Source organism: Canis lupus, chromosome 1 (assembly GCF_011100685.1).
Source record: "Canis lupus familiaris isolate Mischka breed German Shepherd chromosome 1, alternate assembly UU_Cfam_GSD_1.0, whole genome shotgun sequence".
Classification (NCBI taxonomy): domain Eukaryota; kingdom Metazoa; phylum Chordata; class Mammalia; order Carnivora; family Canidae; genus Canis; species Canis lupus.
The window spans coordinates 14,371,555-14,504,817 of NC_049222.1; the positions used below are offsets into that span (position 1 = coordinate 14,371,555).

General features: G+C 44.6%; 1 protein-coding gene and 3 long non-coding RNA genes across 4 annotated transcripts; 1 reads left to right on the forward strand and 3 right to left on the reverse strand.

Annotated features, from left to right (window-relative positions):
- Positions 1-24,203: 24,203 nt before the first annotated feature.
- LOC119870632 lies at positions 24,204-29,243 on the reverse strand. Its single transcript, XR_005353410.1, has 3 exons — positions 26,057-29,243; positions 25,757-25,885; positions 24,204-24,445 (listed from the first exon to the last, which is right to left on the reverse strand). It is a non-coding gene; the product is annotated as an uncharacterized LOC119870632 (long non-coding RNA).
- A 2,850-nt stretch (positions 29,244-32,093) lies between these two features.
- LOC111094566 lies at positions 32,094-36,279 on the forward strand. The gene is made up of 3 exons (XR_005353409.1): positions 32,094-32,397; positions 35,763-35,816; positions 36,144-36,279. It is a non-coding gene; the product is annotated as an uncharacterized LOC111094566 (long non-coding RNA).
- On the reverse strand, positions 33,994-37,054 carry LOC119875953. Its single transcript, XR_005353408.1, has 2 exons — positions 36,915-37,054; positions 33,994-36,273 (listed from the first exon to the last, which is right to left on the reverse strand). It is a non-coding gene; the product is annotated as an uncharacterized LOC119875953 (long non-coding RNA).
- A 2,305-nt stretch (positions 37,055-39,359) lies between these two features.
- ZCCHC2 (zinc finger CCHC-type containing 2) lies at positions 39,360-97,631 on the reverse strand. The gene is given in 16 exon segments (XM_038525862.1): positions 39,360-41,458; positions 42,411-43,101; positions 43,103-43,890; positions 48,091-48,219; positions 52,555-52,649; positions 53,032-53,096; positions 54,180-54,315; positions 56,543-56,600; positions 58,379-58,462; positions 60,924-61,018; positions 72,953-73,065; positions 77,266-77,337; positions 79,577-79,653; positions 82,268-82,379; positions 96,665-97,453; positions 97,455-97,631. Coding segments are annotated over 16 exon segments (3,549 nt in total). The 3' UTR covers positions 39,360-41,390.
- Positions 97,632-133,263: the final 35,632 nt, after the last annotated feature.

The window sequence follows — 133,263 nt, forward strand, 5'->3', positions numbered from 1 at the left end:
GACAACATTTTGCTGGTACCACAAAGCATCATTGTTAACCTGTAACTCTGAATAGATGCCCAGTGGAAAAGAAGACAAAAGGCATCTTTCCTCTTCTTAAAAGAAGAATCCATGTGTGGGAACACCCCAGGCTTGTCCATGAAATCATTTATTAAAAGGCTGGTGATCCCCTGCCCTTACACCCATGAATTGTGCTTTATGGATTTGTTGCTTTGTAACAACCACCTCCTCAAATATGAAATCAGCACCTATGCAGGGCCTCCTACTTTATACCACTCTTGAGAATAATTTGTTTCATCTAGTTTACACCCAAAGGTGAAACCAAAATATTCTTACCTGAAAACAGTCACTCACTCATGCAAGAGTCTAGGTGTTGTTCCTTGAGTTAAGGGTTTATCCTGGCCCTGGTCTTATTACTTCAGTTAGAGCTGGTTGAGCTTCTCATAGGCATTTGATTTGTGGAATATAAATCCTCCCCTGCCTTCTTCCCCATGGAGTAACCCACACCAAGATTATAGGTGCGCGTGTGGTAGGCTGGGTGGGGATAGAGTCAGGGTTAGGACAGGGGAGTGTACAGAGCACACAGGCAGGGTGAATCCAAGCATGATGGTTAATTTTATGTGTCAACTTGGCTGGGCCATGGTGCCCAGATATTTGATCAAACATTATTCTGGATGTTTTGTAAAAGTATTTTTAGGTGAGATTAACATTGAAATTGGAGGGCAGGGGATCCCTGGGTGGTGCAGCGGTTTAGCGCCTGCCTTTGGCCCAGGGCACGATCCTGGAGACCCGGGATCGAATCCCATGTTGGGCTCCTGGTGCATGGAGCCTGCTTCTCCCTCTGCCTGTGTCTCTGCCTCTCTCTCTCTCTCTCTCTCTCTCTCTCTGTGACTATCATAAATAAATTAAAAAAAAAAAGAAAGAAAGAAATTGGAGGGCATCCTGGGTGGCTCAGCAGTTTAGCACTGCCCTCAGCCCAGGGCCTGATCCTAGAGACCCAGGTTTGAGTCCCGCATCAGGCTCCCTGCATGGAGCCTGCTTCTTCCTCTGCCTGTGTCTCTGCCTCTGTGTGTGTGTGTGTGTGTCTCATGAATAAATAAATAAAATCTTTAAAAAAAACATTGAAATTGGAGGATTTCAGCAGCAGATTGTCCTCCTTATTGTGGGTGGGGCCTCGTCCAATCAGTTGAAGGTCTGAATAGCACAAAGACTGGCCTCCAAGAGCAAAAAGGAATGCTCCAGCCTGAGAGCCTTCAGACTGGCACCACAACATCGGCTCTTCAATCTGACAGCCCACTGTGCAGATTTTGGACTTGCCAGCCAACTCCTTAAAATAAATCTCCTCTCCTTATATACACATCCTATTGGTTCTATTTGTCTGGAGGATACTGACGAATACACCAAAGAACTCGTGTAAGGGGTTGATCAGAAGGAGATCAGCCAAAGAGTTTATCATCTTTTGGCTGCAGGGGTGGTGGGTTGGATAAGCGATAAGTAACAACTTCCGAATAGCATAGTGGAAAGAGATGCTCAGATTTCACGTAGGCAGTGCTCAATTCCCAACAAACAGAACTGTTTGTATGAAGGGGAAACATCCCTGAAACAACAACAAGGATCAACCACCACCAACCCGAAAGCTCAGTTTTAACCACAACAATTCACCAGATGGCCCAGCTTGACTTCCCAGGATGTGAGACAATTCCATGGAGGAAAACCATGCTGACTTAAAAACTGGAAATAACTCGATTACGTAGGATTTTTGTTTTTTACAGCTTTGTTTGTTTGTTTGTTTTGCTTTTTGCCCAAATCACTCAGTAAGGCCCAGTTGCCATAATGTAAGAATCCTGTGTGGGGAAGGTCAGACGCCAGGTTAAACGTTAATGAAATCCCAGGGAGATCTCAGGACAGCAAGTGGGAACAGAAAGTGGGTCGCTCAGGCTGTCGGAATAATAGGACCACAGGGGATGTTTCTCCCTGTCTTAAACTTCTAATATTGCTGTCATGGAATTGACCAATGCATAACCTTTTCTAAATTTAAACATCCTCAGGGACCAACAAACAAACATGCTAATCTTTCCTTTCCATCGTGCTCTGGAGAAGCTGGACTCAGGCCCCAGGAGACTGGAATCAAAGCACTTTTTTCCTGGTCACTATGCACGATTTAACTGAGGGCAAAAGGGAACATGAAAAATCATCAGAGCCAGAAGAGATGGGTAGAAGGAAACAGGATTCTGGGGTTGGAAGGAATCTTGGAAATGTGCTTTGTCCCTCCCTTCAGCTCTTGGGCCACACCTAAGCTCTTAAAGCCCTTAGGAATCACCTCTCAAGACAATACCTAATCTGTTTTAGAAACTCATTCTGGAGTCTAAGAATACTTACTGTCAGGAAATTCAGCGCTGTGAATAAGTTGGGACACCACTCACACCCATTTCCTCTGGCTCCGAGCTCAGGGAGGGATGGACAGCAGCTGGGTGCCTTCTAGCACACTCGGTGAGCACACGTGGAACTTGTCACCGAAATAGCCCCCGGCCCACCCTCACCCCCAGCTTTCTCTTCTCCAAGTTGAGTCTTTACTCTCTTCTCATTGTTTGCATTCTCTGAACCAAACCCACCTGTGCCTGAGCTTTGACAACGAGCCCAGTGGAGGACTGGTTACCGCTGGCGCTAGGGTGACCAAGGGTCCCAGTGTGCCACGAGCTTCCCACGACAGGGGACTTTCAGTGCTGAAACCAGGAGAGTCCCAGGCAAACGGGGACAAGTGGCCGAGCTGGGTCTCCAAGGAGGAGGAACGTCTGCAACCACCCCACCCTCCAGATTTCACGGAAACTGCTGAAATGATAGATTCGCACCTGTGCCTTGGCTCTAGCCCTCAGGGTTCCTACGGAGCCCGACGAGCCTCCCTCAATGCATTGCCCAAAATGTGTCCCTGTTATTGGAAGGGATGTGGGCAATGATCCATCCTCTGGCGCTGAAAGGAAGCATCTCAGTTAGTGACATGTCACTGCGCGGAGACAGGAAGCCCAATCTCGAGAGCCCCATTTGTCGTTCTATTCTTGTCGCGGACCTCCGACCGGAGGGAAGGCTGCAGGGCACCGGCGCCGCGGGGTGTGGCCGCTGCGTGACCACCGTGGCCACCGCTGCAGCCACCTGGGTGAGCCAGCACACCTGGAGATGCAGACGCAGCCCCGAGGCTACAAGAGAATCAGGAGCAAAACCAGGAACAGATGATGAAGGCCGTGAAGGGCAGGGGAGAAAGCCAAGAAAAGTGGGGGGGGGGGTGCGGGGATGGTGGTAGGAATGGCCTGCAGGGGGGTGGGACAGGAAAAACTCACTTTAAATTTTTTTCCCTTCACCCTCCTAGGGTCACTGGGGCAGGTTAACAAGAAGGACTCGACATGAGTGTACTAGCAGGTGCATCGCACACGAGCCGGGGGCGGGGGGGGGGGTGGGGGGTGGCCCAGTGAGGAGTAATTCAGGGGTGGTGAGAACTTGAACTCAACAAAAGAAAAGTGGTTGTTTAGAGAAAGGATGAGACCAAGAAAATGATTTTTTGAGTTTCTAGGGCGGCAGATTGTGTGGTTCCCATCTGAGGGGACGAAGGGAAGACAGGGCTAGGCAGTAATGGTGTCGTGTGGGCTCCTCTGCTGGGGTCTATCAGGGTCGAGAGCTGACTTCACTTCTGTCCTTCCTGGCGGAGAGGGAAGCGGGACACCTTGACAAATTTATATCCTGCTTTGAGGTGAACAGAGGAGGGCAGAGAAGCTGTTCTTGTATCCGCTTCTTCTCAACCGCTTTCAGCTCAAAATAAGCCTTATGCCAAAGCAGCAGGTTTGGGGGGGGGCATAGTCTGCTCCCCACCGAGGGCTGGAGAAAGGCAAGAGCGGAAATAGGGTTGGAACATCCTCACACAGAGGGAGAAGGGGCAAAACAAGGAAGAGCATGGGAAGCACGAAGAGAAGCTTGTGTGGGTGGGAGAAGTAGAGACACCCGCCTGCTGGGGGCTTCGCACCCCTTGGGGCATTGGGCAGAATCAGCGAGACAGCCCTGCCCACCCTCTTTGGATTCCCCTCACACCTTTCAGAGGAATAGTTCCCAGACTCTTGGATTTCATGGACTAGAAAAAAAAAAAATCAAGGACTAACTGAAAGCTACAAAGAACATAAAACTAAAAGTACCTTCTCCTGGGCTCATTATTTCCAAGAGCAAAGGACATTGTGCAACCTCAGAGGAAGAAAGCTGTCACTGGCAGCCACATGCCAACAAGCACACATAGGACACGGTTCTTATTTCTCCCATTTGGCCAAGGAGTGCCCAAAACTTTGCCACAGACCGATGCCAGGTGTCAGCCTGGCATGTGGGAGGCACCGTTTCACTGAATCTAAGACTTTAGCCATGAGTTTCTTTAGAAAAATAGTAAAAGCCAACACTTACCGAGCACTCATCATGGGCCAGACCTTGTGCTCAGGTGTTGCCTCCTGAAACACACCCATCACCTGGTGCCGTCTGCTGTCCTCATATTCCACATAAGGTAACTGAGGCCTGGAAGTAGTTAAAAACACAAAAACAAAAACAAAACAAAGCTTGTCATGTGATAGAGGAAGGTTTTTACTCCAAGCTCACCTGACATTTTATTTTATATATATATATATATATTTAAGATTTTCTTTATTTCTTTATGAGACACAGAGAGAGAGGCAGAGACACAAGCAGAGGGAGAAGCAGGCTCCCTGTAGGGAGCCCAATGCAGGACTCCATCCCAGGACCCCAGGAATAGGCCCTGAGTTGAAGGTAGACGCTCAACCCCTAAGCCACTCAGGTGCCCCCCAGGGCCAGTATTTTTAATTTAATTTAATTTAATTTAATTTAATTTAATTTAATTTTATATTTTATTTTAGGGCCAGAATTTTATTTTATTTTAAAAATTTTTTTTATTTATTTATGATAGTCACAGAGAGATAGAGAGAGAGAGAGAGAGAGAGAGAGAGAGAGGCAGAGACATAGGCAGAGGGAGAAGCAGGCTCCATGCACCGGGAGCCCGATGTGGGATTCCATCCCGGGTCTCCAGGATCGCGTCCTGGGCCAAAGGCAGGCGCCAAACCGCTGCGCCACCCAGGGATCCCCTAGGGCCAGCATTTTAAACCACAATGCTGCATTTTGCTCCCTCAACAGAGGAAGACTCTCTGGACGATGACCTGGAAGGGTTTGCACAAGCTCTGCATTGATTTTGGTCATGTTTCCAACTGAAGACCTACAAGGGTCTCCCTGGGACTCTGAGGAGTACTTAGGAGGTTCAAGCGCGGCGATGGCTGTGTCTCCTTCTTGGCCTCGCCCCAGCAGGCTTCACCCCTGGGTCCCATCTCCCTGGCCCGGCTCCCGGTCAGCCCCTCGCTTTACACCCAGGGTGGAGCCCGTCCTCTCCAGTTGCTATTCATATCTATATTTGTTCAGAGGCTTCCTTCCTGCCTCCCCTTTCTCTTGAAGGTCTTCCCTTTTCAGTGCGAGGCCTTGACATCTCACTCCCACTGAACCTCCACATCACAACTTGAGAAAGGTGCTGTCAGGGGGAGCCCCTTTCTTATTTTTTTATATGGGAGACCCGGTGCCCGTGGGCGAAGGCTCAGACAAGAGCTGATGCCCGTGAGATCATCCACAGGGAAGGAGGCGACCGGCCGACAGGAGGCTGGATGGTCCCATTCAAACCCAGGCCTTAGTGTGCAAATACTACATCTGTTCACCATTTGTCGACTTGGTTTCCTTAGCGATCGAATAATGCGGGAAGCTCTCATCAAGGCTCTCCTCTACCCTTGAAACAGCTAATGAAACAGGCTTCATTAGTTTATGATGCTGTTGTGTATACCAGCATATCAGCATCCAGGCCGGAAGGGAGTCTAAAATCCCCCTTGACACTGTTCCAGACAGATGAGAGGGTCTCCGAGTTCTAGAAATTTCTAGAGAAGACTCTTCCACAATCAACTCTTTCAGCCCATCGTGATGTTTAATAATCCTCATGGCTAGGACTTTTTTCTTCCTTTAATCCAAATCCTTTTTGCTGTAGATGAAACTTATTTCTTATGGGTGCCCTTAGTAAAGCTAAAAATACTACCATCCATTTTACTTTTTAATGTAGACTTCTTATCTGAAGGAGAAAATTATTTGATCTCTCTGCATTTTCCAACCTTTAGAAACTAACCTTTCTATCCTCTTTGGTACGGTCACAGAACTGGGAAGGGATGGCAAACATATCCCATTTAGAAATTCTCAGACCCAGCACTTCAAAGTGCCCTGTGGGTCAGTGCCATGCCAGGGTGCCCCCGCCTCCCGCCCAGCCGTGCCAAGTCAGAATCTTCGTGAGTGGGACTCCAGAATTTATTTTTAACAACTCAGGTGACTCTGATGCTGACCTTGTTCAGAGAGTCATCTGGAAACCTTGACTCAGTCCAGTTCCTTCTTACATTTCCCCATGGTGTCCCCCTGAAACCCATCCAATGAGGGTGCAGCCACTACATCCGCTACATCCCAGGAAAACTCTCCCCATGACCAGAGCCCTCCCCTCACCACCAGTCATTAAAGTCGTTTCCTTTTACTAAGCTAAAATTTGCCTCTTTGAAGTTTCCATGAATTATACTAGGTGTGGTCCCTGGTGTCAGAGTATTTGTAATTCTCTCCATTAACTTTCCCAATCCCAGTAACTGTACAAATCACATTTCTAGGCCAACATTTTAAAAGCGGGGGTCGCCTGGGTGGCCCAGTCGGTTAAGTATCTGCCTTCAGCTCAAGTCATAATCCTGGGGTCCTGGGACTGAGCCTCTCATAGCCTCTCCCTACCCAGCGGGGAGCCTGTTTCTCCCTCTCCCTTTGCCACCCACCCCCACCCCGTCATATTCCCTTTCTTACACATGCTCCCTCCCAAATAAATAAAATCTTAAAAAAAAATAATAAACTATTCCTTTCTTCAGTAATTGGTCACATGCATGGGGAAACCACATATCCAGTTGGCCAAAAGCCTTGGTTTAGTCATCAGCACATCGATGAAAAAGGAATTGTCAAAAGATCTAGCTCACAGTTCTCAGACTTTAGTGTGAATCAGCACCACCCAAAGGGCTTGTCAAAGCAAGTTCCTGGGTCCCACCCCCAGAGTATCTGCCTCAGTAGGCTTGGGATGGGGTTTGAGAATTTGGTTCTCAAGCTAGTACCCGGGGAGAGCCACTGCTGCTGGTCCGCAGACCACCCCTTGAGAACCAGAGGGCTCAGGGCAGCATTTCTTTCCCTGTGGAATGAGAATCTACTACATCAGATTCAGCTGGGGAAGCTTTCAAAAGTACCAATGTCTAAAGGACACAGCATTCTAGCATTGCAACGAACTTTCCACGTAAACCTTCTTGCCAAAATTTGAGGACTCCTCCACTGAGGTTTTGACACTTCAAAGAGCTTTGGAGAGACCCGCGGTCCTCAAAGTGCGGTCCCCGCTCAGCAGGGTCAGCAACACCTGAGAACCTGCTGGAGATGCACAGCTGAGCTACCGGCACAGGCTAAGCTCAGAGAAAGCCCCCCCCCCCCAACCCGCTGCCCCTCTATTTCCCCTGTTTCTGCTTCTTCCCACTTTTGTTCTGTTTTATTTCTTTTCCACCAGACAACATGTTATTCTCTTGGAGTTTCCTAAATTTTATGGAGTTGACATACCAGGTGGGGAAGATGGCCTGGAAAAGAATTCTGAGTTCGAAGGAAGCTTTTCCACTCTATTATGGGCTATAAAAAAAATCTATTGTGGTAAAGTAGAATACAAAACTTACCATCTTAATCATTTTTAAGTGTAGATTTCAGCAGCACTAAGCACGTTCACGTGGTTGTGCACCCATCACCGCCATCCGTGACCAGAACCACTTCAACACCCCCCAGACTGCAACTGGGTCCCCATTAAACACAAATTTCCCATTATTCCTCCTGCCTCGGACCCTGGCATCACGCCTCCCATCTCTGAGTGTAACTCTTCCAGCTACACCATAGGAGTGGAGCCCAGCAGGACCCGTCCTACCGGGTCTGGCTCATTTCACCCAGCATAAGCTGCCCAAAGGTCACCCAGGTTGCAGCATGCGTCCGTTTCCTTCCCTCTTCTTTCTTTTTTATGGTGGTTAGAAAACACATTCCCCACCTGAACCATTTTTGAGCTCACAGCTCAGTAGCCTTACGTAGATTCGCATCATTGGGAAACGGATCTCCGCAACTTCCTCACCATGCAAACCTGCAAGTCTATGCCCATCAAGCTTCTCCCCCTCTCCCCCCTCCAGACCCCAGCCCCCACCATTCTAGTTTTCTTTATTTTCTTTTTTTTTTTTTAAGATTACTTATTCATGAGAGACACACACAGAGAGAGAGAGAGACACAGGCAGAGGGAGAAGTAGGCTCCCTGCGGGGAGCCCGACGCGGGACTTGATCCCGTGACCCTCAGGGTCAAGACCTGAGCTAAAGGCAGGCGCTCAACCGCTGAGCCCCCAGGCGTCCCTCTACCTTCTGTGTCTATGGACTTGCTGCCCCGGGAGCCACTCGGGAGCTGGGGCACCCAGCACTGGTCTTTCTGCTGCAGGCTCCTTTCAATCAGCGTGACGTCCTCAAGGTCCATCCAGGCTGGAGCCCGTCAGAATTTTCTTGCTCTCTGAGGTGGGATCCCGTTCCGCCATGTGTAGGGGCTGCGTGTGTATCCACTGGCCACCCACGGCCTCTGGCTTGCTTCCACCTTTCAGCTGTTGTGAACCGCGCTGCTGTGAACACGAGTGTGCAGGTAGGGCAGGAGGCCTCCTGGAGGTGCTCCCTGATGATCCAGGGGACCCCCCTGTCCTCGGGCTCTGGGGCCAACACGGAGAAGGCCGGCGGCTGCTCAGCATCTGGGCGTTTACAGTGAGGTCCCAGCTCAGGTGTGAGTCCAGGGCCCACTTATGGATGCCAAGTCCTGCCATCCATCTGGCTCTTCCTACTGAGCACCCCGCACCCCCCCCCCCAATGTTTTCTTCCATACAAGCAGGAGCCACGCCGATCTCACTACTGCTGGGCTCACCCAGGTCACTGTGGCCGTGAGAGGAGCTCAGTGTGTGTGGAATGGGTGGACACACCTGGTGCCAGGGCCCTGGTAGAGGTTTCAGGGTCACAGAACGTCTCACCTTCACCCAGGGTCCAGAACCAAGGTTTTTTTTTTTTGTTTTTTTTTTTAAGATTTTATTTACTCACGAGAGACAGAGAGAGAGAGGCAGAGACACAGGCAGAGGCAGAAGCAGGCTCCATGCAGGGAGCCCGATGCCGGACTCAATCCTGGGCCTCCAGGATCACACCCTAGGCTGAAGGCAGGCGCTAAACTGCTGAGCCTCCCGGGCAGCCCCAGAACCAAGGTTTTAACTCATCCCTTGCTACTGGCTCAGACAGGTAATCTAGCCCTCCCTGCAGGTCACTCCACCAGGCCCAGCCCTTCCTGTTCCTGCCACACCTCCTCCCTGGTCCTTAGGGCCACTGGGGTTCCACGTGGACAGGCCCCTAGTGTGCGCTCTGCACCTCCGCGTCCACATTCCCACCTCCAGCCTCTGACACTAGCAGAGTTCCATCTTGCTTTGTCTTTGGCCCCTGGGAGCAATGTCTCAGAATTAACATGGGCTGAGTCCCTGGCCTGCTCCCTTGTGCTGGGCGTCAGGTCTAGCTAATGCCAGGCAGAAAGTTGGGAAGAGGACAACTGGGTGACCTGAAGCTCTCTGGCCCTAGTGTGGGCAAGCCACAGCAGTCTCAGCATGACTTCTGGGCAGCAGACGGCTGTGAAGTGTAAAGTCTCCTGGACTTAGAAGGCTCGCCATGGGGGCCCCGTGATAGAATCAGTAGATATGGAAGGTATCTTGTACCACCCTAGGTTGACACCAGGCACTTAACGCCGCCATCCTGGGAGCCAACAAATGGGGGGGGGGGGGCGGGGGATGATGTTTACCTTCCAAAGGACACTTCTTCACTTACCTTGAATTTGTGGGGTTCAAGTTTTGTTCAAATGTACCATTTTATAAATGCTAAGCTACCCCTTCACTCCACACTCACCCAACCCATCTGTAGCACAAGCTTGATTTTGAGCTGTTACAGGTTGAGGATGGCCGTGGTCTCCTTGCATATTGAAGGCTCTGTGCCAATCCAACCAGTCCAGCTCCTGGAGAGTTATATCAGCAGGAATCTAGAAGAAAATGTGAAGCACTGGGGTCTGTAATAAAATCAGTGGCATGTGAAGAATTTAGAATCAAAGCATTTGCCAGAACTCTCCTCCCGATACCCTAGAAGATATGCGGTATGGGTGTGTTGGACCAGTATGTAATTTCTAAAAGTGTTTATCATGTTCATCTCTCGGGTATTTATTGAAAGCTATGGATTCATAGCACCGTACTGAAAGCTCAGGATATGAATGGTGCCTATAGCTAGTATCTTTCATGGGTCACGCCAACTTTAATTTGGTGAAAGCAGTGACATTTGTGACTTCAAATACCACTCAGTCGTCATCGGCACAGTGAAGTATTCAGAAGAATTAATTTGATAAGTGATATTATTGTTTTTAGCTTCTATATTGCTGCATATAAGACATTAAGCAACGTCCTATCTGCAGAACTTATTTTCACACACACACAGCTTAGAAGAAAAAAGAGATGAGCGCTATTTTAAAATCTGTATTTTCAAAGAATAGCAGCTCCCAAGCGACAAGAGAGCAAATAGAACCACTTTCAGAATGAAAGGGTACGGTAAGTAGGTGGGAAGGGACCACACAGGTTTGCAACGATGAATAAAATGCAGTCTTTACTCTCAGGCTTGCATCTAGTAGAGCGGGTGAGACCAATATGCCAAAAGAGTAGTGGCCTTTTTTTTTTTTTTTTTTTCCAAATTCAAATTTAGGATGCATGCCTTGAAAAGAATGGGTGCACTTTAAGGGGACAACTAGATCATCTGTTTGAAATGATAGCAGCCTGAGGACCCGTGGTTGCCATACTTAGAACGGAAGATGGTAAGGAAAGCCCTTGGGAAGTGATGTGTAGTGTTACGTGGCTTCAGGACGCCACACTCTCCTCAGTGCCCTGGAGATGCCCAGAGCTCAGCACTCACTTCCCACCATCCGCTGTTTGCCAGGTGCCCAGCCAGGGGCAGGTTGGGGTGGGGGCAGGTGTCCTGGTCCAGCTGCGTACTTCCCTCTGACACACAAGAACCAGCAGGCTACGTGGGGCCGGCCCTCTGGCACCGAGGTGGCCCCAGCAGCACAGGAGCCACCCTCACTTCAGCTTCTGGAATAAAAATTTAAAAGAATTTCTTACATAATATTTCATAATATTGAAGAAGGAGGAGGAAAAAGAGGAGAAGGAATGGAAGAAGAAGGAAGAAGAAAAAAATGAGAAAAAAAATCTGTTAGGCCTGAGGGGAACTGGATATATTTATATATTGCCAGTGGAACTAAAAATAAGTCTCTTCTTGCAGAAAAGGAATGTGGGAATCCATAATGAGGTATCAAATCCTTTATACCTTTTGACCTCATAGTTTCACTTTGGGAGGCTGTACTTCCAAATGGAAACAATTTTTTTAAAAAGATTTTATTTATTTGCTCATGAGAGACACACACACAGAGAGGCAGAGACACCGGCAGAGGGAGAAGCAGGTTCCCTGCAGGGAGCCCGACACAGGCCTCGATCCCAGGACCCCAGGATCACGCCCCGAGCCAAAGGCAGACGCTCAACCACTGAGCCACCCAGGTGCCCCCAAATGGAAACAATTTTATGTAAAATACAGAGCAGCACTATTCATAAAATAAACAATGAAAACCACTAATACTCAATAATAAGGAAACATTAATCAATAATATGTCTTTAGCTACCAGATATTGGGAGAATGTGCTGGTAAATGGAAATGCGAAAAAGAAATAGTGAAGAAAAGCACATGAATTTCTATGTACATATTGAATACAAGTTTTGTAAACTGATGTATATTATCAGTATACATCCAGAGAGAATTTTTTGTGAAACAAATAGTTGTTTTGTGTTTATTAGGTTTTTCTGTAAGTTGCTTGCCCTGGCATTTTTTTAGGAGAAGAAGTGTGGGTACACAAGAGTGTTGTCTGAACCATCGTGGTTTTCAACCTCGCTGAGTTTCTTATTGGTTTATGTTCTTGAGAGGCACGACGCAAGTGATTTTTTTCTATCAAAGTAACAGTCTTGGGTTTATTACGAAATTTTGGCAAATTACAGGCAAGTCAGCATTGTCTCTGTAATAAAGTTACCACCACAGGCGTATGTTTTAGGGGCTTTCTTCAGCAGAGGCAGAAGGACAGCCCACATTACTCCCCAGGTATATGCTGGCTCATGGTCCTAGAAGTGTGGCTCACACGCGTGAATGTCAGCTGCCCTGTGACGGTCAGAATGATGAACGTTGTGATTCTTATGACCGTGCTGTTCCCTGATCTCTTCAGTTTTAAAAAATAATCACAGCTTCCCCCCACCCTTTTATAAAAAGATTTTATTTATTTGCTTGTTTATTTATTGCGAGTACACATGCATGAGTTGGGAAGGGGCAGAGGGAGAGGGAGGGAGAGAATCTTAAGCAGACTTGAAGCTGAATGCAGAGCCTGATGTGGGGCTTGATTGTAGGACCCTGACATCATAACCTGAGCCAAAATCAAGAGTTGGCTGCTCAACTGGAGGAGCCACCCAGGTGCCCCTACCTGCCTTTCCTCCTTTTTGTCTAAATGCCCTCATTGAGGTTTCTCCCATGCCCCCTCCTGCCCACATCGTACTTTCTCAGCCAAGATGCCCAGGGAGCCAGCCGTTCTCTGCAGGACTTCCTAGTGAGAAGACTCAGTAAATGCTCTCCCTGAGCTCTCTGGAACACTGAGGGCTGGAGCACCCGTCTCCTTGGAACCTTCCGGGGCTTGGACCATGACCGACTCGCCGGCCTGCGGGAGGAGCTGGTGTGGAGAAACTGCAATAAGGGCTCCACGGAGGGGCCTCCCCAGCAAGCCAGGTGGCCCTTCTGTGTTCCCTCAGCCCCACAGCCACCCTCATCACCAGCAGAGGACAGAGCGGGGAGTGGATACAGACTGGGCTGCTTCCCTGCCAGCCTGCCCCGGGACCCCAGCCCACAGCTGCTGGGCCACAGGCAGGGGCAGCAGTTCTGGAGACTTCTGACACGGGGAAGACACGATGGCAAGAAGCCTGTGGAAGCAGTCAGGCTCAGCCACCCCACCTCCTGCTCCCTCTTCCCTCCAAGATATGGAATTGAGAGCTGGGCCTCGGTGTGGCCAGGCCCTTCTTTAGAAAGTGATGGAATGCCTCCCTGGGGCACTCAGCTTCTATCAGTTGAGTGCGCCATCGATAGAAAGGCTTCCACCTGGCCTCCTAGCAAACCTCCCCATGAGAGTCGAAACTGGCTCCAGGGAGGGCTGCAGCCAGAGCAGTGGTGGGCATGATGGGCGGCCTCCTCGGCATCAAGCACCCCTGTGGAGCAGGACATTCTCTGCTCACGGTCTGCAGACTGCAAGGGAGAAAGCAGCTAACCCCCAGCAGGGGCTGGGCCTTCCCAGAAACACCTTTGGGCCTGTGGCTCTGTCTCATGGCTCCTGGATGCCCTGTTATGTTTTGAAGATTCTATTTATTCATTTGAGGGAGAGAGAGAGACAGAACACAAACTGGGGGAGAGGCAGAGGGAGAGGGAGAAGCCGACCCCCTGTTGAGCTGGGAGCCTGATGCGGGGCTCGATCTCGGGACCTGGAAATCAGGACCTGAGCCGAAGGCAGACGCTCAACCATCTGAGCCACTCAGACACCCCAGGGGCCGCCCTGGTTTAGTGGGGTAATCTCAGTTGGGAGGGCAGCGGGCCCGGGAGGGGCCTGGCTGTCATCCCTGAGGCCCGACGGCTGATGCGCTTGTCACAGACGCTGGAGGGGTGTCCACTGCCGTGCCTGCATCTAGCTCTACTCAAAGGCTCATCTCAGCAAGTAATAAAGCAGAGACTTGTGTCCGTCCTGTCTTGACCCTTGAGCCTAGGGAATGGTGCTGGGCCAGAATTCCCCACAAAGGCCCCGTTTTTGCGGGCCTTTGGGTAGGGTTTGGTGCTGGTGGTGCTGGTGACAAGGAACACCCGGGACAGAGCACTGAGAACAGAAGGAGGGAGAAGGGGAGAAGTGCTTGTGTGTGTGCACGCGCATATGTGTGCACCTGTGTGTGCGTGCATGTGAGCGTATATGTGCGTGCATGTGTGCACCTATGTGTATGCATGCATGTGTGCACTTGTGTGTGTGCGTGTATGCGTATGTGTGCATGCATGTGTGTACCTATGTGTGCATGTGTGCACCTGTGTGCGCGTATATGTGTGTGCATGTGCACCTGTGTGCATGTGTGCATATATGTGTGCATGCATATGTGCATCTGTGTGTGCATGTGTGCGTATGTGTGTGCATGTGCACCTGTGTGTGCATGTGTGCATATGTGTGTGCGTGCATGTGTACACCTGTGTGCATGCATGTGTGTATATGTGTGTGCATGTGCCTATGCATAAGTGTATGTGCGTATATGTGTGCATATATGTATGTGTGTGCATGTGTGCACCCGTGTGTGCATGTGTGCATATATGCGTGTGTGTGCATGTGTACACCTGTGTGTGCATGCATGTGTGCACCTGTGTGTGTTCGTGCATGTGTGCATATATGTGTGTGTCTGTGCCTGTGCATGAGTGTATGTGCGTATACGTGTACGTGCATGTGTGCGTACATGTGTGTGCATGCGTGTGTACACCTGTGTGTGCATGCATGTGCACCTGTGTGTGCGTGTGTGCGTATATGTGTGTGCATGTGCCTTGCATGAGTGTATGTGCGTATACGTGTGCGTATGTGTGTGCATGTGTACACCTCTGTGCGTGCATGTGTGCATATATGTGTCTATGCATGTGTACACCTGTGTGTGTGCATGCATGCGTATATGTGTGTGCCTTGCATGAGTGTGTGTGCGTATACGCGCGCGCATGTGTGTGTGTGTGTGTGTGAAGGGGTTGGTGTGAGCTGGGCCTGCAGCTGGACCGACCTGGGAGCCAGGCAGCTAGTGGGCCCCGTGATCCTGAGGGAACAGCAATGCCGAAGCCTCGATGGACATTCATTGTCTGCCCTGGGACCCTGAGAAAGAGCTAGAAAGTCTCTTGTCCCACACATTTAGCGTCCTGGACAGGCAGCCCGCAGAGCAGGCCAGCTGGCACCTGGCTTTCCACCTGTCACCCCCCTGGCTGATGAGGGCCCAGGAGCGGGCAGTGGGCCCCGGTTGTGGGGGGGACACCCCAGAGGCTGCCTCCGTGACACCAACCTGCCAAAACGGCTGGAGGATTTCCAGAGCTCAGCAAAGAGCCTGCTGTGGCCTGAGCGCGTCCCCTTTCCAGCCCCTTTCCTACCCCCCCTCCCAAGTGACGGTATGAGGAGGTGGGGCCTCCGGGGAGCGCTCAGGTCACGAAGGGGAGCTCCTGGAAGGGGTTAGTGCCGCAGCAGCTCCCTCACCCCTCGCGCCCCCTGCCCCCTCCGTGGGGACGGAGCCAGAAGCCGGCAGCCTGCAACCTGCGCGAGGGCCCACCAGAACCAGACCGTGTGGGCGCCCCGATCCCGGACACCAGGCCTCCAGAGAAGAGACGATAAGTTTCTGTTGTTTCCAAGCCACCCAGTCTGTGCTATTTTGTCATAACCGCCTGAACAGATGAGGACAAAGCCCAAGTCCAGGCAATCAGCCCATCCACGCACCAGGCACCCTGCTACCCCTCCTCCTACTCCCCTTTCTTTCCTGGGATTTCTCTCCCCCCAGCAAGGCCTCCCCATCACTCGGATTCCACCCCTGGGAGCAGGAGGTGGGGGCGCTCTCAGCTGCTCTGCTCACTTTTCCTCTCCGGCCTCTTAGCTCCTTCTCCTTCCCTCTTCTCTGTTGCCGGGAACCCCTGGTTCTAACAAATCAGAGCGTGCTGCTTGCAGCCTAATGCTCTCCAGCCCTGGGAACTTGGCAAAACACAAAACAGACACAAGCGCACCCCGTCTCCCAAATCCCACCATAGCCACCCACAGCTGTGCTCGGGGGCGACCGCAGGGCCGACCAGCTGCTGCCCATCTGCTGTCATCCCCCCCTTTTTTCTGAATGACATCTTCCAATATCAAAGACACTGCCCAGCTGTCAAAATAAGGGTTCGGATTTTCGATATATAGGACGATGACGGCTGAAAAGAGATGATGCAAACACATCAACAAACGAAGTGGAGGGAGGGGAGGCTGCGGGGCTGCCTTCTCCAAAGCCATCCTTTTTCCAGAGGCAGGGACCGAAATGACCTTCGCGAGTCCTTAGAACAGCAAGTGACAAGCACATCCTCCCAGCCATAAAGGCTTGCATCAAAGGGAACTAGGAAAAGGGATAAAGAGTTTGATCTGCAGAGGAGAAAGACGGAGACGATGCAAAGTGCTCAGGACAAAGGGCCGGCCAAGCCCGGGAGTTAATTATTCGTTCTGCCCCAGCGGAACACTGTGTGCCGAGCACAGCAGCCAGCAAAGGGAATTTCTAACAAAGATAACGAGGGAGCCCAGACAGGAGAGGCGACCGGGCAGCCTGGAGGCATAAAGTAGGGTGAGCGTCTCAGGCATCCGCGGGTTTGTCCTCCCTTCCTTGAGAAACAGCCCTCATGGACACACCTTGCTCAAATTACAGACCTTCTCACATCCCACTGAAGCCCAGAATAGGGTGAAAATTAAGAAATTAAGGTCTTTCTTCTTGCCCTGCTACCCTCGACAAATCACTCCAATGTTCTCTGCCTCTGTTTCCCCAGTTAGAAGGTGGGGATTTCTTTCTTTCTTTTTTTTTTTTTTTAAGATTTTTATTTATTTATTCATGAGAGAGACAGGCAGAGACACAGGCAGAGGGAAAAGGAAGCTCCTTGCAGGGAGCCCGACATGGGACTCGATCCCGAGGCTCCAGGATCAGGCCCTGGGCCAAAGGCAGGCGCTAAACCCCTGAGCCACCCAGGGATCCCCAAGGTGGGGATTTCTAAAACCAGACCCCGGGGATTATTTGGAAGCTCCGATGGGATAGCAGTGGGGGAAGCAGAGTGTGGACCTCCCTGGGCCCTCAGTGGGGTGAGTGACGCTGCGTATGGAAATGCCCACCCACCGGCGGCCTGCCGAGGTGACTCAGTTTCTTTTTAAATGTGGTTGAATTTCATACAGCGTCATGATGGTCTGCGGCGTGTGTTCGCAGTGACGGCCCCACCCACAACGTCTTCTGTGTCAAAGCGATCCAGCCTACAACCCGGCAACAAGGTCAGAGTGGGTCCAGGAGGAAAAGCTCTCAAATAAATGCTGGGCTCTCCTGCTCCGCCACCCTCTGCACCCCCTGGCACCGGGAAGGCAGCCCGGGTTAGTGGTAGGTGACAAAGGCTTTGGCACTGGGTCTCTGGGAGCCAACTGGAGCTGCTGAGACTTGGCCATCCCGAGGGACGCGGTGATCGGAACTCACGGAGATGTAGAATCGTTCATCTATAAGCCCGAAGACCCCAGAGTGGGGGACTGATGGGCAGCCCCCAGAGGCTCTGCGGGAGCTGCAGCATCATAAAAATCCCCAGCCTAATAAAAAGGGGCATGTCTCACTCAAACCAATGTTGCAAGGATTCTTGGTCCCCGAGAGCGGAGAAGAGGGCGGGAAGCCAGGTAGCTCTTCCCGTGATGTAGGCAGCAGCTGAGCGGTGGCACAGGCCTGCCAGGAGGCAGAAGCTCTGGCAATTGCACTGAGCAACCAGAAGGCACCGCAGTGCCAAGAAGGGAGGTCACCTGGGGACCCTTGAGTTCTCCCCCCAACTCACAGGTGGTTAATCCAATAGCAGAGGCCCAACACTGTGAGGCTAGGGTGGCATCTGCAAACTCAGGCAGACTGGGGACAAGTCACAGTAATGCTGCTGTCTCTGTCATCGCTGGAATGTGTGGGTCCAGGAGGCCAGCGGGGAAGGTGGCTCTTTGGGCCCATGCAGTTATTCCTCTCTATTCCAGCGTCGTATGGAATCTCTAGGGGCTGTGTTTATATAGGCCACTTAGTAAATGGACTGCAGAATGGAGAGAAGTATCTAGAAGGGGTAGCAATATAACCAGGGGTGAACGTGACTCTGTGATGAGCACGAAGTTTCTGAAATGGCCCCTGCCCTATTGTTTCTGGGGCAATAACCAGCTGTGGCTTGGGATGAGGTGAAAGAGCAATTGAAATTACGTACCGGGAGACGTGTTACGGGGTCTCTCAGGCGCGTGCCTTTTCCAGCAGAAGCAAGTGGGGACACTTTTACCCAACGTTGTACCACATAAGACACACTCTCCACAGCTGATCAGAACAGGAGGGGCCTGATCCAAGCACAGCCTTAGCCAACTAACGCAATGGCCAATCCTCTTCTCTCTTGGAAATCAGAACTAAGAGGCAGCTGGATGGAAGGGGGAACAGAGGTGGGATGAGCAGAGGTCTGGAGGGAGCAGGTCTGCGAGTAGGTAGGCGAAGCAGGTGGAGGACCTGAGGAACACCCAACAGAGGGTGTCCAGGGAGAAGCAGAGATGCCCGGGGTCGGGCTCCTGCCGGCCAGCGTGCAGAGCCCCCAAGCCCTGACAGTGTCCCACGTCATGGGCATCCTAAAAATAAACTTTTTAAAAAAGTAACTGAAGACTCTAACTATGAGAAGGGCCTCACCAGCGTAGATACATGGGCCCTACTGGTCTAGGAAATTATAATATTCTATGTAGGTGATGGGAATCTGGTGATCTAGCAACTGCCTAGAAATTAGGCTTTGGGATTGTCATCAAAACACAAAGGAGTCCTGGTTTCTCAGCATATCCAGCCTGAGTATATTTTAATACCCTGATGACTAAGATAGCTGCGTACTTTGATGGTCTTATTCCTGTTATCATTAGTAAGATTAAGGGCTGCTTTGATTGTGATTACTGTTTGGAGAGTCTTCATATTCTCCAGTAAAAAGGGGGCAGGAGAGGAGGAGGAGAAGCCACATGGACTGTTTCTTTTTCAGCAGGAAACAATGGCTGGGTTTCTTGAGCATCAAGTGAAAAGACAGAAAAAACCAGGTGCTCCTGGGCACCTGGAAAATGAAGCGTGTTGGGCCAGCGAGCTAATGCCGGGTCCTAATTCCCCAGGGGCATCTGTGCAAATGCCTTCAGGCCTCCAGAGCGCCCTACAACACGGCAGGGGCCTTTCCCCTACAGCCTGCGGCCTCGCTGGGGTTACTCACTTCTAGGCCCTGGTCCATCGGGACACCTGCCCTTTCTGCTCCCAGGCGTAAGTCTGCTTCCCAGTGGGAGATGGTTGATGATCTGGAGACTGGAGAAGAGCACAAGGTGGCCACTGGAGGAACTCCCTGTGGGGTGTGTGGGGGGGGGCGTGTATATTCTAGCCACACCCCAACCAGGCTGGCTTTTGGGAGTTGTGTTGGGTGTGCTCAAGAGAGGAGCCCCCAGAAAGCTTCCCAGACAGGGCTGACCTGCTGCTGGAGGACACGCTTCCAAAGGGCTCCTGAGCAGACCAGGTGACCTACTTAGCGCTGCGTGGGGGCAGCAGGATGTGCCTTTACGAGCTCCGGGTGGCAGAGAGCTGCACAGTGCCCACCCCCACCCTCCACATGGACGCCCAGCTGAGGAGGCCACCCTCGCACTTCCATCCCGGGGCCTTCTCCTCTGCCCTGGTGGCCAGGCAGCAGCCAGGGAGATTTCTGACAAGGCGGCGAGGTATGGAGATGGTGGTTTGGTCACCTGGCCCTTAAAAACCAGGCACTCGGGAACATATGAAAATTTAGAGAATATACTAAGGTTTATGGCAGAGATAAAGACCAAGATAAAGATTTTGAATCAGGGATTCAAAAATCATGGCCAAATCTGGCTTGCTACTTATTTTTGTAAATAAAGTTTTATTGGAACACAGCCATGCTCATTTATTTATAGATTGTCTGGGGCTGTTTTCTTATAATAACAGTAGAGTTGAATAGTTATGATAGAAACCATATATCTTAAAATATTTACTATGTGGCCCTTTATTAAAAAAGTTTTCCAGTGATCCCTGGGTGGCTCAGCAGTTTAGAGCCCCCTTTGGCCCAGGGCCTGATCCTGGGGTCCCGGGATCGAGTCCCACGTCGGGCTCCCTGTGTGGAGCCTGCTTCTCCCTCTGCCTGTGTCTCTGCCTCTCTCTCTCTCTCTCTCTCTTTCTCTCTATCATGAATAAATAAATAAAATCTTTTTTAAAAACCCCCCAAAAGAGGCACTCCTCATGGAGGCCACGCAGGGGCCAGGCCACTGTGCTGTTTGGTTTGAGGACCAACTTTCGCTCGCCTCAGCTCCACCTCCGTGAGACGTGGAGGCCGGAGGGGGGGGTGTATCACCCTGAGGCCTTCGGATGGGTTTCAAAAAGTCCACAACCCCTGCAAACAGCCAGTGACACCTTGTGGACATGTGCATTTTTCTGGGAAAAATCCATAGATTTTTGTCCAGCATCGTGGAGAGATCTGGGAGCCCAGAAGGGTTTAAACCACTGACACAGGGGTCTCCGTGGTGGGAAAGGAAAGATGACTGGAGCCCGAGGGTTTTCTGGAACAGGAGGAAGACAAGCGACTCCAGAGTCGCCCACCGAGAAGCCTAGAACCCCGAGCCTCCAGGCTCTGGCATCAGGATCATGACCCTGTCACTGAGTAGTCTTGTGGCCCTGGGTGTTTCTCATCCTTTTTGAGGAAGGGCCATTGTGTCCAGTAGATACCCGAGCCCCAGAGCCCTCCCCCTGGAGCATGAGGCCTCCGTGGCTCTGTGCATCCCTCCCGTGAGCCCACCTGCCACCGTCTCCCGTCCTTCCTGTGCAAACCAGACCGGCCGGGTCCCCAGGGCCCTCAGGCTCTCAGGTGACCCCAGGGCGGCCCAGGTGCTCCCCTTGCTCTTCTAGGAGTTGCCCCCCCTCGCCAAAGCCTCCTCATCCTCCCCCTCAGCTGCTCTCTGGGTTCTGATTTCAGGCAACAAATGTCACTTCCACGGGTCTCATTTCCCACTGCCCCGGCCCCCAGCCTCTGTGCCCACCCCGCGCCCTCTCTTGGCGGCCCAGGGCCAACTGCCCCGCTGCCTTCCCAGCAAGATTAATCGGGTCACGGTCACTCGCCTCCCCTTGCTGACTGAGCCACTCCACTCAGTCTCTCCCTCTGCTCCTGCGCGAGAGACCAGAGACGTCCTCAGGTCACTGGTGTCAGGCCGCAGTGGTCACCTGAGTGACCCCAGATAGCTGCACCCCCTCCTGAGACGCGTTCTTCACTTGTCTTCCCAGACACCACACTCTTCTGCATTTTCACTCCCAGGTCCTACTTTCATTTCTGGGTTGCGGCCTCCCCATCTATGGCCACTGGAGTGGTCCAGGGCTGAGTCTTCGGATTTCTTCTCTCCTCTGTCTACACGGGCCCGCCTGCTCATACATGGCAGCGGCAGGGGGATGGCTCCTCAAAGTCCCCCTGTGGCCCGGACCTCTCCCCTCAGGCTGGGCTCCTGTATCCAACTGGTCAGTCCACATCTCTGCGTGGGCTTCTAGTAGGCCTGCCCTCACAGAGTTCCCCCGACTTCACTAAGCCCGCTGACTTTCTGAGAGAACTATTGCCAGAGAATTCATGTGGTCACCCTAAAAAACTGGCAGACATGCAACAACCCTTTGGGTTCCATAAGCAAGCAGAAGGAAAGCTCCAAGACGTGGATGTTGTCAAGGTGAGGGGCTTCCTCCCCACAGGATGCTTCAGGCGTCCTCAGGGGAGATACCAAAACAGGAGAAATTCCTTTGAAGTAAAGATAAGGTCATGGAGAAAAACAAGCAGGGAGCACCCTTCAGAGGTCACACAAGAACCGAATCAGGGAGCTCCCCTCCCTCCCCACTGCCAGGGCAGAGAACCCCCACAACACGTCTCTCATAGGAAGGAGTCTATCACTTCTCTGGACCTTCCCCTTTTTCAGCAGGAATGGTGTTACTTCTGCTTTGCCACTGGGTGTTGAGTGTGGGGAGTGGGGCAGACAACTCATCCCCCCATAGTTCATGGGTGACCAGAACATTGGAGGGATATAGGGTCTCGAGGGAGAAGAATGTACCTGACCTGGAGATCCTGGGTGCGACTTTGGGTTGTCTCCCCAGAGAAGGGGATGATGATTTCCATGTGTGGGGAGAAGAATGAGATGGTTTGGTGACCAAAGGGACGAACTGTGGCAGAGAGAGTGCAATTTCCTTTCCTTCTGGACACACAGGAAAAGGATGTTTCCCAGTCTCCTTTGTAGTGGGTGGGGCTGTATTACAAGCTTAGGTTGATGTAATACAGGCACAGACTGGTCCATAAAAGGTTACCCTTGTGTAATTCTCCCTTTTATCCCCTCCCGGAGTGACCTTGGAGGCCACATCTTGTGGACGTCAGTGTCACAGGATGGAAGCAACCTAGATCCCTAGCCGACCGCATGACGCAGAGTCCCTGAACGACCTACTGACCCTCCAAACATCCTTTTTCCCCCTCCACCTGAGATGACTTTCGACTTAAGTAAGCGAGCAAGACTTTTATTGTATTAGGTCACTGAGCTGTTAGGGTTGTGTGTTAGTTGGCTTACCCTGACTTACATAGAAGGTACTCAGTAATTATGGTGACTGACTGTTCTAATTTCAGAGCCCAAGCTTTTAACCACTGCACTCTCTTAACTGGCCTTCTGAATTCTCTCTCTTTTTAAGATTTTTATTTTTTGTTTTATTTTTGTTTTTTTGAGAGAGAGAAAGAGCATGGGCAGGCTGGAGGAGGCAGAGGGAAAAGCAGACTCCCCATGGAGCAGGGAGCCTGACACAGGGCTGGATCCCAGGACCTGAGATCATGACCTGAGCCTGAGGTAGATGCTTAACCGACTGAGCCACCCAGGGGCCCTTCTCTCCCTCTTTTTTTATAAAATTATTTTCTGGTTTTAAAAAAAGTACCTGCTCAGAATTCAACAACAACAGCAGTAACAATAAATACACTGACTAAAAATGGGCAGAGGACCTGAACAGACATTTCTCCAAAGGAGAAGTACAAATGGCCGACAAGCACATGAATAGATGTTCTCGACATCATTTGTCAGCAGGAAATTCAAATCAACACCACCACAAGGTATCACCTTGCACCCATTAGGATGGCCATTCTCCAGAAACCAGAAAATAGCAAGTGCTGGCAAGGGGGTGGAGAAATTGGAATGCTTATGCCCTGCTGGTAGGAATATGAAATGACGCAGATGCTGTGGAAAATGGTACAGCAGTTCCTCAAAAAATTAAAAACAGAACTATCATATGATCCAGCAATTCCACTTCCGGATATAGACCCCAAATAACTGAGAGCAGGGCCTTAGAGAGACGCTCTGCTTTATTTACAACAGCCAACAGTGGGAGCCACCCAAGTGTCCATTGAGGAATGAATGGATAACCAAATTCTGGCACACACATACAGTGGAATATTATTCAGCCTCAAAAAGGAAGTAAATGTGGGCAGCCCGGGTGACCCAGTGGTTTAGCGCCGCCTTCAGCCCAGGGCGTGATCCTGGAGACCCGGGATCGAGTCCCATGTCAGGCTCCCTGCATGGAGCCTGCTTCTCCCTCTGCCTCTCTCCCTCTCTCTCTGTGTCTCTCATCAATAAATAAATACATTTAAAAAATTTTTAAAAAAGGAAGTAAATTCTGACAAGCCGCGTGGATGCCCCTGGAAGACATTATGCCCAGTGAAATAAGCCAGTCACTAAGACAAATACTGAATGCTCTAATTCACCTTCCACTCACCGGAGGCTCCTAGGGTAGCCAAATTCCCAGAGACAGAAAGTAGAAGGGGTTGAGGGGAAAGAGAAATGGGGAGCTGTGGCTTAGAGGCTACAGAGTTTCAGTTTTGCAAGCTGCGACAGCTCAGAGACTGGTTGCTCACCTCGGGTTGAACACTCCCCAACTCTGTGTACCCTTGGTAATTGGCTAAGATGGCAAATTTCATGTGAAGTGCATTTTACCACAAAAATTGCGGTAAATAAATTATTTTTTTTAAAAAAATAAATAAAGTTATTATGTGCTTATTTTTAAAACATGGCCAAATATCAAGGAAGTTTTTATTTTTATTATATTTTTATTTTATTTATTTATTTATTTATTTATTTATTTATTTAAGGAAGTTTTTGAAAACATGATCCTTGCTCACTCCAACAGAGATTACCGCTGTTGAGAGTCTTCACGTAGCCCAAATGGAGTGCTTCTATACAACACTGATTCAACTGCATAAAGCGAAAGCCCAGTCTTGGTGGAGAAAGCAATCCTGTTACTCCTAGGGTGAGAATTAGCCCACTTGTTGCTTCCCGGCACACTCAACCGCTCCAGTATTCCTAAGTCTTCACGTTTGAATTTGGTGAATATTGTCTCTATAACAAGAAGCACAGAAGCCTCGAGACAGAAGCCAGCATGTGAACAAATGATGAGTTCTAGAGTGAGGGCCATATAAATTGATACCTGGGGCATTTCTGTCTTTCATTTACACACATATTCATTGACTAAATATTGGTTGATCACCTACATATGCTAGACCTTGTGCTACAGGTTCAGGAGATGGCAGGTAATAGGAGAGGACACTTACCATCTAGTTGGGGGAGAAAACCTGTAAACAAACAGAAACTGAGAAGTGCTCTGGGGAAAAAAAGGGGGACAAGGTTGTGCTAAGGAAAGGAAGGAGGTGACATCTAAGCTGAGACCTGGAAGATGGGCATGAGCTCCACAGCAATGCTGGAGACCCAAAAGGACATTAGGTCACTCGTGAACAGACAAAAGGGATCTAGGGGTGAGGAGGTCAGAGCAGCCGTTACCACTGGGAGGGTGTTGGCTCAAAGCACGAGAGCCTTCTGGTGAGCTGGTGTCTCTATCTGGGGGAATATATATGTACAGAGTTGTGTAAAAATTCACTAGGCTTCAGACTTTAAAGTTTGTGTACTTTACTATATGAAGATTATAGTGTAATAAAAATAAAATAAAATAAAATAAAATAAAATAAAATAAAATAAAATAAAATAAAATATCCCTTCCCAAAAAAGAAAAGAAAGGGCAGAGGAGGGTGTGGTGGGCTTTCCAGGTGGAGGGAACAAAGCCCTACAAGGGGTGGGGGTGATGGGGGGGGGGAGATGGGATGGCATGGGGTGCTGTCCTGGGTGTGAGAACAGCAGCAAAGCCCAAGTGCGACGCAAGGACCCGGTGGTGGGATGAAGCTGGCCACACGTCACATTGACAGTGCTTATCCCTGGGGCGGGAATTAGGATTGAGGCTCTGAGACCAGGGATTTTAACTGTTTTACTCTTTAAAAAAAATGTTTTGAACATCTCTCTTTGTTTTACATGTATCATTTTAAAAATAGATAAATGAGACCATTTGCTTTTGCTTTGTTTTTTCCTGCCTTTCCAATTGTTGTTCTAAGGAAGTTGATGGCTTTGAAGGGCCTTTTCTTGTCTCCAGGGGGAAAGATCCAGGGGTGTGAAGCCCCTCGGGATTTCTTCTCATCAGGGCTGCGGTCCTAAAATGTCCACTCGGAGAATCATCATTACTTGATTCCAGGAAGAACAAGAGGGAAGCATGGGGGTGTGGGGTGTGGGAGGGTGTGGGGGGATGTTTCCTTCATTCCTTCATTCATTCCTTCCTTCATTCATTCATTCATTCATTCATTCATTCATTCATTCATTCACACTCACCCAGTGCATAGGTGTACAGGACAGGCCTTGTCTTGCAGACATTCATTCCCGGCTCCAGTCTCTCCCTTCTCAATTCACAGTGGACCCAAATGCTGAGAATCCAAACCTGAGGCAGGTGGGGTTAGGATCCTGGGGGATGGAGGAGGGAAGAAGACATCCGAAAGGCAAGATTTCCCTGCATGGGGGCATGGGTGGGGGGGCCTGTCCCGCTGAGCCCCTGGAGGCGGCTGAGGGGAGCCGGGCTGCACTTCCTAACCACCAGCCCTGGGACGCAGCCTCGGGGAAAGGGCCCTTTCTCACCTTCTTCCAGGAGCCCGGCCTCCAGGTGCTTGCGGGCTCCAAGGGTGCTGGCAGCGGTGGGGGCCCCCTTGTCAGCAGCATTTTCTGGAGTTAGCATTCTCTGTCCCTGTATCCCAACACCCCCGGGAGGCAGCCTCCTCTGGGAGTCTCTCTCGCTCCTAAAAGGGAACTGGAGAGGCTGGGGAGGGGTGTCCCCAGTAGACCAACACCCGGGGAGTCGCACCCCCACTGCTCCACAGCCAGCCAGGACCTCCTTGGATAGGGGAGACACGACCCCAGACCCTGGGCCGCCCGCACCCTCCTGCAGCCCCTGCGCCCTCAGGCCCCGCGCGACCCTCTGTCTCCCGTGGGCCTCCACGTGTGGTCTCATCCCAGCGCAGCACCAAGCCCTTGGCCCCAACGGATTCTGTTCAAATGGGTATTTCCAAACACATATATTGGAGGAGAAGGAGTTGCAGGCAGAATGTGGTCACAGTACAGGCTGAGATGACTCTGCGGCCAGACTTGGGGACAGCAGGCATCCTCTGTCCTCTCAACTCCTTCCCTTTATCCAAAAAAGGCCTGATTTCTAGAAAAGCCCAACTCTTCCTCCATTGCATTCTGGAATCGGGGTGAGAATCGCCCAGTTGCAGAAGCCAACTCGAGTGGCCCCGTGGCCCTGCAGTTACATTCCTTGTCCAGCACAAGGAGCCTCGGGCACCCAGCTGCCTCTCCACACCAGCGGGGTTCTTCGTAAGCCTGGGTACATGATTTCAGCACTTTAGAGCATCATTCTCAGGGCGCCCAGGTGCTCAGTGGTTGAGTACCTTAGGCTCAGGTCGTGATCCCGGGGTCCTGGGATCGAGTCCCACATCGGGCCTGCTTCTCCCTCTGCCTGTGTCTCTGCCTCTCTCTGTGTGTCTCTCACAAATAAATAAAATCTTAAAAAAAGAAGCAGCAGCATCATTCTCAGAAGGGGCTGTGGCTTCCCCTGGCCACACAGAATACGTAAATTAGTTGGGGGGTGCACCTAGTTTGAGGAACAAAACAAGAAAGCAAAATAGCAATGCTCTCCATTGGTACAACTGAAGAAATAGGCATGGTTAACACGAGTCCCACAATTATAATTTCTACTTATTTTCCTAATCATCAAAACCTAGATTCCCAGCACCAGGACACCTGGGTTTTCCTGGTTCTGGCATTTTTTTCCCAATTCTATGGAGACTTGGGCCCACCCATTCCCACTTGCTTTCATTTCCTCCATCCAGTTTGAACCAAAAGATTTCTAAAGGAGATTGAACTTTCTACAATTCCACCGTTTGCTCCCTCTGCATCCCTCATTCCTCAGCTCAATTCATCTAGCAGGTGGTTTCCTCCACCGTGGAGCTCAGAGCCTCAGGACCTCCCCCTTTCCCTACCCTCAGCAGCACCTGCCACCTGGCCCCTTTCTAATGATCTGTCCTGAATGCAGATGACTGCTTGACAAAGTCCCTCCCCTCCATCATCCATTTTACTCTGTAGACAAGAGGGGCAGCAGGCTCTTTGGCCAGGAGAAACATCCTCCTTTATTGGAACTTCCTGCCAGCCTGGAACAGGAGATGCCCTGTCTGTTCCAGCACTATTCAGTAGAACTTTCTGTCGTGTTGGAAGTGTTCTCATCCAATATGGTAGCCACTAGCCAGTGTGGCTATTGAGGACTAGAAGTTTGGCTAGCCCAACTGAATTTTAAATTTTATTTAAACCTTTGAAGTTTTAACAGCTATTTTGAGGTATAAAAGGCATCAATGAACTGCACATAGAATGTTAAGATTGATGTTTTGACACAGACACCCATGAAACCATTACTACAATCAAGGTAGTGAATATACACCTATCATGTCCAGAAGTTTCCTCATGTCCATTTGTATCCTTCCATCCTTGCCCCCTCTCCCTGCACACCCCCCCCCACACACACTCAGGCAACCACTGATCCGCCTCCTGTCATTAGACAGTAGTTTACATATATGATGTGGGACATCATGTAGATGGAATCATGCTCTGTACTCTTCTTAGGGGTGGGGAGGGTCTGGCTTCTTTCAGCAAAACTATTTTGAGATTCATCCATATTGTCTCGGTTTGTTTCATTTTATTGCTGAGTAATATTTCATTGTTTGGAGATAAAATTTCACCTGTTGATGGATACTTGGGTGGTTTCCATTTTTTGGCTATGAATCAATAAAGCTGCTATGAGTATTCTTGCACAGATCTTTGTGTAGACATATGCTCGCATTTCTCTTGGGTAAATTCCTAAAAGTAGAATGGCTGGATCATGGTAGGTGTTTTGTTTACCTTGTTAAGAAACAGACAAACTTTCCCAAAGTGGTTGTACCATTGTACATGCCTGCCTGTTCCTCTACAAACCAGCCAACAACTGTTATGGTCAGTCTTTTAATTCTAGCCATTTCTAATGGGTCTGTAGGGGTGTCTCACTGCTGCTTTAATTTTCATTTCCCAGCTGCCTGATGATGTGGAGCATCTTTTCATAGGTTTGACATTGGTGTATCTTCTTTCATAAAGTGTTCATATCTTTTGCACTCTTTGTATTATGTTGTTTTCTTATTATTGAGTTTTGAGGGTTCATTACACATTCTAGAGGCAAGTCCCTTATCAAATACATAATAGGCAAATATTTTCTCCCAATTGATGACTTGTCTTTTTATTTTCTGAATGCTTTTCAAAGAGCAGTTTTAATTCCGATAAAGCCCAATTTATTAATTTAGTCTCTTATGGATCGTGTTTTCAGTGTAGCACCTGAGAAATCCTTGCCTGGACCAAAGCCAGAAAGGTTTCTTACCCCTATGTTTCCATCTATAAATTTTATAGTTTTTCTTTTTACATTTAGATGTATGGTCCATATTGAGTTAAACGGACCATTAAATGTACTATTTTGTATATGGTGCAAGGTGGGGACTGTTCACTTTTTTGAATATGTATATCCAATTGTTTCAACCCCATTTATTGAAAAGACTATCCCTTTGTCCACTAAATCACCTTGTACCTTTTATTGAACATCAGTTATTGGTATCTGGACTCTCATATTGCACTGATCTACTAAAATATATATTTTTAAATTTATTTATTTATTTATTCATGACAGACACACACACACAGAGGCAGAGACACAGGCAGAGGGAGAAGCAGGCTCCACGCAGGGAGCCCGATGCGGGACTTGATCCCAGGTCTCCAGGATCACACCCCGGGCCGAAGGCGGCGCTAAACCGCTGCGCCACCGGGGCTGCCCAATCAACTAAAATTTAAACTTAAATAACTACCTGTGGCTAGTGGCAACCAAATTGGACATCTTAAGTTTAGACTGTGAGCATCTCAGAAAAGGTCCTGTTTCTAAATCTCACCAGAGAGGGGCGCCTGAATGGCTTAGTGGTTGAGCGTCAGCCTTGGGCTCAGGGAGTGATCCCAGGGTCTTGGGATGGAGTTCCGCATCGGGCTCCCACAGGGAGCCTGCTTCTCCCTCTGTGTCTCTCATGAATAAATAAATAAAAATCTTAAAAAAAAAAAAAAAGCTAGTCGTTACCATTACATCATGTGAAATGAAAGCAGAAGCGGGAGACATTCTATACTTTCTGAAACCCTGTTTCTCTTCTTCAGAGAGACTTTCCTGTGTTTTCCTGCAGGTCTCAAACACTTGAACTTTAGGACATTTGGTAGCTGTGCAGGTTATGGCGCTGTTACACACATTTTGCAGAGGAGAATTAAGGTATTTAAATATTTGTTCAGAGTCACACAGCTACTGCAACCCCTATTTGAAGCCGGAGCTTAATAACTGGCTTACTTATCCTACTGCACACGTCTCTGTAAACACACTGAGGAGCAACTCAGTCTCTCGTGTCCCAAATACGGTTAAAGAAGTTATGAAGGGATGTCACTGTAGGCCTACGGTTAACCCTCAATTAATTTATTATATTATTATATTAATTATAATTAATTTCTAAACTTTATGCTTTTGACTTACTGATTTTCAAGATCAATGTACATCTGAGCAGCCTGAAAGCTTCTGAGATGTCCTCGCTCAAGTCTTCCCTGGGCCCTGGAGTCTGCATGTCCCAGGCTACCCAGATGGCCCTGGGATGGCACTGGGAGAGGCATCACCACCCACTGAGCTCCTCCTCCTTCTCTCGACTTTCCCAACTGTGTTCAATCAAAAATTACGGCCGTGTTTGCCAGACAAACACATCTCCCCTTTCCATCAGGTGGGAAGGCTGATTTAGAGGGAACTGGGATTCAGAGCCAGCTTGGCAGACACAATGATTTCTTTCCCCTGGGGCCATACACTTTCTCTTTGCTGTGCTTCTCAGTAAAGCCATATTGAAAACGTGTATGTCTTAATATCGAGCTTCAGAGCAGATACTCTGGGAATCTGAAGCCATAGGACAGCACATCAGTTTGTCATGAGGTGAGTGGGGTGGGAGGAGGGTTCTGGAGACTCATAGGAAGAGCCCCTCTACGGAGCACAGCTTCCCTCCCACTGCCAAGCACGGATTTCCCATCCTGTGAGACTCGGGCAGGATTTATGGCCCAAACCATTGTCTTTTGTTCCTCCGGGGCCCTGTGAAGGTCTGTGTGTGTGTTCCAGAAAGGAGTCACAACAGCTGCAGGCCTTGCCTGATCCTGGCGTTTTAAAACTGGCTTACTCCTTCTTTTACTGCGCATGTCTCTAGAAATAAATTGGGGGAGGAACTCAGCCTTTGTGTCCCAAATAAGGTTGAAGAAATTATAAGGGGATGTCACTGTTGGCCCACAATTTCTGACTTCCGGGCAAGTAATTAAACTAACTGGTTATCCCTACAAGGAAGTGACTTGGAAGACCCCAGGGTCTACTGCCACCGCCAAATGATCTGTGCCAGCTATGGGTCAAGGGCTTGGCAACCACTGAGGAATCCAGTCCTGGCACGTTGCTGGATGCATAAGGAAGTGCCCCTGGAGACCGCTTGGTGTGCATCTGACAAGAATAGTGACCAAGTGAAACCCCCTGACTGGCTTCTCTCAGGATTCCCACATTTCTGTTTCATTGCAATAGAAAGAATGAAGCATCAACGGAATGAAGAGACAAGGAGAAAAATCTTTTCAAAACTCATATCTGACAAAGGATTAATACCCAAAACACACAAAGAATGCCTTAAACTTAACATAAGAAAACAAACAACCCAGGGGATCCCTGGATGGCTTGGTGGTTTAGCACCTGCCTTTGGCCCAGGGTGTGATCCTGGAGTCCCGGGATCGAGTCCCAGGATTGAGTCCTGCGTTGGGCTCCCTGCATGAAGCCTGCTTCTCCCTCTGCCTCTCTCTCTCTATCATGAATAAAATCTTTAAAAAAAAGAAAACAAACAACCCATTTTTTAAAAAAATTAGCAAAAGTTCTGAACAGACACCTCCCCCCAAAAGATGACAAACAAGCATCTGAAAAGATGCTCCACATGGTACATCATTAGGTAATGGCAAATTCATGCAATAATACACTACTATGTGCTTACTAGGACGGCTAAAATCTAAAACACTGATATCACCAAATGCTGGTGAGGACATGGAGAAACAGGAACTTCCATTCACTGCTGGTGAGGATGCAAAGTGGAAGCCATGCGAGATGGAGGACAGTTTGGAGGTTTCTTATAAGGCTAACCCTATCTTACCACATGGTCCCGCAATTGCACTCCTCGGTATTTTCCCATAAGTTGAGAATATATGTCCACACAACACCTGCACATGGATGTTAAGGGCAGTTTTTTATTCATAATTGCCAAATCCTGGGAGCACCCAAGATATCCTTCGGTGGGTAGATGGATAAACTTTGGTCCATCCACACAATGAATTATTCAGCAAAAAAAGGGCAAGAGCTATCATTTCATGTAAAGACACAGAGGAACCATAGATGCAAATTACCCTGCGAATGAAGCCAATCAGACAAGGCTACGTCCTGTATGATTCCAACTATGTGACATTCTATTCTAGAAAAAGCAAAACCATGGAGACAATAGAATGATCCGTGGTTGCTGGGGGTGGGAGGGACGGGTGAGGAAGCAGAGAGCACAGGGGGCTTGAAGGGCGGTGGAACTGTTCTGTGGGAGACGGTGGTGGTGGGTACATGTCACACGTTTGCCATAACACGACCCTGAACCCTAATACGATGAACTTTAGAAATCGAAGTATCAGTATTGGCTCATCCATTATAAAAAGGAAAGATATAAAATACACGTATGGGAGGATTACGATCATATGAAACAGAAGAAGCTAACACAAACCGAAGGACAGAGGGGGCCGTCTAACCCACAGGAAAGAGGCATTCCTAATTCTGAAAGGCCCTAAAACAGGTAGGTGGGTTTGGAACAAGAAAACATTCCTGAAGGAAACGTAACAACGTGTGGAGCTCCCGATGTGCTCGCTGGGCTCGGGCCGGTGTCTGTCTGAGCTCCGACGCTCGGGCCCGCGGGCGCACCTGTCACCTGCGCCTGCGGGGAGGGAGGGAGCTGGGGCTCCGCTCAGGCGGCAGCTTGGGATCCAAACCGGAGCACGCCGGTCGCTAGGGGCACCGCCTTTGACGAACCGCAACTGGCCTGAGCGTGGACGGGTGTCCAGGGACCTGCTTAAATACAGTTGTTCTGTCACTCACTGGTTGGCAGGTGGATCCCTCGGAAACGCTGGGAAAGCGCTCGCCTGGCGGTGTCGGGTCGCCCCGGAACCCCACCAGGCGCCCCGGGCGCCGGCCTCGCCTTCTCCGTCCCCACGAGTCCCGGGAGGCGGCGCTGCGGCGTCGGCCCGGCCTGCACCTGGGCACCCTCGGGCCGGCTGCTGTGGGTCGGCGGCGGGACGGCGGGAGCCCCGGAGGCGGGGCGGGGGGACCCGGGACCCAGCCCGCGGGAGGCCGCGGACGCCCAGGACCCGGCGGGCAGCCTCGGCGGCGCCCCCTGCCGGCCACGGACGCGCGCTCCTGGCAGGGAGGCCCCGCCGCCGCCGCCGCCGCCCCCCGCCCCGGGCTTAGGAAGGGGCCCGCGACCGCGCTGCAGCTCCGGCCCGGCCCGGCGCCGCCCCCCACCCCCGCCCCGGGGACCCCCACTGCCAAGCTCTCTGGTGGCGACTCCTGATCCTGCCGCAAGGACCAGTGGTGAGAAGAAAAAAAAAAAAAAACCACGTTTGCTTTTCGGGCACACCCCGCTCCCCACCTTCAGAACCCGCGCGGCGTCATTCCCGCCCTTGCCGGCTCTGCTTTGCTCCCCCGCCCCCCCCGACTTGGGCACCCCATTCCGTAGGCCTGAGTTTGGAGAAGGGAGTCAGGAACCTGGGGTTTTGCTTGGGCTCCTCGGGGGATCCAAGGCCGCACACACCGCGCCAGCCCGCAGAAGGCAGGATTTTCTTTCCGACCCGCTCCCCCGCCCGCCCCTCCCCCTCTGCCCCCCCGGGGCGCCGCCGCAGCGCTTCTGCAGCCCCTCGTCAAGGACCAAGGACGCTGTGTCCCCCGCCCCGCGCCCTTGCTTCTTGGCCCATTGGCCCAGGGAGAATGCTGTGGCCTTTGAGGCCCCTTCCCCAGTTCTGGGCTGCCAGAGTCCAGCTCTCCACTCCCTGTGGTCCCCCGCTTGTCACCAGGTCACAGCCAGGTGTGCCCCTTACCACACTCCGAGGTCGCAGCCAAGGGACGTCTGCTAAGCGGCTGCCTGAACGTGGGCAGGCCCGCTCCCGCACCCCTCGCTATTTCTATTGTGCCAAGAAAACAGCACCAAAAGGACGCAGTGCAAATTCCTGCAAATTCCTACGCTCACACTTCAGAACTTTAAAGACATTGGAAAGTGTCCTCTTCATTTAGATGAGGCTGATAGAGGTCAGGGGTCAGCAAGCTTCTTCCATAAAGAGACTGTCACTACTTCAGGCTCTGTCCTAGGACGAAAGCAGCCGTAATAACACATGGATGAGTGGCTGTGTTCCAATAAACTTTATTTGTAGACTTTGAAATTTGAATTTCATATAATTTTCAGGTGTCATGAAGAGTTACTCTTTTTCGACCATTGAAGATGTAAAAGCCTTTCTCATCCGTGGACCTTAGGTGTCGCCAGTGTGCAGGCTATGCCTAACTCTGTTTCCTTCCGCACAAGACTCGGGAATATGAGCTTTATTTTTTGACTGAAAGGCCCCACAAATAGAAACTTTTATCAATACAAGGAGGGATGAACTGAGCAAGTCAGGAGGGGGGGGGGGGCTTAAGCAGGAACATAAAGCACTCTTCAGTTGGATCCCACAGCCAGCACGCTGGTTACACTGCCACCTAGTGGGGTCTCCTCAGGGCTGTCCCCCAAGGACCTGGAAAATTCTCCCTCCCATCAGCTTACTGCCCACAGTTGGGGTTTGTGTTCCTGACCACACCCAACAAGGACTTCAAATCCGTTAAACCAAAAGTAAGTGTGAAGGCAAAGAATTCTAAAACTTCAATAAACCCCTTAAAATGAAAAAGCAAGATTCAAGTCACAGAATTTCAAGATCATTTAGTTCAATCTCTACCATCTTTTCCAAGTCAGCTTTCGAGTAAGAAAACGAAAGGTCTAGGAAGACCAGGTGTTCAAGACGACAGAGTTTAAGGTAGCACCTACCTGCGAGTCCCACTGGCCTGATCCCATCACAGGAAGCGCTGTACCATCACGCTGACATGCCTACAAAAATCCCACGACATAGGTACATAGCTATAGAGGAGCCCAGTGGGTACGAGCCCTTAATAATTGCTCTGTGCCCTTGGATACTCAGCCTTTGTGCCATTTCCCCTACTGTAAAAATGGACGCGGAAATGGGCTAGTGGCATCTTGGGCAATAAGGTATTGGCTACCGTTATGAATTTCTTGAGCACCTACTATGTGTCAGACACGGAGTGCTTTACGTATTTTGTCAATTTGATCCTCCTCTTTTATAGAGTAAATGTTTCCTCCATTCCGTCAATGAGCCGGAGAAAGGTCATGTGTACTGTGGGTGGGTGCCGGGAACAAAATCACGACGAATGCCATCTCTTCTACAAGTTCACTTGATGACGGCACCCGGGACACAACTGAGTGACCATGTTACAAACATGACCCGGCCCTGATGTGCTAGCAAGAATGAGCACTGAGGAACAACTAGGTAACTTGGTGGCATCCTTAGCATTTAGGAAGGCTTTCGGGGCAGGGGTCACTGTCACTTCCTGCTTGGAGGTAATCTTGCTGCCGTCATTCTTGGCCTTTGGGTTGTTTGGGAATGATGGTAACTGGTAGAGGGAGTGCTTGGGACGGTCTACGTGTCGGAGCTTTAAACATATCAGCAGTTACGTGTCTTTGCTGCTCGCCCTACTTCTTTTCTGCTGTTTCTCAAGTTCTGCAGCCTCCCCGCTAACGGAATATTCACATAGTGCTCAATTTATCGAGATACCTGAAGATAATTAAAAACTCAGTGTTCCAACGGAGGATATTTGCGCATGTTTAAAACCCTGGACGTAGGTGAGAGTTGCTTCCCCTGAATTTATCAGAAACAGGCAAGCGCTTAACAGCTACTTCTGAAAGTCCCGGGTTTCCCATCTCTGCCAACTTTCCCTCATCCCACATCTTCAAGTCCCTCAACGAGACACAGAAAGGAGATGCTCGGACCAGCTAGGACCCAGCCCCCATCCGCTCTTGTAAGTCCAGAGGCCCCAGGGGTGTTAAGATCATGGGTCTCTTATGTTTTACAGGGCTTACCAGGTCACTGCCCGGGTTCAGCAGAGAAGCACCTGTCGGGGCAGGAGGTAAGCTGGGGCCTGGTCTTCCCCATTGGTGTGTCTCTGGCACTCCCCCCTGCTGGACTCTGAGTTCCAAATCTGTAAGATGGGAAGGAGGAAGGTCCCATGCCCTCCACACTGTGCTGACCGATCGGCACGGGGGAGAGTGCAGAGGAAACTGTCAAGGACCATCAGTGCGTTTCAGATGTTTATAATAAACTTTGAATGCGATGACCGATAGAGGAGATTGCTCAAATTACTTTTATGGCCAGCTGCCTGCATTCTTTAAGGTTTTGGGCACAGGCTTACAGTCTCAAATGTTTTCTGCCTTACGTTCAATTTTCTCTAAATTAGGTCAGTGGGAAAGAACATCTGCTTGCTGGCATTGTCCGCGTCCCTCACCAGGTGGCGCTGCTTCCTGATTAGCAATTTCTTTTGGTGAGAGGCTGGCTGAGACCTCCATTTACCACGGACCCAGCTGGAGCTGCAAGAGGAAAAAGAAAAAAAAAGAAAAATGAAGAACCACCGAGCCCCCCCACCACACCCCACACCCCCCCACCACACCCCAATTTCAAGTAGCAAAATGGGGTCTCGGGAGAAGAGCTCTGGGGACGACGAAATGCGGTCACTGGCCAACAGCGAGCCTGTGGGCCGAAGGGTCTGTGACTCGCCCCACTTTCCAGAGCAGGCAAGAGGGAGCCTACATCCCCCTGTGCTCCCGAGATGGACAGACTTTGCAAACAGAGTCCAGGCAACGTGTACCCCCACTCCAATCCAGAGGGCTCGCATTTTTCAAGAGGAATTTAAGAATTAGGTCAATTTCTTGAGATTCGGCAAAGAAAGTTACTTCCGCATGTTATAGGCACAATCGCTGCGATTTGTAAGCAGTGATAAAATGCTGTTAGATTGCCCTTCGGAATCCAAACCGTGGAAGCCAATGTGCTGGGAAAGGACAGCGCTGCCCTCTGTGCATGGTCAATGTAAAGGGCCCCCCGCCCCAGTGACACCTGCCTCTCAGCCCTTGGACCCTAGAGCCCTTCATTCTCATAGCTCCACCCCCACCTCCAACGCCCCAAAAGGAAGGTCCAGACATACAGTGACCATGTTTTCCTCACTCCCCCACACCTCATTTCCCTGAAAATAAATGGGCCCTTCTGCGGGGTGGCCAGGGTGGGAGAAGTCAGCATTTCTCTTTATTCTTTTGAGATGAAGTAATGGAAGGGTTATGGGGTTGAACTACTGTCCCAGCTTGCCTCCATTTGGTTTCACTGCCTTAACCTTAGAGTGCTTTTGTAATCAGTATGTAGAATTGAAAAAAGGTGTCTTCCAAGCTCAAGTGGATGACGCTCTTAAGTACTAGATGCTACCTGTCAAAAAAAAAAAAAAGATTATTTTACATTGTGCTTTAATCTTTATGGAATCTTCTCAGAAAAATTTGATTTTTTAGCACTTACATAAAGTTAAATGTGGATTTGCCTTGTAAATGTACTTCTTCTACTCCAGGGTCGAATAATCAGGACTGCACGACTCAGCCCAGAGCTGCCAAAATTTGGTAAGCTCCCCAACGAGCGTTGATTTTTGAGGACAAGGAATATTTTTTTTTTTTTTTTTTTTTGGACAGAGCTGAAATAACTAACTTTAACAATAAGGCAGAAGTGTGTTTGCCAGGTTCCTCGCCACCCAAAGGACCGGATCACTGCCCTCCTAGACTCAGGTCTCTGTGTCTTAACCAGTAACCTCAATCTTCCTTTTCATCAAAATCGAATTCAACGGATATCTGAGTGCCTTCCTGGTGCTGTTTCATAATGCTGGACCTTTTGCATATATTCATCCATTTAACCCTCACAACCACAATTTAAAATAGTCTCATTTTCTGTCCGGGGACAATGAAGTTCAGAGGCCCAAGGCCTCTTCCAGCCCCGCTCTTCCTGCTGCCTCACCCACACCCTAACCAGTGTCCAAAGGGCCAGACTGTCCTTCCTCAACCATCCAAGTTTCTTTAAATACCATCGTTGACATGCTCCTCCTCTCTTTAAAACTTGGTAGTTTCTAATTTTTCAATCAATATCACAATCTCCAGCCTGAATCTTTCTGCCTATTGAACCACAAACCTCACAACTCTTTCAAAATGTTCCCTCCCCTGCCAAACTGCCCTGGTTTCTTCCTCCCACCTCCCCAGCCACAAAACACTGACGCGGTCCTGGGCCACCTGCCCCAGGGACAGTCCAAGCGCTGCCCCTCTTCACAAGCCCTTCCTCCACAGAGCCAGGGTACCCTTGCTTGTCCTGTGCCACGCCTTCCATGGACCGTCACATCAGTTTGGGAGGATGTCAGGATAGGGACAGAGGGACTGGATCAGATGTGGTCAGCCTGTTAATCACTTGGAAAATGATTTGGCAAATCCTGGAAAACCGAGTATGTCAGTATGTCCTACAGCCTGGCACTTGCACTCCTGGATTTAAGGCCTCGAGAATTCTTGCACACGTGAACCAGGAGACTGGTAGCAAACAGCTCCCGTGAGAGCAAAGAAAATGAAAACCACCCAAATGTCTGTGGACAGAATGGATGCATTGTGACTGTGTGCGTGTCCCCCTATGCAATGGAACACTGTCAAGTTAGGGAAAATGAATAAACTGTAGGAATGTAACATCAGGACCGCAAAACCAGATGAGTAGAGACAATCACAGAAGACTACGAAAAAGACACCTTTTCTATAAAGCTCGAGAAAAGGAACACACTGTTCGTGGGAGGGAGGAGGATCTGAGACGGGAGAGAACCAAAGCACAGGAATGACCAAGCATTGGGCAATGGGCTCCTTGGAGCAGCAGAGGACGGAGGGAGGAGGGAGGGGGCTGGGGAGGGGACAGGACCAGTGCCTTCGGCAGCCTGCGTGCTAAGGAGGGCAGTTCGGGACGTGTGCCCCGGGCAGGTGCCATCGGCTAAGGGTAAAGCTGTGCTCTGGACACCATCAGGGATCCTGGGACGGTTCCAAGCCCGCTGCCCAAATGGACCCAGAGGGAACCTTCCCTAGGTGGCTCTGGACAATTGTCTGCTGCCTTGGGTGCTGAGCCCCCAAGTGTCCACTACTGAGAATGCTGGGTGACAACTGGAGGGACCCCAGCCATCGGGACCAGCCGATGACTGGACTACATGCTAAGACCATCTCCCCGTGAATCACCGAGTACGGGAAATGGACTCAGGACTGGGTCAGAGAAGACAGAGCCAATGGAGTCAAGGCTACTCCCTACTGCATGTACTGAGAGCTGCCTGGAAACACAGTCCTTAGTAAGATGCCTGACAAAGTAAAGCAGGTTCTCCCCACTTCCAGCCAGGACAGCCTCCCCCCGCCACGCCACTCTGGGCCCACACAGGAGACCCACGGTGGGCCTGCTGGGGACGAAACACTGAAGAACCAACACCCAGATGGTAAGAAAACCTTTGCGATTCACTGCCCCGCACTCCAGGGGAAAAAGGGCTGCTTTCCTTAAAGAGAGAAAACGAATCACCATGTTCGTGATGTCCTCCTACTTTCACTTTTAACAAAATTTGCAATAAACCACAATTCTTAAGCTGTTTTTCATTTTTTTTTATTGCTGTTAATTCAAGGAAAAAGGGTTGCATAAAATCCAATCTGTTCTAGAAATATAAGTGGCCTTTCCAGTACATAACATTTCAAATATCAAAGTATATGGTAAACATACAAATAAGGAGAAGGTAACATACCTCCTATGTACAGTACAGTATCTTAAATCATAAAATAAGCTCCATAAAGTACAACTGGCAAGTGATTCACAATGCGGTCCATACGTGGCTTATCAAAACTCTCACTGGAACAGCTCAACTGCAGCTTAACAATTAATTTAATAATGTGGTCCAAAAATACCCAGATCAAATAAAATATATTTAATCAAAATAATTTCCTTTACTCGAACTTTTTTCTTTTTAAATTAAAGCTTTCATCTACCCCTTCATCCCCACCCCCTTTCCCCTTTAACTCCCACCCTGAAAGTTAGTTTCAAATGTACATTGCTGCTATAAATATAAACGCTACCTATGAAGCATTAAATGAAGCTTCTTTTTTCTTCAAGTTTTTCCTTTCGTCTAGCAATCTGTTAGGCTTCTGAACCAAGACCAAGTATTTAAGTTCCTCTGCTGTATACCAACGTTACTTCACACAACAAAAATCTGTCATTTCTGCTCTGTACTGAGGAATGGGAAAACAAAACCAGCCCCGACCCCAAACCTAGGACTATACAGTGGTAGTTGCTCATTGCTGTTGAATGCAGCAGTTCCAAAAATACACCCAGTCTTCCAGATAATCTCAGTGCACTTTAGGAAATCAAAAATTACCTGGAAGCAATTTAGTACATAGATTGGCTTTAAAAAAAATTTTTTTTTCTTTAAACAGCAGCATTAAACTTAGTGACATGACACTGACATGATTAATACCATCTTAACACACTCAGAATTCAGTCTTTCACATTATAATCAAGCAAAGTGGTAAACTGTTATCAAAGTGACTTTGCTACGAGAGACGGTGAGGGAACAAACCTGACTTTTGCAGAAAGCAGAGCTTCTGCTCAGATTGCAATAAACATTTTAAACACAACATAACACTGCTACAGTTGGTGTGAGAAAAGAAGAGATCTTTACTCAGGTAGTGTCTCTTTAGCACGACACAATGGTAGACTACAAGTGAAATCGGCTGTCGACTTTCGTTACAGACACAGACACACAGAACAACACTCACACTAGTTTGTTCACTTTATGTCTCTCTGAAGCAACAGGCTAAAAAAGTATGATGAAGTAAAAAGTTTCGTGGTTTTTTGTTTTTTGTTTTGTTTTTTTTTTTTTAAGAAAAAGCTCTTTGTCCACTTCAGACATCCTATTTTTTCAGTTTCATATGGTTTTACTTCTTCCTCTCTCTTTCCACTTTATTTTTTATTTGGACCACAAGCACTGCATATATGTGTTTACGTGATGCTGTTTTAGTACGTATATACACACAATTTGGGGACTTGATTTCTCCTTTCAGATTAAGGTGAAACATTTCACCTTCGATTTACAGGCAAGGCAGGTTACGGAAGCGTGGACCGCTGCATGGCCAGCTGCCCCTGCCACAGGCTGCTGGAAGGAAGGTGACAGGGAGACGTGTGTCCTTGAGGGTGAAAGTGAGAAGAGCGTGGAAGAAGTGAAGTTTCTCTTTTTCAAAACCATATGACTGTCACCAGTGTTGTAAAAAAAGGTCAAATACACAGTTTTAAAGATTCAGTAAACATTGCACACAGCAAGTATTCAGTGTAAAAAAAAAAAAAAAAGCACAGCAAACATTTTCCTTTTGATAGTTTGTCTGGATGTTTAAATTACATGTATCATACAGATAAGCCTGTTGTTGAACCAGGAGACCAGAGGCTCAAAAGCAATGCATTCTTTTTTGTTTTGGACATCAGTACAAGAGAAATGAAAACTCCCAACTGCATAGAAATCTAGGAAATGTAGAGACAAAGAAACACAAATAAAATACCTTTCCTCTCCTCCCCTCCACACCCCACCATGACTCCCCCACGCGTCAGGGTATTAAGCAGTCAAGCTTTACTTGTTTCACTCTGCAGAATCCAACGTATCATTAGGAGGGGGGAGGGGAGGTGCGTATCTCAGTCTGTAAGTGCCTAAAACGGGAAAGACAGAAGTGCTAAGTCACTGCTTACAACGCAACGCATCACAAACCACTACAAGATAGCAAACGGGCATGCCGGCAGAAGGCAGCTTCCTCCGCGCCACTACGGTTCCAGAATGGTAAATACGAGTTACCTTCAAGGAGTAATGTGACGTGTGTGCTTTAAGTGCAACCTAAAGCTATCAAACTCAATCTTCCTTTCAAAATGCCAAGTATACACCCGCAACTCAAGACTTTGTTTTCCCCCTGGATGAGATTTGGCAAAATGACAAAAGCAAAATCCAAGGGCAAGGTAACAGTCTGACATCTCCTCTGCTGAACTTGCCATCTTACTCATACTCATTTAAGAACATTTTCTTGTTTCTGGCGGTAATGACATTAAGCAGAGTTCAAATAATTCCCTTGCTCCCAAGCCAGTGCTTAAATATTTTGTTCCTGAAAATGCAGTAGCATTTTTTAAGCATCTGCTGGGAGGGAAAAGGGCACCATGAGGGAATGTGCATGAGGCCAGCTGGCTACGCATGGATGGACTAAAGAGTAACTAAAAATCCTACGTGTCAGATGCCTGCATCACTTCCTACTTCTTCTGTATTTAAAAATTTTGCATATTCTATGAAACGGGATTGTAGCTTAAAAAAAAAAAAGTGCTGCAAGCAAGAGATTTGACATTATATAACGCAAACTCCCGTCATATTCCTTCCAAAGTGCCTTAGTGGTTTATTGTGCCTTCCTTGGAAACTGAATTCCTCTCAACTTCCTCGTGCTGTGTGACCTGGGTCTACGCTAGGTTTTCCCATCTGCATTTTCAGATTTGTCACTGAAAGCACATCATCGGTCAATGAACACACGCCAGCTCTTTCTGCCACAACAGGATGACCGTGCTCGGTAAGGTGGGGGGGACGGGCACATTCAAAAACAAGTCCTCTGGGAGCTCTCATGATTACCTTGTTGACTGGCCTCCATGGACGACTGCTTGCACTCCTGTGCGTAGTGTCCGCTCACACCACAGTTGTAACATGACACGTTCCCGTTCTTCTTGGGCCCCGAGCCGCTCGCGTTGGCAACTACGTTCGGTGCTGGGTACACAGGATAGAACCGCCCAAATCCCGCCATCTGCTGCATGCCGTAGTTGGCTTGGCTCCCCATGACTGGGTCATGCACCAGTCCGTTTGCATAAGGAGTCTGAGGCAGAAAAAAAGGAAGTTGGTTTCCGTTGCTCTGATGTGCTTGGTTGAGGTAGCTGCCATTGCAGATGGATGGCAGAGTAAAGAACGACGGGACTCGGTACATTGGTCCGGGCATCGGATTGGGGTAATAGTAACTATTTAGCTGAAGGTTTCCGTTGGTCCCACAGCTGCACCTTCGCCCACAGGAGCCGCAAGGCCCCGAGCCCAGCTGCTGCTGTGGCGGCAGGACCGTCCCGTTAGCGTTCGTGCTGCCCACCGCGCTGATGTACGACGTGCTGTCGCTCTGCGCGGTGCTGTGGGTCAGGGCGGGGCTGGGGCTGGGGGCGGGGCCCGGGGTGTGGGTGGGCACGGCGGGCTGCCCGGTGGCCGGGGCCTGGCTCGGGGCCGACGTGGCCGCGGGGCTGAGCACGCTGGAACTCTGGCCGGGCAGCACGCCGGCGGCGAGGGGGAGAGCCTGGCAGGGTGTAGGAAGCTGGTGGCTGGGCGGCTGACAGGCCGGCTGCTGGGAGAACTACCTTCACATTGGCAGGCTGAGGGACGGTCCCAGTGCTTCCCTCGATTTGAGGCACCATTTGATTTAGTCCTACCACTTGGGATGCGGATTTTGTGATGGGGTCCGTGGTAGCAACAGGAGAGCCCGGGAAGGTCCCTGGGCTGTGGACGGGAAGAAAGGCAGTGCTTGGTGACCCGAGGCTCAGACTTGCGGGGGCCTGCTGCGGGATGTTCACTGGGCAGCTCTCGGAAGACCCCTGCGGTGGCGCCAGCTTGAGCCTCTGAATCGTGAGGTGTAAAGCGGGGGCGCTGCTGTGGGGGAGGAACGCTGACGGGAGGGGTAACGGGGAAGCCAGTAATTCAAGGTGTTTCTCTGACTCTCCAGTAGAAGCTGTCGGTCCCAGGATTCCAACGGGGGTAGAATTTGTGGATTCCCTTATTGCAGAAATAGCAACGGGACTGGGAACGAGCATCCCTATCGTCTTGCCATCAGCCGATTTGGGTGGAGGAACGACCACGTCAGACTTCTGGGCACCATTGTGCATGACACAGTGTAAAGTTGGCATAAAAGAAATATGCTGATACTTGGGTGCATTTAGGGGATCTTCTAAAAGGCCTCCGTTGTCGCTTCCTAATGAAGCAATCTGAACAGGTGGCTTGACAGTGACGGTCTGGTTGACAGAACCATAGCCTGTAAACCGGGTTGTTGACGGATTCCCAGAATCCTCAGAATTGCTGTCTGTGTCTAAGGGAAACAAATACAAACAGATGTTAGAGCATGCATAACTCCCAACTCTTGCTAGAAATCAATTCTAAGTGTATCTATTTTTTTTTTTAAATTAAAGTAGATTCCACGCCCAGTGTGGAGCCAAACACAGGGCTTGAACTCATGACCCCGAGGATCAAGTTCTGAGCTGAGATCAAGAGTTGACACTTAACTGACTGAGCCACCCAGATGGCCCAAATTTTAAGTATATCTAAAATGAACTCTGCAGTTTGAAACAAGGAAATATGTCCCTCGGTTTCCTGATCACCAAGCTGACTTTCGTTTAATTTCCAGCTTTCTATGGACTTTGTTTAAAAAATGTACAGATTTTGGAAAAGGCAACACCGTGGTGATGATAAAAAGACCAGTGGTTGCCAAGGATGGGGAGTTGGGGGCAGAGACAAAAAGGTACAGGGGACTTCAGGGCAGTGAAATGATCTGTATGACACTGTAATGGAAAATACAAAAATACAAAGTATTATACATTTGTATAATGGGCGCCGGGTGATAATAACGTATCAATGGAGGTTCATAATTGGTAAAAACTGTAGTGCTCTAGTGAGTGCTGCTAACGGGGTGGGCTACACACGTGGCAGCAGAAGTACATGGGAAATCTCTGTACCTTCCTCTTCATTTTATTGTAAAGCTAAAACTTCTCTAAGGAAATTAAGTCTTTAATAATAAAAAAAAAATCCATGGAGAAATGAGCAACAAAAGTTTAACTGGAGCCTGAATGAAGTACAATATAAACACTGAGATTTATTTAAGACCACCTTATTATTGAGAAAAGGATTGAATCTTATCAATTTTAGGCAATTCACTTGATATGTATTCTGCACTGCCCAACCCAAGGTCTTCATGTGTGTCTCACACACATGATACAACGTAAAGGAGCCCAGTCACAAGATTATCCCTCAACCCAAATATCTAGAGATAGGGAACGGAAGAGAATGGAATAAATATTCTTACTTTTATTTCAGGGGGAAAAGAAAATGTAAAGTTACTGTTATTAAAGTCCTAAAACAAATGGTGTTAGAAAACAGGCAGCAACACAAACGTAAGAGCACTGCCACTTCTCCCATGACAGAAAAGCAAAGAGGCAAATACAAAATTACACTTCATATGGTGTTATTGCTGCAGTCACTCTTATGCTTGTATACAGAAATAGCTTCAATCTAGATTTCCCCTGGCTTCCTGACTTCTGGTATAAAAAGGGCAAAAGAAGTCTAGTTCATAATTTGTAGATATCATAAACCCAAATACTGCAATAATATGTAGGAAGACCATGCAATTAAATGTAGTGCCTATTTTAATATCTTTTTTGCTCATAAATACAAGCAGAACTATATCACTGCTTAAAATGTTTACATATATTAAGGTAACAACTAGCTATAGTCAATGAGGATGTTAAAAAGTTTGGAAACAATACTCAAAATAAATAGTAGTAGCCTACCTCAAGAAAGGTTAAACAGAACCTGCTTAGTTACACGGAATGTCAACAGTGTTACTAACTCTATTATAATCTAGAAAGAAGAGGTTCAATTTATGAGTAAGTGGTTCTAGCATAAACTTCCCTTAATAACTGAGGTGGTTCCTTGCTAAATGTTTCAAAACAAAAAGTATCCCAAAACTAGTAACTTATTCAAGGCATTTTATCTGTATCTGTAACCATCATAGGAATACACAGTTAAACATGTAAGTCCAAAGACAATGTACATAATCATTTTTCAGGTATTTAACTAAATTTCCGTATAAATTGGGCTGTCTTTAAATCTTAAGTCACAGCAAACGGCCTCATGAATTTAAATGATCCCAAATGGTTTTCTGAGCATTGTTAAGGACTAATCTAGCTAATTAGAGATGGTCTCTCCCTTTTTTGCTTTGGCTTTCAAAAGTATGAAGTCTCACAAAACAAAAACCCCATTATGAACAACAGAACAACAACAAAGTCACATGCTTTTTAAAGCAACCTATTCATACCCTCAAATTTCTAAAAATGATTAAAGCTTTTTACCACAGTGGATATTTTCCTCCTGCTGGTTTTAGATATCACAAATGATTCTTCATTTAAGGAAGGCTCAATTTAGTCACTTGATAACTGAGCCTATCTGAAAAAGGGCAAATTCCTCCATCCAGGCCACCAACTCACCCTATCTGACAGGAAGGGGAGGCTGCAAAATAGCCCAAGTGTACAGATGTACTCCTAACAATTCTGACAAAGAGGCCAAGTATGCACTATTAGCCTAATAGCCCCAGGATTATTATTTAGTACATCCTACAGAATCAAGCATAGCATGTGAAATCAAACACACTGAAAGCTATTCTATTCTGGACAAGGCATCAACATTCTCTCATTTAACCTTCATTAAGAACTCTGGGCAATTATTTCCATTTTTTTTTTCTTTTTCATGAGGAAAATGCAGATTAGAATAGTACTACTGCCTCAGATTAGAACTGGTGGTAGAGTCACTATACACTACATTTTATAGGACTTCAAAACAAGTGCACAGTAAAGACTGACTTTAATTGTACAAGATGCAGCAGCATTACTGCCAAAGCTCCCTAAGACATGGCCTGATACTCTAACACAGAAGCTAAGGTCTGGGAAAGAGCTATACACGGCCCAGGAAGAGGCCACACATGGCTGAAATGCTGTGGTCTAAGGCTCTCTATAGATCTTTGTGGCCCAAGAAAAATCATTATTAATACTTCCCACTAGCATGGTGTTTAAAACCAAGATGTTACCAATCAGATGTCTTTATCATGTGTAAAGAATGATATCCTCATTCAACATACACTTTTTGAGATCTCATTTCCAGAACGGTAGGGTAAGGATCTCTGACACTCTACTCCTGCATAAAAGGAACAAGAATCCTGAAAAAACTGTCAAAATTGCCTCTTCAGAAGTCTGGAAATTAACTAAAGGCTTACAGGAATCGGAGTGTTTATTCTAGAAAAGCCTTTGAATCTCTTAAGAATAGTGAGTGCTGTGGCATTTTACTTTGCCCTAATTCCAGTGTACTTTTCTCCAGCTCAGAAGTAGCTTTACAAATGAAAACTTTTACACCTACAGTAGCCATATAAATGAGCAACCTAGCAGCCACTAGAAGAAGCATGGGTTTGGGGCTATCTAAAAGCCCTATCCCCAAAGAAATCTCCCTGTTGGTCTAGTAGTTTTGAGCTCATTCTATGTTAATAGCTGCTTACCACAGGGCATTTGTCACAATCAATCAGCAGCAAATGCTTAACAACCTGGCCACCTGAGGCAGCATTACCAGTTGGGGCTAATAAGCTGACTAAAAAAACCGTAAAAGAAAAAAAACCTAAAGAATGAGATGTCCACAGGGAGCTCCCCCCCCCCCCCCCCCCCCACAGGGAGCTTTGAAAAGCTTTCACACATTCCTGAAAATCTAGAGGCCATGCTTATGTCTAGGGCTGTATGTAAGCCTGGGAAAGACCTGAGAAAGCCTGCACTCTCAATTTTGGCTGACTCTGAGCTTCTCTTTAAGGAGGAACTGAAGACACAATACATGCAGAAAACAAAGGGCAAAATGGCAGATGTGAATCCTACATTATCCGTAATTACAGTAAAATCAAATGGATTAAACACTCTGCTCAAATGGCAGAAATGGGCAGAATGGCTAAAAAGCCATAATACAACCACATGCTGTCTGTAAGAGATACGTTTTAGATTCAAAGACACGTATAGGCTTAAAGTAAAAGAACAAAAAAAAGAAGTATCCTGCAAATAATACCCAAGAGAGAGCTAGAGTGGTTACATTATTCTCAGATAAAATAGACTTTAAGGCAAAAACTGTTATTAGAGACAAAGAAAAAGGATATTTTAATAATGATAAAAGGATTGATACATCAGGAAGATATATAAATTATAAATATGTACCTCTAGCAACACACACACTTTCAATCTTTCTATACTGAACTCCATTTTACCATGATTGTTTTCTTTCCACTTAATTTCATATGCAGGGAAATAAGCTTTAAAAAAATCAACATTGCTAGGAAATGCCAAGTCAGTGGTCCATAAGACACCCTTTATACCAGTTAAATTTAAAATCAATAATGACATTTATGGGAACAAAAATTACTTATGTTTGACTGCTTTTAAGAGACAACACACATTTTCCTCTGCCACCCCCATATCCCTTCCAGAGAGCAAACCTCTGTCTTTTTCTTCTTCACTTTCAAAGCTTTCTCTTCCATCATGTCGTGGGCTAGAGGGAGAACTGTAACTCTCTGAAGAGGTTTCCCCACATGTGTCATGTCCAGATCCAATGTCCAAATTCACATCTAAAAATAAAAATTCTATCTTTTAAAAATCACGTTAAGTAGTTAAATTAATTTCTTAATTGAACCATTAGAAGTAGTTATAGCTGTAAAATTTGTTTTCTTTTTCAGTTTTTCTAAAAGCACCTAAAAGGCTTGTCCTTGACCTAGGAAAAATTCAGTATTAAAACAGTTTTAATTGAAAATAATTGAATAATAAATACACTCTTAAAATAAAGGCAGAGGAACAAGTCAATCTTACTTTAAAAAATCAGAGTTAAGGTTCTTTGTAGGGCCTGCTCAATAACAGCACATTGAGCCATTTTCTAACCCTAGATATCTTAAATTCTCAGAGCTTGTTGGAAAATTCACTCTTTAATAGAGCTTAAGAATGGAACCATCAAAAATGCTTATTCAATTAAATCACTATGCCTGAGTATTTAAAAAAAGTTAAATACTTCCCGTCTAGTAGACTGAGTAGCCCCTTGAGTTCTGCCCAGAAGCCAAGCCTGCAACAAGGTGGGGTAGGGGGTGTCATACAGAACCTGCCATGACCAATTGGCTTTATGTGTTTTGAGCACAGAGAAAAGATTATCGGTATACCTAGTACTGGACATTCCTACACTGGCCCACACTTAGATAACTGTTTTATTCATTTCTGTAAACCCAGGAGCTAACATAGCTTCTGTCTTGCAGCAAGCACTGAACACATGTTTAGTATATAAGTCCTCATATAAGGAATTCTAGAGGGATTCTAGTACTATATAGATGAGTGAACCATTTCTACGCCAATCTGGTAGAAGCAACAAAAGGTAATCACTTGGACAAAATACATGTTAGAAAAAAAGATGTGCTTTGTGTAATGAATATGCTAGCTGACTAATCTGTGTCTTTTGAATATATTAAATTTATAACAGTGTTAGTACTGTTACGCATGACCTTGCCTAGCCCAAGGACTCAAATGGTGAGGAGATACTAAAGAAAAAAGTCCTCAAGAATGCAGATGTTACTAATTGCCTTTGGGTAATAAAATGCCAAACTGCCAAAGGAAAACTGCATAAAATCTCATGGGACCGTAAAAACAAAAACAAAAACAAAAACATGGCAGAGGAGTTACTTGGGCAAGTAATAATTTTACAGAAAAGTAATCTGGAGTATATTTATACGCGGTAATGGGTTTTGCATTACCAGTCACAACACGACTAGGGAAAGGGATGCAAGTCACCAGTAATGGTGATCTGAAGACCATTTAATGTGTCACAGTGGCCAAACAGTCTGGCATTAAACTGGACTAATGAAAACTAAACCTATAAGAACCGTGGCAGCAATTTCTCCAAATGACAATTTATAGAATGATTTACTCTAGATAATGAAGCTAGTAAGTATTCTAATCTCCAAATTATCAAATAAATAATTTGCAGTTTTCAAATATCTAAATCCATAAATCTAAATCTATACTAAACATAATTCCCTTTTTAATGATCCAGCAGGTGCAGTTTCTTTGGAATTTTTCTCATCAGAAATTATGTGATTGGGCAGCCAGGGTGGCTCAGCAGTTTAGCGCTGCCTTCAGCCCAGGCAGGACGTGATCCTAGAGACCCAGGATTGAGTCCCACGTCGGGTTCCCTGCATGGAGCCTGCTTCTCCTTCTGCCTATGTCTCTGCCTGTGTGTTTGTGTGTGTGTGTGTGTGTGTGTGTGTGTATGTATCTCATGAATAAATAAATAAATATTTTAAAAAAAGAATAGGTGATGGTCTGGAATCAGGAAGTTTGGACAGGGAGGATGAAACAATTATGTCAAAGGATGGTCCACTCACTGTCCTTTCAAACAGAAGCATACACTTTGTTAGGTCTCAAAGGGTAAAAGGTTTTGCACATTATGAAGAGGACAAAACGCAGAAACTTACAATATTAGCCACTATTCTAACAATGAAATCCTGGTTATGAGAATGTATGAACAAACAGAAGAAAGGTGGACTAAAGAACCATGTAGGTACATCACATGATAGGACCACAGTGGGTTATTAAAGGAAGCTGGAGATTTTTAAGCCTCTGAAATCTCTTAAAAGAATTACTAAAAAAAAAAAAAAAAAAAAAAAAAGAATTACTGAGAGGTCAACTATCTCATGGGCCCCCTAAGTTTTTGCTGCCATCATCTGCAGCACAAGAATGGGGTGGAGGAAACACAGGTGATACACTGGGACAAAGTTCTTAATGACGCAAATAAAGGAAAGCACGAGTCCTTTTAGTAGAGAGATTTAAAGCTGGAGGTGTTAAAAGCAAATATGCCACGAAGAATACAGATGATAAACAGGACTGCCTGGTTTCTGGGGAGGACACAACATGAAGGGGGAGATAGTAAGGGACTTCTCTTGTTCCCTTTTGTATCTTTAGAATATGGAATTCTAGAAATGTATTGTTATGCAAAATAGAAGTTAAACCTTAAGATTAAAAAAAAGTGATACTTCTCTTATTTACTGAAAGATACCGACAACATACACATTAGAAGGACCTGGTATTTTCAACTTCAAGACAGCGTCTACACTTTATGACACTCAGGACTTGTTCCATAAAGAAAAAAAAAATCTTTCATACATCTTGAGTTTACTGAACGCTTAGAAGTAATTCCTTCTTCATACCCTACTATCTCAAAGGGACATAAATAAACAGAGGTTTTTTTTTTAAATTGGAGTTGGCAACATCTGAGCTACATTTGACATCAATGGGATGTTTGATTAGTAGTCACAATTCATGACTGAGAATAAAGTTTATTTTAATAAAAAATCCTGAGATTGTATTTTCAGAATATTGGAAAATGAAGAGCCAAAGTTCTTCATAACCCACACAGTATATGTTTTCTTCTGTCTTTGACTAGGGAGAAGGAACTAAATTATTAAACACCTGTGTGCTCAGCAATGGGGAGATGCTGGTTCAGATGTAACCATACTTAATTTTTTCACTCTAGGGAGGGAGGTTTTGTCAATGAGAAAAATCAGGTTTCAGAGAGGCCACACATTTCCACAACTAGGTAAGTACAAGATTCAACCCCATAGGTGTGTGAGAGCAAAGTCCATAGAACAACTCTGTAAATGCAAAGCTGAAGAGGAAAGAACTGCATGCTTCTTCGGGGGGCAGCAGCTCCCAAATTAAATGACAGATGAGAGACGGAGCAACCTTTTGAGGGTGGGACTATTTGACAGAAATTTTGACTGGGAAATGACCCAATTTAGTAAGGGATCGAGGAGATCAACATGCGGGCAGTGTAGAAAATGCTCTGGAGGAAGAACAGACCAGGGAGATGTGCCGGAAGGAATTTCCAACCCTCTATTGACAGAGACCTTTCGTCATTCTTATTTTAGCTTTCCTCCTCCTTTTAGCTGCCACCACCACAGGAAACCTCAAAGATAGTTAAGTGTTACAATTAACTCATCAATGACGTGGTTTTTTTTTCCATGTCATTTTATTCCCCCAAAGACAGTTAATTCAGTGAGTTGGCCAGATGATTTTAAAGTCAAAATGCAACCATATTTCCTGTATCAATGTTCAATCTCTCTGAATAAATACCTGGTTTAAAAGCACACTTCATAAAAACTATATATATATTCTGGTTATTTATGTTGTATCACTCTGAATGTGCTAATACTTGGATAAAATTTAAATTTAAAAAGTCCTTCATTTGTGAGATCAGTGCAATCGACAAATGCATTAGGTACACTCATGAACAAAAAACCTTCTCCTAGAAATCTATGGGCTTTTCTTCTCTTTTATCTTTATTATTAATAGTAAACATGACAGAAAAGTTATCAATGAACCAGCAGAAAGGACATTTCTCAAATGAATACAAAACCAAGAAGAGCTCTTAAAAGTGGATAAATGAAAACTAATCAAATCTAATATAATAAAAATCTGGTGTCTGAATTCCCTTAAAGCTCCATAACCACCCCCACCCCCTCCAAAGAATCAGCACTAAAACATGAAACAAGATTCTAAAAAATGACTTTACACAAGAACAAGGACAGGCTTCCATGAGGGCAGAAAAGATCTGCCAGGTCCTGGACCTTTGCTCTGGAGCAGGGATCAGCTTGAGAAGCAACAAATGAGCAGCCGGCTGCTACCAGAGGAAGGAGAAGGTGGGTAGGTAGAACTGTGGCAAAGGAAAAGCTTGACCTCCCAGCTGAATCCCACTTCCTGAATTAACTCCATCAATACTCTGGAATGGTTTAATTCAGAAATTGCTATCTGCATCAGTGCAGGATCAAAGTATATCAGGATTTGACACAATAGTTCAATACCTACTGTGATAGGTATCATGCTAAGTATATGTATTTGATGGGGATTTCAAAGAAAAACTTTCTTACCTTTCACAGAACCACCAGGTGCATGCTGAGAAGTGGAGAGTCTAATACCATTTATTCTACTATTCAATCTGTTGTCAGTTTTCTTCATTTTCTCCCTAAACCAAAAGTATATACATTACCCAACACGTTTTATAAGGTTCTCTGGAGAACACAGTAAGTAGTGTAACTAAAATTCTCAATTTTTTATAATAAAAAAAAATTTAGCAAGGTATAATCTAAATGCAAGATTCATCCCTTTAGTGTACAGTTCTGAGAGTTCTGTGCCCCTCCAAACTGAATATATTTGGCAATAGCTTCATTTCAATCATCTGCATTTGTTGATTTTGAATTTTGAAGAATTAAGCCTAGAAGTAAAAATAGGAGGAAAACTAAAAGAAAAATACTCTATATAATATAAATTAGACATACCCATAGTCAAATCCTGCATTGTTGCATTCTTACCAATTTCTATTACTGGAAACATTAAATTGAACCTACTTTTCTATTTGTGGCTTTCCTTTCTTCTTATTTATTGATGATAAGCCTCGTTTTTCAGTTGAATGCTAATGGAAAGAATAAAGAGAAGACACACAGATGAAAACTAAACCATACTTGTGTAGTTAGTTACCCTTCTATTCTGAGATCAAACATTAAAGTGACACCTTGCCGGTTGTATATTCTAATAAATTCTGATTTCTAACCTATTTCCTGAAGCTACCTACCTGGATCACTAAAATTTGCACATTCTCTGCAAAATAATACTGATCTAAAAAAAAAATCTATTTTGTATTTTGCTTTTAAAATGGACCTGGATTCTTTCTTCTGACCACAAAATTAAACACAAGTGTTTTTGCTACAACTGGTATTTGCTACACCTTCAACAGTATTCTAACATTCAGGTTTTTAAAACTGCAAAAACAGTTTTGTCGACTTTAAGAAGGGAAGGTGTAGGCACTGAAGTAGAGAGAAGGTATAATCACATGGACTCTGAAAACAGGCCATTAAGTATGACCAAAGTGACATACAATTTCTCCAAGTATGCTTCAATGCTTTGGTTTTTAAGAAGGCATTGCAGTAAAGGTTAACATTTGGATCTGAGTGTTGGCCAGAAATAAAAATCAGGTTAATTTTCCAGAAAAAAGTTCTCTCCACAGCTGCAGTGGTAAGCATTCCCCTATATCTGTGGTGCTAAGGTACCTAACAATCACACTTGAGAGCATTCTGCACTTTGATTACGCCAACTCCTAAGAAAGCAAATATTTCCTAATTACATTCAGGAGTGTGGGGAAACTGCCCTAACGATCCATGAAGGAAGGTCGGTTTCAAAATTCACATCACGACAGCAAGATAGTGATGGAAATATGAATAATTATTTCAAATGCAAAAGAATTAGCAAAACAATTTAACTTATCCCTGGTTGGAATAAACACCATAGGATTCATATCAAAATGTACCAAATTTTTGAGCAAAATGTACCAAATTTTTGAGCAAATAAAAGGTATCTTTTTTAGGTCCCAAAAGAGCTCAGACCGTATTTCAGTTAAGTTTAAAGTCCAACACTTACACTATCTGACATACTAATGCACAGAGAACTTGACTCTTACAGAGCAGCAATGCACAAAGACAAAAACCAAAGCCTCAAATACCTGGTCAGCTAAGGCCACACAGTGCTCCGGGTGCTGAATGGTGGGACAGCTTTGCTTTCTCCAATCCACTATTCCATTCTGTTCAGAATATTGCATGGTGAGCCCATCCAATGGAGAACAACTTGTACCAATAGTGCTACAGAGAAAGTTTATAGGAGTATGAAAATCTATCCTCAATAAACAAACCCACTATATCATATAACGAAGAAGCTATAGCAACCCTTTTCTCAGTTTTTTTTTGTTTGTTTTTTTTTTTACAAAATGCCTAGTGAGATCTCTAAGGGAAAAAAAAGTATACTATGAGAATAAACTATTGCACAGCTATCTTATCTATTAATAATACCTATCTCTCAGGAAATTAGTAACAAATGCACGTTGTCTTCAGACTCTCTGCCACAGTCATCCCGTATCACTTACACCCAGTGTGTAGCCCCAGTTTTGCAAGGATCACTGACTAGTACTGTGTATATCTCAGGCATGTAAAAGGATAGGAGGACGTGACCAAAAACCGAAAAAAACAGACAACAGAAATAGACCCAAAAAGAATCCAGAGAAGGAAGGTACTGGGCAAAGCCTTTAAAATAACAGTGCTTAAACACATCACTGATGGGAAATTTTGGAAGAGTCCTGGAAAATATAAAAAAGAACCAAATTTAAGCTCTGGAACTGTAAAAGAAACAAATTAGGAACTCAATGGATGGAAACAGATGAACAAAATCAGTGAGGAGGAACTGTGGTCAGAAGAAACTAGACCAGAGCAGCGAGAGGAAGAAACCATGAGAGAACAGAGAAGTTTATGAGACACACGGGGCAAAGTGTAACATCCAGAGTAGTCCAGGTCTCAGAGGAGAAAACAAGAGAATCAAGCAGAAGCAACATCTGAAGAGAGAATGGCTTGGACTTCTCTAAACCCAAAAAGTATCAGGCTTTAGACTTGAGAAGAATTCATTCTAAGGCAGCTACAAACACATCCTAGGCAAAGTGCTGAAAACCAATGAGGAAATCTTAAAAAGCAATCAGTTTGAAAAGCACACCAACTTCCAAAGATCAACAGTAAGACTGAACAATGAATGCCAGCTGTCTTTTTTTTTATATATATAAATTTTATTTATTTATTCATGAGAGACACACAGAGAGAGAGGCAGAGACACAGGCAGAGGGAGAAACAGGCTCCATGCAGGGAGCCTGACATGGGACTTGATCCCAGGTCTCCAGGATCACGCCCTAGGCTGAAGACGGCGCTAAACCACTGAGCCACCGGGGCTGCCCGCCAGCTGTCTTTTTTTAGTCCCCGTATAAAAAAAGTAGAATCTGGGATAACACAGCTGATACGGGAGGTGACTCCAGGAAGCAGGCACGACGAGTGCACAGAATACATAGGAAAAGAGGAAACACCAATGTAAGGGTCCCTTACTGAGGGAGACCTCAGTACTGGATGGGACCTCCTACAATAATCATCTATCCAAAGGACAGGGAGCCAGAGCTCCCCCATTGGTTGGTTGAGTGCGGATTACTGGAGCAAACTGACTTGCATTTCTGGGGAGGGCCAATTAGGTCCCCAGAATCATCAGCCAGGGCTCTGAGGCAGAAGGCAGCACATCCTGCAGCTTAGGTAGGACAGGAGGAATGTGAGGGGAGGCAGAGGTGGGCCGAGAGGACATGAGGCAAGGGAGCAAATGCATTAAACAGGAAGACAGGAAAACCTGAGTTTCAGAGCTCACAAGAAGTAACTGCCAACGTAAGATCCTACATCCAGCAAAACTGAAGGCAAAATAAGCATTTTTTTCCAGGCAAAAATAAAAGTGATGGCGTTACGGGCAGGTATGACTTTGGAAATACTCAGTGTTCTTCAGCTAGAAGGAAAACAATCACAGAAGGATGCTAAGGCATGTGGGGAAGGAAGGGCACTGGAATGGTAAAATCTGACAAGTGAAGAGAGATTTCATGAGGTCGAAATACAGAGAGAACGACGACACGTAAATATGACATTTATAGTTGATACAGGGAGAACGTAAGGGGGGTGACAGTGATTAAAGGTCCTCATGGGGGAAGTGGTACGAGCACAACTGGTACGAGACTTTTAGTAAGTTAAAGATGTAAAATACAATCTCTAGGGTAACCACGAGAAGAAGGGAACACGATCTATAACAATCAAGGTTAAGAGAAGAGGAAAGCAGAATAAAAACCACCCCTAAAGCAAGAAAGGAGAGAAAAGGAAGGTAATACAGAAAAGGCCAAATAACAAGCCAATAGTAAAATGGCAGACTTGTAGCCAAAAGTATCAGTACTTAAAGCAAATGTGACACAGTCAATTAATTAAAAAATGCACAAAGACATTTACGTTTTAGAAATTAGATACGTACTTCACAAGGGGACTTTTCCCGGTATGTTTCTTGTGGATTATGGTGTGCTGTAACACATCTACAGTAGAGGAAAAAACAGTTCATTATACCAAATGCTTCTGCAAAAATCCAAAAGGATGATGCAACTAATTTATGTGACCATGACAGCATCAACAGACCGTGCAGAACACTTATAAGCATTTTTCACAGAAAATTCCTTAAAGAGGCAATTTTTCAAAGACACACAGGACCACTGAATTTTCTTAAATATCCTCTCAAATATGGTCCACCCAAGAGCAAATCGGTTTGGTCTAAAAATTATGGAATTTCGCTATGATGTGCCACTGCAAAACAAGAAGCTGCCATTTCAGGCTCTTTTTTTAACCATTAAAAAAATGAAGTGTCTCAAACATTCAAAAGATGTGCATCTATTAATGTAAGAAACGCCAATATACCATTTCAGATCTCTCTATTCAGCTTGACCCTTGAACAACATGGGTTTGAATTGTGAGGGTCCTCTCACAGATTTTTTTTCTGATGAGTAAGTACACTACTATAAACCTATTATTTTCTTTTCTTTAGCCTACTTTATTATAAGAATACAGTATAAAACACACCTAAAATACAAACTATGTGTTAATAGTGTACGTTTTTGGTAAGGCTTCTAGTCAAAGAGCAGGCTAGTTATAGTTTAGTTGTGGCAGAGTCGAAGTTCAACACGGATTTTCACCTGCATGGGGAGGGGGTCAGTGCCTCTAACCTGCATGTTGTTCAAGGGTTAACTATACTTGCCTCTTTTAATTAAGAAACAAAAATTAAAAAAAAAAAAAAAAAAAAAAGAAACAAAAATATATCACAGAAACAACTGAAGGCCTTCCTCCATTCCACTAACTCCCTCCCTCTACAGAGAGCTAAATTAGTTGTAATATTTCTAGTGTGTGTTTTTATGAAGACTTACAACAAACACCCAGGTATTTGCTATTACACACAAGGCTGCTGTGAGGATTTCAGTCTCCATCCCCTGGGCACACAGACAACAATTTTCATAGCAGCAGAACTGCCGGGCAGTAGCATAAAATTAATTACTTCCAACCTCACTACATAGTGTCAAATTTCTGTCCAAATGAGTTGTACCAATTTATATTCCCATCTGCAGTGGATCACAGTTCCCATTACTTCATATCCTTGGTAATGTCAGACTTGAAAACGCTTGGCCAATCTGAAATGACATCTTACTGTTTTTAGAGTGTGCATTTTTTGGACTACTTGTGAGGCTAAACACTATTTAATAGCCATTCAAACTTCTTCTTTGAACTATCTTTATCTTTTGTCCATATTTCCAATCAGACTGATGTCCTCATTGAACTTTCGGAAGAATATTTCTACTGTCTGGATGTAGTCTTTCTTCAACTGTGGATATCCTGTAAATGTCTTCTAACTGTCTGGTTTTTGGGCCTCGTGTTCAGTTAATGTAGATTAGAAAGATCTCCACAGTCATGCATGCTCTGTTTCGTCAAAAAAAGCCTTCTTGTCCCAGATTATTAACATTTCAAAATTCGCTTTTACAATTTACTATTACATGAAGTTTATATGCTACATATATTTTGTTATTCACTTGAAATTTCTGTGCATGATTTAAGTAGAGATTTAATTATAAAGTCTTTTTTTCAACTGGAAAGCCAGCCAACATCATTTACTGACTAATCTATTTTTCCTCATTTACTTATAATGCCAGCCCTCACACTCCGAGTTCCCAGATGTCTGTTCCTCAGCTCCTTCACCTGTCTTGACAGTCTGTTGGCCTCTCCCTGTGACCCAATCAGGCAGAATGGCCTGTTCCCATGAATATACATTTACCTTCTTCTTGACTTGAAGCTTCTGAACTGTCTTCTTTTAAGTGTTCTAATATTTTAGAAGTCTTCAGAGAGGATTGTAAGTTATCTGCAGGAAGCATTCATTATTATTAACTTTTTAGGAAAAATGTAACAAACAGAGCACACAGAATGATTAGGATTCCTTTTCTCCCAAAAAGAGGAGAGTGGAAAACTACGTGGGAAAGAGAACTTTTCTACTAGTTAGGCCCTTTAAGAAACCAAAGTGACATAGCACAAAACACAGGACTGGGAGTGGGGACGCTGAGTCACGGAGCCTGCTCTTTCTGTAAGAACTACAGGCTGGAGCAAGGTGTCTCGCCTCTGCCAGCCCCCCACGTGCTCATGTGCAAAATGAGAAGCAGCACTGGATTAGTGCTTCCCAAACATCGGTGTGTGGGGAGGTTTTCAAATTTCTAGTGTGTTGTGAACTATTACTTTTATAAAATATGATCATGTGTGGCAATGTCAAACTGCTACACACTCTCAGTGTCTACTATCAGTTTCTATTCTCCTATTACAGAGCAGTGACAAGCAATTTGTGGACCAGCACTGACCCACCAAACACATCCTGAAAGCTCTGAATAACTTCTCTGTTACTATCCAGACTGGTGGGATTCCAGAGTTTAATGCTGAAGTCATTCAGAAGTTTAACATTTGTTTTCTCAATTGTCAGAATATAGACTAACACTCTCTATCTTAGGGAGAAAAAGGGTAGAGCTGTCGATTTTTTTAGAAAGTGCAAATGAACTTCGACAACAATGTGTTCTTTGGTGAAACAGTGCGGACATCCTGGCCAGATTTTCCCCAATCTCAAAACATGCACTTTTAATACATTCAATTTCACAACAATCTGATTATCTTCAAATCTATTAGCTTCTTTAGCACTACTCATAATTTAAATACTGTAAAAGCTCTCGTGATGAGTTTTCTATTATTTATATATGCACTACTCACTTGGGCTAGTTTCCCTGGGCAGCCTGTTAAAATCTGAATTTGAAGTTTAACTTTGGTGTTTCGATGCTTTTTTAGAATTAAACATATGCTATTTAATGATATTCCTTCAAAAGTGCCCATACTCCGTTCCAGCAAAAGCACTGACTGTTAAATCTATACAGTTGTAGGATTAGAATTCTCCTTAAAAAAAAAGAAAAAAAAACCCAAACAAACAACAAAAAAGCTACTACTACCACTAAGACATAAATTTAACCATGGAGTTGCTCATTTTGTCTTATCAACTTGTCATCAAAAGTCTTAATTCTAATTGCTACTTGTTTAAAATATTTAAGGAGCGTGCATGTACATGCACACACACCCTATTAGAGAAACATGACCAAGTTAATCCATGTTATAATATCCAATCATCTTACTTTTTTAAATCTCTTTTTCTTCCACTTAAAAATGAGGAAATACCCATTTTCTTTCCCCTTTAGGTACAAGAAAAATATGAGTTTGCTGAAAACCGAAGATTAAAAAAAATAAATAGCCACTTGCCAGAGTGGCTGTGCTGGAAGTCAGCACATTCTCCTAAAAAGCCCCCATTTGTGTTTCTGGCCAAGTATTTGTTTAAAAAGGCAGTTGAAAAAGTTGTGCCTAAAACGAAACACAAGGCCAACTATAATAAAGGATGAGACATAGGGGCGAATCCAACCTACAGGAATAGAAGAAAATAATTGGGGAAATCTTCGGGAAGCAGTATTTCAGTTGGGTCTTAAAATAGGTGTGATTTCAACGGCTGTGCCAAAAGGAAGGACATTTAAAAGTTCAGGTGCACAACGAGCCAAGGCACTGGGACAGGAAATGGCAGGTGAACTGAGCAGATGCCAAGCTAGAGAGTAGTCAGTGCCTGAGACTCGCAGGAAGGTACAAGGAGGCTCCTGGCAGGGCTTGAATTTCAAACTGAACTTTTATTAAAGTTTTGAAGAGGGGATTACCCAACTGATCCCTGAGGTAATCCTGGGCTAGGTTACAGTAAAGGGAGAAACCAGAATCAGAGGCGAGCGAGGCTTTGTGCAGGGTGTGCATGAAAGAAAGGCTTAACCGCCACCATGGGGATGGGTAAGGAGAGACAGTGTGGCCTGGCCTGTAAGCGGCTGAGCGCAAGAGGAAGCGTGGAAAGGGGAAGGCCAGGGTTTTCAGCCCGGGAGGGTGAGGAGGTCACTACTGGAGCAGGGGCCCAAGAAGGGGAAGGTCGATTCCAAGAGGTTCCACACCATGCATTCAGCAGCGTGGTCCCCCTATGACCCTGCCACCAGGGCTGACAAGGACCCAGAGGAACCAGCGTGTCCATGAGTTGGAGACAGCTGGCCTCTGCCTTGCAATCAGAGTGTTTGGTGACATCAGCTTTCACATGGTATTTTCCTTAGAACTGTAATGTGACCGTCACTGAGAACTATAGATGTCTCTTAACTGTATGCCACCGGGGGCTTTTCCACTCACACTAAACGATCACCCCATCCACACAGGGCAGCACAGTGAAATGAAAACTCTAAGCATGAAAAGAGCTGCTTTCTAAGAGGAGAGGCGCTTACTGAGGCTGTGCAGGGGGTCTGGTGGCATGGCCTGAAAGAAGCTGTGCACTCGCTGACTCTGTAGGAAAGCTTGGGATGAAGTTGAAAATAGCTGCCTGCACAGAAAGAAAAGAGAGGCATTAATTTCACACGGTACAAATCCACTGGAGTCTCAGCTCAGGCTGTAAGGCAAACATATGTGGCAGTTTCATCCAGGTATAAAAATTACATGGTTTTCCTAAGGAAAAGAATATTATCTTCTAATGTATTTCTCATAGGAGAAAGTGAATAAAGTTAAGCCTCTTCACAAAAATCTAATCAACAGGCTTTTTTTTTTTTTCTAATCTATAATCTAGTGGTATGGTTGCAATGCTGGCAAAAAATATGCATGTTATTATTTCAGCCTGTTGTCCCCGTGGTCCAATAGCCATCTTTCTGCTCAGAGTAAGTATTGCAATTCCTTTACCCTTCTTCACAGGTGTACTTGTCCTCACTTGCCTGTCCCATGAAGGCACCTTCCCACACTCTAAATTTAAGAGCCCAGGACGTGGGGGTGCTCAGGGTCCTGGAAACTGCGGAATGCGGTGGTGGTCTGGTTAGTCACAAGTATTACTACATCTGAAGGCATGACTAAGGGTTCATTCCACTGTGTGTCGTACCATCTTTCTGAGCCCTTATCTTTGAAAATCAGCTCTCCCCACATTTGATTAATGTAATTAAAATATTCCAGCTGGAAGTCTTCTCTACAAAGGGACCTGCAATAAGGGGCACAGTGACAGTACAGTCTAATGGAAAGTTTCCTCAAGGATCTGCAAACCAGCTCAACCACTTAAAAGCTGACTCATTGTAAACAAGTTACTTAGCCTCTCAGCTTTATTCTCCTCATAGGGAATAATACTACCAATTCATCAAGGTTATGGCACTCACAGCACACAAAACTGTAACCCTGCTTAATAGACAAATCCCTTTCCATTACTTCTGAACAATTTAAATGCTCATTTAAAATTCTTAAACTTCTCTGGGATGCCCGGGTAGCTCAGTCAGTTAAGTGTCTGCCTTCAGCTCAGGTCATGATCTCAGAATTCTGGGATCGAGCCCTGGGTCGGGCTCCCTTTCCCTCTGCCCCTCCACCTGCTTCTGCTCTTGCTCTCTCAAATAAATCAAATCTTTTTAAAAAATAAAATCAAATTCCTAAATTTCTCCCCAAGTTTTTTAGCAGTCATTCATACTAATTATAAAATCTAATACCATATGAAGGGATGACCCTATGGACCAAAATTACCTTGTGCATTAGGTAAAATTGCTTCTTGGTACACAAATGTGGAAAGAAATAGTCAATAGGAAGACAAGGGGAAATAAAGAGATGGAAGGACAACTGAGCAAGGAGCTGCTCTAAATTTCCAGGTCTGAACACATCACCTATGGCTGGGGATTAAAATCCAAAGGCAGTGGTAGAACCTATTATCCAGTTACATTTACAAACCAACTGGTCCAAGGACAGACAGACCCACCTTGAATTCAAGGTCAGGGTCCCAAGAGACAGCCTAGATGCCACCTACCACTCCACATAGCAAGTGCGTCTCTGCTGTGGGAACAAGGAGCTAGATGTGTAAGCCACACCCAAGACTGAGGCCCAAGGCCTGAAGTCCACACACGCTCAGAAACCAAGGCTCAGTAATGCAGAAGCACAAGATGATGGCAATTCCACCTATCTATTTAAAAGTCAAACTGGCCATAAACTAACACATTAAATAAGAAAAACAAGATCATGTTTTGACATGACAGAAACCACCCAAGTGTACATTCCAGTGCCCTATTTCCATCTTCCTTATTTGCAGTCATCTGGAACTGTATTCAGGCAGTGTGTCCTGTACCAACCCCATCTCCACTGCTCCTGTAAACTCAATTTCCTATTTCTCACTTACAATTCCCCCTTCCTCTACAACTGCTCCATTTTTTACGTGACATGAATGATAACCATACTAATCTAAAATCCAGAAACTGAGAGTGAGGTGTTCTAACATCCTGAGAGTGGTGCTGAGACCACAAACTAGCCACACAAATCAAAGATTTTTAAGGGAAATACTAGGGGAAGAAAAACTGTTTTAAAAATGTAATTTTTGAAGAAGAAAATCTTTCCAAGCAGGATACAAAACCCTGAAACCATCAGAGGAAAGGTCAATATATCTGACTACATAAAAATCTCCACTGTCCATGTGGTCAAGAAATAATGACCAACAGGGCTCCTTTCTCCAACAAATAACTCTCTTATAAATCAGTAAGACCCATACAAAGTGGGAAGGACGGAAAAAGCCATTTACAGGAAAGTGCAAATACAGACTGACTCCAGACTCAAATAAGAGACAGTCTCCCTCTCTGAGACTGACAAAGCAGAGATGAGAGTATCTTCCGTCTGCTGAGGGGTGGAGAACCGAATTAAAGACTTCTGCTGCTACCTCCTCAGAATCCTTAGAAGTAATCTGGAGTCATCACGTATTTAAAAACGCGTAACTTATGACCAAACGATTTCTACAGATTTCTCTTACAGATAAATGTCTCCAAATATGTTAAGAGACATACATGGACATTCACTGTAATACTGTTTGTAGTTTTAAATATTTAGAATAAAAATGGCCATAAAATCCACTAATTATGATACAAGTAAAAATAGATTATGTAGCAAATAAGGAGGCAGCAATCTTTTTACATGTACCAATATGTTACCATGTCCAATATATTTAATGAAAAGAGTAAGTGGCAGAACAAGAGTGTACAGGATAACTCAATTTGCACAGTAAATACATAAATTCAAAGGTATGTACATGCACAGAAAATTTCTGGAGAGTTCTGTAAGATTTTTAATGAAGGCTATTTCTAGTGACTAAATTTGGAGAAAGGGCAATTCGGGACTTTTGGCATCACACCTTCCATTACATTCTTCACAAGTAGCTTGAATAACCCCTTTATAGTAAAAAAGATCTCAAAACACACGCACACACACACCTCTGTGATCATCACTGAGGAGAAGACTAACAGCTGTAATAAGGAGGAGTCAGCCACATACTTATCATCTTAGCCAGGAAACAAATTTCTAAAAGTGGCTCCTTATGGAAATATTTTTTTCCTTCTCAAAGTCTCAAACTTACAGAAAAGTTGCAAATACAGTAAAAAATACTTTTTCTGAACCATAGTCAGTTGATCTCTGACACCCCAACAACTGGAAGACATTTAGTATTTCCTACAAAGACATTCTCCTACAATCAGTAACAGGATATTAACACTGACGTATTAAGACGTAATCCTCAGGGGCACCTGGGTGGCTCAGCAGTTGAGTGTCTGCTTTTGGTTCAGGGTGTACACAAATGTGGAAAGAAATAGTCGATAGGAAGACAAGGGGAAATAAAGAGATGGAAGGACAACTGAGCAAGGAGCTGCTCTAAATTTCCAGGTCTGAACACATCACCTATGGCTGGGGATTAAAATCCAAAGGTAGGGTCCTGGGATGAGTCGCACATCAGGCTCCCTGCAGGGAGCCTGCTTCTCCCTCTGCCTGTGTCTCTGCCTCTCTGTCTCTTTCATTCTCAGGAGTAAATAAAATCTTAAAGAAAAAGAAAAAAGAAAAGAAAAAAAAAAAACCTTAATCCTCAGACCTCATTTAGGTTTTTCCAACTGACCCCAAAGTGTCCTTTTTACTACAAAGACCCAGTTCAGATCCTATGTTGCATCCGGCCACCATGAGAAATCCTCAGCCTTCCCTTGGCTCTCATGTTTTAAGAAGACGATCCCTATGTATTGTGGAATGGTCACAACTTGGGTTTGTCTGATATTTCTTCAAGATTAGATTCATAGCAGGAATATGATAGGACTGAGACTTTGTTTCTTTGCTATAGCCTATTGTGTAGTAATTCTGACTGATCCCCTCATCTCTCATCAAGTTCACGTTACTGGATTAAAGTGATATCTGCAAGGCTTCACCACTCTATAGCTACTCTTCCTTCTTTTATGAATAATAAGCATGGTTTTGTGGAAAAGGACTTCGATACTGTAAAATATCCTCACATTCAGTCTATTCATTCATTATTTATTTCCACATGGACTCGTGGTTTCTTATTTTATTCAATGTTACTGTTTTATTTATTTTGATGTTGGATATGCTCCAGATTTGACCACTAGGAGCCCCTTCAAAGTCAGTTCCTGTAGCTTTTTGACCAAGCCACCTCATTCTTTGAGCACTTCCTTACTTTCTGGCACAAGAGGCTCATCTTGTCCTTTTCCTGCTCCAGGCCTACAATTGACTTTTCCTGCAAGGAGCCCTAGTTCTGTTTAGTGGAGAATGGTGTTACAATTCAAGCTCTGAACACCAGACATTCCCACGGCTCCTGGCTACGGCTGCTTCCAGACTCCCTCAATGAACAGAGGAGGGAACAAGTGTGTACACACACAACCATATTTATTTCTGTAACTTTCTATATATACCAAAAACCATGGGTTCACATCACTATCTTCAATTCCAATCAGACATCTTCTCCATGGTTCATTTTGGTCTTCTTCCTTTCTATACTGTAACTCTCTTCTCCAATAGAGAGAAACTTGGTCCTCACTATTCTTAATATATTTACTAATTAGGTCAACCCCCTACTTATTCTATACAATAGAATAGCAATCTATTCCCACTCTTGCCCCCTTCCACCTCCTAGGCAGGTAGCCTCCCAGTACCAGCTGAGTTCAAATGCCCTGCCCGCCCCCTCTCATGTATACATCCTCTCAAACACTGTGCCAGGCCTCCCAGCACCATCTCCATGACTGGATGACTGACTCCTCCCTCCACTTAGGGTCCCTTTTATAGTCCATTATAGCATGTCCTCAAAAACCATAGCTGCTACCTGCCTTGCCCTGTTCCACTGAGCAGCCTTAGGACGTGTTCACGAAGGGCAGGGGAAAAGAGGACGGGAACTGATAGTGACTCTTTAAAAATGACAGTGCTACAAAGAACCCTAGCACTGATATTACTAAGACTTGAACCATGGTGTAGCACATCTCCTAGAACACATATGCATCATTTTAAAATACCTAAGCTGAATAATAAATATCTGAGAACACAGAGGAGTATTTAGAAAGAGTACCAGGAGGAGAAAAACCACATCTGTCAGCTACTAGTAAAGTTCTAATAAATAAAAAGTGATCCTGCAACAAGAATGAGATTGTTGAGAGGAGAAATCCAGGAATACGATATATACCTAGGAATGTAGGAAAACAATAATAATACAGGAAAGAATCAATTCATTGGAAAGAAAAACAGATTTAGGTCCTGGCCTCAGTTGGTAAAACAAAATAAATTCAAAATGATTGAAGAACAATAGAAATAACAGAAACGATCTGCACACAAAAAGTAAATTGATCGTGTTTCAGAAGAGGGATAGCTTCAAGCAGCTTTAAGTAAGTGAAGAACATATATGGCCCAAACTCAGAAGTTATGAAGTGAACAGCCAGTCTTATTCCTTCCCCAAGCCCCTTTTCTTCCTTAGACATAAGTCTCCTTACTGTTGTGTTTTTCAGAGATATTCTTTGCAGGCAAACATGTACATATCCTTTAAAATGGTGACATTCTATTAACTGTTCTCACCTTGCGCTCCCCCAGCACTACTTCATGTACCTTTTTGCTATCATTCTTTTCAGTAAGACCACATAGTATTCCAGTGAACGAACGTCCAATGACATTAAAATACTTGTCCCATTGAGTTAAACCAAGTTTCTGTAGACATCTCAAGCTGTTCCTAGTCTTCTCGGGTCAGAAATCACAACAGTAAACATTCTTAAACACTCATCTTTGCATACAGTGGGAATGTACCTGGATGGTAAATTACCAGAAGTGGAACTATTCAAAGGTTATCTGCACTTAAGTTCTGATGTTGCCAAATAGCTTTCCATAGAAACTTTACCAATTTACCATTTACTGTACCTGCCAAACTTTTTGATCTCTGCATATCCAACAGGTTAAATAGACAGTCAAGGGAGATTAAAACAAACAAAAAACCTGTACTCTGAAAACTAGGAGACATTGAGATGACACAAATGGGAAGACATCTCATTCTCATGGATTAGAAGAATGTTGTTAAAATGTCCATACTACCCAAAGCAACCTACAGATTCCATGCAATCCTATATCCAATAGTTTTTTCCAAAGAGCTAAAACAAATAATACTAAAATGCATATGGAACCACAAAAACCCCAAACACCCAAAGGAAACTTGAGAAAGAGGAACAAAGCTAGAGGTATCACAATCCCAGATTTCAAACTATATTACAAAGCTACAGCTATCAAACACATATGGTACTGGCACAAACACAGATGCATGGATCAATGGAAAAAACAGAGGGCCCAGAAATGAACTCACACTTATGTGGTCAATTAATCTATGCCAGGGGCAGGGGCATGCAACAGAAAAAGATAATCTCTTCAATAAATGATGCTGGGAAAACTTCACAGCTTTATGCAAAAGAATGAAACTGCACCACTTTCTTACCATGCACAAAAATAAACTCAAAATGGATTAAAGACCTAAATTGTGAGACAGGAAACCATAAAACTCCTAAAAGAAAACATAGGCGATAAATTTTTGGGACACTGGCCATGGGCAATATTTTTCTGGATTAAGTCTCCTCAGGCAAGGGAAACAAAAGCAAAAATAATAGACTGTATCAAAATAAAAAGCTTTTACACAGCAAAGGAAATCATCAACAAAACAAAAAGGCAACCTACTGAATGAGTGAAGATATTTGCAAATGATATATTCAATAAGGGGTTAATAACCAAAACACATGAAGAACTTGTACAACTCAACACCAAAGAAACCAAATTATCTCATTAAAAAAGCACAGAGGACCTGAACATATTCCAAAGAAGACATATGGATGGCCAACAGGCACATGAAAAGATACTCAACATCACTAGTCATAAAGGAAATGCAAATCAAAACGCAACGCTATCACCCTATGCCAGTCACAATAGCTAGTATCAAAAAGACAAGCAATAACAAGTGTTAGTGAGGCTGTGGAGAAGAGGGAATCCTCACGTATCATTGCAGAGAATGCAAATTGGTGCAGCCACTATGGAAAAGAGTATGGAGGTGCCTCAAAATATTAAAAATACAAATATCATACAATCTAGGAATACCACCTCTGAATATTTACCCAAAGAAAATGAAACACCAACTTGAAGAGATATATGCACCCCGGTGTTTACTGCAGCATTATTCACAGTAGCCAAGATATGGAAGCAACCTAAGTGTCCATCAATAGGCGAATGGATAAAGATGGTAAAATGGAATATTAGCCATAAAAAAAAAAAAAAAGAAAACTTGCTATTTGGGACAACATAGATGGACCTAGAGAGTATTATATTAAGTGAAATAGGCCAGAAAGAGAAAGACAAGTATCATTTCACTTACATGTGGAATCTAAAAAACAAATGAAATACCCACCATTTGCTTCAACGTGGATGGAACTGGAAGGTATTATGCTGAGTGAAGTAAGTCAATCGGAAAAGGACAAACATTGTATGTTCTCATTCATTTGGGGAATATAAATAATAGTGAAAGGGAATAGAAGGGAAGGGAGAAGAAATGTGTGGGAAATATCAGAAAGGGAGACAGAACATAAAGACTCCTAACTCTGGGAAACGAACTAGGGGTGATGGAAGGGAAGGAGGGTGGGGAGTGGGGGTGAATGGGTGACGGGCACTGAGGGGGGGCACTTGACAGGATGAGCAATGGGTGTTATTCTGTATGTTGTAAATTGAACACCAATAAAAAATAAATTTATTATTAAAAAAAAAAAAGAAAAAACAAATGAACAAACCAGCAGAAACAGGCTCAAATACTGAAAACTAACTTGTAGCTGCCAAGGGGAGAGGGATGGGATGGGTGAAATAGGTGAAGCGGATTAAGAGGTACAAATGCTTCCAGTTATAAATGAGTCATAGGATGAAACGCACATCACAGGGACTATAGTTAATAATATTGTAGTAACTTGAGGCACTTGGCTGGCTCAGTTGGTTAAGTATCTGCCTTCAGCTCAGGTCATGATCCCGGGGGGTCCTGGGATGGAGTCCCCATGTTGGGCTCCCTGCTCAGTAGGGAGCCTGCTTCTTTCTCTCCCTCTCCCATTTTCCCTGCTTGTGCTCTCTCTCACTTGTCAAATAAATAAAACCTTAAAAAATTTTTCATAATAACTTTGTATGGTGACAGATGGTAACTACACATGTTGTGGTGAGTGTACTGTATTATACATAATTGTCAGATCACTAGGTTAACATACCTAGTAACAAACAAACAAACAAACAAACAAAAAACCTGTACTCTGAGAATTAGGAGACATTGAGACAACACAAATAAATGGGAAGACATTTCATTCTCATGGATTAGAAGAATATTGTTAAAATGTCCATACTATCCAAAGCAACCTACAGATTCAATGCAATCCTATATCCAATATTGTATGTCAACTATACTTCAATTAAAACTAAATTTAGGGACACCTGGGTGGCTCAGCTGGGTAAGCATCAGACTCCTGATTTTGATTTGGGTCATGATCTTGGGGTTGTGAGACTGAGCCCTGCATCCTCCACAAAGGGCACGTGGCCTGTTTAAGATTCTCTTTCTCCCTCTGCCTCTGCCCTTCCCCCCACCAAAAAAAGAACCTTTAAAACTATAAATTTAAAAAATTCTTTAATTAAAATTTTTAAAAATGTAGTGGCCACCTAAAAAAAATACAACTCAAGTTTTTAATTTATATTTCTGATTAGGAGCAGCTTTTCATATGTTCAAATGACACCTAAAATTCCAGTTTCTCTTTCCTGTTTGTTCATGTATGTTCCCATTTTTCTCACTGCTTTGGACTCTTCGTTTTCAATATCTTATTGATTTTAGGAGGGTTTTTTTTTTAAAGATTTTATTTATTTTTTCGAGAGAGAGAGAGAGAGAGAGAGGCAGAGACACAGGCAGAGGGAGAAGCAGGCTCCATGCAGGAAGCCTGACATGGGACTCGATCCTGGGTTTCCAGGATCACACCCTGAATTGAAGGCGATGCTAAACCACTGAGCCACCCGGGCTGCCCAGGAGGTTTTTTTTTTAATAAGAAAGAATTTATTGCAAGTATTTTTCCTGAACCTGAGGTTAGTCTTTACTTTGTTTATATTTTCCTTATATCATGCAGAAATTTGATTTCTGAGTATCTGAATTTCCATTTTTAATGGTGTCTAGGTATTGCATGATACTTCGAAAAATTTTTCATACACATAAATTTCATATTTTCTTTCTTGCATTTAAATCTCTGAGCAATCTAGAGTTAATTTTGATGTAAGGAATGACATATGGTTCCAGCCTAACTTTTTCCCCCATATGGCTACAGAAATGTCCCTAACATTTAACAAACAATCTGGGAATGACTTTGTATGCGTGAAGAGAAACACAGAAACGAAGACTGACAAATTTAACATAATATTTTAAACTTCATCTAAAAGATCATCACTAGGAAATCCTGTATCACTAAAGGTGAGTTGTTAAAAATCTAAAAACACCAAACCCCACAAAGATAAACTGGTAAAGGACAGATGATCTTACAAAATACAAATGGCTAAATTTACAGAAAGATACTGAATTTCACTAATAAAGGAAATGAAGATTAAGCCAATGCAATAATCATTCTATCAAATTAGCAAATAGTTTATTTTTATTTATTTTAAAGATTTTATTTATTCATGAGAGACACACAGAGACAGAGGCAGAGGGAACAGCAGGCTCCTCACAGGGAGCCTGATGTGGGACTGGATCCCAAGACCTGGGATCACCCAGAGCCAAAGGCAGACGCTCAACTGCTGAGCCACCCAGGTGCCCCATCGGCTCACTGACTTTTGAATAGCACAGGGGACCCAGGAATTTAGCCAATTCTCCCTCACCACCATCATGTGACCTCCCGGTCCCATCCCTGGGATGCCCCGTGACCACTCCCCATTGCTCCTACTCCCCATTGCTCCCCATTCTCTCTGAACCCGCCCGCTGCGCCGTCTGAGAGGCCCCCTACACCCAGGCTCTTCAATGAACAGATGTGCACCTCCTTCCTTGGAATGAAGCCCCGCCAGCCGGTGGAGGTGGGGGCTGTGAGGCTGGGGACCCCCTGAAGCTGCCTTTCAGCCCCCCCCCTCTGGCTGAGTCCGCTCCCGGCCACCATGGCGCCAGCGCACCTGGGCTCCATGCAGGTGAGCAGCCAAGGCTCGGGCCCTGTGTGGCTGCCTCTTCCCCAGGGACTTCCTCTGCCTCTGCTCTTCCTGGGCCCTTGTCATCCAGCACACACACTCTCCTTCCCAGACTTCTGCTTCCCTCCAGTGAGGAGCAAACACGCACCCCTTGCTCCCAGCCCCACCCTGCCCCTCGCTGGGTGCCCCGCTGGAAGGGGACAGCCAGGGCTCCGCCCACTCCCTGCCTCCGCGGGGCTCCCTCCCAGACGGGCCCCAACAGGCAGGGAGTCCCCTGCAACCCTGGACTCAAGCTACCTGGGTCCCTACACTGCTTTTACTTGGTTGACTTACTAGTAACTCCAAGTTTTCAGTCAAACAGCATTTTGTGGGATCCCTGGGTGGCGCAGCAGTTTGGCGCCTGCCTTTGGCCCAGGGCGCGATCCTGGAGACCCGGGATCGAATCCCACGTCGGGCTCCCGGTGCATGGAGCCTGCTTCTCCCTCTGCCTATGTCTCTGCCTCTCTCTCTCTCTCTCTCTCTCTGTGTGTGACTATCATAAATAAATAAAAATTAAAAAAAAAAAAAAAACAAAACAAAACAGCATTTTGTTTGCTTGGCCATTAATGCCTTAATTTCTCTCTCCTGACGGGAGCCCCCTCACAGAGGGGTGAGTGCAGCAATTTAAGTTACCGAAACTATGCCCCACACCTCTGACGACCCCAAGGAACATTTTCACCTCAGGATTCCCTAACCCAGACATTTCACGCTCTAACCTGCTTAATTACTTGCCTACTTCCAGGACACCCATTTTTCAACCGGGGCTCACCCTCCTGTCTGACTCACCTATGTTCACTCTGGGCATTCGTCTGTTCTTAAACCCTGCACACTCTTCCCTAAATTCCTCTGCCCCACTGTCCTTTCATCACACCCAAGAAAGTCTTTATCCAACCCATCTGCTTTCCCAACACCTGAGCCTGAAATGAGGGAAGGATTTTGTTAAAAATCTACACAGCAAGCAGGACAGACCAACACCACTATAATTTACTGATCTCCGATGGCAAATGGACTCCACGTCCTGGCCGACCTAAGAGGTTTCTTTGATCAGGCTGTTCTCCATATCCCCACGCGACCACTCTAAGTTCCTTCTGCTCCCAAACATTTGATCCCCCATCCTCAGCGTAGCCATTCTTCAGCAAACTCTTACTTTGGGAAAAAAATGTAAGCCGTTAGGCAAGAGATCCCTCAACTTCCCATCATGAAACAAGCATATTTACCCATGTCCACACCCGTCCTGCCCATACAGAGAGCTGGTGCCGCCTGTGTCTTCACCTCTTCTTCCTTCCACAGGCGCGCAGGATGCTCTGGGAGCTGACCCCCCTCCGCCCTGCCCGGCTCGCCACCACTGTAACTTTACCGCTGTCCAGAAGAACAGGTGTTCAGGGAGTGTTAATCGTCTTTTACTCTCCAACCCATTAGCCTAATCTTCTTACTTACCTGACAACTTAAAACAGAGAACATCTCTAAAGTTGAGCTCTTGGATAAGGAACTCTTTCAGTAAATATCTTATGGAGAAAACAGGAGGTTCACTGCTTGCATATTTTAAAAGCATTTTTTTTTTTTTAATCAGAGAGCCAAAGCGTCTGGTGATAAAAGTAATTTGTTTGATGTTTCCTAGTGTGAGCCCAGACCCAAATAACATATGGATAAGAAGCCCATCTTAAAAAGTACTCCACAGGGAAAAAACCTCCATTCTAAGTCCTCCCCCGCCCATGATCTTGTCTGTGTCATCGTTCTGACAGCGTCAGTAAATCATTACCTTAGGATGGGCTCTAGGTCAGGATGTCGCCGTTCCTCCCTTTTCAATGAACCCTGATTCAGGGCTCTTAAGATGGTCTTGTCAAAAGTCTCTGAAGACACTTCCTTTGGGAGCTAGAAAAGAAAAACAGCAAGGCCAATGTTAAGTTTCTTACTTGCTGCTAAGAATGTTACAAACCAGAGGCATAAAAGGAAGATAAATGTCTCTTGCTCGGTCATGGTCCCAAAGCAGTTCCTTCTCTAAATCTTCATGACGCCAGACCCCATACTGAAGCAACAGAGCTTTTTCTACTAGGAAACAGTCTTCTGCCTTCTGGGCACACCTCAGGGCTCTGCGATGGTGCAGAAGAACCCCAGCAGCATTCAGCATGCTTCTGGGACGTGCCTGCAGATCCCTCACATTCCAAGTGCCACAGGCCACACGAAAATGACATCCACACTGAAGTGCTTTAGTTAAATGGAACAACATTTTGCATAGCATAGCTACAATTATTTGAATCCTCAAATAGTATTCTGAGAGGTGTTATCCCTGCCTTTACAGTTATCACCTTTGTGCCTCGTTTCACATCTGAATCTCAGGCAATGTCAGACTACCAGTGCTATGCACCAAATAAAGAACTGGGTGTGAAAGATGGGGCAAAAACCCTCAATCTTGCTTACATAAAAAGCACTAATTGAAGGGTGAGCAACCTTTCTCTCAGCCTATAAAGGAAGTGCCCTTAAAGTGATGTACCAGAAACCACAAAAAAATTGTCACTTGGCCAAGAAGAGTTTTATTTAAAAAACAAAATTTTAAGTCATTTTATTAACTAGCTTACTTTTTAAAATTCCTAATAAATCAGTCATTTGTAAAGTTAACTTTCCAAGTCTTTCAAGAATTTTAAATTTGACTTCTGATAATTAGGCTTTGCAATGATTGCAATGAACTCCTGAATTATTAGCACTTTCACTAAAATTAAGAGTACAATTGTTAACGTGATCTCTAAGGAGCTGTAGGAACATAACCATCTACACGAATCATCAGTTTATGTATTGATCTTTAACTGAAGAATCCAAAGCAAGTATTCTTTCAACAAATATGTATTTTGGGTCAATGATTCAGAAATGGAATATTTAATAAAGACAGCAAAAAGTAATATTAATTCAGGCAGCTAGACTGTGGAATCAAGATGTTTTATCAGAATGAACTTCTTTTTGGTTCTTTCATAACCTGGTGAGGCTGAAGGCTCTGCTGGCATTCTGCACACCTGCTGTGGAAAGCAAGTCCTCTGACCAGTACACCGGGAAGAAACAACTTCTGAATCTACAAATTTCCCAAAGAAATGACTGTTTCAATACTTACATTTTCATGTTATTTTAATACAGATTAAGGTCACTAAGGCCTATTCATATTACCCATAGTATATATACACCCATTTTACACATGGTACTTCCTGAACATCTGCACACAGCCAAAGAAAACCAGCTTCAGTAGAGAAGTCCGCTTCCACTATGGAATCACGGATGGCTCTTCTAAGCATCGAAGGCAAGAGTACATACATTTTCACCTTCGAGTCAGTGACCGTTCACGTGATGGGGCAGAGTGCAGATGTATAGTCATCGGTACTTGCAAAATGCTTTATTTTCAAGTGATTTTTATCTTCAATTTCCAAGGACTATTTCCAGTCCTAGGGGAAGGCATATTTGCTAAAAATATAGCTTTAAATCATGTCTCTTCTATTCTAGTCACTTCTGAATATCCTGACCTCTCAGTCTTCAGTCTAGGACCCAGCCCCCCACCTCCGGGCTCCACTCAGCCCTGCACCAACCAGCGCAGAGTGCTGGAAAGCATTTCTCCTTGCTTCCACAAGCTTCTCTTTAAAAACTCCGAGGCCTGATGGAGAGCCATCATTACAATTTAGTTTTTTGTAACTCTTCTCATTCATCACTCATTCAATCAACAAATACTCAGACCCCAACCCTGTCCTTGGTACTATTTTAGGCACCATGGATACAGCAGTGAAAGAAGAAACAAGAACCCTGCCTCCATGGAGCTTCCAGTCTGGCAATGAGGAACAGACAGGTGTCAGATGCACATTCTAAGCAGCAGAGGAAGGGGGCCTGGATGCGGGGTCAGAGGCTGCCACATACATGGGGGGAATAAGGATTTGAAAGCACTGACCTCAAACTCACTCTTCCACATTATAGCAAACAGTAAGTGCAGTTAAACAGCATCTACAAAAGTTAAAGGTTGTTAGTATGTACAGGTTGTCAAAAGGACACTTTTGTTCTTAACTTTTGTAGATGATTTTAAAAGAAAGGAAAAAAGGAGTAAAAGTATTTCAGTAAACCTGAAAGGATGTTTTATAATAGGTGATTAGTTTCTGGAAGTATAAAATGTTGACAATTATTTCATATAACTTGAGAAGGCATCTGTCCACTTTAGAAAAATTCTATATTCAAAAGTTGACTTATGAGGGGGATCATTAACTACCATAATTCTGAAGAGCGAATTAGCTGTAGGGGGCTCCTTTATTTATTTATTTTTTTAAAGCACTTAAGCTTTCAGAAAAAATTGTACGATTGAAAAAAAAAGAAATCTGTCAAGACACAGAGCCAGCTGAAGCTTAAGGGAACCCCAACAGGAGAGACTCTGCTGGTGCCAGGCCCAAGGCTGGTGCTCAGTCACATGCGCTCTTGCTGAAGCCTCTTGCCCCAAACGGGACAAGTTGGTGGCAGCACCCCCACACCGACGCGTGGACAGCACTGGAGCCCACCGTGCTGACCCCACACCACAGGATCCTTCAGCCCCAGCTCCACCTCCCTGCAACCTAGCTTCCAGCATTAGAACTCTGTCATGGAAAGGGCAACACAAGAAAAAGAAACGAAGTGCACTGCTCTCCAACCCAAATAACACCTGCCCAGGATGACCTGTCCTTAAGCTTTGGTTAACTTTATCCTATTGAAACAGAGAAGTCAGACATAAATAGAAGAGATTTTACAAGCGCAGGTGTGGCGGTGGTACGGGACGGGCCAGCCCTTCCTAATTTCTTCAACAGGCAGACAGTGAACCAGTAGCTAGTTTCTCCTTTGGGGAGCTGATGACCTCTTCTCTGGAGGGCAGCCCTCACATCCCCGCTCCTTCCAGGATTCTCTCCTTCCTCACCGGGCTGCCTACAACTAACAGGTCACACACATGTGACTTTAGGCAACTGTCGACTAATGACTGCCCCCCCCTTACATGCAGTTAGGTCACTATCCTGAAGCAGCAGCAGGAGTTCACAGCCTTCCACCCGGAGGGCCTGGTTTTTAATAAGCTGCAGGAAAGCATGCAAATTGTCCCTGGGTATTAGTTAACCCTGTTAGCAGAACTAATGCTGCAACAGCACATCAAACTACATCCTCCTCAGAGCCAACACCCACCATGCTACTCAAAGCTCTGCAAGCTGGTGACAAAGAGTGTCTTGTAGCTTTCAGAACGGAGACCCACGTGATCTGAAAGAATAAACTTATGGCGACAAATAGACAACTTAGAAACCAGCGCGGTCCTGAACATTGCAGATGTTACAGGTTCAGTAACTACATAGACCTTCACTCAAAAGTTAGTGATGGAGCTGGGAGTGTTTCCTGTTTCTGGACTTCCTGTCTCCTTATGCGCAATAAATTTAAAATATATTTCCTTATTGAGAAATACTAATGTACTGGTTAACCATTCAAACCCATTTCCTCCTTTTAACATTTAGCTGTATGCATACGCGCTTCAAATAAAATTGGTGTAAAAGAAACAGGCAAGAGTTTGAACACAATGATCTAAGATACCTTTTACCTCCGCAAATCTGCATAAGATGTTTCCATCATCCCGTGCTCTCAATACTAGGGAGCATCTATCACCAGGGAGAGGGTGGGGGAAGCTGGAACTCAAAGAAGGAACCAAGGGACATGGATTTCAGGGAGTCCACAGAGGGAGCCGAAGAGCTGTGAGGTCTAAGAACCACAACAAATGCTAACAGGCCTCTCACTTTGCAGACGCACTCTCACAGGAAGTACCCTTCCAAGCAGCCACCATTAAATATACCTCGGCAAGGAACTAGGAATCAGGTTCCATTCTTTTTTTTTTTTAATGTGGAAAACCCTTCATTCATTTCCTTATATTGGTAACATAAGAAAACTTAGGTTTAGAATAACATGACATTTTCTACAGGTAACGTTCATGGAGAGTTCTAAGGCAACCTTTATATATGTGGTTAAATCTTCCTGGTGTCTATTTTGATATGAGGTTTGGGATTCTATATATTACGTAAAAAATCATTTTAACAACAAAATCTATACTTTTACCTTCAGTAGAAATTCCTGTAGTTCTTGGTGGGTTTTTGTTACTGTTGTGACTGAAAGATCAGACCAATTTACCTGATTTAAAAAAAACACACATATTATATGGTTATTTCTTAGGCGGGAACCGGCTGAAAAAAAGCCATGTGTAAAACAAAGGGCCTTAACTTAAATTTTATTAAGATTAACAATTAAAAATATAAAGTTAATCTGGCATTGTAGTAATTTCCTCAAATTGTTAAAATTAACGGCACATTGACAGACTCTACTGAAAAAACTTTTTAAGAATTCCTTTCAAATCGCTTTTTTTTTAAAGTTGTCTTTTAAAACGTGACTATAGTTTAGTAATTTTTCAAAAGGGAAAAGTTGCAGAACTCTAAAATGACACTTTGACAGTATAGATCTATATACCAAGAAAGATAAAAATTCTATCTCCTGGAACTTATTAAATACAAATGCTTCAGAGAAATAACTAGAGTTTACTGCCCCCTTTTGATAGTACTCTATTGTATTTTTATGGGATTTATAGCTTATGAAGAGATTTCATCTTTATCTCAATTCTTTAAAATCCTATTAAGGTAGATGGGGCAGGTATGACTCCTTCCATTTTCAGATGGAGAAACTAAAATGCTCAGCGTTTAACTTACATAGATCTGACCCTAAGTAAGCAGAAGAGCCAGACTGGAATCTCTATGCCCCTTTGCTTCTTGGATACTTCTAATTCAGTGGACTTGATCTCAGTCCACTCATGCTGGCTACTTTACAATTATTTGAGCCAGGTAAAATATGAACTCTGCAAATACCTAAGTCTTATCAACTAATCATACCATTACTAATCAGATATTTAAACACAGATATGAAATTTTATCTACCAACCCTCAGAGCAAATACCCTTATTAACTGGCATATCTTTTATATGATTTTTAGTTATGTGAATGTTTGATGAGCAGCTACTTGTGTCAGACACTGTTCTCAGCCAAAGGGACATAGGAGTGGACAAGACAGTGAAGTCTCTCTTCTGGCTGAGGTCAGGCTCTAGGGCATGAGACAGATTACGACAAATGAATGGTTAAGAGATCCCCTCAGGGATCAGGGCTCCAGAGCGAGTGAATAGGGCCTGGTGCAGGATCAGGACAGCACCATGGAAGGGTGCAGAGGAAGACCTCACTGGCGGGAACATTCGAATCAGCTGGGGAGCTGAAGGGATGTGAGCTGTGCCAATGGTCTGGGGAAGATTGTTCCAGAGCTGGGGATGACAAAGGCTCTGAGGAAGGAACAAGCTAAGAACTCCAGCAACAGAAGGAGAACCAGTGTAAATGGAAAGAAGAGAGCACAGTGGCCTGTGCCATGTGTTATAAAAACGGTAAGTGAATGATGTGGAGATAAGGACCTGAAATGTGCAAACTGAGGCTATTTCTCCCATAGAGCAGAAGCCAGAGTTCTGAAAATCACTCAGTAAACATACTAATAAGCAAGTCAAATGTGGTGGGATGACAGAGGATGAAGATTCTCACTCTCCACAGGCTAATAACCTCCTGGAGAGGAAAAACACGTAACCCAAACAGAAGACTCTGTGAAATCTGTGCCCGTGGGATGCCTGCAGTGAACAGCCACACATTCTGCTGGCTGGTGAGAAAGCACTTCAAGAGAAGTCTGGCAAGCAATACCTTTGGGGAGGAACTGAAGTCAGGGAGCACAGAAATGTGGCGTCGGCCCATTTGGCTTCAAGGTGCTCGGTCCAATCTCAGGAGGAAGGGCTGGACAGTGAATGCCCAACAGGGAGGAAGAAGGAAGTGTGGACAAGGAATCCACGTGACAGTCAACAAATGAGAAGGAGGCATGGGGAGCGACAAAGCTGGACTCTACGGTTAATGAGACCGCTGTCTGATGGGCAGAATGACAGGAAAGGACATGGCAACAAAGGCCAGGGAAGAGAAGCTTTGTGGAGCAAAGAAGAGGAGGAGAAAAAAAATCAGGGAAGACCATGCCAGAAAAAGACAATGCCCATGATCTTGATTTTAAAATTACTAGTGAAAACGTTTACTTTCACTTTTAAAGATACATCTTACACCTTCTAACGAAGGCTCTTACTTTTTTTAATAAAATCATTAGTTAACTTTAATGTGATATGATTAAAACCTTGGCAAACCATGCAGGACAGACTGAAAACAGGACATCTTCATTAAGACAAATGTATGTATACGTACAGCTTTTTTTTAAGTTAGCAAACCTGTTTTTCCAAAGGTCAATTTTCATTTTTCCCAAAAGGTCATTTAGCACCGTACACAAGACATCTGTAGGGGGCAAAGGGGCTTACTTTGAAGGTGTATTCCCAGTATTTGTCAGCCCTTTTTCTCTGGACTCCTTTCAACATTATCTTCTCAATGTGCACAGCTGAAAGAAAGAAAACATGTGGACTTGTTCTATGAGACCAGACGCAGGTTTCAGGTCCCCAATCTGAAAAATGCTAACCCATTAAGCTAGTCACCTTCATCCTTACTACTGATCTTAAATCATGAAACAAAATCCCAAAAAACGCAGAAGCACAGGAACGTGCATTCATGCATGAATTTTGTTCTAAATCCAGTCAGCGGGCCAAGTGCCTCAGTAGTTCCCAGTGTCTTAAGCACCAATCAATCACCTATAGGAAAGATTATTTTTCTAGAGGATAAGCTTCAAAACTGCCTGTTATTCCAATTACCATAAATAGAGCACTTTATTCAATTTTTTATGCATAGTAGGTGTAAACTGGAAAGTATAGTTTTTAACTGGAAAAAACCTTCAAACGTAATATGTAAAACTGATAAAAATTTCTTTCCAATTGGGAATTTAAAAATTGTTCTCAACATGATCTTTAATACCATATAATGATGTTACAAACTTAATATTATTAATGAACTGTAGAGGTTCACTATAGCAACATTTTTCACAATTTATTGCCCAGATAAAATAGTGGTCATAAGTTACATGAATAACTCTGAGTTGAACAAGGTAAGATGATAAGCTTTGTTAATGAAGTAAAGCAAATGTGCAAACCTCTAAACTATTCACTTAACATATCCTTCAATAGAAGTATCTTTCAGGAAGTAAGTATCTTTACAAATTGAAAAGAGCCAGTCTACTAACCATTACATAGGGACGTGAGGGGGAAAAAAAAAAAAAGAAAAAAAAGAAAAAGAAAAACTGTTGCCCTGGGGTATAAATAGAAGAGACAGCGTGTACGCAATAATGAGACTGGTAGTAATGAACATGAGAAAGGTCACAGGGAAGTTAGGAGGGGGACTCAACAGATGAGGGTCACTGTTAAATTCAGGGGATGGGAGATGGAGAAGAAAAGGAAAGGATTTATTTGGAGAGGAAGAGGTTAAAATATGAAGTAGAATTACAAAGTAACAGAAGTATACAGAAGAATTAAGATTATAATAGATCACAGGTGGTGAGCAATGAGAAAGCAGGAAACATAAGGTACAGAAATTTTCTGGAAAGCGGGCATTCCTGATGGACTAAGGAGATACCACTACCAGTGTTTTGAACCAACGTTCCAAATACATGGCGTTTGGTGGCTGGCTTCTGGGATAACTTCCCTTCAGTGGGTGAGAAATGCTGAGGACGGAAACAAAAGAAAATCTCAAAAGCCATAGCCGAAAAGCCTCACAACTGCTGCAGTATAAGAAAGGCCAAAGTGGGGCAGGGAGGGTCTGCTGTTTTCAAAAGCTTTTCTATTAAATTATGTAAAGGGTGATGCTATTTAATAAAAAAAAAAATCCGAACTAATCTATGTTCAGAAAATACAAAGCAGCTCTACTTCTGCAAATCAATGGGCTAAGGGTAGGGGACCACTAGGGCATTCTGGGGTAAGAGAATGTGGCTAGGTCTTCAGCCTTAACTGTGGGTTCCACCTGCCATGATCTCTCAGAATCAAGATGAGCAAGACAAAAGAAAATAGTGAGGAATGGCCAGTAATGGCAGACACTGCGGTCCTCCTAAATTAAAACTAAGCAGCAGAAATTATGTACATTTAAAAATAAAGAACATGAGAAAAATCATCTATAGTACCACCTTATGGTTGTTAGCATTTTGATGCAGTCTTTTGTTTCCCTATAATATTTTTATTAAAAAAATAAAGAAAAAAAAGGACCTTCATTGTAAAAGCAAACTCTGCTTCAGGTTACTCGCATGTGCAGTGAGCATGGTTGAAGGGGTCTATGAGTCAAGTAGTTTAATAGTCTGAGATAGTCTGGAATAGGTAATTATGTAGACTTTTTTTTTTTAAACATTAAACATTCATACCTATTTCCTCTATGAGGAAAAATATATTACACAAAAAGGATTATTCTTGGGACTGAAAGGAGACAAAATGATATTGATTCAAACCTGCCATAACTGAGTATGACGCTTACTATGCACGCTTCACTCGTCCTAGGCTACCCAGGTGGCATCTAGGTTTTCCATTTCAATTTTCTCATTTCCCCCTCAGGTTAATGGATTCTCCAAATACGAAGAGAAGTGAGCATCTGAACTCCTTTCTTCTCAGATGACAATGTCCTTTCCATTCCCCCATCCCAACCCTCTTGAAAACTCCATTACTGCAGGAAGCATGGGCTTGCAAAGAAATTTCTTCACTTTCTCACAGGGAACTTTCCTGTGAAAGTAAAGTAACTTTCCTGTAAAACTTTTTTCAGTAAATGCTGAGCACATTCTCCAGATAAGGCACTATACTATATCCATTTAGGTTTTAGCCCTCTGAAAGTACACAACTAGATTCAAGCCAGTCAACCACAAGGCAGAACCAAGTAAACACAAGCCAGGGCGGGCCAAATGCTGCAAAGCAGGAGCCCAGATGCAGACTCAAAAAAGTGGGGGGGCGGAGGGGTGGGGCTGGCATTTGAGCAGAACCTAGGTCCTGCAGGATTTCTCTACTCCAAAAAAGAGCGAGAAGAGTTAGAGTCAACCAATGTAAACAGCACTCTGCAACCTTCCCCATAAGTTTATGAACCACATAGCATACCTTCTCGCTGGGTTCTATGAGGTGCCACAGGAAGTCCATCATGAGGTATTGGGGCTTGTTCTAGTAAACTGGCCTCGTTACTTTGCGTGTAATCACCATGGGCAGAATCATTCTAGGTGAGAAAGAGGGGCACATGTTAATCTACTCCACAGACTAAGAATAGTAAAAGCTCCACACAAATACACCAGAGTCAAGTCTCAAACTTTTAAGAGCAACCATTTTAACATAATTTTTAGAGATCAAATAGGTGATTACACTCTAAGGGCACAAAGGCACAAACTGGCACTCACCAGTAAGGAAAAGGAATCAATATTTCATAATAATAGTCTTATCAATTATTTATTGGCCCAGATCTTAGGATATATTTGCCCATTATTACTCAGAATCCCCAGTGATGTCAATTCTAACCAAAGTGAACCAGAATCAAAGGAACACATATAAGAGGATATATTTTAGGCTAACCCCCCCCACATAAGGGAATTTTATTTTTTACATTAATCACTATGCAATTTTTATTCACTACTTCATTTTAGTGATGGTCTAACAAGATCAATATCTGATCTGATCAATATCTGATCATCAATATCTGCCAAATCTTTCTGAACAAGTATGAACAGTGAGTTTACCATTAGTAATGTTAAACCACCTAACAGCAACTAGGTGCTCTAAATCGGAGTTTGCTCAGCAAATCACTGTCATCAGAGAACTGGAGGAAGGTTTACTCCTGGGAGCACTACTCCCTGGAGTCAGGAAGAGCCTGCTTCTCTTAGACACAGCTCTCCAGATCTGAAGCAGTGTCCTGCATATATTGTTCCTACAACACACTGCTTAAGCCAAAAAAAGAAAAATCGCCTTAAAACTGTTCTTTATCACAACTCACACCTTACCCCTTCATGTTCAGAATCTCAAAATACTACTCAGAACAGAACACCTCAGTTTCAAGAGATAATTACAATTTGACAAATCTGCAAGAATACAGATTTTTAAAAATCGTGTAAATTTAGAAATGAGGCAAACAGGAGACCCTACACTTCCCAAGAATCTTAAAATATTTTGTTCTGCTGTCTAATCATGCAAGCTGGCTTGACAATAGGTATGGGCTGCCAGTTGACAGCTCTATTTCTGAGAATAAAACATCGCATCAGATACTCCTGGGAACTAAGCTTCAGCTTTATAGTTCGTCTTCCTGTAGAAACCCAAGGAAATAAGTATCTGTCTACACAGAACCACTTAAGGAGAAGGACAGCACAGATCTCTTCGTCAAATCCAACTTCCAAAGCATTTAGCATGATGGCATTTGCCAATTTTCAATATTAATGATTTTTAAAAGGTGGATTCTTCTAGCAACGACAAATTTACCCCTATCCTAATCCAGACCATATAATCACTCACTACAAAGTAATAAAACAGCATTGGCCTAACATTGCTGTAAGTACTTCAAAAATCAATAGAAACAAAGCACTGTCATCCTCCCAAATACCTGTGTTAACTGGAAGGAGTTTGGCTGGATATGCCAGTTATTTTTTATAGAATTATTTTTCTACGCTGCTCAAACGTGGTTCATAAATTAAAAATAACACCTTCGAATCCAAATGTAAAATATGCCAAAAACAATAGTTTCCACTAGGGAAATCAAAACCACAATGATAGTCCACCTCACACCCACTAAGATGGCTAGTATCCAAAAACACAGAACACAGCAACTATTGGTGAGGATGTGGAGAAACTGGAACCCTTGGGCACTAGTTGGTACGAACGTAGAACAGTGCTGCCACCGCGGAAGGTCCTCAAATACCACATGACCCCCAACTCCATTCCTTGGTGTCATAGACTCCAAAGAGCAGACAGCAAGGACTTGAGCAAATCATTTTTTTCACAGGGGTGTTACTCCCAATAGCCAAAAGGTGGAGGCTCCAATGTCCACTGCTGGATGAACAAATAAGTGTGGCATATACACACAACTGAATATTATTCAGCCTAGAAAGGGAATAAAACTCCAATGCATATTACAACATGGAGAAGTCCTGAGGACATTGTGCTAAGGGAAGTAAGTCACACACAACAGAATAGTGTATACCCCACTTACATGAGGTACCTAGAATGGTCACTGTCATAAAGGCAGACAGTAGAACAGTGGTTACCAGGGCCCTGAGGTCAGAGGGAGAGGGGGCATAGGAGGATTTGATTAATGGATATAGAGGTTCAACCTGAGATATATGAAAAATTCTGGAAATGGATGGTGGGGATGGTTGCATGACGTGAAAGTACTTAATGCCATTGAACTATACACTCAAACTGTGTTAAAATGACAAATTTTATGTTAAATAAATATAATTTTATGGTGTGTGTGTGTGTGTATATATATATATTCCCCCCCCCCCCCCCACAATAAAAAGTAAAAAATTTTACTCAGTGGTGGAGCACCTGCCTTCAGCTCAGGGCATGATCCCAGACTGGGGATCAAGTCCCACATCGGGCTCACTGCGAGGAGCCTGCTTCTCCTTCTATGTCTCTGCCTCTCTGTCTCTCATGAATAAATAAAATCTTTTAAAAAAATTTTTTTAAATAATTTTATTATGCTGTCTCCACAAATGTTATATTGAAGCAACCAAGAGAAAGCAGTCTGCTTCACAGTCAAAATAAAATTTTTAAAGTCTGAAATTACGTACTTTAACAGCCAGGAAAAAATAAATAAATAAAAAAATAAAATAAAATAAAATAAAATAAATAACAGCCAGGAAAAGGCCTCTAGTTTAATAACCTCAGGAGAAAAATGGAGTTTGAGTTTCCTCCCAAGGACCTACGTTCATCAACTCATGAAATATCTACTAAGTTTTCTACCCCCATCTCAGCATGCATCAATGCCATAAAATCACTTAGACTAAGTTTAGAAACTATGTGCGAAATGTACAATTTTATTAGTTTAATTAAAATTTAATCTAACGCTTCACATGAGCTACAGAGGTCAGAATCAAGTTTACTGGTCCCAACAGTGAATGGCTCTCCGTTTTGCTGTCTCCCCTTCCCTCATGCTACATACCCTCCCTCCCCTAAGAGAAGGCAGAGGGGTGCCATAAATCTGAGAACTACCGGTTTAATGGAATCTTATAGAAAGAAATCACACCCGCTTTCTTTATGAAGTTCAGATTCCCAGGAAAACGTGCTATAGAGAACATACCAGAACTGGCATTTTACAAAGACTAGTTAGATGAAAGTGTCAGGACCAGGTGAAAGAAGAAGAATTTTTCTCTGCTTGGATTAAGAAGATGGAATTTTAAAATACTAAGCCTGCAAAAATATGCACGGGTACACACAAACCATAAGAATGTGTGCGCTCTTCTTTCTGTAATTCATCTGAGTAAAGCTTTTCCTGTGCTAAGGCATGCCTCTTCTAAGAGCTCCTGGTCAGCTCAAATCCACGTCCCGTAATGCAGGCAGGTTGGACAGTGCATTTGTTCCAGAATTACTCAGATTTAACTTTTATACATGTATCTATCATAATTAGAGACTTGAGATTTCCCAATCGGGAAAGTGTGAAACAGTCGAGTGGCTGGACAGTCCAACAGAGACTCTTCTAACATGCCATGGAGAACCAAGGTCACATTGGCCACCATTCACTTTAACTGAGATCAAGCTGTAGATGGAGTTTATTTTAGCTCATCTAACAATGTTCTATACGTTTCCTCTGGACCTTTGATGAAGATTAAATTTAAAAATACCAAGACGTATTTTCTATTAAAAAAAAAAAGAGCAGAAATTGGGAGTTTCATAAGCTTTTTTAAAAAATTCACTTCTTCAGAAGTTTTTTTACACTCATCACATGAGACTTAGAATCCTAACATTAGTATATAACCACAATATCCTATTAAGGTTTTGTGGTGGATCAAATATAGCTAAAAATACTTTGGTAGCCCTCCCACTGAATGGTGGCTCTAGCTCCCCAGCCAGTGGGTCTCGGCCAGCTTTCAAGACTCGCTTGACTAATGGGATGAGAAGGAAGGAACACTGGGAGGTGCTGAGGGCAGGTCTCTAGAAGCCCAGCAACCTGGGCCTCCCAATCAACCATGTAAGACGTACACTCGCCCTGAGGATGCCACACTACAGAGACCACACTCATGGAGGGAACACGCCAGTCCCCAGACATCCACCTGCCCATGCTCTTAGCTACCTGTCTAAATCCCTGGCCCATGGAACTAGGAGAGATGATAATAAAATGGTGCTGGTTTAAGCCACTAAGCTTGGGGATAACTTGTTACACAGTTAGGGATGTTAAATTCTCTTCTTTCAATAACCAGGGTCGCAACTAAAGCGTGTTACTATTCAAGCAAGATTCATAGAATGCCTTGCTTTGAACATCAGAAAAGGATTCATTATTAGAAACATTTACTGAGATGTCGAATTTCACGCATTTTGGTGGAAGAGGGGGGAAGGAGTCAGAGAGAAGTGAAGCATTCCTAAGGCCTCTTAGAGGGGATGCAGTAGAAGGGGAAGGCATCTGCCTCATTTCTCCTCGATGAAGCAGCGTGCCCCAACCCGAGCTAATGCCTTGCCTCACCTGCTAGCATCTGAGAAAGGGCAAATGCTGTGCGAGAAGAAACGTGGGGCAGGTAAGCAGCGCAGGAAAGCCGAGCTGCCCACACCTGCAGCGCCAAGAGTTCAGAGGAGGGAGACCAAGAGTGAGCGGCTCAGAGACAGCATCCAGCAAGGCTCTGCTGGGATTGGGGGCTCTAACTTCTCATTTGGTTTGGCTAGAAAGTTCAGCAAGATGTGTGTGGCAGTACTAGCCACGTTAAAGCAGGGGTAAAGGCACCCTAGCTAGAGTATGGGGGGGGCACAGTTCACTGAACCTGTGTGCACTCTGCCACCACAGCCCCCAGACCGAACCTGGCCACTGTGGCTGAAGCTATACAACTCCTCTGAACGTGACATCTGTGCACTCACAGTGGTGACCTGGGTAAAGCAGGGGTGGACCGGAACTAGGTGGAACCAGATGAGGGAGGGAAAGATCCACTATAACTTTCTATGTATCTTGAGGAACTCTACGAATTTATTACAAAGTTAAAAAAACATTCAACCTTTGATGTCATTGTCTTTTCCAGGGAATTAACTTGTAGGATGTGCAATCAGGGACCATCTGGCATAAGAATGCTGATGTGGAAGTCTACTGGGGAGGAGGGCAGTAGTTTTCATCCCAGAAAAATGTCACTGGCCTTGAGGTTCTCCTTGTAAAACTCCCTTCATATTTCTGCTTTCAACGTGCGTAGTGCACATCTCTAGTTGGCATCGGTAGCGGACGGGTGAGAACCATAAACTGTATTGGGCCACAAACTACAATGGTATGGAAGGCAGAGGGGGTAATGGTCACAGCTTAAGCAGAAGCTAGGATCCCCCTTCTTTAGCACGGGCATCTGTGTTTACCAACCAAACTTCTGCTTTCCTACTACAGATGGGAAAAGATCTCCTCTTGTACCCTAGCTAGGACGCTAAACCAGGAATTGCTATGTCCCTGGGCTAGCAGCCCTCAAATCTTTAAATCCTCACTTTACCAGATGATCTAGGTGAGGTGAGAAGAACACACCCCTGAGCCCGAGCATCAGAGGATCTAGAGAGGATGTGCTCTCCTCCCCAGGCCACGGATACCTTCTAACTGCCTCTCCTTCACTGCCCCACCGGACAGCAGATGAGAGGGAGGGGACTCATGGGGTCCATGGTAGGGAGCAAGCGAGACCTGGGCACAGAACCCTGCAGCCCATGGCACTGCAGGGGCCTCCAGCTCCTGCAGCAGAGCCACCGCCTTCAGCTCCGGTGGGGAAATGTTCCTGGAACCATGCAGACATGGAAGCTTACAGAGTTTAAAGAGGATCTTTGACAGTGAGTGATCTATAGGTTGGTAAATAGGACAGTGTTGAGAAACACTGCATTAGGACTCGTGTTTAATGCCACCTGGTAGAACAAGCACCTCCTCCAAACTAACAAAACCACCCAATACTGCTCTTGCATTAGGCAACCTCTCCCTAAGTGTGACGGCCTCTTTCTCAAGAAGTACTCGCCAAACACACATGACCCGTTGTTGCTTCTAGGACCACAAGTGCATTTAATCATTTGACACCCTCCTCCTCCGAAAAACAATTATACTGGGGGAAAAGTCAGGTTTCTTAGCCATCCCAACTTAGAGATTCCTATCAAGAAACATAAAAATTCCCCAATTCTTAGATTGTAGATGGCTCACTTCAGTGACCAAAGGAAGTTTTTAACCTTCTGACCTAAGCAAGATACTATCTCAACTACAGATCTCTCACTGCTCCTCAAACAAATCATAAATTGGAGACCAACACCAGCAAACTACAAACAACTATTCAAATGAGAAAATAGCTTGTAAATTATGATTTTTTTCCACCCTATCAAGACCATCATCATTAGGTGTGCCTCAATTTACATAACTACACACACACACACACACACACACAAAAGCTTAATGTGGACTATAAAAGGTCTGATTTTGAAAGAATATTTAATAAATACAACTATTCAGCATTCACTTATTGAAGATTCAGTTCAAATCTATACTGCTTCATGCTTTTACCTAAAGAAGCAATTCCTTTCATTATTTCCAAAACTATTGGGCCTAGACGACAGAGCTGCAAACATTGCTAAAAAGTAGCTGAGAAATAAAATTCAAACAAGACCAAAAAAAAAAAAAAAAAACCCCACTTCTTGATGTACTTTGTCTTCAGGTAGCTTATCATATTGGTGGTGTTTAGAGCTGTATCTAAAAAGCCTAATAAACATAAGAAATTTTGAGTGAGCTTTAGGGATATATGCAATGCCGACTAAAAAAAAAGACACGATGCTTAAGCCTTTGAGGAACTTAAAATGTGCAGGGAAGGTCAATTTCATAAGACTATTTCAAAGAAAAATTAAAACAAAAAAATCACAGAAGTACCAAAATTACAGCAGAGAATACACATGCTGTTGGAATTCAGAAGCCGCAAAGAATCTTATGAGAAGACAGTCACAGGTACAATTCTAGAAAACATCATGCAGGAGGTAATGGCATAGGCCAGCTTTGAGTGGAAGATGGGATCTATGAAGAAAGTGAGACAGGGATTTGAGTCCAAAGACCTCTGGAGGGGCACCTGGGTGGCTCAGTTGGTCAAGTGTCTGTCTTCTGCCCTGGTTGTGATCTCAGGGGTCCCGGGATCCAGCCCTGCATCAGCTCTCTGCTGAGCAGGCTAGAGAGCCTGCTTCTCCCTCCCCTCTGCCGCTCCCCCTGCTTGTGCTCTTTATGTTAAATAAACAAATAAAATCAAAAAAATAAAATAAAATAAAAGACCTATTGGAGGCCAGGCTCCATCAGTCACTCTAAGTATGTGATGTGATTAACCACTGCTTTAGGAAGTGGGAAGGCTGGTAGTAGGAAGGCTGAAAGCAGCAGAATCCGTTACGAATAAAGTCCCAGAAGAAAATGGTGACAGCAAGGATGAGGGAAAGAGAGGATTAAGGTTATCAAGCAAATCAGAGTGATAAGAAGTATAATGGTACCTCAGAGAGAATTGGATTAGACCGGAAGATTTTTTTTTTAATCCAGGATTCATGCTTTTCATTCACATGAAAAGTGACAGCGGATATTGCAGAAAGACACACCACCAGCACACACACACACAAATTTTCAATTTCATTGCAACCTGTTGACCACCTACTCCCTTTCCCCAGGCTCTCTGTAAGCCAACCCCTACCAGCTCTTCCAACTTTTGCATTTCTGCTCATCCACTGCAACCAAACCCTGCTATTGCCTCTTTGAACAATCGACAGATCAACAGATATATACATCTTACTCGTTTCCCAAGCATTTTCATACAGGTGATCCAGCTCACCCTCACAGCAGGGTTTTTTTTTTTTTTTTTATTCATGAGAGACACAGAGGGGCGGGGGGTGGGGGGGGGGCAGAGACACGGGCAGAGAGAGAAGCAGGCTCCATGTAGGGAGCCCGATGTGGGACTGACTCGATCCCAGGACTCCAGAATCATGCCCTGGGCGAACGGCAGGCACTAAACCACCGTTTAGAGCCACCCAGGGACCCCCCCTCACAGCAGTTGTATGCAGGAAATGATGGTGCTATCCCGCCCCCCCCCCCCTATTTTTTTTACTGAGCAGCCTGGAACTTGTAAAGACTAAAAACAACTTGCCAAAGTGACCTCTTTAAAACCTAAATCTGACCTCAAATAAATTATTCCTTGAATAAGCATAAAACAGTTCTAAGGAGCCAAGCCAAGACATTTAGAAAGGAATTCAAGGCCAAATGTCCCCTGGAGCATAGGAAGGACAGAAGGGAAATGGCCTACAAGTGCCCAGCAGCCCTGCCACCTGTAACATCAACACACCAATAGGCATTTCCCTTCTAGAGTGACTGTGTACATAGACTGCATGAAGGAGGCTTTGTGACAAAGCATTCTCTGTGAGTAAAAGGAGTGCTGTTACTCAGTCCTCCATAATGGAAAAAAAAAAAAAAAAAAGTCAATAAAAGCAAATCTCAGTCTGCTTCCAGGGTAGTGCATGTCTTTTTTGCTCCTCTCTTTAAAAAATTTAGCTGAATGCTTCTCAAGGAAAGACAAAAATAATCTTAAAAATTGGCCAATTTAGTAAGCTTCTATTTTTTTTTTTGCTTCTATTTTTTTAAAAAAAGATTTTATTTATTTATTCATGAGAGACACAGAAAAAGAGAGACAGAGGCAGAGGCAGAGGGAGAAGCAGGTTCCTCGCAGAGAGCCCTATGCGGAACTCGATCCCAGACCCTGGGATTATGCCATGAGCCACCCAGGCATCCCTAATAGCTTCTATCAAAAAAAACATAAAATGTTCCTTTATTGTGCATGAATTACAGGAAGTGCTCTGAAGTAACAAAAAGCCATATAACTTAACCACAAAACAGTTTTAAATTATAGAAAAGTTTCCTAACTAAATGTGAAAACTGGATAAAGATTTAAGTAGATTATGGCTGCATGGGAGTTAATGATATTCCAAATTCATAAGATGTATAGTCTCCATTCCTATTCCTATGCCCATTATGGAGAGAATATGTATTTTAATAATTTGTGACCCAGAGAAATGCTTCCTTTGTTTTTATATGTAGCATACCAGATCTTCACAATGTAAATATTAAAAATAAATGCCCCAGGGGTCCTGGCTGGCTCAGCTGGTTAAGGGTGTGACTCCTGCTTTCAGCTCAGGTCATGATCTCAGGGTCGTGGGATCAAGCCTGGAGTCTGGCTCCACACTCAGTGCAGAGTATGCTTGAGATTCTCTCCCTCTCCCTCCTCCCACCCCTTGTGCTCTCTAAAATAAATAATTCTTTTTAATTAAAAATAACTGCCCCAAATTAATGTCTCAAACACGATCTTTCCAATTACCCATCCTTCCTAAACACCAAATGAGCTAGAGATATGGTAAAAGAGAACAGTATGGAAAATACTACATCATGAGCATGGGCTTTTAAGTAGGCAAGGAAAAAAAAAAAAAGCCCATTCCTGAAAACAACTGATACCACAATGTGGATGGCTATATCTTAGTGGAAAAGAAAAATGCATTGACCATCTTCCTCAACAGAAAATTCATGCTCAAGACAGTATGTGAATTATTTTATATCTTATCTGTTAATTCAATCACCACGACCTCAAAAGAGAGTCATCCCCATTTTGCAGATAAGATTGAGGCTCAGGGATTTAAATAGCCTGGTTAATGTCAAAGAGCAAGTGGCAGAGCAGCAATGTAAGCCAACTCCAGCGCTAAACAGGCTGTCACTCTTCAACACACTTCCTGTCCCCTCCCCTCCTCCAAAAATCACAAAAGGTAGTAAAAACAAAAGACGTATATACATATCACATAGTTAACACGCTGGAAGCTTCTTCCTCTCCATCTCCACCACCCTCGCCTCCTATTATGATCTGAGTAAGACCTTCCCTGAGTTCTTACCTGAGAAAAATCACTACACAAAAAAATATAAGTAACTGGAGGAGGATACCAGTAGCTCCCATTTGCTACTAAAACAATCCCCAATTCCTGATATTCTAAAAGCCTCTTCCAAATGGCATTTTTTAACTGAACTGCTTTTATACTTCGCTGCAGCCAAACCAACAGAAAATTTCTCGTAAGATAGGTATGGCTCTGCTCCCCACTGATTCTTCTACCACCACCTTCCAAACAAGACTTAACTTTTACTTATAATTGCTAACATTTATTAAAGATCATGTGCCAGACATTATCCTACAAGTACTCATTCATTTAATCCTAACAATCTCACATAAATATTGTTCTTATCCCCATGGTATGAGGAAGGAAAGCTGCCTCAGCACTCACTACTCCAGTGTTAACTGTTCAGTTTAAAACCTCCCTGTGGTGGCCAACAATTAAATCAAGGTATTTATTACCTGGGAGATTAGAGCTATTTTTTTTTAATCACTTTTAGAAATCATCTTTTTAGTGCCTAATAGAATAAGAGAAATCCTGACCACTGACCTCTCCCCTCTCAAGCCTGTGCTCTCACTAGAATTAAGGTTGTCACATACATATTCAAATTATCTTAGAATAGGAGCATTTACGTTAAAACTCATTTCTGAAGAGTTCTCTTTTCCAGGCCCCCAACAGGATCAGTACAGTTATCTGTACTATTAAAATGCGTTGAGATACTTGCTCCATCCAGGACCATATAAACTTATGCTATGAGAAAGTAACAATTTTGCAAAGTCTTCTTTTTGAGTTATTTCCACTGATTTTGTAAAGACAATGGCCACTTTTGAGTTCAAGCACGTTTTTTTGAGTTCAAATAACCCTAAGTACTACCTACTACACTAAGTACTACCTAACGTTTTCAGTCTCTATGTTTTATTCAGCTATTTGCCAAGCAACTAAGTTTTGAGGATGCTGAAGACACAACCTCCAGAGACAGGCGCCGCCATACCAACAGTATTAACCACTGTTGAAAAACATACAACGAGAATCTATGCATTTTAGGTTTTTCTGCCTTTGCGTTGCTAATTGGGGGTTAAATCTCCAAAATTAGAATACCCATTTCCTTGGACAGCTAGTGTCTTCAAGCACGCAAAGATAGGAAGCTTGGCTTTCTCTTTTCAAAGAAACAACAAAACTAGCATCTGTACTCAGTTTTGTTGTTGCGGTTGCTAACGTGCCACTTGGTTTGGGTTCCCTAAGGCAAAGGGACACGTTCTTTAAAACCAGCCGCCTTGGGCTACCCCACACATGCGGCCGCAGCTCCGTTACGCGGGCGACCTCCAGAACCGCCACCTCAGGGCGGCGCGGGCGCTCCGCGCGGGCTGGATGCGGTGGCGGCTGCAGACCAGGAACCTCGTGCACAAGCCTCCACGAGGCGATGCTTGTGGTCATCGATGTCACATCTGCTCCGAACCACACCGTATCATCCGACTCGCATAAGAAACTCGAAAATATTACTTCTCAACGTAAAGTTCGACTCGAACCTTCATTTTTCTAAAATGACCTCATCAGTACACACCAGCGGCGGGTGTGCAGAGGCGCTGCGGGCGCCGGGGAAGCCTTCGGCGCGCGGGGCGGGGCGGGGCGGCGGGGCCTACGCTCACGCCGCAGGCAGAGGCGGCGTTCCGCTCCACGCGTCTCGTACCGGCCAGGGCAGCGACAAGCACAGGGGCTCCTGGGCGGCAGCCACACGCGGGGCCCGAGAGGTCACTTCCGGGGCAGGCGGAGGCCGCGCACGAGCCCCGCGGCCGGCCCGGGCCTCCCCCCCACGTGGTGCGCGCCCGGCCCGCGGGGGCCGCAGGGAGCCCCGGAGGCGGGGCCCGCCCTCGGCCCCGCCCACCCGGGGGCGGGACCTGCGAGCCAGTCACGTGGGCGGCCGCGGCCGCCATCTTGCGGGGAGGGGGAAGGGGAGGGGGAAGGGGAGGGGAAGGGGAAGGGGAGGGGGAAGGGGAGGGGCGGGGGGAGCCCCGAGGGACGGGTCCCCGAACGCTCTGCCTGTGCGCGGCGACGCGTGACCGGGGCGGGGAGGGGGGGCCCTGGGACGTGCCAGACTCGGCGCCTCCCTGCAGACCCGGGGGTGGGCCCTGCCCCGCCGGGAGCGGAGCGCACCGGCGGCGGAAGGCCGAGGACCAGCTGGTCCGGGCTGCGGCGAATCGAGATGCGAATCCACCCACCCCCATCAGCCGCCTTGGGAGTGACAGCTCGGGAGCAGCAAGATCCGCGGAAATGTCCTCAGGGCCCGAACGAGCGACCGCTGAGGGCCTCGGAGTCCGCGCCAGCAGCAGCCGCTGCAGTTGGAGCCACAGCAGTTTCCGGAGACCTGAACGATGGGTGCCGGTAACCCCGAGCTACACCGGAAAAGTTCATCACGCCACCAGGGTCTAAAAATAGCCGTCAGCGTCACCTGTAGTACGCGTGTCCCCTAGGATTTACCCGCCGGCACAGGGCACTGCCCGAGAAGTGACGGGGCGCTGAGGGCAACGGCAGGACGCCCAGCCTCACCCGCCCCCGTTGCCAGGAAAAGCCACACACGGCAGTCAAGATAAAAACCTCATTACTCTAGTTTGCACGCATCTCTCCTTTTCTCTAGTCGCCTTCCGACCCTCTCTTTACAAGTACGACTTAAAGGAGAAAAAAAAACTCCTCGCAGTTAAACTCAGAAATCGGTTAGCCTTGTTGGAATGATATGAATGGAATGATACAACCGTTCCACAGTGGGACATTTTCATATATCTACGCTCTAAGGTCGTCTTTACAGTATATGAGAATTTAAAAAAAAAAAAAAAAGACATGTATTGCTCCTGATTTCAAGCTTTCTTCTCCAAAAATAACAGCAGTGTGTGCTTACAGGACTTTTTGGAATTAGTTCAGTGACTAGGCTAACAGTGGAAAGGGGCTTTTACCAACAGTATGCACAGCTGCATATTCGTAGTAATACACACTAGAAAATCTGAAGCTCACCAGGAAAATACTGGGTTACTAGCATTACTACACTGCAGTCTGATAAAATATTTCCTAAAATGTGAGTTAAGTCACTTCACAGAAGCCTCCTTTTCAAAAGGAAGGGGCTCAGCCTCGATTATCGCTAAATCCCTTCCAGCCCCCACATTCCTGGATTCAATGGGTGGGTATTGAGTCCACACAGCCCTCAGAGAAATACAATGCCCAGTTTTAGTTCCAGAGTATTGAATGACAGCAGATACATAAGTTGAATTAACTTTCAAGAAAGTAAGGGGGGGGGGGGAGGGAAATCCCCCTTTCCAATAGATCATCCTGGAGATCACCTGAATTGAAAAGCATGGCAACCAAACTACTACCTTTCAAGTGACCGTAAACAACGAAAACAAACTTACTGTAGCTAGTTTTTACTCTAACCGAAACCTACTCTCCTCTCCTCCATTAAATTCTTACAATGAAGGACTTTATTTGGGCCTAGATTATTATTAAACTGCTTTCGGGGCTCTATAAAATTTCACCTTCTTTAATGTTGGAGACAAGTGACTCAACTGGATTCTTGTCTCCTACACTTTGGTGTTTAACAACTTTTACAAAACAACACTTATGCCTACTACTAAAAGCCCAGCAAATACCCCCGGACTCAAATCTGCAGGCAAGACTCTAGTCCCACAGAAAATAAGTTATGCCAGTGGTAAAAGACGTAAGCAGCCCGCTCTCGACCCAGACAACCTGCGCTACTGCTCCTCTAGCTTGAGTCAGTCCGCAGGTCTGCACGTCAGGTTTTCTCTGGGAACAACACGCTTGCAGCAAGAGCCAGCAGCCCTAACGAGCCTCTTAATAAAACTCAGGCCTTCACTGAGCAAAAAAGGCCCACCCAGCCCCTTTGTGCCGAAGACCAGGGCAGCGGCCGGGAGCGCACCTTCAGGACACCTCCGCGCGGGCTTAAGGCAGAGCTTGAAAACTGTAACCAGAGCGCCAGATGGCGAGAAAGAGGAGGCGCTGCCCGGGGCCAGGCTGAGGCCAACACAGTCACCTCGAGCGCTTCGCCTCTCCCACCACCTAGGGCGAGAGATGCTCCAAGCCAAAAATGTCCCGAGACCCTTCCTCCGAGACGGAGACCAGGCTGGGAGCTCCATGTTTTCCGTGGCAACTCCGGCACGGAAGAGACTTCTAGAGCATTCTGTTATGGCGGGTGCCTGAGTGTGCACGGGTGGGGGGGGGGGGGGGCGGGTGCGGCGTAAGGGTTGGAAGAGTGGAACCGAACCGCCCAACACAACGAAAATGAGTGTTACGGGGCTGGGAGCCGTGGGGTGGGGGGATTCGAAGCCACCTGCGCCGGGCTGCGGCTCGGCCAAGAGGCGTCCGAAAGGCAGGCCAGGGAGGCCGCCGGGGCGGTGACCGCAGCGCGGGTGCTGGGAGGCTCGCGCGCCTTACCTGGGCCCCGGGGCTGGCAAAGTTGCTCGGCTCCACCTCCACCTCCGCGTCCTCGGGGCCCCCGCGGAGCGCAGTGCGGAGCCTCTCCAGGTGCTCCCTCAGGGTGACCCGCTGGTGGAAGGAGAACGCCGGGTGCAGCGAAGCCATGGTGAAGAGCAGCAGCAGTTCCTCCTGGGCCCTGAAGCCCAGCCCGCCGCCCGGCCGGGGCTCGGCGCCGCTGCCTTCCGGGCCGGACCCGTCCTTCTCCGCGTCCTCCTCGCCTTCGCCGTCCTCCCCGCGCTCGCCGGGCTCGTCCTCCGCGCCTCCCCGCGAACCCTCACCCCGAGCCGCGCGCAGGCTCTTGAGCACCGAGTCCACCTGGGGCAGGAGGCGGTGCAGGCGGCCGGCGGCCTCACGGTTCTCCGAGCCCAGCAGCGCCAGGTAGACGATGAGGCGCGAGCGCACGGCCGGCTCTCGGAAGTCGGCCAGCGGCCCCGGGTCCGAGAGGCCGTTGGCCTTGGCCTCCGAGTCGCGCAGGTAGTGGTAGTCCTTGCGCGCCAGGTCCTCCAGGCACGAGCCGAGGAACCGCAGCTCCAGCGGGTTGCACAGGTCCAGCAGCCCGCACATGAACTCCAGGCGCTGCGCCGAGCCCAGCACCAGCCCGAACCACTCGTACACTCGTTCCTGCTCGCGCAGCGCCGCCGCGGGCCCGCCGCCGCCGCCGCCGCCGCCCGGCATGCCCGCCCCCGCCGCTGCTCCGCCAGCAACAGGCGGCCCGAGCCCCCGGGGCGGCGGCGGGGGCGGCGGCGGCGGCGGCGGGGGGGCCCCGCGGCGGGCCCGCGGGCGGCGGCGGCGGCGGGGGGCGGCAGTCTCGGCGGCGGCGCGGCGGCGCCTTTGCGCCCGGCCGTGCGTCTGCCTCGGGCTCCTCCGCCTCGGGCGGCGGCTCCACGGGGTGCGTCGGCTTCAGCGGCAGCTTCATCCTCAGCATCCTCGGCTACGGCGGCGCGGACATGCGAGCGGGGGCGGGCAGGCGGGCGGGGCCGGGCGGGGGGGCGGGGGCCGAGGCGGCGGCGCGGCCGTCAGGAGCGGGGCCCCTCCATGCCGCCGGGGAGGGCCGGGGCCGGGGCCGGGGCCGGGGGCGGGTCTCGGCCGGCGAGGGGGGCGGCGGCCGGCCGGCGGGGTCGCCGGCGTCGTCTTCCCGGGCCGGAGGCGGGGCGTGCCCGCGGCGGCTCCTCCCCCTGGGCTCCGCGCCGGCCTGGGAGCCCGAGCGCGGGTGGGAGCGAGCGAGCGAGCGAGTTCTCCTTCCTCCTCCCTCTCTCCCGTCGTCCGCTCTGGGCTGGGGCGGCGGCGCCCGAGCGGTTCCCTCGCGAGCCGGTGCGGACCCCGCGGCTGGGGGAGGAGGAGGAGCGGCGGGGCCGGGCGGAGACGCTTGCGGGCTCCGCGCAGGCGGCCCGGCCAATCAGCGGCCGGAGGCGACGGTTGCGCGTTTCCCCCGCCCCCGGGGCCGCCTCCCGGGGAGGCCACGCCCAGCTGCTCCGCCGCCGCCTCCCTCTCCCGGCGGCTCCCGCGCGGTCCTAACCTCGGGGCCTGCGGCTTAGGGTAGGAGCGGGCGGGGCCGTGGGGCGGAGGCGCGGAGGCGCGGAGGCGCGGGGGCGAGGTGCGCCCGGGCGGCCGGAGCGTGCGGGGCCCGCGTGAGAGGCCCGGCCGAGGCGTCGCTCCTTCTCCCGGGCCCGAGGCCGACTCCCGACCGCCGCCTGCCCTGCCGGCCTCCGCCCCGGCCGCGGGAGCGTGTCCCGGGAGGCGGGAGGCTCCCCCGAGACGGGCTCCTCCAGCCCTGCCCGCCCGCCCGGCCGACTTCGGGGAGCCGCGGCGGCGTCGCTCCCACCGCAACTTCGCGGGGACGGGTGCGCTGGCGGGCTGGCCCGAGAAGGGAGGCGCCGGCTCGGGAGGCGGGGCCGGGGCCGGGGCCGGGGCCGGGGCGCCGGGGTGGAGGCCGGGGCCGGGGCCGGGGCGGGGGCCGGGGCCGGGCGAGCGCCCCCGCGGGGTGCTGGGCGCTCGGCGCTGCGGTGGGACGCGCGGCCCCGGGGCTCGGAGGGGGCGCTGCTGGGGGGCGCTGCTGGGGGACGCTGCTTGGGGGGGCGCTGCTGGGGGCGCCCCTGGCCTCACTGCCCCCTCTGAGCTCTAACGCTCTTTGGAAGTGTTTTCCAGGGCAGTTCAGCAGGAGTCCCTCTGCGCCCCCCTCCCCCAGCCTTCATCTTTTGGGGATCGTTTATCTGCTAAATAACATCTCTCTGCCTGACTCTTAACATTTTGAGTCCTTGTGCCGGTGTAAGCTCCCTGTGACTCGGGGAACTTGGCAAGCTACCGCCTTGACACGCTTTCAGCATTTTTTTTTTTTAAGTATAATTACAATTTTTTAGGTGTGAGGACCTTCAAAAGGTCTCGCGCGCACGGTAGATTTTTTTTTTTAAGCATAGCCCCAATTTTTAATACCCATCTGGATCATCTGAGGGTTGATTTTTAAAAGGTGGGTTTGCTTTTAAATCCTTAATGGTTTTAAGTCCCACTACAGCTATGTAGCAGGAGCATGTACAAAATAAGAACGACACCGTAACTCTGAAATGTTAGGACATCTGTGGGAGAGCACACCCTGAGACCTCTCTCTCTCAACGTTATGCCCTAAGAAGCTAATTTATAATTGAATACAAGGCTAAACTGAAGCCTAAATCCGTTTTCAGCAAGGAAATAGGGAGAGGGAATTATTTTCAACACATTTGAGATTGGCAAGGTATATGAAAGCCATTCTTCCGTGTAATTTACTATTTCCTCGCATTCTCTGAGTGTAATGTAGAAATCACTGGGGTCAAGAGGAAACGTTGTAAGGACTTTTATTAACAATCCTTGCTCCCTTTTTGCTGTCCTCTCCAACTCCCATGGAACATGCCACCTTATCTACCTCCCACATTTCCAAAGCTTAGGCTGAAACACTTTTAGGCAACCAATACTTATATTAGTCTAGCTAGCTACCCACCGCTTCCGATTGAGTCACCTGTGTAGATCCAGATATCTCCTGTAGTAAGATAATACTTTACGTTGGGGGGTGAGTTTTACATTTGACCCAGGCAAAGGTCTTTACATTTTCCTTGGCAACAAGAAGACGTTTGGTAGGAGCCCTCCTACCTCCTCCCTCCAGGAGTGATACCTGGCCCATAAATTCTATATTAGACCAGATTTGTAAAATATAATGAAGAGTTTTGTCCTATCCTTGGCCAATATTAGAAAATTCAGTGACCAAAGCTTTTGCACATATAGGACATGCGTACAACGACTTAATGATTCTGGTTATCAGCCATCAGTGGGACAATTTGCTGTTTATCTCCCCAGTGTGTTGTTTCAGAGTCCTCTCTCCGTACTGCAGCTCACTAGACCAAGCTTCGACTTTTTTGCCCCACCCTTTACAAGTGAGAAAAAGAACACATCCATTGGGGAAGAGGGACGTACTGCTCCAGTGCTTTTCTGGGAGTGGCCCAGGTGGAAACCCCAGGATGAGGTGTAGGTGTGTTTATTTGGGAAAAACTATCCAGGTGATTCTAATAAGACGCCCTGGGAAGGTATTCCTCCCACCAGACCTACCTGTTGAGAACACCTGCTCTAGATTGTCTGGTATTTTACATATTCCCTGGATAATTACTCAGATGGGCCAGATATTATTGGTACTGTGGTAATTAATGGTGGGTGTGCATTTATATCTAAGTTGTTCACAGAGGGATACATACCATAAAAGACATCTTTTAAGAACCCAAAGTACTATTGTCTCTTGTCTCTAGATAATATTTAAGACCTATTCAATACAGTATTTAATGCATATTCAATGTGACTTATTTGCCTCTTTAGCAATGAAAGATGATGCTATTGACATTTCTGTCCAAATATTTATATGTAACCAGAAGACTGGTTTCAAGTTAAGATTCTACTTTGGATTAGGACACTAGCCAGTGATTGAGGATTGAGGAGACCTGCAACCCTCCCTTTTGCAATCGGGTTACTGTAAGGAATTTTAGTAAAAGCACAGTTAATTGTATAGTTCAGAGCAGACTAATAATGATAGCAACTCTATAAGAACGATGCCAGATACAACTACTTCCAGCTCAGAGGAAGCAGCTAATCTGATCCATACCAAGAATTTGTTCTTTAAGTCTTTGTGAATATTTGCTCTCTCTCCCAATACCCCTCTCTGTTTCTTCCATTAGAAAATAAATATCTTAACATCCTATTTTATACTCAATTTCATATTTTGGTATCTAAACACGGTAGACGTTAATAAATGTTTGCTGAATAAACAAATTAATGAATAATGCTCCAGGAACCAAAAGTAACTGCCAGCTACTCCTGGGGTCACCGGAATCTTTGTTCATATCTAGAAAGAAAAAAAACACCTGTGTCCCAACATTCCCAGACGAGTCCCGAGATTCGTTCTAAATGAATGGCTTAGGTTACATGCTGATTACTGATTATTCACTGGAGCCACAAAAGTGGAGTCAGGTTCCTCAGAACCATGTGGGTCCTGCCCCCTCCAAAACATCCAAGGCTGTTGGAAAGAAGCAAGGAAAACATGGATGCTGGGGAAGCAACCAGTGTGTGTCCAATGTTATTGTTCTTACAGTCATACTTTTGATCACTTAAATTGTCATGGATTTAAGATACCTCAGAAATTAATTTTTGTTTAGTTAGATCATGCATTTAAGAGCTATTAAATATTGTCCTTAAAAATTACAGTTAAGGAGCTGCAAACAACACAGGTAAATTATTCATATATGACTTAAGGGGAAAAATTAAGTATATATTTAAAAGTAAAAAGATAAGTTTTGATAAGTCTTATAGAAGCATACTATAAGACATATCTGACCTGGAAATCATCAGTATTGATGCTATGACAGTATTGGTGAGCTGGGAGTCCATGCCCAACACTGGTATATGGCACCTTTTCTGGAAGACTAGTGTTTGGTTGAATTCAGAGTCTCCTTGGAGTTGTGGTTTCATTTGTCAGAAAGATTCTTGAGGACTTAGACTGACCAGGTGGCCCAAGTTCTCCCACTTGTACTCTGAAATTTGGAGAAGCCCTATAATCTACCAATCTTTGAAGCCTGTCCAAAAATAAACTTGATTCTAAAGTGGGTTGATTTGGAAAATCCTCAGGCTACTGGCTCGTTAGAAATTCAGGACCTAGGGGTTCCTGGGTAGCGTGGTCTGTTGAACGTCTGACTTCATTTAGGATCAGGCCCTGATCTGAGGGTTGTGAGATTGAGCCCTGAGTTGGGCTCCATGCAGAGTCTGCTTGGGATCCTCTCTCTCTCTCTCTCTCTCTCTCTCTCAAATAAATAGATCTTAAAAAAAAAAAAAAAAGATTCAGGAACTGGATGACATTAGGTACTTTCCTGGTTCTATGGAACATCTGCAAATAGACTCTTTGCCCAACTGTTCAGAAAGGTAAAGGCATCTCCCCAAAAAGACAATACTGCTTCTTAGGGACCCGTTGTGAGGTAGAGTTGAAAGTGTCAGAAGTTTGGCTTACCAGATAGAAAAATAATCACTCTTCTAGTAGTATTCTCTGGGATGGAATTTGCTGAATTCATATACTTCTTTACATATGGTTATATCAAATTATTGGTGAGCTGTTAGTTGTCAATCTAGTTTAAATCCTCTCTGCCTTACCTTTATGTTTTCATTTTTAAAAAAGCCTAATTTTTTCCAAGTATCCAGCTTTCTCCTAAAGATCCTATGTTGTTTGAGGGATACCTTTGCCAACTTCATGGATGAATCTTGATCAGTAACCCAAGCAGGATAGCCCAGTTTTCTTGCCAATTGGTTCAGAAATCCTGAACTATTGAGACACGTCAAAAGGACATTCATGCCAATAAACTCTGTAAAATCAGCAACGAAAGGGCTCCTACTCGGCAAATCTAGCAGAATTTGAGTATCAAAAAGAATAACATGGTACCACCAGTGACTAAAAAAGGAATCCAAGTCTGTAGGGATTCTCAAAGAAAAAGGGGTGGAGGAGAGTGCAGGGAAAGCTTCTCTCTCTCTCTTTTTTTTTTCTTCCAGATTTTATGTACATACTTGAGATAGAGAGCTCAAAACAGGAGGCAGAGGGAGCAGGAGAAGCAGACTCCCCACTGAGCAGGGAACCTGACACAGGGCTCCATCCCAGGACCCCGAGATCATGACCTGAGCCCAAGGCAGATGCTTAACTGACTGAGTCACCCAGCGCCCTGGAAGTTCTTCTTTACAGACGAATGACAGCTAAAACATTTAGAAGGAAAGCATAATTTTGCAACCACCACATGTAATAATCAACTTAGGCATTTTCACCACTGGGTACAAAGTTGCTGGGAAGCAGAACATTCACATATTCTCAATGCCTCACTTAATTAAAAGGAGGAGAGGTACTTTTTCATGGATATATCTGACAGGCACCCCCCTAACCATGTATGTGATCACAATGAGCATTACCAGTAATGGGACAATCTAATACCATATTCTTCCTCATGTCATGGATGTCAGTGGAAGAACATACTATTTGTAGTATTCTTGCCAAAATGTTTACACTGAATGTAATCATGAAGAAATAAGACAAATCTGGATTGTGGAACATTATACAAGACAACTGGCCTGGATCTTTAAAAAATACCAATGTCACAAAAGCAAACACAGGCAGGGGACTAAATTGTCCTAAAGCACAGAAAACTAAAGAGGCAAGCCAAGAGATGTGGTGACCAAAGTAATCATCTATGATTGGATCCTGGGCCTTAAAAACCAACCGAATAGAGGATTCCTGGGTGGCTCAGCGGTTTAGCACCTGCCTTTGGCCCAGGGCATGATCCTGGAGTCCCAGGATCGAGTCCCGTGTTGGGCTCCTGGCATGGAGCCGGCTTCTACCTCTGCCTGTGTCTCTGCCTCTCTCTCTCTCTCTCCCTCTCTCTCTCTATCATGAATAAATAAATAAAATCTTAAAAAAAAAAAATCTCTAGGAGTGCCTGGGTGGTGCAGTTGGTTAAGTGTGGGACTCTTGGTTTCGGTTCAGGTGGTGATATTGGGGTCGTGGGCTCAAGCCCTGTGTGGAGCCTGATATAGGGCTCCGCACTCAGCATGGTGTCTGCTTAAGATTCTCTCTCTCTCTCTCCCTCTCCCTCCACCCTTCCTGTTCGTGCTCTCTCTAAAATAAATAAATCTTTTTAAAAAATTCTAAAGGACATTTTGGGGATAATTAGGTACATTTGAATAGGGACTGCTTTTTTTCAGATTTTACTGACTTAAAGAGAGTGCATAAGTAGGGGGAGGGGCAGAGGGAGAGAGGGAGAGAGAATCTCAAGCAGACTGCACACTGAGCATGGAACCAGATCCAGTGCTCCACGTGAGGTATAACCCCACCACCCCCGAGATCACCACCTGAGCCGAAATCAAGACTTGGACACTTGACTGACTCAACCACCCAGGGACCCCTGGAATAGGGACTTCTTATTAGACATGGTTACTTTATCAATGCTAACTTTCTTGGGTGACATAGTGACCCTGTGGTTATATAGAAAAATGTCCTCATTTTCAGTTGGTATTTGGTGAAGCACTGAAGGTTTACATGTCATGATACCTATTAACTTTTTATTTAAAAATTGTAGAGAAAGTAAATGTAGCTAAACATTGATAGGCAAATCCAGGTGAAAGGTATGTGGGTGAACTATTTCCTCTGTCTGTAGGTGTGACTTTCTTTTCAAAATAAAGTGGTAAAAAGTGGAGATTACAAATACAGATCTACAGGATGAGTAAAAGATAATATATTAAATTTATGAATATAGTTTAACACATTTAGAATTGTTTGACTGGTTTTATAGATGGGGAAAAATGTTAATCAAAGTTCTCTTTAAAACTGTATCTAAAATGGAATAATAAGATTTGTGAAAGGAGGAGGGAAACCTAGTGAAGAACTGGTTTTCCAAATTTGTTACCTCAGTATACTGACCTTCCAAAAAATTGAAGAGTGAAGCTAGTTAGAATCAACCTGTAATGGCTTGCAGAATCAGAAGGTGTCCCAAGAGTCAATGTGTCAGTGTGCTCTGAAGCAAACGTGGGATCCAGCCAAATGCAAGCAAGGTCATCCTCAGGTAGAAACATTTCTAAAGAAGGGCGCAAAATAATCTGCTGAAACCAAACTACAGAAGTCATGGTGCAGTACCAGGAGGATGGTGTTCCATGTGGAGCACATTATAATTAAGTTACGTTCATTTATCTACCTTCTATCAAAAGCGATTTAAGGAGATTGCTTGTAATCTAACTAGGGAAAGGGAGAGTCAGTGCATTTGTTCAGGTTAATGCTGGACTTCCCAGTGTAAACCATCATCGCATCTGGTAGATGTGACTTTGCCATCACCAGAACGACAGACTCTGGCAGAAGACTTAGACTTAGTTCTTTGGGCTTTTCCCTCACTCTCATGAAAAGTCTCTAAGACCATGGAGTTTTCACCTTTGGATTCTGATTCAGAACCCAACAACCTTTGATTAACAATTCAGTCTCCCCTCCTAACTCTGGGAAATGAACAAGGGGTGGTAGAAAGGGAGGTGGGCGGGGGGTGGGGGTGACTGGGTGACAGGCACTGAGGGGGCACTTGATGGGATGAGCACTGGGTGTTATTCTATATGTTGGCAAATTGAACACCAATAAAGAAATTAAAAAAAAAAAAAACAATTCAGTCTCCCATTGAGTTATGCTGGGAAACAGGATATCCTAGAGAATGGAGACATATAATCCACTCCCAAGAAAGGGACATTCCACAGTGAAGTAAATATATTGACATTCTGCTTACTGGTCCCTTGTCGGTTTAGTTAGAAGTGTCACTCCTCCTGAATCTTGTCAATTCTGAGTAAACAAGATCACTTTCTTAGATTCTGGCTTATATGTTACCTCGAGCAGCCCGCTGTTCTTGTTTGATATAATTTTAACTTATACACATTTAGATCTAAATAACACCATTTAAAGAATACTATTTTTCTCTTGGAAAAAGAACTATTTGAAAGAATTTCTTAAAACTATAAAATGTTAAAAATGTTACTTAGCAACTTTAGAGGATGGGTTACAAATCTTTATATGAAGAGGAAAATACATACTAAAGACTTATTCAAATCCCATAAACTGATACTGTGTAGGATTTAATTTTTTAAAATTATGTTTAAATTATATATATATGGTGAATATTTTAGTTCGTTAAAAAATTATTCAATTAAAAACCACCCAATTTGTTCGTGATGTAGAAAAATATTTGTTTTGTTTTTTACTTTTTCAACTAATTTTGATGGAACTATGTGGATACAAGTTAAGCAAATATAACCTAAGTTAAATAATAGTCTTGTCATATTTATCCCAGAGCACATCTACACATCATAACACTGGTTTTATAGACTGATACTTGAAATATTAAAAAACATATTTATTTTGCTCTTAAACATCAAGTCAAAATTTATTTTTCTCGCTTTCAATATTTGTACTTAAAATGTTCCATCAACATTTCAACTTCCAGATTTTAAAGGTTTTTCTTCATAATTCTTCAATTCTCACTATTCAAAAAAGCATGAGAGGGATGCCTGGGTGGCTCAGTTGGTTAAGCATCAGATTTTTTATTTCCGCTCAGGTCATGATCTCAGGGTCCTTAGATTGAACCCTCCTGCCCCTTGGGCTCCAGGCTGGGTGTGGAACCTGCTTAAGATTTTTCTCTGCCCGCTCTCCTTCCGCTCACACACACACACACACACACACACACACACACTCAAAAAAGGGGGGGGGAGGACATTTATTTATTTCACAGAAATGTAAGCTAAGCCTAAACATTAAGATTTTATCTACATAGATCTACTGTTTTTCAGATTGAACTGTGCTTGTGTAAGATTGGCAAACACATGGTGTATGTCTTTGTTGCTGTTGAAATTTGTATGACCTACAGAACCATTTCAATTCTATCAGAAGGTTTTGGCTGCTGATGCCAGAAGGGTTGGAAACGATAGAACTTTGGCTAAATTGTCGTTTCCTGACTTGTAACCTCTGAGGAGCCTTGGGCTTCCACTGGTGACTCAAGCAGTCAGCCACATGGAGATGACTGCCTGGTGCTAAATTAAGACTCCTACGCACTACGGGTTCTCAAAATCCCTCCTCCTTTCTCCTCCCATACCTCGCCCTCTGACTGCCAGGTCTCACAAGCATCAAATGTCCAATGGCCAGGAGGGAAGACTTGCTGTGGATTCATCCTAGCTTCTGCTCCCACTGGGGGCAGCTCTGGCAATGACTGCAGCACAACTCACCTCTCCATACCCCCTGCCCGCAAACTGAAGTGGGGACCTTAGGAGCTGATGTCACATAGCAAGCCAATGACTCAAATGCAGAGCTGCTCCATTAGCTCGGAGCTGCTGTGATTATCTCCAGCTCCACCAAATCCTTATTGGCCAGTGTGTTCCCTATTCTAATGGTGTGAAGAAGTCAGAGCACAGAAATAACAAGAGAAAAGAGTCATTTCTCCACAGCAAAGCCTAAGTCTTTCTAAACAGAGCAACAGCAACAGTAATAAAGACCATTTATTGAGTATTGAGCTGTGTGCTGTTGAACGAACCATTTTATACATAGTTTCTGTTCATCTTTATAACATTCTTCAGATAAATGCCATTTTATAGATGAAGAAACTGGGACCAAGACGGTAAGCCATTTTCCGAGGTTTCAGGCTAGAAAGTGACGGAGGCCTAATTCAAATCCTGGTTGGCCACCCAAAGCTACACTTCCAACCACTGTACCATCTAGAGAATGTGAAATACTTTCAATTCAAGGAGCGAAAGAATTTAAAATGACATTTACCACTTGTGTCCTCACTATAAAAGCCACAGATGTTCACTATTCAAAATCTGATTAATAAAAGAATTTGAATTTGATTAATATTAAGAATTTTAAATTAGCTGTAATTCCACTGCCTACAGATAGCTACTACACATTTCATTTCTGATATTTTCCTGTGATTGTACATGTGTGAGTATGCATGCATATGTGTGTATATTTGTGCAGAGTAGATAGATATAAACTTGTTTTGGAGGTGCTAAATTTTTATCTTAAGACTTATTATATTAATTTTGGGATTGTTCATTGATAGTATATAGAAATAGAATTCATTTGTGTACATTGATCTTGTATTCCACACCTTGCTAACTTGTTCATTTTAATTCTGTGTGTGTGTATTCTTTTTATTTATTTATTTTTAATAAATTTATTTTTTATTGGTGTTCAATTTGCCAACATATGAATGACACCCAGTGCTCATCCTATCAAGTGCCCCCCTCAGTGCCCGTCACCCAGTCACCCCCACCCCCTGCCCACCTCCCCTTCCACAACCCCTAGTTCGTTTCCCAGAGTTAGGAGTCTCTCATGTTCTATCTCCCTTTCTGATATTTCCCACTCATTTTTTCTCCTTTCCCCTTTATTCCCTTTCACTATTTTTTTATATTCCCCAAATGAATGAGACCATATAATGTTTGTCCTTCCTAGATGTGTGTATTCTTTTTAAAAACGTTTTATTGAAATTCAATTTGCCAGCATTTAGTATAACACCCAGTGGTCATCCCACCAAGTGCCCTCCTTCAGGACCGTCACCCAGTTACCCCACCCTCCCACGTCCTCCCCTTCTGCAACCCTTTGTTTGTTTCCCAGAGTTAACAATCTCTCCTGGTTTGTCTTCCTCTCTAATTTTACCCCACTCACTTTCCCTCTTTTCCCTTATAGTCCCTTTCACTATTTCTTATATTCCATATATGAGTGAAACCATATGATGATTGTCTTTCTCTGATTGACTCATTTCATTCAGCATAATACCCTCCAGTTCCACCCGTGTTGAAGCAAATGGTAGGTATTCATCCTTTCTGATGGCTGAGTACTATTCCATTGTATACATAGACCACATCTTCTTTATCCAGTCATCTGTCGAAGGACATCGTGGCTCCTTCCATAGTTTGGCTATTGTGGACATTGCTGCTATGAACATTGGGGTGTGGGTGTCCCATCATTTCACTACATCAGTATCTTTGGGTAAATACCCAGTGGTGCAATTGCTGGTTGTAGGGTAGCTCTATTTTTAACTGTTTGAGGAACCTCCACACTGTTTTCCAGAGTGGCTGCACCAGCTTGCATTCCCATCAACAGTGCAAGAGGGTTCCCCTTTCTCTATATTTTTGCCAACATTTGTTGTTTCCTGTCTTGTTAATTTTAGTCACTCTCACTGGTGTAAAGTATCTCATTGTGGTTTTGATTTGTATTTCTCTGATGGCAAGTGATGTGGATCATTTTTTCACATGCTTGTTGGCCATGTTGTGTGTATATCCTTTAGGATTTTCTGTATGTAGGATAACGAGTCTGTGAATAAAGACAAGTTTCAGTTTTTTCTTTCTGACTAGTGTGCCTTCTTAAATGCTCTGTTTGCACTGGCTAGAACTTCTAGTGCAATGCTGAAGAGGTGAGAGTGAAAATCCTTACCTTATTCTCAATCTTAGGGAAAAAAATTCAATCTTTCACTATTGAGTATGATATTAACTGTCCATTTTCATAAGTGCCCTTTATTAGATTGTGGAAGTAACTTTCTATTCCCCTATACTGAGGGGCTTTTATTATAAATAGGTATTGGATTTTGTTGTATGCTTTTCCTGGGTCTTTTGAGGTGATCATGTGGGTTTTGTACTTTATTATATGGTGTATTATATTAAACGATATTTAGATGTGGAACCAATGCATTCCTGGGATAAATCCCACTAGGTCGTAATGTATCATTTTTGTTATATGTTGCTGATTTCAGCTGTGGCTGGTGGCTGCCTCTCATCACCTGTCCTCACTATGAAGCTGGGGGACGGGCTGGAGGGGAACAGCCTCAGGCTCAAATGCCACAGGCTTCCACTGATCTTACCGGAGTTCAGTACTTTATCTCAAACAAATTCTTCTCAATTTGTTGTATGACTTTGGTCTATTTACAGAGTACCGAAATGCTTGTTTTTGATAATTTTGTCCAGTTTTATCATTGCTTCTTGGGGAAGGGATCTAGCATGCTTCTCCGTCCGTCATTCTAGTGATCCTGCCCCTGCCTTAACTGCCCCCCACCCCAGTGGTTTCTATAGGGATGTGACATACATCCCTAACTACCCACTCTACCGTAGTCAATGTTGCTTCCACGTCATGCAAAATGTAGAAACCTTATTATGCATAGGTTCATCTACTGCTGTTAGGTTTATATATAGGTTCATTATCTCGTAATATATAGGTCCGTTTACCATTTCTAAGGAGCATATGTAAACACTCCTGTCCTTTACACTATACTATCATACATCCTTAGGTATCTGCAAACAATTTTCAGGGTTTAGATGGAATAATCATTAAGCCCCTTTTCATTAAAAAAAAAAAACACAAATACTTTTAACAAGCAAAGAAAATTATAACAAAAATTCTTTACATGTGTATCTGTGAATAGCACATGCCTTTTCTTAAGTTTAAAGGGGGAAAACAAGCCTTTGTATTTTAGGGACTAGTGCCTAGAATAATAGCTCTGATTCTTTCACTGTATAAAAGGTACAGAGGGTTATTTGGGGCAAAGGTATTATGTGCAGAGTGAGTGACCTGTGTATATTTGTAACACCTTTGCCCCCATGCAATCACACAGAACTGAACTCACATACCTTTTACACCAGGCAAGAATCTGCATCCACCAGTATTTCGTGACTATGTGATCACTAATCATTAATATCTCTTTGACATTTCAGGAAATGGTACATTTTCCGCTCCTAATTGTTCTAGTTTATAGCAATGTAATTGAGGGAAAGCTTTTGGGGCAATGTCTTTGTTTTAGTTGTGCTTATTTTTTGGAGAACAAATGGTATATTTACTTTTCAGTGCTATCTCTTAGCATATATATTTTTCTCTTGCCCCAAAATTACCTCTTGGAGAGGTACACTGTTAACTTTCTGGTATGTTCACATGTCTAGTTATGCCCAATTTATTTATCATGGAAACTTAGTTTTTAGCGATCAGAGGACATGTTTATCTAACTTGCCACGAAGAGGTACATTATGCTTGTGCTTCATTCCTTGTCTGGAATGTTTCTTATCTTCTCATTCTTCTAAGTCTCGACCATCCTCACAGACTGGGCTCACGTCTCATCTTTCAGGAACCTTTCCATGATCATCCCGCCTGGAAATGGTCATTTTCTCCTTCCTTCCTTTATTCTTTTAGCAAATATGTATTGAGTGCTCATGCTTTGTAAGACATTGATTAGGTGAATAGAATTTATATAAAAATTGTATCAAATAATTTTGCACTTGTAGATGTATATGTGCTATACCTTATTTCCTCAGTTAAACTGTGAGTTGCTTGGGCTACATCCTCCATCTTATTATTTATTACATTCCTTATAAAATTTAGTAAGGTGGCTTCTGTTTAGTAAGGCTTAAAGAAGTTTATATGATGATTACATTTGTAGACTTTCCTTAAAAATACTTAAGCTTGCAAGACACAAACAGCTCCAATACTTATATCATTTAATCATTCCACCCAAAATATCCCAATACAGGTATGGAACAAAATGTTGAAGCTATTCAGAAGTCAGTCACTTTGTCACATCTACATAATGACTCCTACCTGGCTCCCTCCACTCCTGTTATTTTTCCAGGTCCTGTAAGACTGGTGTGTGTGCATGTGTGCCTGTGTGTGTGAGAGACCATATAAATATAACACCATATAAAGCATTAAATAATCCTGACCTGTGTCAGATTCCCACAGAGTGTGCCTGAGAGTATAGGGCCTCGTAGATGGGGCATTGTCCTGGAAATTAGGACATAAAGCTTATAATCCCTCACTAATATCCACCTCCTCCTTTGCAAAATGTAGGATATGGGAGGTATTGGGCTGAGTGATGGCTACAATCTCTTAGAGCTCTAAAATTACATGAGCTTCTGCAGACTGATTCTTTGAATAAAAATCAGGAAGTGAAACATCAGAATTTGGTGTACAAATATAGTCTACATCACTTGCAAATTTTAGCCTGCTGTCTCCTCGTTTTCTAATGTTTATGATGAACCATCTCTGTGAATCCTGGTTTCCCAGTTGAGAAGGCCCTTCTCACCCCGTTTGTATGTCTGTGAGTCTTACCATGCTTCAGTGTCAGATTCCACCACTTTTAGAGGAGAGGAACTAACCTGTCTTCTCCAACCATCTGGCACCCCTGAGCCTCATCTCCCTCTGAGCTACCATACCACACCCCCTACCACCCAGCCCTCTTTTCTCCCGAAGTATTTCTTTTTTTTTTTTTTCTCCCAAAGTATTTCTATGTGTAATTCTTCTCTATCCTATGGGACATGGACCATATGTTACATTTCTTTTTATGACTCTGTGTCGAATAAATAAACTGATGAAAGCTTGATTTTTAAATTCAAACATTCACATTTGTAAACTGCTGAAAACCTTTCAGAGGCATGGGTAGAATGCAGGACATTTTTATATAAGTTAGATATGTAGCAAACCACTCCAACCACTACCTTAATGGAATATTTGCTTCATATAAGCTTAAAGAGCTGATTTTAACCAGTAATATTTATATGAAATAGGCTACTTTAGGGTGTAAACTGCTACAACCATATTGTAAAGCAAAGTGACAAGATGTATAAAGAATCTTAAAATTTTCTGTACTTTCTAATATACTTAGTCCTGGGAATGTATTCTAAGGAAATAATCCTAAACCAGAAAAAGGAAAAAAAAAAGGCTTGATATGCAAACCTGTGCATAATAGGATAGTCTGCAATATTAATATCTCCAAATAAGTGAATGGGCAAATGCATCGTATACACATGAGACACTATTATGCAACCGTTAAAAATGTAGTTGATAAAATGTGTACCAACACAGGGACATACTCTAATATAATGTTGAATGAAAAGCATCAGGTTATAAAAGTTTACAAATAGCAAGGTCAAAACAACATGCAAAGGGGTGCCTGGGTGGTTTGGTCGGTTAAGCGTCTGACTCTTGATTTTGGCTCAGGTGACGATCTCAGGGTCATGAGATCAAGCCCCGTGTCCGGCTCCACACTGAGCATGGAGCCTCCTTGGGATTCTTTCTCTCTCTCTCTCTCTCCTTCTGCCCCTCCCCAGCCCAGCTCACGCTCTCTGTACAATACAAAACAAATATACAAAAATATGAGTAGAAAAAAAGAAATGGAGGAGAGAATTCTAAAATGCTAAGAAGAGTTATCTCTTGATGGCAAAACTGCAATTTGAATTTTTTTCTTTCCCTTTCTACCTTACTCTGTTTTCCACAATGTGAATATTGAGCATCTATTCATTTTGGAATGGAAAACAATTTCAAACACAGGGGCATCGAGGATTTAAGTTTTAAGCAGATATTTTTTAGCACTCAAATGTCTTAGTGATTTCAGATTTGGAGAAGGTGTGGTTGTCTAAATAGAAGTTGAATCTTTTCTGTCATCCTCTCAGTATTTTCAAGTCTGAAGAGAGCTCCAACCACTGGGTCACTCCTTTGAGGCCCTTCCTCAAACTTTCTGTTCATGCTGCCCCATGAAGTCCTTGGACTGTTTGGGGCAGTTGAGAATAAGCTTTGAAGAGAGAGACTCACACCTCCTTTCCTCCACTTAATGATCAGGATCCCAGCACAGTCAGGCAGTTTTCAATCATTCCTTTTTCCCTCAGAAGAGGCCAAAATCCTTGCTGTGGTTCATTACATCTGGCTCATCAGGGTGTCAGAGATTCTTGGTGGTCTTTTCACATCAAGGACGGCACCCATGAGGTACGTCCAGCCATGGGACATACACACTGAGGCAGCTAGTGGGCAAATTTATGATACTAATAAAAGTGCATTTTGCTTACTGCTGGACTTTATTTGCCTGGCACTAAGTTTTAATGTTTAAATGTCCTGTTTAGGAATATCTGCCTTAGAATACTTAGTGAATTTTAATCAGAAGGAATCACAAAGGAATGATTCTAACAGGATCAGGTTTTACCACTGAAAAGGGAAAGAGAGTATCCTGAGAAACAGAACTGAAACCAAAGTGATAGAAAATGAAACGAAACTGAAAGCTAGCCAGGAAAGCTATTAAAAAAAAAAGTCCTGATCTTAACAGAGTCACAGCAGGTAACTAGATATGAAGCAGTATTACCAAAAGTAAGAGAAATAAGTGTCTTAAATTGTCCTAGGTTACATTTGTACTCATAACGAAACAGGTAACCAGCTGTGTGACTTTGCTGAAGTTACTTAACATCTCTGAGTGTCAGTTTACTCGTCTGTGAAAATAGTTGTAACAGCACACACCAGCTGAGATTAAATATAGACTCTCAGGGCTGGAGGGGGCCTCAGGGATCATTGTGCCATGCCTCCTCCCAGTCACCCGACATGCAGGGCCACGTCTCTCATGGCAGCAGGAGTTGCTGCAGGGCCCACTGAGGTCTCAGGCAAACTGAATCCCAAGTAATGTGAGGGACAGGGTGAGAGGAGAAAGGGTGAGAGGACATTAAACGGATCTGGCTCCAGAAAACAGCTCTGTGGGGACAGCTGAGGGGCTGGGGAGCCTGGGGCAGCATCCAGGCGATCACCACTCTCACTCTCTCTCACCACAGAGAGAGAGTCTGTGGTGCTATCAGGTGAGGACTGAGCCAAGCACAGGAGACAGGGATGGGGACTACCAGATAGGGGTGCTGTGTAGACAGGACACCGGATTGAGAAGAGAAGAGAAGAGAAGAGAAGAGAAGAGAAGAGAAGAGAAGAGAAGAGAAGAGAAGAGAAGAGCCTGGGGCTTGTCTAAATACTCTGCTAGCACCATCTTGAAATTCTTAATAACCTCTTAACAATTTCACTTTGCCTTGGACTCCACAAATTATGTAGCCAGTCCTGGTACAATAAGCAAGCCTCGCTTCTCAGAGGGCTGGGGAAGATGAGTAAGGGGACACTGAGAGATCAGGAATTGCCCTGGCATGTGTGACTCTTTCCTATGTCCCAGGGAATGGGTAGGACAAGGCTGCATTGTGCTTCCTGCCCCCTGAGGACTGGCCTAGCACCGATGGGACTAATCTGAGGGTTTGTGGGGACTGGGGTTCATTCCCACAGAGGCAGCTCCATGGAGGTGTCTGGGAGTGGCAAGGGCCAGGTGGTTATCCTATTCCCCATGTATTTTGTTGAGGTAAAATTCACATAACATGAAAGTAACCATTTTAAGGTATAGAGTTCAATGGCATTTGGTACACTCACAGTGTTGGGCAATCTTCACGTCTATCTAGTTCCAAAACATTCTCATCACGTCAGAGGAACTCCCCCCCAACCATCAGGCAGTCACTCCCCATCCCCCACTTCCCTCAACTCCTGGCAACCATGACTTTGCTTTCTATGCCTATGGATTTACCTATTCTGGACATGTCATATAAATGGAAGCATATACTATGTGGCTTTTTGTCTGCCTTCTTTCTCTTAGCATAATGTTTTTGAGGTTCACTCACATTGTAGAATGTAGCATGTCACACTGGAGTATTATGGACCAATTATATTCCATTGTATCGATATACCACATTTTGTTCCTCCACAAAGCCACTGACGGCCATGTGGGTTGTTTCCACCTTCTGGCTGTTGTGAATAGTGCTGTAATGAACATTTGTGTCCAGGTACAAATGTTTGAGTACCTGTTTCTATTCTTTTGGGGTATATACCTAGGATTCTGGATCATATGTTCATTCTGTTTAATTTTTTGAGGAACCACCAAACCGTTGCCAGGGTGGCTGCACCATTTTACATTCCCACCAGCAATGGAGGAGCATTCCAATTTCTCCATGTCCTTGCCAACACTGTTTATTTTTGTTAACTTTCTTTCTAATTGTAGCCATCCTCACGGATGGGAAGTGGTATTTTGCAGTGGTTTTGATTTGTATTTGCTTAATGACTAATGATGTTGAACATCTTTTCATGTGCATGTTGGTCACTTATATATCTTCTTGGAGAAATGTCAATGCCAGTCCTTTGCTCACTTTTGAATTTGGTTGTTTGTCATTTTGTCATTGAATTCTAAGAGTTCCTTATATGTTTGATACAAATCTCTTACTGAATATATGATTTGCAAATATTTTCTCCCATTCCGTAGGTTGCTTTTTCACTTTCTTAATAGTCTATTGATGCACAAAAGCTTTCAATTTTTATGAAATCCAGTTTGTTTTTCCTTTTGTTGCTTGTGCCTTTTTTTTTTTTTTTTTTGGTCATTTTAAAGAATCCATTGCCAAACCTAAGGTCAGGAAAATTTACTCCTATGTTTTCTTCTAAGAGTTTTATAGTTTTAGTTTCTGAATTTAGGTCTTTGATCCATTTGATGTGGTTTTTGTATATCCTGTAAAATAGAGGTCCATCTTCATTCTTTTGCTTAATGGAGATCTAGTTGACCCAGCGCCATTTACTGACTCCCCATTTTATCGGCTTGGAACCCTGGTTACTTAGTCATAGACATACATATTTATGTCTGGACTCTTGATTCAATTCCATTGATCCATATGTCTTAGTTTTAATTGGTGTGGATAAGAATGTGTCAGAATGGGCTGCAGTCTGCCTTGCACAGAGTCATGGTAATACATCAATACATCCTGGCCAAAGGTGAGACACATAGTGCTTGGTAAATTTGAAAAAGAGCAGAGCTTTTAACATTAAGCATAAATACCACCAACACAAATGCCAAGACAACAATCTAGGGACTTGTTCAAGAACCTGGGATAAAAATATAAGACAAGCTAAGCAGCCTTACTTGGCCAATCTGTCCTAGAAGCAATGGTTCTTATCTTGGTGGATGAACTCGTTCTACAAATACAAGTAAACATCTTAAGGAAGGGCAGATCCATTAAGAACAATGCAAACAATTCAGAACATGGTGCTCCGTAAGCTAAAACCAGGAATAAATTATGATGTGTGGACTCAAAGCTATTTTAAATCATCCCTTTGTTTTCCCATCGACCACATAACAATTTTTTCCCTCTCTCTCTCTCAATAAAGTGGTCAAACTTTCTGAGAGTAAATTTAGTTCAAATATATTCAATCAAGTAGTCCAAATAATTTTTTATTTACTATTTCAATTTTAAATAAGTTAGTAAGTAATATGTTTCAATGTTATCAATGTTATGATTATATATTTATGTAATTATAATTGTTTTATTTATAGTTCCTTGTTTGTATTTATTTTCCTTGTACTAATCATTAGTAACCCCTCATCAATGAAAATGCTTAAAAGTAACCCTTTAACTCAACAATTTATCAGGTGTTTACATTTTGTACCATGGTAGATGAGGACGTTTGTTTATTCATCAAGCAAACATTGAGCACACACAGTCTGGGCCCTAGGGTGGGACAGGACAGGCCCTGGCTTCCTATAATTGCTGGGTCCTCAGGAGGACCTATAACAGGCAATGAAGCAGAGGTCTCAAATTGTTTCCAGGGTCCACCTTCCCTGGCTCCCCCAGCTGCATCCTGCTCCAGGGCTCGGAGCTTACCAGCTAATCAAACCCACAGGTATGGGGCCCACCAAGACACATAGGAGTTTCTTATGTGGAATTTTGCTGGGATGCTAAGGGAAATCTCAAAAGAATGAGAGCAAAGAAGAAAACAACAAAGCAGAGAAAGAGACAAGTTTACTGAACATGGATCATCTATTCCAAGGGAACAGAATTCTTGATTTCAGTCTTACAAAGAAGATCTTTTCCCAAACCCCAGTTTTCTACATACCACCCCCAATACTCCTCCATTCACCTTCCCTTGGCTGCCACAGTCTCATAGACCTTAGGGAGGGAAAGGACCTTTCCTGGGGCTGCATAGGCTATTCTTGTTAGGTTACAGAATCTTCAGATTATCTCCAGGGGTAATTTTTTTTTAAAGATTTAATTTATTTATTCATGAGCATCACAGAGAGAGAGAGAGAGACAGGCAGAGACACAGGCAGAGGGAGAAGCAGGCTCCATGCAGGGAGCCTGACATGGGACTCGATCCCAGGTCTCCAGGACCACACCCTGGGCTGAAGGCGGCGCTAAACCGCTGAGCCACCCGGGCTGCCCTCTCCAGGGGTAATTAATTTAGGAATGAACCTCTCTCCAGCCCTGGGCCCGCCCAAACCTTTGCGGGGCTGGGAGGCAGAAGTGCAACGGGAGGCCATGCACCGTACGTCTAAATGTTTTAGTTATAAATCACGCTAACAAACTGTGAAATCACATGTCCTCCTTCCTTGACAAATATAATTTCATAATGACATGGATGGCAGGTTCCTGTTTAGAATTCCCTACCCCTATTTCTCTTCTTGTTTTGGTCCATAAAGGATCTTTCATATACGTATATATACACTCCAGGTGACATGTCCATGTTCTGTATTATTTCTTATTACCTTTTGTTGTAATTATAACTGTCATCATTTCATGGTGACAATCTACAATTATTTCAATAAAAATTAAAATTAAAAAAAAAAAGAGGAAGGAGGAATGAAGAGAGAGAGAGAGAACGTCTGTGTGTGGGGCTTTGTGTGCAATATGACCCATAGACCCAAACTAGTGGTGCCCCTGTACAGGGCCTGTCTGCTTCACAAGAGCACCTGTAGCCACATTCAGCTTGCTCCCTCCTCACAGGACTAGAAACCCACAGAAGAGGTCTTGCCTACTACTTACTCAGTGTTCCCCCTTTCCAAACCATGTTCTAGGTAACCAGGGCCTTGGAATTCCCTACAGGGGCCTGCACAGCCTTTCTCTTTTGCTGTCACTCTGAGGGTCTTGATAAACTGGTGGTGTGGACACCTCCAGGGCCAGGGGTGGGCCAAGGGGTGGCTGTTTGTGAAGACCATGAACAAAATTTGATTTGGCAAATGAAGACCTAGAATGCTGATAATCCTGGTAGTGACCCAGTGGGGAACGAGGGCAGGCACATTATTTCTCTCCCCTTTACCCATAGAATTCTGGAAAAGACAGCGAGAAGGCAGAGTCAGCTCTGGTCCACTCCCTGAGCTCCTAAGAGCGGGACATGTTCATAAAACACACAAGAAGTAAGATCCACTGTTCTGTTCCAGTCAACCACTAGCCTTCAAGTAAAATGTCAGGCACCAATCCAAGGATTAAAGGTAAAGCAGGGCATGCTCCATTATTTCACTCCTCAAATCATGGGTTGATTTACTTCTCTGGAAAGAAGGGCCATTGATTTTGGCATCCAGCATGCAATAGTTCAAAGTACAGTAACATTTTCTAGGTCCTTTTGGCTCCACCAGGACATCTGACCAGGAAGCCCACAGCAGTGAAGAGCCGCTTCTAGTGTCAAGTCCTGTCAGACACGAAGGCTTCCTGATGAACACAACAACCCCATTCTCTGAGGATAAAGTGAACTAAGACCTGGCTGTTATGGCACAGGAGGAAGTAGGGCACAGGGAAGAGCTAATCGCAGTGGAAGAAGGTTCTGGATATCTAATATTAGTAACAGAATCATCCAACAATCACCAAGTGCAGGATGTTTTAGAGTTTGGAGAATTTCTTTTTCTATTCCAGCCCAATTTATATTTCACAGCAGACTTTTGGAATTCCCGTCTTGCGTATTTATGCACTGTCTAGTTCCCCTCCCAAAGGGATTTGAAGCAGCTTATCTCCTGTAATGTTAATGGGTTTGGGTCCTGAAACTCTTCAAAATGCATTTGGTTTTGTATTAGCCAACTAAAATATCTCTTGGGAAATTGTCAGAGAACATAAATAATCGAGGAAGGAGAGGCAAAGTCGAGCTAGAGGGCACTTGTGTCTAAGTGTACTGGGAACATGCTTCTGCTGTGGCCATACTGGGGGAAAGGGCATGACATTTCAAAAAATGATTTCTATGGCATTGTTCTCCCCAGTGGCCCTACTGGGGAGAACAGGGCCTGACACTGCTGACTAGAGCCGAGTGTCCTAATCTGGGCACTGTAGCCCCGGGAAAGGGACAGGGATGTCTGGTGGCCTCAGTCACCAAAATATTATTTATCACGTGTGCCATGTTGGAAATCACTAGGTCTAGCCGTATTGTATGCTTCTCCATCTGGGTGTCTCCATGAGCTGCTCCAGGGCTGGGAAGAGAGCTCATTTGTATTTATGTTCTAAGAACAGGGCATCACACCTGGCATCTGGTAGGCACTAAATAAATGTTGAGCAGAATCTGCAAGCATGCTTTTTATAGATTTCTCCAAGTCATCTATTAGAATGTTGAGCAGTAAAAGATCAAGGACAGAACTATTGATCCTCCAGGTGCCAGGTTGACAATAATTTATTAATCCATATTGGAGGGATATTAAGTCTAAAAAGGAGGAGACTTTGCAGGACATGAGAGTTTTACTCAAACACTAGGAAGTTTGTCCCAGGAGCAAGCCGGGACCCAATGGGTAAAAAATAGAGGAAAGGTGAAGTTCCCTCAAGAACAGTTTCATGGGCTAGGGCTTCAGGAGATGGGCATTCTCACTGCTGCTGGAATGAAGGTAGATGCACAATTTTTCTGGGATGGAATTTGATAACGTGTTTGAAAGTCTTAAATAACATGTAGAACTCTAGAATCTAGAGTCTCATTTCTAGACTTTGTTCACTGAAACTTATCAGCATCACAAAGATATGTGTACATGGATGTTCAGCACAATATTAGTTATAATAATGAAACATTTAGAACAACATGAACTTTCTATATAAATCATGATATCTATATATATTCACATATATCTATTTTCATTCAATGGAATAGTATACAGCTGTTAAAATGGTGCTGTACAGTTACACTTATTTATGTTTTTATTTTATTTTATTTTATTTATTCGACAGAGAGAGAGTGAGCACAAGCAGGGGGAGGAGCAGAGGGAGGGGGAGAAGCAGGTTCCCTGCTGAGCAGGGCCCAATGCGGGGCTCAAACCCAGGACCCTGAGACTATGACCTGAGCCGAAGGCAGATGCTTAACCAAATGAACCACTCAGATGCCCCGGGTTATACTTATTTGAATGAAAATATGTTTGTACTATATGGCTAAATAGAAATAGCAGGATACAAATGGTACAATTTTAATTTAACAAATATATTTGTATGTATATATATAGAGAGAGACAGAAATTTATGAAGAATATATATCAAAGTGCAGCTGGTGGTTATCTCTGGGTTGCAGGAACACAAGTAATTTAACATTTTTGGTTTTGTTTTTTTTTAATTTTTTTTTTATTTATTTATGATAGTCACAGAGAGAGAGAGAGAGAGGCAGAAACACAGGCAGAGGGAGAAGCAGGCTCCATGCACCGGGAGCCCGACGTGGGATTCGATCCAGGGTCTCCCGGATCGCGCCCTGGGCCAAAGGCAGGCGCCAAACTGCTGCGCCACCCAGGGATCCCACATTTTTGGTTTTTATCTGTTATTTTTAAGCTTTTATCTATGGATATGTGATACTGTAGTCCTAATACTAATTCTAATTCTATTACTAATACTAATACTAATACTAATACTAATGCTAATTAATACTAATACTAATACGAAAGTTGGGACTGATGAAAACATGTCCCTGCTGTCCATTAAGTCGTGAGCTTTCTGCTTTCCAAAGTGCTCAGCTAGAGATGAAGTGGTTTCATGGCTGGATGTTGTAGGAGGGAAGCTGAACAGAAGAGGCTAAAGCCACTTCCAGTTGTACATATTCTGATTCTGTAAAGGAAGATGGTGACATTGGAAAAGTTCTTCACACACTTTGTCAGGCAAACGTGGTTTTTCAGAAATAATATTTAAGTTTTTCACAAGGCTTGTTTTTGATGATGAGAATATTGTTTAAAATCAGAAGTTATATCCTTTTTTTTTTTTTTTTTTAAACAGAGCAAACCCATTATTTACAAGTTTTACATACTTGCTTAGCCCAGGAAAGAGCAATCAGGAACTCAATGATTTTTTTTTTTTTTTTAAGAGAGGGAGAGAGAGCAGGGTGAGGGGCAGAGGGAGAGGGAAAGAGAGAATCCCAAGCAGACTCCATACCCAGTACAGCCCAATGTGGGGCTCGATCTCACATCCCTGAGATCATGACCTGAGTTGAAATTGAGAGTGGGACGCATGGGCAGCCACGGTGGCACAGCGGTTTAGCACCGCCTGCAGCCCAGGGCGCGATCCTGGAGTCCCAGGATTGAGTCCCAACGTCAGGCTCCCTGCATGGAGCTTGCTTCTCCCTCTGCCTGTGTCTCTACCTCTCTCTCTCTCTCTCTCTCTCTCTCTGTCTCTCATGAATAAATAAATAAAATCTTAAAAAAAAAAGAGAGAGAGTGGGACCCTTAAATGACTGAGCCACCCAGGTCCCTTAGAAGTTATTCTTAATATTTGCCTCTTTCTATGACTTCTCAATAAGCAACCAAGTAAGAACTGGAATATTCTCATGTTGTTCATTCATTTGGCACCAAATACCTTTGTGTCTGGCCCTGAAAACAGAAATAATATTTGCTTCTCATCCCACCGGGCACAACGTAAGCTCCATGAGGCCAGGGATTTATTTATTTTGTTCCAGAGCCCAGAAGAGTGCCTGGCACACATAAAGCACTCAGTAAATATTTTGTGAATGAATAAATGAATATTGGCGCAGGAGAATAAGCAACTTGGAAGAAAGCTGCTCTGCAAATACATACTTTGGGTTATATTCATTTTAATTACTTTAAAAACACGAATTTGTAAACAGAATTCCAAAACAAAAACTCATTTTTTTTTTTTTGCAATCACTTTTTCAAATTGCTAACATTCTTTAAAAGTCAGGTATGATCTTTATACAGCCATATATATATAAAAGGGCCGCCTGGGTGGCTCAGCAGTTGAGTGTCTGCCTTCCGCTCAGGTCGTGATCCCAGGGTCCTGGGATCGAGTCCTGCATCGGGCTTGCTGCATGGAGCTTGCTTCTCTCTCTGCCTGTGTCTCTGCCTCTCTCTCTATGTCTCTCATGAATGAATAAATAAAATCTTTAAAAAGTATAAAAATAAAATAACAAATGAAAACCATGGATTATGTTCTAGGTAACTACTGTTCGATAGAACTTTCAGCAACAAGAGACATATTCTATATCTGGAGGCCCCAGTATGATGGTCATTAGCCACATGAGGTGCTGGGCTCATGAGAAGCGGCTGGGTGAGAAAGACGAGCTGAATTTTAAATCTTATTTAACTCTACTTGATACAAATTTAAATTTGAATGGCCACGTATAGTTGGGGGCTATATACTGGACAGTGCAGTTCAAGAGCACACTTCTGGTCTTAGTGCATGTGACAAAGTAAATACCTTGTGTTTACCAAGATACTGTATAAAAGCCTGAAACCACCCCTGCAATCTACATGGAATCTGAGAAATAAATAAACCCAGGAAACCAGCATGGATGACAGTCGAGCATCTTGCATAGATTTTAAAAAGTTCTTTATCACACAGCCTTCCTAATCTGCAGTAGTACTGCTACATTCTGGACATTCCTTAAATTTACTTGTATCCAAAATAAGGTCTGTATACATCACAAAATCCAAAGCAAGGACGTGTGCAGGACACGCTGTCCCCATTAGAATAAAAAGTGCAGCAGTTCACTTGAGGAATATCCTAGCTCTTATTCTTGAGCGTCCGTTTTGCCAGTTGACTAATGTGCAATACTGCTTTGGTGATATTAGACACAAATACAGCGTTTTGTTTGTTTTCACTTAGAGATCCCTGTGATGATGTTATCTCCAAAGCAGAGATCAGCGTCGGGGGATTGGGTGAACGTAGAACTGAGGCAACCACTCAGAAGAGCCAGCCCACTGCCTGCCCCAGAAGCCTTCATGAAACATTCATGCAGAGTGTTCTTCTTTAAATTAACTGACTATTTATCTTAATTCTTCATCTTATTGATGTGTAACTGTCCTATGGCCATTCTTAGAGATATAGATGTTACCATGGGTCAAAGAACAGGAAGCAATTTAGGGAGAAAAGCATAAATGGAGGGAGAAGGCAGTTAAACAGTATATTTTTGTGGACTTGTTGTGAAGTTTATGAAGAATTATAACCAGTTGTTGGATGAGGTGCGATCAGAAAACAGCTAAGCTTCAAACATGGGAGACTAGAAGCCTTGGGGGTCATTTTTGAGTGCTTCTGAGGCTGTATCTCAATTTCTGACCTGTCACTAATTTCTATATTTCCAATTTAACTCTTCCTCTCCAATCCCACTGCCAACATCAGACTCAAAGACTCCAACCTTGGATTATACATTCTGTCTGTCTAACCCTAGTGCCATGGACTGAATATTTGTCTACCCACCCACCCCCAATTCTTATGTTGAAATCCTAATCCCCAATAGGATGGTATTAGTACATGATTAGGTCAAAAATACAGAACCAAAGAGGTAAATGCACCCCAGTGTTTATAGCAGCATTATCAACAATAGCCAAACTACACAAAGAGCCCAAGTGTCCAACAAAAGATGAATGGATAAAGAAGATGTGTGTGTGTGTGTGTGTGTGTGCGCGCGCGTGCACGCACGTGTATACAATGGAATACCACTCAGCCTTCAGAAAGAATGAAATCTTGCCATTTGCAATGGTGTTGATAGAACTAGAGTATATCATGCTAAGCGAAGTAAATCAGAGAAAGACAAATAACATATGATTTCATGCATATGGGGAATTTAGGAAATGAAACAGATGAACATAGGGGAAGCGGGGGAAAAAAGAGAGAGGGAAGCAAACCACAAGAGACTCTGAACGATAGAGAAGAAACTGGGGGTTGATGAGAGAGGTGGGTGGGGGATGGGCTAGAAGGGTGATGGGATTAAGGATTAGGGCACTTACTAAAATGAGTACTGAGTGTCATATGTAAGTGATGAATCACTAAATTCTATTGCTGAAACCAATATCACACTTTATGTTAGTTAACTAGAATCTAAATAAAAATTTGGAAGAAAAGAAAGGGAGGCAGGCCTTCGGGAGGTGATTAGGTCCTGAGGAAGCAAGCCTCGTGAATTGGGCTAGGGCTCTTTTGTGAGACCCAGAGAGCTCCCTCCCTCTTTCTGCTATGTAAGGACACAGCGAGGATTTGGCTGTCTATGACCTGGGAAGCAGACCTCACCAGACACGGAAGCCAGCGCCTCGATCATGCACTTCCAGCTTCCAGAACTGCAAGAGATAAACATCTGTTGTTTATAAGTCATCCAACCTGTGGTCCTTTATTGCTGTAGCCTGAATGGACGGAGACACCCAGGTCAAAGAGGTCTCCCTGCATTCCTATTCCAGGTGAATATTTCTGAAAGGATGCTTTCACCATTCACCTGGCAACGGACTGGAATGAACGTCACTCTTCACACCCAGGGGCTATAATGGTTTGTTACTTATTGCAACAGGCCCCAATTTGATCTTGGCGATGTGAGGTAAGAATGAATGTAAGATTGTCTTTGCTGGGAATCTAGAGTCCCATCTACCACAAATTGACATGTAACCTTGGGCAAGTCACCTTATCCCTGGGCCTGAGATTCCTCCTCTAATCCTCTAAATTCCTCATCCCAAAATAGCACCATGAGACTTGATAATGTTTAAGTTCCCTTCCAGCTCAAATTTAAAGATGATTTTCCTGCAGTCCCCTAATTTTCCAGGTCTTTCACAGTTTCATCCTATTCTCTCTAATCAAAACTACCTTCTGCTTCTCGATATTTAGATTTCGGACCTCTCATTGCTTACTTTTGTCATCCTAGCCCAAAGCCCCCATCCTGGGTCACATCGGCACATGTTGATTTAACCTTGTTAATACACAGTTATCCTCTGCATGTAATCATCTTTGTTCCCAATTGCAGTAGGCAGCTCAATAACAGGGATCATATTTCATACTTCAAGCATATTGTCTTAGTCTATATATTGAGTCTAGTGTTGTTTTAAAGCTGTTGCAGACATATCTGAGCAGCCCCGTGAGTCCAAGGCCACAGTTTGTGAAGCCCAACAAGTGGGCCGCCATGCCCTGCTGGCAACCTGGTGGATGCCTTTGCTCAATTAAATTTCTTGTAATTCCAGTTCCTCTTTTGCTATCATTGCCATGCATTCTACAGCGTGTTTTATTGGTGGAAGTTGTATCTTTACAGCAGTGGTTCTTAAACTTTTTGGCCTTAAAACCTCTTTATATCCCTTTTTTAAAAAGATTTTATTTATTTATTTGACAGAAAGAGAGAAAGCACGCATGAGGGGATCCCTGGGTGGCTCAGCAGTTTAGTGCCTGCCTTCGGCCCAGGGCGTGATCCTGGAGTCCTGGGTTCGAGTCCCACATCAGGTTCCCTACATGGAGCCTGCTTCTCCCTCTGTCTGTGTCTCTGCCTCTCTCTCTCTCTGTCTCTCATGAATAAATAAATAAAATCTTAAAAAAAAAAAGCACACATGAGTTGGGGGGTGGGGAGAGGGAGAGGGAGAAGCAGGCTCCCCGATGAGCAGGGAGCCTGACACGGGGTCCGTCCTAGGACCCTGGGATCCTGACCTGAGCTGAAGGCAGACACTTAACCAACTGAGCCACCCAGGTGCCCCGACCTCTTTACACTCTTAAAATTCGTTGGAACTCCAAAGGGCTCTGGCTTATGTGAGTCCTAGCCCCATAGCTATTTACTATATTATATTTTTTAAAGTATTAAATCATTTAAAAGCAATAATAAAGCCATCATTTGTTAACATAAATGACGTATGTTCATGAAGGATGGCTGTATTTTCCAAAACCAAAAACAGTGAGCAAAGTGGCATTGTTTTACATTTTTTGCAAATCTCTTCAATATCAGGCTTTATATCTCTTTAATAATCAAACAGCTGGTTTCTCATATCTACTTCTGCATTCACTCTGTTGTAATATGTTGTTTTAGTTTAAGTACATGGGGGGATAATCTGGCCTGGCACAGATATGTGTTTGGAAAAGAGAGGAGAATTGTCATAGCTCTTTCATACAATTGTGGGTATTTTTCTTTGAAACCTCACCACAAGGAGATAACAGTTTCTTAAGGTTAGCTATAATGTGGAATCTGAAATTCTATCTGAAATTTCCCCAGGTGGTTGCATTAGTCCATTGGTCCATCATGCATTTTGGATGTATCTTTTTATTTGTGCCCATGCATAATTTTATAATGTTGTGCATTCACTATTTGGAAAATATTGGTTCACTGAGTTGTGGAGATCTTCCAAATATTGACCCATGTCATTATACAATTTCAGCACTAATCTCATCTAACGGGTCAAGAACTAAGAAGCCGTCAAACTCTTGATGCTTGATACAAGATTTTTTTTAAACCTAATTTTTGCTTGTAAAAGGTTTGCTTGTAAAAATACTCCAAACAGTATTTTACAAATACTGTTGGTGGCTTTTCCTCGGTGTGACAAGCTCATTTGGTTCATTTTCAAAAAATGACTGCCAAGCAGTCAAGTCTGAATAACCATATTTGCCAGTCGCTCTTCCAAGTAAAAAAAGTGTTCCATGAAAAAAGCAGTTGGTTCAGCCCCCAACTCAAACAACCATACAAGTGCTTTTCTTTGACGTCACCATGGTGGTTGGATTGCAGCAAAAGTCCTTTGTGTGCACTTTCTGTTTCATCACACAGAATAGTCAAGAGACACAGTGAAAGGTCAAGATTTAATGAAATTACTAGTATATACTTCTTTACCAAAGACATTCTTATGAAAAAAATGGACTTTTTTTTTTTTTTTAACCCAACACAGACAGCAGTGAAGAATCCACGACTGCTGGTGCAGCCTGGGACCACTGCCATGCTTTCTACTAAGGTTTGTAGCATCAGCGCAAATGGCAACACAACGAAAGCAGCAATTAACATTTAGCACTATTACAATAATAATTTTGACTTTGCAACCTCTTGAGAGGGCCTTGGACAACCACAGGGGACCATGTCATCACACTTTGAGAACTGCCACTTTACATCCTGTTATGGGCTGAAATTGTCTTTCCCATAAAATTTATACACTGAAGCCCTAATCCCAGTACCTCCTATCGTGACCGTGTTTGGAATAGGACCTTGAAAGAGGAGGTGATTAAGTTAAAATGAGACCCTGAGGGTGGCCCTAATCCCATCTGACGAGCGTCCTTATAAGAAGAAATCAGGACACACAGATAGACACCAGGAATGTGTGTGCACAGAGGATCCACCGTATGAAGAGGCAGCAAGAAGGTGGCTGTCTGCCAGCCAGGGAGAGAGGCCTCAGAGGACACCAGCCCTGCCAGCACCATGAACATGGATTTTCAGCCTCCTGGCTGTGAGAAAGTAAATTTCTGCTGTCTAAGCCATTCAGCCTGCCCTTCTGTTATGGCAGCCTGAGCAGACTAACGCATCCTTCTCATGCCCATCCTGTGTGTCAGATGGCTTCTGGCATAACGGCCCTTGAAAGCCATTCCCCTCCTTCTTGGTGTGGTAGGGCTGCTCAGGTGCGTGCATGCACCTGTCCCGAGCTCCTGCGCCAGAGCCTGCCAGGTTCCTTTGTGTGGATACCGCCCTGGTCCACATTTTCACTCTAGCCTACCCCCCACCCCCCATGTGCTGCTTTGCTTCATTATGAGATCTTTGAGTTTGTGGACCAATTCAATGTCTGCTCCATAGCCTCAGGGCACCGAGCAGCGCTCAATACATATCTATCACTGAGGGGTTGCCATTCATCCTTCCCTTGTGTCCAGGAGCTCTCAGAGGCAAATCACACTCTTCTCTGACAGAGTTTTACTCCACGATCTCCTGACCCATAGACACAATTTGCATAATATGAGTTTGGATGCATTTTTAGCAAATTTTTAAAAATTATCATAAGCATGTATTACTCTTCCTTTTTTTGGTATATTTTTTTATTGGAATTTGACTTGCTAACATATAGTGTAACACCCAGTGCTCATCCTGTCAAGTGCCCCCCTCAGTGCCCGTCACCCAGTCACCCCATCCCCCCACCCACCTCCCCTTCCACTACCCCTTGTTTGTTTCCTGGAGTTAGGAGTCTCTCATGTTCTGTCTCCCTCTCTGATATTTCCCATCATTTTCTCTCCTTTCCCCTTTATTCCCTTTCACTATATTTATGTTCCCTGTATGGGTGAAACCATATAATGATTGTCCTGCAATTGACCTACTTCACTCAGCATAATACCCTTCAATTCCATCCACATTGAAGCAAATGGTGGGTATTCATCATTTCTCATGGCTGAGGAATATTCCATCATGTACATAGGCCACATCTTCTTTATCCAGTCATCTGTTGATGGACACAGAGGCTACTTCCACAGTTTGGCTATTGTGGACAATACTGCTATGAACATTGGGGTGCAGGTGTCTCAGTAGTTCACTGCATCTGTATCTTTGGGGTAAAATCCCCAGCAGTGCAATTGCTGGGTTGTAGGGCAGGTCTATTTTTAGTTCTTTGAGGAACCTCCACACAGTTTTCCAGAGTGGCTGCACCAGTTCACATCCCCACCAACAGTGCAAGAGGGTTCCCCTTTCTCCACATCCTCTCCAACATTTGTTGTTTCCTGTCTTGTTAATTTTCACCATTCTCACTGGTGTGAGGTGATATCTCATTGTGGTTTTGATTTGCATTTCCCTGATGGCAAGTGATGTGGAGCATTGTCTCATGTGCTTGTTGGCCATGTCTGTGTCTTCTTTGGTGAAATTTCTGTTCATGTCTTTTGCCCATTTCATGATTGGATTGTTTGTTTCTTTGCTGTTGAGTTTAATAAGTTCTTGATAGGCCTTTATCTGATAGGTCATTTGCAAATATCTTCTCCCATTCTGTAGGTTGTCTTTTAGTTTTGTTGACTGTTTCTTTTGCTGTGCAGAAGCTTTTAATCTTGAAGTCCCAATAGTTCAATTTTGATTTTGCTTTTGTTTCCCTTGCCTTCATAGATGTATCTTGCAAGAAGTTGCTGTGGCCAAGTTCAAAAAGGGTGTTGCCTGTGTTCTCCTCTAGGATTTTGATGGATTCTTGTCTCACTTTTACATCTTTCATCCATTATGAGTTTATCGTTGTGTCTGGTGTAAGAGAATGGTCTAGTTTCATTCTTCTGCACGTGGTTGTCCAATTTTCCCAGCACCATTTATTGAAGAGACTGTCCTTTATCCAGTGGATAGTCTTTCCTGCTTTGTCAAATATTAGTTGACCATAGAGTTAAGGGCTCATTTCTGGCTTCTCTATTCTGTTCCATTTCATCTCTGTGTCTGTTTGTGTGCCAGTACCACACTGTCTTGATGAGCACAGCTTTGTAGTACAACTTGAAATCCGGCATTGTGATGCCCCTGGCTCTGGTTTTCTTTTGCAGTATTCCCCTGGCTGTTCAGGGTCTTTTCTGATTCCACACAAATCTTAAGATTATTTGTTCCAACTCTCTGAAGAAAGCCTGTGGTATTTTGATAGGGATTGCATTCAATGTGTAAATTGCCCTGGGTAGCATTGACATTTTCACAATATTAATTCTTCCAATCCATGAGCATGGAATATTTTCCATCTCTTTCTGTCTTCCTCAATTTCTTTCAGAAGTGTTCTGTAGTTTATAGGGTATAGATCCTTTACCTCTTTGGTTAGGTTTATTCCTAGGTTGTTTGTTTTTTTTTTTGTTTGTTTTTTTTTTTGTTTGTTTGTTTGTTTTTTTTGTTTTTTGCTTTTGGGTGCAATTGTAAATGGGATTGACTCCTTAATTTCTCTTTCTTCAGTCTCATTGTTAGTCTATAGAAATGCCACTGATTTCTGGGCATTGATTTTGTATCCTGCTACACTGCTAATTGCTGTATGGGTTCTAGCAATCTTGGGGTGGAGTCTTTTGGATTTTCTACGTACAGTATCATGTCATCTGTGAAGAGGGAGAGTTTGACTTCTTTGTCAATTTGAATGCCTTTATTTCTTTTGGTTGCCTGATTGCTGAGGCTAGGACTTCTAGTACTGTGTTGAATAGCAGTGGTGAGAGTGGACATCCCTGTCGTGTTCCTGATCTTAGGGGAAAGGCTCCCAGTGCTTCCCCATTGAGAATGATATTTGCTGTGGGCTTTTCGTAAATGGCTTTTAAGATGCTGAGGAATGTTCCCTCTAGCCCTCCATGCTGAAGAGTTTTCATCAGGAATGGATGCTGTATTTTGTCAAATGCTTTCTCTACATCTATGGAGAGGATCATATGGTTCTTGTTTTTTCTCTTTTTGATATGATCTATCACGTTGATTGCTTTATGAGTGTTGAACCACCCTTGCATCCTGGGGATAAATCCCACTTGGTCGTGGTGAATAATCTTCTTAATGTACTGTTGAATCCTATTGGCTAGTATCTTATTAAGAATTTTTGCATCTGTGTTCATCAGGAATATTGGTCTATAATTCTCCTTTGTGGTGGGGTCTTTGTCTGGTTTTGGAATTAAGGTGATGCTGGCCTCATGGAATGAATTTGGAAGTACTCCATCTCTTTCTATCTTTCCAAACAGCGTTAGTAGAATAGGTATTGTTTCTTCTTTAAACGTTTGATAGAATTCCCCTGCGAAGCCATCTGGCCCTGGACTTTTGTGTCTTGGGAGGTTTTTGATGACTGCTGCAATTTCCTCCCTGGTTATTGGCCTGTTCAGATTTTCTATTTCTCCCTGTTCCAGTTTTGGTAATTTGTGGTTTTCCAGAAATGCGTCCATTTCTTCTAGGCTGCCTAATTTATTGGCATATAGCTGCACATAATATGTTCTTAAAATCGTTTGTATTTCCTTGGTATTGGTTGTGATCTCTGTATTACTCTTCCTAATGTATATATTAAACACTGGGCCACGACCAAGCATTCCATGGGCATAGTTTGAAAGGAAATTTTAAAGTTTCATTTCTCATTAACACTTCTGTTTCATTCATCCATTTTTTAAAAAAATTATAGCGATCTCACTTACATTCCCCGCCAAAGATAGTTCTTATTTGTTCCTTACTTGAATTTATAGTTCTCTATTGATGATAATATTTTGGTCTTGCATCTTCTATAGATTCATTTGTTCATTCCACAAATATTCATGAAGCACCTCCTCTGTGCCAGGAACAATTTTAGGTCCTAGGGATATAGCAATGAACTAAATAAAATCTGTACCATTGGGGAGCTTATGATCTAGTGAATGAACAGTGATTTATCAAACTACTTTGTAAAAAATTTCAATGGTGAGTCTCTTGTCTCTTGATTATGTTCTGAAAACTTCTCCCTGAATCCTTGGCAGTAAGCATGTTACTGGCACAAATAATATCTTGGTGCTATCTTATGTAGATGCCAAGGACACCACCATTACACACTGTGTCCATAAGAAAAATTTGAGGCCACAGATTAATAGTAATTTAATCATTCTAAAATCCCACTACTACTTAGAAATAACAGATGGGTCAGCATTGGCAAAGTTCACGTGTCATTGCACACGACTCTCCAGAACTCAATTCTGATAACCAAGAATGATTTCATAATGATTTGAGATAGTCTCAAAAGATATGAATGTTTCTATTTTATGGGACACTCCAAAACGAGACATAGTAATTTTAAAGGGATGATTTTTAAACTGAGCAAATCTTCTGGAAATAAGTACCAGAGGAAAATCAGCCTCCTTGGTATCTGTCCCTAATAATCACAATTTAATTATAGAAGACCAGATAAAATGCTTAATAGACAGACGTAATTACTGTCATTAAAGTTTATGTCTACAGTTTATAAGTATAGAAATGCACACCAGGATGCATGCTCAAATGTCTTTTTGATGGAGCTTGCAATCAAACAAGCTTGGGGACACCATTCTGGAGCCAGGGTGGAAATATTTCATTAACACAGGGTGGACAAAATCCTACGACGCTGGAACATGAGCAGCAGACCGCTTTGTCTTTCCTGCCTTGGAAGAATATGGGGTAGAAGAGTGCAGTGGGAGAATGTGGCCGACTGTCCCTAGGGCCTGGGCTCCCTTCGGGGTGATTATGGGAAGTCCCTCCTCAGGAGCCCTGTCCTCAGGTCTCAGGGTCTGTTGCCTTCAATGACTTTCTGGTGTCCTCCTACCCCACAGGGCCCCATCAGCACCAGCACCCCCATGAGTTGGCTGGGAGAGGTTGCAGAGTGCCCGGGGCTGGCCTGGCCCCATAGCTGAGGTCCCCGAGCTGCCGGCGGCCAAGTGGCAGAGGCAAAGCATCTCTGCCCTTTGCAATCTCTAGGCAGCATCCCCAGCCAGCTGCGTGTGCTCCTGGTTGCAATGAAACACCCCTTTTGGCTTCTCACTCCAAGTACACTTGGGGCCAACTGGGGGTAGTTGGCCCCAAGGGACAGTTCACTGTGTCCGGACACACCCATTGCCTCTGACGCTAAACTTTTAAAAAATCAGTTATGCTTCCTGGCTCTTTACAGAGGCTTCTCACAAGGTTGCCTGAAACACCCAGTTGGTACAAAGAATCCTTCTTAAGCCGAAGCCCCTCAGGTACCCACTGTTCCCATGGTGCACCTGCATCTCACTCACCCCAAGGGTGAATCCTGCTGTTCGTTCAGCCAAGCCTTCCAACACCTTCCAGAAAATTCTTTCTAGTATTCCTTTCATTCAGTTTCCTCCAAGATGAGCTGCGAATTACTCCTCTT